The 144179-nt window shown below is 43.3% G+C and overlaps 1 protein-coding gene across 1 annotated transcript; it reads right to left on the reverse strand.

The window, feature by feature from the left end:
- Window positions 1–34442: 34442 nt before the first annotated feature.
- Window positions 34443–115645, reverse strand: LOC126470389 (uncharacterized). The gene is made up of 3 exons (XM_050098229.1): window positions 115583–115645; window positions 39700–39818; window positions 34443–35947 (listed from the first exon to the last, which is right to left on the reverse strand). The coding sequence occupies exons 1-3, from the start codon at window positions 115606–115608 to the stop codon at window positions 35559–35561; spliced, it is 534 nt and encodes a 177-aa protein (XP_049954186.1). The 5' UTR covers window positions 115609–115645; the 3' UTR covers window positions 34443–35558.
- Window positions 115646–144179: the final 28534 nt, after the last annotated feature.

Consider the following 144179-nt stretch of genomic DNA (forward strand, 5'->3'; position numbering starts at 1 on the left):
GTCCCCTACGGCACTGCGTAGGATCCTACGGTCTTGGCGTGCATCCGTGCGTCGCTGCGGTCCGGTCCCAGGTCGACGGGCACGTGCACCTTCCGCCGACCACTGGCGACAACATCGATGTACTGTGGAGACCTCACGCCCCACGTGTTGAGCAATTCGGCGGTACGTCCACCCGGCCTCCCGCATGCCCACTATACGCCCTCGCTCAAAGTCCGTCAACTGCACATACGGTTCACGTCCACGCTGTCGCGGCATGCTACCAGTGTTAAAGACTGCGATGGAGCTCCGTATGCCACGGCAAACTGGCTGACACTGACGGCGGCGGTGCACAAATGCTGCGCAGCTAGCGCCATTCGACGGCCAACACCGCGGTTCCTGGTGTGTCCGCTGTGCCGTGCGTGTGATCATTGCTTGTACAGCCCTCTCGCAGTGTCCGGAGCAAGTATGGTGGGTCTGACACACCGGTGTCAATGTGTTCTTTTTTCCATTTCCAGGAGTGTAGTATGAAATTAAATTAAGCCACTTCTGAAATAAATATCCAATGAGTAAGAGAGGAATAACGTTTAAAATATATATTAATCTTTTATATCATAGACAACATAAATCAGTTGTGCAAAAGAGTAATAACATCAAGTATAGTAAATTAGAGTCTACATCTACATCCATACTGTGCAAGCTACCTGACAATGTGTGGTGGAGGGTACCTTGAGTACCTCTATCAGTTCTCTCTTCTATTCCAGTCTCATATTGTTCGTGGAAAGAAAGCTTGTCGGTAGGCCTGTGTGTGGGCTCTAATCTCTCTGATTTTATCCTCATGATATCTTCGCGAGATATACATAGGAGGGAGCAATATACTGCCTGACTTCTCTGTGAAGGTATTTTCTCGAAACTGCAACAAAAGCCTGTACTGAGCTACTGAGCGTCTCTCTTGCAGAGTCTTCCACTGTAGTTTATCTATCATCTCCGTAATGTTTTTGTGGTTACTAAATGATCCTGTAACGAAGCGCGCTGCTCTCCATTGGATCTTCTGTATCTCTTCTATCAACCCTATCTGGTACGGATCCCACACCTGTGAGCAGTATTCAAGCAGTGGGCGAACAAGTGTACTGTAACCCACTTCCTTTGTTTTTGGACTGCATTTCCTTAGGATTCTTCCAATGAATCTCAGTCTGGCATCTACTTTACTGACAATTAATTTTATATGGTCATTCCATTTTAAATCACTCCTAATGCCTACTCCCAGATAATTTATGGAATTAACTGCTTCCAGTTGCTGACCTGCTATATTGTAGCTAAATGATAATGGATCTTTCTTTCTATATATTCACAGCACATTACACTTGTCTATATTGAGATTCAATTGCCATTCCCTGCACCACGTGTCAATTCGTTGCAGATCCTCCTGCATTTCAGTACAATTTTCCATTGTTACAACCTCTTGATATACTACAGCATCATCCACAAAAAGCCTCAGTGAACATTTGATGTTATCCACAAGGTCATTTATATATATTGTGAATAGGAACGGTCCTACAACACTCCCCTATGGCACACCTGAAATCACTCTTGCTTTAGAAGACTTCTCTCCATTGAGAATGACATGCTGAGTTCTGTTATCTAGGAACTCTTCAATCCAATCACACAATTGGTCTGATAGTCCATATGCTCTTACTTTGTTCATTAAACCTGAAATCACTCTTACTTCAGAAGACTTCTCTCCATTGAGAATACCGAGCGAGGTGGCGCAGTGGTTAGACACTGGACTCGCATTCGGGAGGACGACGGTTCAATCCCACGTCCGGCCATCCTGATTTAGGTTTTCCGTGATTTCCCTAAATCGCTCCAGGCAAATGCCAGGATGGTTCCTTTGAAAGGGCATGGCCGACTTCCTTCCCCATCCTTCCCTAATCCGATGAGACCGATGACCTCGCTGTCTGGTCTCCTTCCCCAAAACAACCCCAACAACCCCTCCATTGAGAATGACACGCTGAGCTCTGTTATCTAGGAACTCTTCAATCCAATCACACAATTGGTCTGATAGTCCATATGCTCTTACTTTGTTCATTAAACGACTGTGTGGAACTGTATCAAATGCCTTGTGGAAGTCAAGAAACATAGCATCTACCTGGGAACCCATGTCTATGGCCCTCTGAGTCTCGTGGACGAATAGTGCGAGCTGGGTTTCACATGATCATCTTTTTTGAAATCCATGCTGATTCCTACAGAGTAGATTTCTAGTTTCCAGAAAAGTCATTATACTCGAACATAATACGTGTTCCAAAATTCTACAACTGATCTGCACATCTGTTCGACGTCCTTTCTTGAAAATGGGGATGACCTGTGCCCTTTTCCAATCTTTTGGAATGCTGTGCTCCTCAAAAGGTGTAATTATCTCTTGAACTAAATCTTTCATGGGAGCTAGTTCATTGTCTTCCAAAAAGTTTTGTGGCTTTAAATGAAAAAGTGTGGTTGCTTTGCCACTGTTCACATGTAAGTCCCTGTATTTTCTTCCTAAAATTGAAAGGTATCTCTATTTAATGGAAAATAGTGGACATGCAACATACCATTCCCCTTTCTTTCACACTCGTGTAGTGATGCTTCAAGCAATTGACCCACACCACACTTAAACTTTTGTGTCAAGTAACTTAGGAGCTTCTTACTTTGTACACTAAGGGCAACTGCATTTGTATAATGTGTCCAAACCATACAGCTTGTCCAACTTATCTTGAGGTAATGCCCTCAATAAGGCTTAGAATTGATCAATAGAATTTGGAAATTTTTGTGACACTTGTAACTGTGCTTGCCAATCTACACTAGTTGGCAGTAATTGTAAGAGGCACTTCACTAGCCATTATGCAGTGAACTGCTCAACCTTGAGCAGTTTCATTAATTTAGCTTCATTTCATATTCATAGCTACAAGTAAGTACTAGATGTGAACATGAATATAGCCCTAAGATGCATTCATGAAACATTGTTACTTCCTTGCATCACTTCCATCACAGCAGTGGCCGCATTGCAATGCGAGCTGGAAATGCCAACATTGTGGTAGATTGCCTCCCATAAAATTCCACTGAACAAGCTATACTGCTATTAGCTTATGGCAAAAAAAGAAAAACAAGTCCACCATGCTGGATTTATGTGAGTTTGCCATATTCCACAGTTTTAGATTTCCTTTACCGTATTTCAATTTGATATGGTCTGCAGGTGCAATTAATTTTTTGAAAGATTTCATGATGCCTTCAGCTGCCATTCTTTTTATTAATTATCACACTGAAAATTATAGAATCATTGTCCAACCAGGCAAAGGATACAATAATATTTCAAATAAAAAGAACCACAGCTGAAGGCATCATGAAATCTTTCAAAAAAATTCCTTCACCATGTTATGAGTGTTTGCTGTTTTCTGGATGAACGCAACTGGAAAATACTCTCAAAATTTTGTCTTCTATTTTAAGCATAATTTGTAGGTGTGGCATATCAGGGAGGGTCAGCAGCCCTTTAGGACTGTTACCAAAATGAAATATGAATCAAAAGCAAAATTGTATATTAGGTTTACCAGACTATAGCATCGCTTCTCTGTGGCTTCCCCCTGCCCCTTGTGGGCATGGTAATTACATCTCTATAACTGAGTAATTAAATGCTTTTCATTTGGTTACAAACATTATTCTATACATTAAAATATACTGCAACTCCCTTTTTGCTATCAGTGTGACAATTTTTTTTAAAAGTTCCACCAACTATACTCATATTTGTCGTTTAACTCTCATGTAAACGAACACAGCCGCAGTGACTGGTCAGTAACCATAGGACACAGTCCACTATGTATTGTTATGCCACTGGAAATAGGCCCAACTCATGTATTAAACAATGGGAACCTTAGGTAGGAATATCAACAACGTAGGAAAAGGTATATTGCCACTTACTGTAAAGAGGACATATTAAGTTGCTGACAGGCACAATTGAAAGACCCTTACACATAAGCTTTCAGCCTCAGCCCTCATCAGGGAAAGAGAGACATACACCATTCATTCACACAAGGAAGAACACCACATGCAAACATGACCACCAACTCTGGCAGCTTGGGCCCGAATTCAACTATGACGTGGGATGGAAGCAGCAATCTTGAGGGGGTGGCGAAGGGGAAGGGATAGAAGTGAACAGATGGGTGGATAAAGGGGCACTGTCTGGAAAAGTGCTCAGGGATTAGAATACCAAGAGGTGCAGCATGAGCAGGCTGTGGAGTAGGGAGGTGAGGAAAACACAACAAAAAAGGGGAGGAGTTATCAATGGGGACAGTTGAAAATGTGTGCCTCAACCGGGCTTTGAACCAGGGATCTCCTGCTTGCATGGCAGATGCTCTATCTGACTGAGCCATCGAGGACACAGAGGATAGTGCAACTGCAGGGACTTATCTCTGGCATGCTTCCCGTGAGACTCATGTTTCCAACTTACTGTCCACATACTACATTTGTAGTGTCCCTGCTCACTATACTCATTACTCCTTACTAACTTTATCCTAACACTCAACTACTTCTCCTTTTAAGGAAAGGTATACAAACAAATCTGCAGCACAGCCACAGGCACCTGCATGGCATCATCCTATGCCAACCTGCTCACGGGCCATCTAGAGGAGACCTTCCTAGCATCCCAAAATGCTAAACCCCTAGTCTGGTTCAGGTTCATCAATGATATCTTCATGATATGGACCCAGGGTCAAGCCACCCTATCTTCATTCCATCCCCATATCACACCTTCTCTCCCATCCACTTGACCCGGTCCTCCTCAACCCCGCATGCCACCTTCCTAAATGTTTGTTGAATCCTGTGCATCGATGTGACAACAAGATGCAGCATAAGTGTCAAAGTCTGTATCAGGACCAATCAGAGGACATGAAAGTGCGTCCACATTACCATGTTGAGCTGTCGGACAACACACAACCTTGTACTGGTATTGAGACAACAATAAAGCCCATCTTTACAATTTTTGGGCAGTTCATACAGGAACTGGCTTGATCGGATGGAACAAGGATTGCAATGGCTTGTGATCCTTTACTAAGTAGAATTTTCTGCCACATAAATAGTGGTGGTATAGCCAATGCCTCTTTCTCTATTTGTGAATAGTTACAGGTTTTGACAACACTTTTGATGTGAAAGCAATAGGCCTGTCTTTACCTCCAATTCTGTATGAAAGCACTACACTGATTCCGTAAGAGGAAGTGTCAACTTGCAACACTTCTGGTTTATCAGGGTTAAAGTGCACCAAACATTGATCACTGAGCAATGCATCTTTAAGTTTCTGAAAAGCTTCTTGTCACTCATCTGTCCAAACAAAGGGAATGCTCTTGTGATGCAAGGGATGCAATGGAGCTGCAATTTGAGCAGCATTGAGAATGAACTGAATATAATAGTTCATTTTCCCTAAAACTGACTGTAATTCTGTGACACTGCAAGGAACTGGCAGATCGCATGTGGCTAACAAATGTGACTGAAGAGGACATACACTTTGACTGTTCATGACGTGGCCAAGATACTGCAACTCAGGTTTAAGAAAATCACACTCTTCCAGTCTACACTTTAGTCCCACATCAGATAACACATGAAACAAAGAATGCAAATTTGCCACGTGTTCTTCAGTTGTATGACCTGCTATGACTATATCATCCAAATAGTTTGAACAGTTTGGTAGGTGAGCAATCAGCTGTTCCAAGTACTGTTGGAAAGTGGTGGGCGCAGGAGCACTGACAAAAGGCAAATGCAAATATTCAAACAAGCCCTAATGAGTGTTCACAATACACACTTTTTGCGATTCATCATCTAGTGGTATTTGAAAATATGTGTCGTACAAATCAATTTCTGGAAAGTAAAGACCAGGGTCTAACCTGTCATAAGATCCTCTGGGTGTGACAATGGATAAGTATCAATTACAGTTTGTGGGTTGGCTGTAGACTCAAATTCAACAAAGAGGTGAATGTGACCTGAAGGTTTGGGGAGCAAAACCAGTGGATTTACCCATTGACTAGGTTGTATGGGTGCAATAGCTCCACCATCTTGCAATTCTTTACGTTCAACAGCAAATTTTTCCCATAATGCAATGGGAATAGTTATGGCCTAGCAAAATTTCGGCTGAGCATTGTCTTTTATAGTAATGTGTGCAACAAAATTGTTAGTCTTGCCTAAACCTCCAGAATTTTAAAGCCAAATGAATCAAGGCCAAATATGTTACAGTACGCATATACGAGTGATACAGGGCAGGCAAAGTACATTTCCTGAGAACGGGCATTGTCCATTATAAGCTGTCAGGTGTGTGCTAGTTTTAGACAGGGGTGAAAAGCCTAACAGTTCGTATGTGTTAAGATTCCGCAGTGTAACAGAGGCATCCCTGTCCAACTGAAATTTCATACGTTTTCCACCAACATGCAAATGAACAAAAAGTTTGTTGGACTGGCGTAGCACTGAAGAAACTATTCGGTTGCTAGTTTTGCTAATGCCCATGAAGCAATTCCGCTGGTGATCATCCATCTTGTGGATATGAATGATAGGAGGCGAGAAACAGTTGAAGGTTCTGACAAAAAGTTCTGCTTTGCCGTTTGACTGTGGATGGAATGGTGTACTAGTTAAATGCTGTATGCCATTTCATTTGCAGAATGTTTCAAATTCATTTGACATGAACTGAGAGCCATTGTCCAATACTATGACCTCAGGCAAACCGTCGAGGCAAGAGATAGACCAGTAAAAATTAAGTAAAAGTTCTTTAATTGCAAGAAAGGGTCAGAATAAACCTATCATGAGTGATCATCCATCTTGTGGATATGAATGATAGGAGGCGAGAAACAGTTGCAGTGTGAAGTTTGGCCGTGTGAAGGTTCTGACAAAAAGTTCTGCTTTGCCGTTTGACTGTGGATGGAATGGTGTACTAGTTAAATGCTGTATGCCATTTCATTTGCAGAATGTTTCAAATTCATTTGACATGAACTGAGAGCCATTGTCCAATACTATGACCTCAGGCAAACCTTCAAGGCAAGAGATAGACCAGTAAAAAGTAGGTAAAAGTTCTTTAATTGCAAGAAAGGGTCAGAATAAATCTATTGTGAGTGGGTAACAGATTTGCAGGGTACAAAGAGGAAATGGCAACACATATTAAGAAGAACCCAGTGCCTGATAGCCACGGATTTTCTTTTCTGTTTTGCTGGCACCTTAATTCTACATTTTATTTTCCATTTAAGGGGTGTTTACTTGCTTTAACAGTTTTTATAATAGTGTTTTTGCTAATCGGTGTTTTCAGATAGGTGTTGCAGAAATTTTCTTTTCTTGTGTGCTTATTTTTATTGCTTGCCTTGTCTGTTTTTTGTGTTTGCGTCTCGCACCCTGTGCTCAGGTGCCACAGCTGCAACCGTTACACGCAATGCAGCTAACATAGATGTTTCAGTTTCAGGTACAGCAAATAGCTATACTGCTAAACACAGTACTGCAGCTACTGGCGAACCAATCTAATAATGCAGCGCAAACTACACCTACTGTAGCTCCTAGTGACATATCGCCTTTTTCCCCAGTTTAATGAACAACAAGAGGAATGACTCGAGTGGTTGCAATAGTTTGAAGCCCAACTAATTGCTCACTATGTACCAGGCACTGTGAACTCCATTATTTTTTGTCAATAGTAGGAAGTGCAGTGTTTCCCCTCATTCAGTAATTATTCCCTCATGCAACTCTGTGTGAACTTCCCTACAACCAGGTTATAGATTTGCTAACTAACTATTATGACCAACAAGTGAATGTGGTAGAGGCTAGGAAGGATACAACAATGTTAACCTCCTCCTCTCTGATGGCTCCATCCACACCTCCGTCCACATTAAACCCACCAGCCACCGACAGTATCTGCATTTTCCGTAAAACTGACTGTAATTCTGTGCCATTGTGAAGAACTGGCAGATCATGCATGGCTAACAAATGTGACTGAAGAGGACCCTTTCACACCAAAAAATCCCTCTCATACCAGCTGGCCACTTGGGTACTGCATATCTGCAGTGACAAAAAAATCCCTGTCCCACTCCACTGAGGGTCTCACCAACGCCTTCACAGACAGGCACTATCCCAGACCTAGTCCATGAACAGATCTCCCATGCTATTTCCCCTCACACCCCTAATCCTTCTGCCACCCCCTAGAACCGGCCATAAAGGAGCACCCCCTTTGTCACCCATTACCACCCCGGACTAGAACAAGTGAATGACATCCTTCATCAGGTATTTGATTAACTAGCATCTTTCCATGAAATGAGAGAGATCCTATCAGAGATCCTTCCAACCCCTCCTAAAGTGGTGTTCCATCACCCACCCAACCTCCACAACATCCTAGTCCATCCCCATACCACTCCTAATCCCAAGCCCTTGCAACAAGGATCATGGAGCACTCAGGTGCAATACCTGGCCAATCCACCCACGCAGCACTTCCTACTCCAGTCCTGTCACAGGTTTATCTTACCCCATCAGGAGCTGGGCCACCTGTGAAAGTAGCCATGTCATTTACTAGTTCTGATGCAATCATTGCACAGCTTTTCATATTGGTATGAATTCCATCAATCTACCCACAGCCACTGCCAAACTGTGGCCAAGGCCAAAGTAGACCACCCTGTGGTACAACGCACAACATGTAGCTAAATATTACATGCTTGATTTCAGTGGCTGCTTCAGCACTTGAGCCATCTAGATTCTCATCTCCACCACCAGATTTTCTGAACTGTGCTAATGAGAGTTATCCTTACAACGCATTCTGTGCTCCTGTAATTATCCCAGACTCAACCAACAGTAACATACTGTCTCTACACCCCCCATCCAACAGTTTCCACCCCCTCTCTTGTGTTACCTCTTCCCCATCCTCATCTCCCACTCTGTTTCTTTGCTGTCCTCTGCCAACTAACCCGACCCTCTTTCCTTGCACCTCTCCTTTTTTGGTCCATTTTCCCCACCTTCCTACTCCACAACCTACTGATGCTGCACATGTTGGTATTCTAGCCCCTGCACACTCCTCCAGACAGTGCCCTTCTATCCACCCACCCATGCACTCCTATCCCTTCCCCTTTCCCACCCCCACTTGATTGCTGCTTCCATCCCATGTCACAGTTGCATTTGGGCCCGAGCTACCAGAGTTGGTTGTCATGTTTGCTTGTGGTATTCTTGCTTGTGTAAATGAATGGCGTATCTCTCTCTCTCTCTCTCTCTCTCTCTCTCTCTCTCTCTCTCTGATGAAGGCTGTGGCCAAAAGCTTACATGTGTCTTTTAATTGTGCCTGTTGGCAACTTAACATGTCCTCTTTACGGTAAGTAGAAACCTATGTTTCCCTAAACTGTTCAACTTATATACACTGAAGTGCCAAAGAAACTGGTATAGAGAGATTCAAATACAGAGGTATGTAAACAGGTCTATATAAGACAACAAGTGCCTGGTGCAGTTGTTAAATCGGTTACTGCTGCTGCAATGGCCGGTTATCAAGATTTAAGTGAGTCTGAATGTGGTGTTACAGCTGGTTCATGAGCAATGGGACACAACATCTCTGAGGTAGCGATGAAGTGGGGCTTTTCCCATAATACCATTTCATGAATGTACTGTGAATATCAGGAATCTGGTAAAACATCAAATCTCTAGCATCATTGCGGTCGGAAAAAGATCCGTCAATAATGGGACCAACAACGACTGAAGAGAACTGTCCAACGTGACAGAAGTGCAACTCTTCCACAAATTGCTGCAGATTTCAATGCTGGGCGATCAACAAGTGTCATCGTGTGAAACATTCAACAAAACATCATCGTATGGGCTTTCAGAGCCAAAGGACTTCTTGTGTACCCTTCATGGCTGCACGACACAAAGCTTTACACCTCAGCTGGGCCCATCACACCAACATTGGACTGTTGAGGACTGGAGACATATTGCCTGGTTGGACAAGTCTCATTTCAAATTGTATCAAGCAGATGGACATGTACAGGTATGGAGACAAACTCATGAATCCGTGGACCCTACATGTCAGCAAGGGACTGCTCAAGCTGTGGGAGGCTCTATAATGCTGTAGGTCAGGGCTTCCAACCTTTTCAGCTGGCGGACCCCTTCTTCAGTCGAAAATCCGTGGCGGACCCTAGTCAGTCAAGAGCACAGTAACTTTAAATTTCAGAGCCAAACCCATGGGAACTGAAAGCTTCTTAATGCAAGTGCCATGTTCCCAATGACCCTCCCTCCTCCCCCCCCCCCCCCCCTCCCGAATTATCAATAGTCTTTGCTTTAGAGATGAATGAAAACAACTTGAAATTAACGATCCAATTTGAATTCCCACTGTATCCAGACACTTACTAGTGGATTTACTCCCTTTTTTCCACACACCTTAGCCTGATTAAAATTACTTGGGAACTGACATGTCTCACGTTGGAGCTGCCTTCCTCCAAGAGCAATCAACGTCACATCCAAACTGTTCGCTATTGACAAGCTAGTGCTTCGCCTGTGAAGAAAAGAGGCAGACCCATGATTCGGGATACAAACACATCATGAAAGAAAAGAGGCCAAGGAATTGTCTTTAAAGGACTATTGTAACATCTGTTGTGCAATGTGTGGGAATACATTCACCCGGTTTACATGCGTTTCCAAAACCAGATTTCGTAAGCCAATGTCCCAGTTCTGCTTTTGGTTGGTGAGGTAAACACTTAAAAATCGATTCTGAAAATCTGAATCGATTCTGGAAATCTGAATCGATTCTGGAAATCTTCTTTTATAAAGCCATTTCCCAGTTCCACAATCGATTTTTGTGCCCATGTAAACAGCTCGGAAAGTCTAATTATTTGTACGCCTTTGCGTATCTACCAAAAGGCAGCTGTCAGTCCATAGCTGGCAGCTAGCAGGCGGCATTGCAACAGCATACTGTCAGTTGGTAGCTGGCAACTGGCAGGGCAACAGTTTAGTCACAGCTGACAACTTCAACTGCTACTTGGACACTATATTGTGGCAGTCAGCCTCGACTGTAAACAAATTAGGAAAACAAACAAACAGACTCTCTTATTTTTATATAAGAAGACAAAGCATTTCACAGAATGTAAGACTTTTTTTCTCAAAGGAAACAATTCTGGCAGCGGAGGCTTACCTTTTACAAGGTGGCACGTGAAAAGGCCTCATTTGTTTACACTCGCAGCCAGTTGCCACAATATAGTGTCAGAGTAATAGCAAGTAATTGTAATTGAAGTATGGGCAGGCCATATTTTTAACTGAGAGGACAGAATATATTTTAAAGAAAAGAAATTAGCTTTGGAGATCATTTTAATTTTCATAACAAAAACATCAATGCCAACAGAATTCAATTAATAATTATTTTGTAAATGATAGAAGACAGAAACAAAATTCCTATAGAGTTATAGTTCAGGTACATTCACTGAGCATCTATGAAGAAAAATGCTTTCCTCTTTACTATACATGAGTCTGTAGGAATAATAATGGAATCCTAATGTGATGGTTGAGGGTGATTCTGCTGACACAATTTTGAAAAGTTGGGTTCAGTTCTTGACAACTGGAGACGGATTTCTAGTTCTGCATCTAGACAGCTTCGGTACTTAGTTTTGTGGGCAGCATAGATTGAGAATCCAGATTCACACATGTATGTTGTGGCAAATGGAAGTAGTACACGTTTTGCCTTTTCATCAAGGGGGTAGTATTTCTTGTTATCCAAACAGATCCAAAAGTGTGAGTAACCGTCAATGTCAAAACTTGATTTCGAGGTAGGGTCTGCGGCAATTTCTATCAACAACTCGTATTGATTTGATGATAGAATGTTCGGCTTTTTGGATACAGTGAATGGGTTGACCACCCATTTGTATTTCTGCAGCTTCTCATCTTCAGCTGTAGGGAAATGATGCTCCAACAATGACATCAAGCTTCGGAGATGTTCCAGGATTTGGTGAAACAAATTCTTCCCAAGCGCCAATGTTTTGTTTTTCAAAAACTCCTTGAGAAGAGAAAAACACTCAACCTCCCCCTCCTCGACACTCTCTGCCCAAAAATTGATTTTCCTCTTGAATGCTTGAACTTTGTCGATAGCAGTGACCTTTGTTTCACTTTGCCCTTGGAGTGAAATATTCATTTCATTCATTTTGGAGAAAATATCTGACAAATAGGCAAGTATACACTGCCAATTTTTGTCATTAATAAGGTCTGCTAATTTGGTATTATGCTCCAAAAGGAAAGCTAAGACTTCCAATCTTAATTCGTACAACTGAGAGAGTGCATTCACACATGAGAGCCCCCTCACTTCTGCGTGGAGAAGCAGGGAACGATGAAGGCTTCCCATATCTTCACACAGTATTGTGAAAAGTCTTGACTTCAACGGCCTTGATTTTATGTAGTTAATGATTTGAATGGATTCGTATAAAACTTTCTTGAATGAAAGAGGCATTTGTTTTGTGGCTAAAGCGTATGTGTGGAGAGCACAATGACTACTGCTGCAATTCTTGGCGTTTTCTTTTATTTTCGTTATTGCTCTGACTGTAGGACCCATCATAGCTTTTGCACCATCTGTGCACACATCTATGCAATTAGACCATGAAACTTTGTTAGTCTTTTAAAAATCATCCAATAGATGGAATATTTCAGCAACTGTTGTGTTGGCAGGTAGTGGTCTGCACAATAAGAAGTCCTCCTCAAAACATCCAGAATATTCATAACGGACAAAAGCCAATAAAATCACTAATCCTGCAACATCACTGGATTCATCTACCTGCAAAGAAAATGAACTGTGTTGGATGCAAGAAACAAGTGTCTTTCACATCATTTTACATGTCAGCAATGCACCTCTTGACAGTATTGTTTGATAATGGCACCGAAGATACAAGCTTTACTGCCTTTTTGTGTAGCATGCAAGAAACAATATCATTATCACATGGCTTTATGAGATTTCCTGCAATGGTATGAGCTTTGCCTATTTTTGTCACTCAATAACTAACCAAGAAAGAAGCTTTTAATGAATTTTCATTAATTGTTTTTGCATGAGTTTTCATGCAATGCTGAGAAGGAGCTAGTTCAGCACTCTTCCTTTTGAAAAAATCAATGTCTTTAGCCTGGAAGTCCAGGTGAGTACCTTCAAAATGACGATGCAATTTAACTGGAACCATTGAACTGTTCGGAAGGACTCAAATAGCTTTCATTGTACTTACGCTTCTTGGTTATTCCATTTCCACAGGATATTGCAACCAATGGAGTACTTGCAGCATTTTCACATAATAAATCTGGCTGTGGAGCTTCTTGTGATTGTTCTTCCTTTGGTCATCCTCCCTCCTCATTCATTTCAACTGGAAACTTCCCTTGTTGTGAAGGTGACGGAGAAACTACACCCTTCTTCAATGATCCTGACTTCAGTGACTGATCCAAGTTAGAAGTAATAAACTGGTCAAAAATCGACTTATGAAATAGGTAGTGCAATGACAAAGCAAGTTTAACATTTAATGATGCCTGGGGCCACATACATGCCAGCAAGCACTGTGATTGGTCCACAAAGCTCGCTCCGTGCATGCGTAAAAGGTTTCAGCGCATCTAGCGCCATGACCTGGCACACAAACAACTCCCATATTGTTGCGAAACACTCGATCAGAGAAGCCGCGTTCTCTGGCACTAAATTGTGTATGCGTTCTGACTTAGGAACTGCAAAGGCTGCTTGGGAATATGACCTGAGGTAAAAGTACACATGTTTTTCACATGAAAAAAAGTGATGAATTTGATTTTCACATTTTTATTCAATAATTTTACTCATTATTTTACACCATTTGATGAAAGGTGGCCACGGACCCCCTAGAAGGAGCCAGCGGACCCCTAAGGGGTCCACAGACCACATGTTGGGAAGCCCTGCTGTAGGTCATGTGCAGTAGGAATGATATGGGACCCCTGATATGTCTAGATATGACTCTGATGGGTGACATGAACGTAAGCATCCTGTCTGACCACCTGCATCCCTTCATGTCCATTGTGCAATCTGATAGACTTGGGCAATCCCAGCAGGACAATGGAACACCCCACATTTTGAGAATTGTTACAGAGTGGCTCCAGGAACACTCTTCTGAGTTAAAACACTTCCACTGGCCACCAGATTCTCCAGACATGAACATTATTGAGCATATTTTGGATGCCTTGAAACATGCTGTTCAGAAGAGATTTCCACCCCTTGTACTATTATGGATTTGTGGACAGCCCTGCAGGATTCATGGTGTCAATCTCCCCCAGCATTTTATCAGACAATAGTCAAGTCCATTTCTTCAGCTCTTCAGAGTATTAGGCATATTCATGGTTGTTCCCAGAATTTTTTTGAGGAGAAGGGATCAAACATTCAGAATTTTTTTATATAAGTGAGTTGGACAGTTTTGAGGCAAGTCAAGGCATACAGGCTAAACTCAATACATGGCACAAAAACATACATCACATAGAACTGACAGTTATCCACTTACTATATGAATAAATATTCTGTACCTCTGCCCCCTATTGTTCCCCTTTGCAGATGCCTATGCAGATACTGTTATTACATCACTACAAAAAAAAAATAATTTTTTTTTCAAGTTGTAGCGATTTCAGACGCCATAGTCTGCTCTATAGAAAGGAAGGATTTTTTCCCCAGGCTGAGGGAGGGACATACGTGGCAGAATGTTATCTGTCTGCCTTACAGTGATGCCACTTCAGGCATGCATGTGCACCGATAATCAGCAGCTATTGTACTAATTACACATGGAAGTAACAAGGTTATGTGAAAGCATGTAGTAGAGTTGTTCTTATTCAGACACACATGTTACACTATTTGTTTTTCAGTTGACACACACAACACGAGTTTGCTGTGCTACTACAATGCTACCACTGTTAAATCAATAGAGCTGGCAACAGCAAAAACTGAAAGACAGTTGCCACAAAGTTTACCAACAAATAGAGAGCCAAACTGCAAGTTGGCATTGCAATTTGATAGACATGGTGGCACTTCTTGCTGCAACCAAACTTTGCAATTTAACACTAATTGCAGTCATTGTAAGTGTACAACAGGCAAAATTTAGTCTCATAAGCTCTAGTTTTTCTTTCAAATTGTGGGCCATTTACTCAACCTCTTCATTGGACTGAGGGTGGGAAGGAGCAATACAGATGTGTTGAATTCCATTTTGGTCTAAAAAATTCATAAACCTGGATGTCCATGAGCATTGCACAGGAAGCCCTAAAATTGTGAAAATTTGTGTTAATACCTTGACTGTTGTTTCTACTTTTGTTGTATACATTCACATTACACAGGGTAACTCAGAAATAGCATTTAGCACTAAAAGCTAGATAAGATTCTAAAAAGGTCCTGTGAATTCAACATTTACACTTTCCAAAAGATCAGATGATTGGGTCCACAGGGAATGGATCTTAGGAGGACCAGCCTGGTGAGGTGCACATTTTGAACATGCATGTATGAAGGCATTCCATTTCTTTATGCACTGTTAGTGGCTGACATCTCCATTCAGGTGATGTTCTGGTGTACTGCATGAAGTAGTGAAATCACTTTGCTACATAGTGTAGGTGGAACTACTATCCAGCGGAATTCATCTGCCATACCAAGGAGTAGCTTGCCATCTCAGACTGCCTCATGGAAAAGAAGTTCCCGATATTGGGGTAGCCCATGCAGGCCAGTCTAATCTCATCCACTCTAGAACCTGCCAAAGGGATGGATCCTCCTTTTTTTCTGCTGTGATGACTGATTGGTAATCAAGAAATCTTCCACAGAGTGGCATGTATCTTGAAAGAAACGAACCTCTTGTTTGTCAGACTGAGCCTGAACCAGCTTGGTGCCTATATAATGCATTTTCATTGGCATGATCACTGGTAGGTTTGCGTAGAGTATGATAATTGTAAGCTGAAAGGAAGAGGGCCCAATGCTTACTGTTTTATCTTGTAGTGACATTTGGTGACTGAAAAAAACCAACACTGGTTTGTGGTTTGTCACTAAATGAAAACTTAACTCATGTATATTTGTATGGAACTTTGAAACATCATAGATACAGCCAGTGCCTACTTTTTTGTCTGACTGTAGTTTTGCTGAGCTGAGTTCAGAGTACTTGACACAAATGCACTGAGATATTTAGACCCATCTCATTCACAGTGCAATAAAACTGTACTGATATCATACTAAGACACATCTGCAGCTAGAGTTAATGGTTTTCCTGGAATCCTGAAGAGTGTGGGACTAAGTAAGGTGTTCTCTAGAGTACCTATTTAAGGGTGCAGAATGCCTTACCACACTCTGAAACCATATAAATTTATCTCCTTTGTTTCACAGATCAGTTAGTAACTGATCTTTCCCAAGAATAACTGCAGTTCTTTGAGACTGTGAAGAGGAGGCATGCTGTCAAGGGCTCATAAGTGCTGATAAGTAGGCGGAATACCTTTCTTACTGACTAAAAAGCAAGATAGTCCACCAACTGTTGAAAGAATTAACCATCTTAAGATTATATGGATGTGTGGTGTCCGTTCTTTCATGCAAGTGGTTTCAATCGGCAATAAATCCACCACCTTCAGCATGGATGCAAAATTACATCCGACCTCCTGCAGGAATCTCAAAGCAGCAAGTGTGGAGGACATGGATAGGGACTGGATGAGTGGTGCTACATCGGAATGGGGGTTGGCCTAGAGTTGTGCCAAGATAGTCCACGCATTGTGATAAACACTGTGTCTGGATGGTGTGGTGGTTAACACAACTGCCTAGTAAGCAGGAATCCCAGGTTCAAATCACAGCCCAGCACACATTTTCACTCATTGCCCCTGATTCCACATAATGTTCCATTGCAGATGACACCAGTAGTCCCTTTCCTTTCCTTTCTTCCCCTTCCACCTTCAATTTACATAACATTAAGATTGTATTTTGGGTCCTCCTGTAATGCTGTAAGTTGCTTGTGAAGATTCTGTAAACATTCATGTGTATTCACTCCCATAACAATTATGTCATCCAGATAACTGCAACAAGCCAGAACTTTGCACATTAGCTATTCTAAACAGCATTGAAAAGAAGTGAAATTCAAAACTGTTCAAATGTGTGTGAAATCTTATGGGACTTAACTGCTAAGGTCATCAGTCCCTAAGCTTGCACACTACTTAACCTAAATTATCCTAAGGACAAACACACACATCCATGCCCGAGGGAGGACTTGAACCTCTACCGGGACCAGTCGCACAGTCCATGACTGCAGCAGCACCTTAGACTGCTCGGCTAATCCCATGCAGCTAAAAGTAGTGAAATCACTGGAAATTACAAAAGGTAGACTCAGGTATTGGTACAAACTGAATGGTGTGTTCTAAACTAGAAGCTGTCTGGACTCTGGTTGCAGGGTGAGTTGCAGATGATCATCAGACAAATTAGTTGTAGTGAAGCATTCATCTTCTAATCACGGAATATGAAATGTATCCACACAACTTGGGCATTTACTGCTTTGAAGTCCCCATACACATTAAGTAGGCCATTTGCCTTTCTATAAAAACAGCTAATGGAGATGCTTGGAACCTGGAAAAAATGGCTGTGATGACATTTAGTTCTTTTAGGTAGTCCAATTCTGTCTTGGCCACATCATACAAAAAGTAAGGTATTGGCCAGGTTTGGGAAAATGGGGAATGATGGTTCCCCAGTGTGCATGTGATGCTTCATGTTCTTTTCATAGGCTAGTACTGTAGAAAAGAGATTGGAAAGTTTAGTATACAGTTTACCAACATATTAAATGGAATCTCAATGCAAACTGCATGAATTTTTCCATTAACTGATAAACTGAGTTGGTTGAAAGTATCTGTATTGTCAGCGTATGGTGAACTGATAACCAATAAAGAAATTCATTTCACTACAAACTTATACACAACTTCAGCCTGGAAAGTTCCTTTCATTTGTAGTTCATGAGCATTATACAGGGTCGTCCATTGATAGTGACTGGGCCAAATATCTCACGAAATAAGCATCAAATGAAAAAACTACAAAGTACGAAACTTGTCTAGCTTGAAGGGGGAACCAGATGGCACTATGGTTGGCCCGCTAGATGGCGCTGCCATAGGCCAAATGGATATCAACTGCATTTTTTTAAATAGGAACCCCCATTTTTTATTACATATTAATGTAGTACGTAAAGAAATATGAATGTTTTAGTTGGACCACTTTTTTTGCTTTGTGATAGATGGCGCTGTAATAGTCACAAACATATAAGTACGTGGTATCACACAACTTTCCACCAGTGCGGATGGTATTTGCTTCGTGATACATTACCCGTGTTAAAATGGACCATTTACCAATTGCAGAAAAGGTCGATATTGTGTTGATGTATGGCTATTGTGATCAAAATGCCCAATGGGTGTGTGCTATGTATGCTGCTCGGTATCCTGGATGACATCATCCAAGTGTCCGGGCCATTCGTCAGATAGTTACGTTATTTAAGGATACAGGAAGTGTTCAGCCACATATGAAATGTCAACCATGACCTGCAACAGATGATGATACCCAAGTAGGTGTTTTAGCTGCTGTTGTGGCTAATCCACACATCAGTAGCAGACAAACTGCGTGAGAATCGGGAATCTCAAAAACGTTGGTGTTGAGAATGCTACACCAACATCGATTGCACCCGTACCATATTTCTATGCACCAGGAATTTGGTGGCAATGACTTTGAACGTTGTGTACAGTTCTGCCACTGGGCACGAGAGAAATTACAGGACGATGACAGATTTTTTGCACACGTTCTATTTAGCGATGAAGCATCATTCACCAACAGCAGTAACGTAAACTGGCATAATATGCACTATTGGGCAACGGAAAATCCACAATGGCTGTGACAAGTGGAACATCAGTGACCTTGGCAGGTTAATGTATGGTGCGGCATTATGGGAGGAAGGATAATTGACCCCAATTTTATCGATGGCAATCTAAATGGGGCAATGTATGCTGATATCCTACATAATTTTCTACTGATGTTACTACAAGATGTTTCACTGCATGACAGAATGGCGATGTACTTCCAACATGATGGATGTCCGGCACATAGCTCGCGTGCGGTTGAAGTGGTACTGAATAGCATATTTCATGACAGGTGGATTGGTTGTTGAAGCACCATACCGTGGTCTGCACGTTCACCGGATCTGATGTCCCTGGATTTCTTTCTGTGGGGAAAGTTTAAGGATATTTGCTATCATGATGCCTGACAACATTCGTCAGCACATTGTCAATGCATGTGTGAACATTACGGAAGGCGAACTACTTGCTGTTGAGAGGAATGTCATTACACATATTGCCAAATGCATTGAGGTTGATGGACATCATTTTGAGCATTTATTGCATTAATGCGGTATTCACAGGTAATCACGCTGTAACAGTATGCGTTCTCAGAAATGATAAGTTCACAGAGGTACATGTATCACATTGGAACAACCGAAATAAAATGTTCAAACGTCCAATGTTCTGCATTTAATTTAAAAACCTACCTGTTACCAACTGTTCATCTAGAATTGTGAGCCATATGTTTGTAACTAATACAGTGCCATCTATCGCAAAGTGAAAAAGTGGTCCAACCAAATCATTCATATTTCTTTACATACTACACATATATGTAATAAAAAATGGGGGTTCCTGTTTTTAAAAATGCAGTTGATATCCATTTGACCTATGGCAGTGCCATCTAGTGGGCCAACCATAGCACCATCTGGTTTCCCCCTTCAAGCTAGACAAGTCTTGTTCTTTGTAGTTTTTTCGTTTGGTGCTTATTTCGCGATCAATGGACCACCCTGTATATTGGCACTATGAAAGATTACCTACCTGCGTAAACTAGTCTTGTGCCTCATTAGAGAAAATTTATTGGATTGTCATAGAACTGGCTTTATGGGAAATATTCTAATAAGGTATACCATGCAGTTTTTAATTAATGTGACTTGTTCCACATTTATTGTCACTATTAGCAATATGATGGCCAGTTTTAGCTCTCACATTAAATGTTTTTCACAGGCAGATACTTTCAGCATCATGTTAATCAGTGTGACAGCTGCAGATTATCTACAATACACTTTCATGTATGAAGTCCCACAGTTGACTATCAGAGTTGCCTTTCAATTACACAGTCATTGAAAATGATAAACTTTCTGATCGCTTATAGAAATAAATACATGTCCATGTTGTTGATACAAAAACAGCGAGACACAGCTGGCATGCAACTTGCTCCCAGACTGACTCAAAGAAATTGATAACAAGTAGTAAAAGTTACTACAAAGATGATGATGATGAGCAAAATATCATGGAGGTATTAATTGTGTACAAGCTTGCCCATGACTTTCACATAGATGCTGCTTGTGTGATTTTGGAACATAGACAAGAGTTTTGGGCTGGTGGGGATATTTATATATTTTTGGATTTAGGAAAGTATATATTTGTCCACAAAATTACTTGATTGAAATTTAATTAAGTAGAGGAGCTATATGTTCAGACAATAATTTGTTTTACAAGGTAGGTTGTTACCTAATAAATTAAAAAGGTTTACAGAACTACTTTGTATTACTATGTTGTGAATTATCTATTTATGAGTACAGCTGCCATATTTGAAATTATGATTAATTATGCATTTTCTTAATTAGTGGTTTAGCTTATTGATGAAGGGTGTTGTATGGTCCAGAAAATTTAGGGCAACAAAAGTATAGTGTTAAACTTGGGAATTAAACAAATATAATGATCCAAAAGTCAACAGCAATTTTAGGTGGATGCAGACGTCAATAATAATTATCCGATAAGTTCATTAGTTTAGAAAATTAAAACATGTTACTCTAAAATTTCAAGTCATAGATCTCAGGTGCAATATATCCATACATTCAACATGACTGACTGTATCAGACAAAATTCCCCATTCTGTACTGTAATAAAATGATCGGTGATTAATATCTTTTCATGATCATCGTTTCTAAAAACTAAATGCACTTTTTAATCAGCATACGCCGAGGCGACGAAAATCATGGGCTATCTCCTAATAACGTGCTGAACCTCCTGTGCCCAATGTAGTGCAGCAACTCAATGTTGGGTGGACCTGACAAATCATTGCAAGTCCCCTGCAGAAATACTGAGCCATGCTGTCTCCATAATTATGAAAGTGTTGCTAGTGCAGGATACTGTGCACAAACTGACCCCTCAAATATGTCTCATAAGTGTTCAATGGGAATCATATTGAGTGATCTGGGTGGCAAATAGATTTGCTCAAATTGTCCAGAATGTTCTTCAAACCTCCTAGTGGCCCGCTGGAAATTCAAACATTGTTTGGGGCTATGAAGTCCACAAATGGCTGCAAGTGGTCTCTAAGTAGCCAAACATAACCATTTCCAGTCAATGATACATGTGAGTACAGCCCCAACATTATGGAGCCACCACCAGCTAACAAAGTGCCTTGCTGGCAACTTGTCTCCATGGCTTCATGGGGCCTGTGCCACATTTGAACCCTATCATCAGCTCTTACCAAGTGAAATTGGGACTCATCTGGCTAGGCCAGAGTTTTCTAGTCATTTAGGATCCAGTCACCTAGGGTCATCTATGGTCAAAAGCCCAGGACAGGCACTGCAGGCAATGTCATGCTGTTACAAAAGGCTCTTGCATCGGCCATCTGCTGCTATAGCCCATTAATGCCAGATTTTACCACACTGTCCTGACGGATATGTTTGTTGTACATGCCACATTGATTTCTGGGGTTATTTCACCCAGAGTTGCTTGTATGTCAGCACTGACAACTCGACCAAACACCATTGTTCTCGGTCGTTAAGGAAGGTTGTCGGCCACTGCCTTGTCCTTGGTGAGAGGGTAATGCCTAAAATTTGGTATATTTGGCACTCTCTTGACACTGTGGATCTCAGAATATTGAATTCCCTAACAATCTGTAAAATGGAATGTCCCATATGTCTAGCTAAAATTACCATTCCATATTCAAAGTCTGGTAATTCCTGTCATGCAGCCATAATCATGTCGCCAACCATTTTACATGAACCACCTGAGCACAAGTGACAGCTCTTTTATGCCTTGTCTACATGATACTACCCCTCATTGCAAATTATCATAGCTTTCTTAGAAAAGAACCAGAGATCCAGGTGCTTGTACAAAGCACTGAAACAAATACTCCTTATAGGTACTGAAATCTGACTAAAGTTGTAGATAAATTCTGCTGAAGTTTTTACCAAGGACCAGTGGCAGTTCGTGCAGTTTTTCGAAGGGTGTTCACTGAAAGATGGTCTACAAAGTTCCTAATAACTAACATAAAAGGCTAATAATATATAAAAATACGCTTAATGTATGATGAATGTTTGTATGAAAAATTCAATTCTCCACTGATTAAGAGCAGAGACTCTGTTACTGAAGCATTCATTAAAGTCTATGGTGGTGTGTATGAAACCGTTCTCAATGGAGAGCACTATTTCTGCTGTTAGCCACTCCTGAGACACAGTATTTAGCAGAACAGCTTTTTTTCTCAAAGATCACTGTGCCTCAGATGATGTCACCAACATGGTAACTATCACTTGGGGGAGTTTGATCATTTCACTGAAAGGCCTCTGCCAATTATTTTCAAACAAGAAGTGGAACAGCACCTGTGAGAGTTCCAAACTCATTCCTCATGTATAGTATCTGAAATTCTGTTCTCAGCTTATTGCAGTCAAGGAAGTAATATGTTTTGCAAGACCTCTGCAGCAACGTTTGTGGAAATTGACTTGAATACAAGACAAACTTTTCAGAATTAAATAAATTTGCAGCAACAAGATACCCTGTAAAGTGAAAGTGTTCAGCAACCTGAGTGATAATTTTCTCTCTCACTTTTTTTGCAACAACAATTTTTGGAATTCATTTCTCAGTCACTTCGCAGGATGCAGCAGCTTTCTGGATGTGGAAATCCTGTCAATGATGCTACCTTGGAATCAGTTTCGAAATGTTTGACCCCTTGTTGTACAGTCAATGGGTCAACTACTCATTTTTTATAATCGACTGTAAAATATAGCAATGTGTGCCACATTATGATTAAATACAGACAAGCAAAACTGAAATTCTGGGTGCCTTAATTTCATGCAGTGCCCTGCAGCTTGAGTAATTCTAGTGGTTTGTCAAGATGTATGCTCAGTTTTCTCCAGGAATTCTACAAGTGACTGACTTTTCATACATAACTTGCACAGTTCTGGGTTTAAAATTCCATGTTGTGTTGGAAATATGAGTTACTTCCTTGCTCACTATGTCAATTCACACAGGATTTTGCACATGTGTTGATCTGAGCTCATGAAGCTGACTGCCAGTTTTTGTCATGACTGTAGATGTAGATGGGAAGCAATAATTATCCTCCAGATAGGCAGGCAAATGGGAGATTTTAAATTTAAAATCTTCATGCACTGTAACGTTCTCTCAGACGTGAATATTTTGATGGGGATGAACCACCACTGCCAATGGTCTAAGAGAGACAGACTAAATTCAATTGGTAGTGGTATTTTTGTTGCAGTTAAAAGTAGTTGATCTTGTGGTGAGACTGATGTAGGTAGCTGCTACGAGTTAGTAGGCATACATGTTACACTCAATAGCATGAATTAAATTAACTAATGGTTCCTTTTACCATCCCCCACACTGACAGCTTGCAGATTCTTGAAAGTGTATGGAAATTTACATCTCATTTTGAACAGGTATGCAACTAATACATTTATAGATGGTTGGTTGGTTTTTTTATTTGATTTGATTTAGGGTGCAAAAAACAACTGGGGTCATATGCACCCAAGTCAAAACTATAGAACACAATCCCAATGGGCAGAATAGGAGACAGCTAAAAAAGGCACGTGAAAAAAGGGCTAAAAAATGCCATACAAAAACGGAGGTCCAAAATTAAAGATTAAATGGCCTTCATCATATTGCTTTAGCGGATAAAACATAAAACATGGTCAACAGCCCACACGTCATTTGCTCAAATGGCTGATAAAATAGATGGCAAACCCAAACTGGAATGTAAATTGGTAAAAAAAGGGGATTCCAGCAGGAAGTGGCGCACAGTTGAAATTTGGGCGCAATGCATACAAGGTGATGGGGCAGCACCACTGAGCAAATAACAATGGCTGAAAAGACAGTGCCCAATACGCAGCCAAGTTAAAATAATCTCCTCCTGATGGGAGGGCTGAGAGGAGGTCATCCAAGGCACTGGGACAGGCTTAATAAGCTGAAGCTTATTACTGTGAAGGGAGGACCATTGGCGATGCCAAAGGGACATCACCTCCTGATAGACGGCAACGCAGAGATCATCGGAGGGAATATAGGTACTCACAGGCTGAGGTTCGACAGCAGCGTCAGCAGCTTCATTTCCTGGCAGACCGACATGACCAGGAACCCACAGAAACATGACACTGGCTCCACCGAGAGTGAGCAAGTGACAGTTTTCTTGGACCTGCTGCACTAAGGGATGTGCAGTGTACAGCGCACATAGACTTTCAAGGGCACTGAGTGAGTCTGAGCAGAGAACACAATTGAAAAGGCTGTGTCGCCGGATGTATTCCATGGCCTAATACAGGGCGAAGAGCTCAGCTGTAAATACTGAGCAGTGTGCCAGAAGCTGATATCGAGAGACACAGCTGCCAATGACGAAGGCACACCCAACCCCATGGTCAGTCCAAGAGCCATCAGCGTATACAAAGGTAGCATCACTAAGTTCCATGCGAAGGTCGTGAAACTGAAGGTGTTAGACTGAGGCCAGAGTAGTGTCCTTAGGAAGTGAATGAAGGCCAAGGTTAACATAGGCCACTTCACAAAGCCAAGGTGGTAAAGGGTTCACGACCACTAGGAAAGTTGCAGGTAGCGTGAAGTTAAGCCGCTGTAGCAAGTGGCAAAAGCGAACTCCAGGAGGTAACAGAGAAGAGGGGCAAGCCCCATACTGACAATCAAAGAAGGAGGCATAGGAGGGGTGGCCATGCATGGCAGACAAATGGCATCCATACTTGCTGAGGAGAAAGTCACGGCAGCAGGACAGTGGTAATTCAGCAGCTTCGGCATACAGACTCTCAACTGGGCTGGTGTGAAAGGTGCTCGTGGCCAAATGGATGCCATGATTATGGATAGTGTTGAGACAGTGTAAAAGGTATGGGTGTGCAGATGCATAAACAAAGCACCCATAGTCGAGTTTTGAATGGACAAGGGACCAGCACAAATGGAGGAAGATGGTTCAATCAGCACCCCAAGAAGTACCATAGAGGACACGTAGGAGATTGAAGGACTGTATACAGCAGGCTGCCAGGTAAGAGACATGGGAGGACCAAGAGACCCTACTATCAAGCATGAGCCACAGGAATTTCATAGTGTCAATGATTGGAAAGGCAACAGGTGCAAGATGTAGAGTTGCACCACCAGAAATTCATACAGACGGTTTTGTCAGTGGAAAAGCGAAAGCCATTGGCAATGCTCCAGGAGTGAAGATGATCAAGACAGTGCTGCAGATGTTGCTCAGTGAGATATGTCTTTGGAGAACTGCAACTGATGGCAAAATCATCGACAAAAAGGGAGCCGGAGAGACCTGGTGGGAGACAGGCCATTGTAGAGTTAATGGCGATAGCAAAGAGGATGACATTCAGGACACAACCCTGAGGCACACCATTTTCCTGAATAAAGGCATCCAACAAGGCAGAACCTTCACGCACCTTGAAAACTTGGTCTTGTAAAAATGCCTGAAGAAAACAGGATAGACGCCCACAGAAGCCCCACATGTAAAGAATACCGAGGTTACCAGTTCTTCAGCCGGTGTCGTAAGCCTTCACCAAATTGAAAACCATGGCAACAGTCTGGGATTTCCACTGAAAACCATTCATGGCATGGGTGGACAAAGTAACGAGATGGTCAACTGCAGAACGCCACACTCTAAATCCACACTGTGCATTCGTGAGTAAATTGCAAGGCTCGAGCAACCACACCAGCCGGGCATGAATCATACATTCCATCACCTTGCAAATGCAGCTGGTAACAGATGGACCAGTAGCTAGAAGGAAGGCTTTCGTCCTTACTGGGCTTGAGTATGGGTATGACGGTGGCTTCACGCCAATGTCCAGGAAATGAGCCCTCAGCCCAGATGCGGTTGTATGTGTTAAGCAGAAAGTGCATCCTCGCAAGAGAGAGGTGCTGCAACAACTGAATGCGGATAGCATCTGGCCCTGGGGCGGAGGACTGGGATGAACTGAGAGCATGATCTAGCTCCCTCATAGTGAAGGTGGCACTGTAGCACTCACGATTCAGAGAAGAGAAGGGTATTGCCTGAGCCTCCTCCACTCATTTCCGATGGATGAAGGCAGGGTGATAGTGGGAAGAGCTTGAAACTTCCTCCAAATGGCGGCTCAAGGTGGGGGAGATAGCAATAGGATCTACAGTGACTTCAGTACCTACTGTCAGACTGGAAATGGGGGAATGGATCTTGGTTTCAGAGAGCCATCAGAGGTTGGCCCACACGACAGAGGAAGGTAAAGAACTGTTAAAAGAACTAGTGAATGAAATCCGACTAGCTCTTTTGCTATCCTGAGGAACTAGATGACACTTTTCACGCATCTGTTTATAATGAATGCAGTTTTCTATCGTAGAGTGGTGGTTAAAAACATGGAGAGCACATCTCCATGTGCGAATTGTGCCGTGGTATGCCTCAGTCAACCAAGGGACTGGGACACAACGTGGTAAAGAGGAAGTGCGAGGAATGGAACATTCTGCAGCAGTAATGATAACGTCACTGAGATAGTCTACCTGGCCATCGCAACTGGGGAAATCTTGTTCTGCAAAGGTCGCCAGGGAGGAGTAAAGCTGCCCGTCAGCCTTAGTAAGCTGCCATTTGGGCTTGTATGTGGATGGGGTAGGAGTCAGCAGATGGAGAGCACACAGGAAATGGTCACTCGAGTAGGTGTCGGAAAGAACAGACCACTCAGGACGATGGACAAGCTGGGCAATGCAGAAAGATAGGTCCAAATGGGAACAGGTGTGTGAGGAGTCAGAAAGGAAAGTGGGTGCTCCAGTGTTAAGACAGAAGAGGTTGAGTTGGTTAAGGAGGTCATCCAAGAGGGCACCTCTCTGGCAGGTCCTGGGAGAATCCCAAAGGGGATGATGTGCATTAAAGTCACAGAGTAGCAAAAATGGAAGAGGTGGCTTCCCAATAAGCTGAAGGAAGTCTGCCCTGGTGACACCAAAGGACGGAGGTACATAAATGGTACAGAGGGAGAAAGTCAGGTGGGGAAGGAAAAGGTGAATGGCAACAGCTTGAAGATGGGTAGTTAGGGAGATGGGTTGACTATGAAGGTCATCCTGTATGAGCAGCATGACAACCCCATGAGATGGAATGCCGACATCAGGGGTGAAGGTGAAAACGAATCGGTAAGTAACATGAAAGCTCAAAGCGGTCTTGAGGGCACAATTTTGTTTCCTGAAGGCAGAGTACAAGGAGATGCTGCGATGCTAGAAGAAACCATAAATCCTCTTTGTGGACCCAAAGACTGCGAACATTCCATTGGAGGACAGTCATGAGGAGGAAGAGATGTAGGGGTGTCAACTTGGAGGTTGCTGAGGGACATACGGTGTAGCGTCGCTACTACAGGGCACAGAAGTGGGAGGATCCTGTTCCATGGGGTCCACAGAAGCATTGGCGTGCTTGTGTGGTCAGCCTGTGGAGTTGAATGCTGAAAAATGGTTGGTGGTACACACCGGTGAGATAGACGCCGGCTGGGCTAAGTAACCACGTGGAGACACCGTCCAGCTAGATCTTCGAGTTGGTGAAGGAGAAGACCATTTGTCTTTAGCGGACTTCTTCGAGCCCTTCTGGTTAGAGGAAGACTTGGGTGTTGTTTGGCTGGAGGGATGGAGGAAGTCTTCTCGGGAGTACTCCTTCTGTCCTTTCCTGCCTGCCAGTTGTGTAGTGGGTTGTTTCGCCCCTTTAGGCGAGAGTTTGACGGATTGTTGCACAGCAGGATGGGGGGACAGTGATGCTACCCTCACACTGGGTGACTTCACAACCTCAGAGCCAAATTTGAGGTCGCATGTCTGCGTGGCCATGTCCTTCATGGAGTGAGGGATAACAAGAACAGAACTGTAGGTACCAGCTGGGAGAACACATGGTTTGCAACTAGCCAGTAACTTGTGAGCTATTGGGTTAGGAAATTTTTCCTTTACCCAAATCTTGGGCCTCAACACGAACAGGGTAACCGTGGATAAGCAAGGCAGCAAACAGTTGTGCTTGAGAATCAGAAGTGGTCTCCAAAACCAAAGTGCCATTCCATAAATGAGAGCAGGATATCACAGGGCCAGCAATGGCATCAACACCCTTCTGAGTAATAAACTGACTGACTGTGGTGAAGGACTGAACGTCTTCAGTACGTGATACCACAAGGAACCTCGGTGCAGCGGGAAGGGTCTTTGAATCAGTAGCCTCATTACATTTAGGTTTCATCAACGTCAATGGAGAGAATGATTGACTCATCGCAAGGAAATCCCCTATGATTGCCAGCATCTCTGATGGCGCGCTCCTTCCAACTGGGGGCCCCCTTCACAAGGGGGTGCACCCACCTTAGGCAATTGTTCACACCTCAGGTCAGGTCACACCTCCCGAACACCCAACGGAGGGACCAATTCACAATTTCGGAAGGTTACAGAACAGGCAATCACCCCTCGCTGGGCCTGGCCCATACCAGGGGGTACGTGTGGACTGCATGTTGATCCGGGGCTGGGAATTATATTTTACCCAGTCACTTTTTATGTGTCAGACATGTGGGCTGGCCTTCAGGAGTGCACAGGGAGGAAGAAGAAAAAAGAAGACCCTCAAACACCGAAGCAGAGGAACGAGAGGAGAAGGGAAACAAAGAAAGGGAAAAGGGAGCCAAAAAGAAAGTTGAGACTGTTCGCAGGTCGGTGACAGAATGGAGAACATTCCCAATAATACTCCAGACATGTTCCCCAAGGGAAGGGAAAAAGAACAGGAAGAAGATAGACCTACAGCATGGAAGGGTAAAAGTGTTGCAAAGGCTGGGGCCCCGTGGTAGCCAAGCACGTACCTGCCAAAGAGTGGCGAGCCCACTGGGGGGGGGGGGGGGGGGGGGGGTTTGCAGTTGGTGCTGTCCTCAATTGGCCCTTCTTCATATGCTGGCAGAAACATGTATTTAAACATTATGGTGAGCATACACTATTGTCCAGAACAGTAAGTACTTCCTCTGATGATTATTTTGAGTAATTATTACAGGAGCATGTACAAAGTGTAAATGTTTGGGTAACGTACTAAACCTGTTAGTGACAAACAATCCTGAGCAAATCATGGATGTAGAAATTAGTCGCTACAAGATTTTTGTAGCGAGATGACTGGGGAGGAAGAGGAACCATGCTTTGGCAAGGTTCAGCAACAGGACGGGACCTTCAATTCACCAAAATTCATTGCAAGAAACATCTGTTTAATTAAAAAAGCCAACAAAAATGTGCATGATTCCTTATTAAAATGCAGTCTCCATTTCAGATTCTCAAAACTTCTCAAAGTGTGAACTTCAGTGCTAGATACTTTTAATAGTTCTCACAACAAAATTCTGTCTCAGAGCCTGGAAATCATTACGAAGAGATTCTGGTCATATTCTGGTACACTGAGAGATAGCAATGGCAATCTTTCAAATGACAGCACCATTAAAAAAAAAACTAATCATTGTTTTCTAAAATACCATCAAAGATGATGCAGTAAATATGCAAGAATTCAAATTGAGAACAGCTGCCAGCAGCAACAATTCCAAAGTTGATAGCCTCATTTAATGAAGCAACTCAAATCAATCAATAAAGCAAGTATTCCTGTCCAGAGTGTATACTATTTGGGTTCCCATTGGAATATGCTAGTGAAATAGCTCCATTTTTTTTTAATAATCATGTACGACGACTCCCTTATCTATAAACTGCAAAAATGCACAGGTAACACCAATATATAAAAGTACACGAAAGTAATCTGATGAATTATAGACCCATGACTGATGTCAGTTTCTAATCAGATTTTGGAACACGTACTGTCTTCCAACATTATTGAATACCTTGAAGAAAACAATCTATTGACACACAACCAGAACAGATTCAGAAAATATTCTTGTGAAATTCAACTGGCTCTTTATTCACAAAAAGTGCTCTTGACAAGGGATCTCAAGCTGATTCAATATTTCCATCTTTCTCCTTCCTCACAGGAGGATTCTAATAAAATTGTGTGCCTGTTGAGCATTGTCTCAGTAAAACTGGATTTATGATTTCCTGTCAGAAATGTCACAGTTTGTAATAAATGACAGAGTTGTCTAGTAAAATGGAAGATATATCATGTGTTCCTCAATGAAGTGTTATAGGCCTTTCGTTGTTCTTAATCTCTATAAACATTTTAGGAGACAATCTGAGCAGCCCTCTTAAGACTGTTTGCAGATATTGCCATTTACTGCCCAGTAAAGTCATCATAGGATTGAAAATGATTGACAAGGTATCTGCATGGTGCGAAAGGTGGCAACTGATCCCAAACAATATAAAGTGTGAGAGTCCACAACATGATTAATAAAAAATTCCATTAAATTTTGATTACAATATATATAATATGAATTTAAAGGTTTTTACATTCAACTAGATACCTAGAGATTACAGTGACAAACAACTTAAATTGAAATAATCACATAGAAAACGTCGTTGAGAAGCTGAACCAAAGGCCATTTTATTGGCAGAATACTTAGAAGATGACTGCACTGTACTTATCTGCCCGCTTCTTCAGCATCACTGTGTGGAGTTGCAGCTTCACTTAAGGGGTGTTTTTCTTCCACTTGCAAGGATGGCATGCCTTTGTCAACTGTCAGTATATCTGCTTCTAGCTATCTCAGGAAAAAGGCTGTATTACTCAACAAATTACTAATAAGAATTTTGGTAAACAGTCTGATGGTCCAGAAGTCTGAATTATTAAGCATTAACTTAAACAGCTATTGAAAAATGAGAAACACTTCTGAATTCCTCCAGATTCTTCCTCAAATTTGATTACCACACCAAGCATTTTGGATGCAACTGATAATTTCATTGGTGGACTATCAATTTGGTATCACTTGGTGTATTTGAGTTGATTCACTTGCTACACATTATCTGAACTACCATGTTCTGTCAGTGTAGAACCAATGGAATATTCCAAAAAATGTGCACAATGCATTAGCAAAATTAAATATGTTTTTTTATACGGCTCATACAGGAAATTTACTGGTAGAAGCTGCCATCCAAAATACAGGACAAGATGACACAAAGAGAAAATTAAAGATGATTCATTAAAGTCAGTAAATGCCAGCTGTCATTTGAGATGAGCAGAACGTGAGAGGAATTCTACATGGAGAAACCTTCAAATTTGTTCTGGACCTGTCTGTGGTTGTATCGGAAATCCACTCTCTGGATCACAAGCCACACTGGATGTTGTGAAAGCAGAAAATTCTACAGAAGTGAAGCATTTTTTGGCAATATTCATAGTGTTTGAAAAGAGAAATGTCAGGCAAAGCCTTTGCAAAAGTTTACATAGCAGGATGGTGCGCAAAGTTGTTTCCTCCTGTCAAATGCACACTTTTCAAAATTGAACTTCACCATCAGCTTGAAAGCTATACCTTTTAACCATTCTGAAGTAAGATTTTAAGACAAACAGCAACACTGACTTGCTCCGAGTCCTTGGACCAAAGGTTAAACAACCCAAACATTTGGATTCAAATTTGCAAAAGCTCTTGCCTAAATTTAAAAATCTCACTGCAGTGCAGTCAGAAAAGGTATCATCATCAGAGTCAGAGACTGAAATTAACAACAGATTCATCAAACAAAATGGATACATCATAATGCTCTCATGGTGCCAAGCAAATTGAAGTGCATTTGTTCTGTGCTGAAAATCTTGATTGAGCAGAAATATTCCATCTGTGTGTCAATACCTGCAGCCATCAATTACCAAACATCTTTCACTGATGTCAGAAAATCTCAAGCATATGTATATGGCACTATGCTTTGACAAGATAACATTACTGACACACAGACTTTCGTCACAGCTGAGATGGCATTTTCAAAGGCTGGCGACAGGATCGTTTGTACTTTATAGAAAGTTTCTACAAAATGGGCTGCCACACAAACATTGAAATTAATGTTGTTTCAATTTTAGTGTAGACCACTACATATGTATAAAAATTATATAGCCCTCAGTTTTATGAAAATTCACCTTCTGTCAAGGGTTTGCAGACTTCAGCTTTGTAAGCAAATGTTACACAGCCTTTAGCACATCTTCAGCATTAGGGGGGGAATTTCCACATGAATTTATATTTTTTTGTTTGTATACAAACAAACTCCATCTGCCTCCACAGGTGAGTGGCCAGCACAGCTGACTGCCATTCAGGGAATCCAGGTTCCATTCCTAGTACTGCCAAGGATTTTCCCTTGGTGGGAGGACTGTGACAGGGTGCATTCAGTGTCCTGATAGCAAATGAGGACCAGCAGCTCGACGTCACAAAAACTGACAACAGCCCCACAAGAGTGGTGTGCTGAACTTATGCCCCTCCGTACCATATCCAGTGACATCATTTGGAGAATGGCATGGCGGTTGGTCAATACTGATGAGGCCCACAGTCTGCAAATGGAGTTTATATATTGAGTGTTTTTTTAATATGTTTTGCATAATTAATAAACTTTGTAATTTTTTAAATTTTAAATAAATGAAAATATAATTTTGTTTAATTTAAAACAAGCCACTTGACAAAGCTTCTGTGTCAGTCAACATTGACAGACCTCCTGTAGAACAAATTTTAGTAATAACTTCCTGTTTCTAATACAGAAGACAGTTGTTGGGTTTGAAAGACTTTTCGCCATGTATGAGTGTTCGGAAAATCACATAAACCAAATATATCCATATTTTACCTCCAACATATCACATCAACAGTATTAGTATATGCTTCAAAAATTTTTGCCGTATGTGGGCATGCACACCAATTCTCTTCCCATGTTTCAAATATTGTTAATATCTGTGTGTGAATTAGTACCATCTTTTAAGGGAAACATATTATGTAATCACATCATGCATGAAATTCTGAGGCTTCTGCTAATATCTTACACGATGTTAGTATGTAACATGAAGTATAGCATGAATGTGATGTTTCCCTGATGCTACCAAGACCATGTCACCACTTTCGAGAACCAACAAAAGGTGCGGTTATATTGAAGCACTCTGTAATAGGCTCTGGAAAAATATTTGCTTGCAAGGCTCAAGGTGACAACGTTTGTACCAACTCATGTACAGTTGCACTTCTCTATACAGGCTCTGTAAGCTGGTACTCCAGTCAATCATATCATTTCTCCCTTAGCCACTAAATTGTTAGTATCAGCTGACTTCTCAATAAAAGAGGGGCTAGAAATTCCCCATTACATTTTATCTCAATGGCAGAATGACAATAGTTTAAGTACCAGTAGCACTTTGGAGCTAATTGTCCATATTATTCCAAAATGGTGATATGATTCAAAGTATTTCTGGTATTAACTTTAGTCTCAATGATGCACTGCTTCTTGACTTGGACTCAACACTCACACATGCACTGGAGAGAATACTGCTGCAGTGTGGAGTTTAATGAAGGGAGAACAGTGTGTCATGCCATCAGATACAGGGAGAGGGAGCAGCCCTTTACCTTTCTCCATTTGCAATTCACTATGGTTGGATAGAATGATATAAAGTACATATGAATTTTATTAGTGGGTACCACACACACTGGTGAAGGAGTAGTTAACACACTTTACTTCATATATATATATATATATATATTTCATTGACAGCCACAGACTCAGAGAAACAAGGAAATAGCTTGTGTTCTTATGTGCAAAATGGAAGTACTGCTGTGTATATTTGCTAGGCTTTCTTCAACTCATTATCTACAGCCAGTAAATGGTAACTGTTTAATTGAATTTCAGTTGTAGTTGAATTACACAAACTAAATGTGACAACATGATCACACATTATCTCAGCATCAAATAACCACCACACACTTAATGGAACAGTTTTACTAATTCATCACGTGTTATACCTGATGTTGCCATATTTGGCAAAGACTTATTTTTGACTAATTGATGTACATTATTGTCTCCTGCCAAGATGGTAGCCAGTACAAAAACTGATAGAGAATAAAATAATTACAGCTGTTGAAGATTTTTTGCAAAACACATATATATTTGTTTCTTTTATATTGCTAAAGGCTAATACGGTAATAGTTGAAGAATAAGGACTGGATAGTGAGATATCTGTACTGACAGATAATCAGAAGAATAATTTAAGAATTTTATCTATAGAACACGTACTATGGAGGAGTACACACCAGACAGGTGGACTGATACACTAAAAGTTATCATGGAAACGGATTGTGTGGAAACGGAGAGAGTAGGAAGAAGGGAATGCCACTCATTAAACTTATTTGACACTATTCCAAGTGTTCCAACAATTTCGTCATTTAATGAAAAACCATCACATAAAATTTTATGTACAAATTTTCCATGCAAGTACAAAGTAAAAGTTCTCAGGAAATTAAATAAGTGAAGGCATTTACCATGCAGTAAAGTGGTACATAATTTAGTAATTTCTTCAGACTTCACTTTGGCACAGTTATACAGGTCGTCAAATAAAATATTTAATAAATCACAGTGGTAACTAAATTATATTGCTGACATCATAATTCCTCAACAATAGCCTGTATTGCACATGTTATTTGACACTTTCAAATGAAAAAGTTTACAAACCTTTTTTCACCTCTGAAATACTTTTATTTGTAATCTATATTTAACAGTTTTTTCAGTGCATACAGTAAATAAATTTCTCAGACCAATTACCAAGTACAGAGTTTGTTGTATCATCTACAGTAGAATTTAGTAGAATGCGAGACAAGTACTGACAGTGATCAATATACAAATGATATTTTAATGGCAAGATTTTGAAATATTTTACCAGTAATGCTGGATACATAGATAATATTCTGTACATGTCAGATGGTTAAGTACTATTGCAGAGGTACGAGAAAATAGCAACTATGATAATTCAGTCTTAATAGGGGAATTTCGGCACTCATACCAAGTGCATCATCATTTGCTTCACAATCCACAATAAACAAACCTGCTACACACAAACCAGCATATTTTATGAAAAAAAAGGAGACACACACACACACACACACACACACACACACACACATTTATATATGCACGGCAACACTTATTTTATATTAAGGCACTTTGGGCACCTCATTTGTGGTATTCTAACCTAATCACTTTTTAAGTGCCAGTATTTAAAATTATGAAGTCACCATTTTTGCAACAGTCTAGTTTCTTCAGGGAAATTCCTGGAGCTATCATGTCAACACAGTCCAATATATTCAAAACATTATGATTTACGTATTACTCATTTCTAGAATGAGAATACACTCAATATACGAACAGCTTTACATTTTTTCACTAATTACTCTCACTGATACATAATTTATGATGTATTTATTTGTTCTATACACATGATAATTCATACAGAATTGAAGCATTTGCTTATTTGCACATCAATGTGTTTTCAATTTCCTGTGCCTTATTCTCACAACTTTTGTCTGCAAACAGATCTGGTAACCTATTACAGCTATGAAAATAATGCAACACAGTAAGAAAATTAAGCCAGGTGGCTTGTTGCCCAGAACAAGACCCATACAACACCCAATAACTTGACCCAGTAAGACAATCAGGGCACCACATAACGATACTGAAATTCCATACTTCTTGTAAAGCACAGAAAGCTGTTGTGTATAGCCCTGAATAAATGTAAGTGCAGTGCTAAGGAACAAAAGCACATTGGGGAAAGCATCACAGCTTCTTGTGCACAAGTATGCAGGAAACTGCTTCAGACGGACGAAAGAACTACTGCGGGTGAAAGTATCTCGTTTTCCACTCTGAAGTCCTGGAGAAAAAAAATTGGAAGTCCATCAGTCAAATGGTAAATATGGGGTAACCAAATCTCTATCAGATAAAAGTAATAAATATACACTGATTTGATCCATTATAAATGGTTCTGAAAGCCTGCAACACTGAAATCAATATGTTTGTTTATAAATAACTGATCTGCTACCAGTCACGATTTTCTTTATTTTATTTTTTGCATGACACACATGAAAATGGGAATCATTTCCTGAAACATGTCGTACGAAAAATAAAATAAAGAAAATCTTGACTGGTAGCAGGTGAGTTATTTATGAACAAACCTATTAATAAATATATTAAATATACATACATACATAAAGAATTTAAGTAATGAAAAATTTCAGGCAACACAATGATACGTACTGAGGTTTGTTCAAGTACGAGTTTTCGGAATCCAGTAACTATATTTTCATAAGATGATGGGATATAAAAATTTTGAAATTTTAGAAGGTGTATACAGAATCACCAATAAAGCTTCCAGGCACCACCTCCTGTTGGTATCAGGGACTCCAGCCACAAAACTAACAATGTTTATCTCCTCTTGCTACTATTACAGTATTTCATCTTCAGGGAAGAATTTCCCTTTTAAGTTTGACACAAAGGATGTGGAATTTGCTTCCCTTCTTCCCAAAGCTTTTAGAGTACTTGTTGCCAGATTGTTGGGAAAATGTATCTAACACACAACAGTTGCTCTATTTGATGTAAGAGATGCCTGACAGCTGTAATCAAGGCATCAATGAGGTCAGTCTAGAAATTTCATGGTGCAGTGGGACATATTTTGTGGACAGCAGCATTGATTTGCTGATACAAGGAAACCTTTTCTTCAAGCTGTTGCCCCTTCGCAAGAAGTGTGCTACTGTCAAATGTGTTTTTGCATCATTTCTATTCATTCTGCCATAGGTTAAACGTAATGGCCCAACCCTCCACAAGAAATGAGCACCATACCATAACACCAAACCTTATCCTGTGATTTGTTTATAAATATACTTTCTTCCACTGCACCACAAACCAATGCTGCTGTTCTTTGTATCACTAAGTGACATTGTATTTATTCTTGCTTTCAATAGCTTTTTGGTGGCATTATAATGCTCTACGAACAGTCATGACCATTCTGCCACTAACGACTGCACTTTCAAAGCAATGAAAAGAGTGTATGACGACTGATTTGAACACTATACTTTACAGAGTGGTTGTCCCTATCAGTTAATTTCCTAGGGCTAACAGACCGACTTGATTAACTTGACTTCACTATACATCATTTCCTCAGTTGAATTAATATCCATAGATCACAAGAATTACCTACAGACATTATTGTACAATCTTAACACACAATATCTACCACCTCTCAGGGCTTAAAAAAGGCAGTCAAAGCACACCTTTTTAATGCTACTACAAAAATTAGAGAACTCAGAGCAGGGGTTAATTTAAAAAAAGTGACAACAAACGCCTCTCTCTCATTATAACACACAGTAACAATAACAGTACACAGATATTTGTGCAGCAGTTCTGACAATGACACCAACTTGTGCTAGGGAAACATCAGGGAAATTGTAACACAAAAATTGGCCAAAGAACCGGAGACAGAAGCCAACAGGCAGTAAGTCAACAAGTGGCCTCCAAAGCCACAATAATTTTGTATAACACATTACCATGCCTAATACGATGTACAAAAACCATTTCCATTCAAAACAGTTTCCAGCCATCTCAGTGTGGATAAACAGAGGTCCAGTATGGTTGTCAGGGTCATCATCTTCCTGCAAAAATAGTGGCATGTTCACATAACTATGATCGATGGATAGCTATCATGTGGCCTTCCCTCCAAAGCAGACCACAAAGGTTCAACAGTATTGAAATCTTGGGACTGGGGGTGCAGAGGAAATGTGTATCCATCTTCACACTCACAAAACTAGTCTGCTGTGTGATAGGTGCTCAGTCACCTTGGAACACAGCTTCACCATTGAGGACCAAACATTGTACCATGGGATGGACCTGATCAGCCAAAATTGTCAGATAAAGCTTGCAAAATAACAATTAGAACCTTGGAATACAATGATATGGGTGCCAAAATCATAGCCAAACACTCTCCATGTTTGAGTCTTGGGATATAGCCTCTGCCAGAAGCTAGAAATTGTATGAAACAAGACTCATCTGGCCAAATGACTTTCCTTCATAACTTCATAGTCCAAGTTTTATGTCTCTGTCACCACTTTTTCCTGTTACGAGCTTTTGCATCATTTGTAAGTGGTTTTGAAATTCCACATTTCCCTGATTATGGAGTTCACTTTATGCTGTTTTGGTAGTCTGAGGGTTTTGCAGGGTGGAATTTGATTTTGCAGCCATTTTGCAGCTGTGATCTCCTTTGACGTCCTGAGGACATTGCATAGTTGCTGTTCATAGTCTAATACAACAGAGAAACCTGCAGGCTTCACTGGCATCTGCATTTGTGTTCAAGCATGCATTTCTGTTTGTGTTTCCACAATTTTGCCTAACCCCTATATCATGCAACTGATTTGACTGCAATACAGGGTCTTTAATAGTGATAGGAACAAAATTTATGAGCATTATGAATCTGCAGCTACATGATTACTCTGTAATTCACAAATAAATGTGTGCCACTCTCATACAGCACATGGGAAAAACAAGCACTTACATCTTTCTGTGCCACCTCTGATATCTCTCAGTTCATTATGATGATCATTTCTCCCCATGTAGGTGTGTGCCAAAAAAATATTCTCTGAATTGGAGGAGAAAGTTTGTGACTGAAATTTCACAAGATCATTCTGCAATGAAAAATGCCTTTGTTTTAATTATTGCCATTCCAATTCATGTATTATGTCAGTGGCACACTCTCCCCTATTTCACGGTAATGCAAAATGAGCTACCCTTCTTTGAACTTTCTCAATCTTATTAGAACAGCAATGCCATTCCGTGGTATTTATTTCTACATCAATAATAAAAACTGGCATACAAACTAAAAGAGTGAGTTGAGCGAGTTCTGACATTCGGAATAACTTGTCTTCTAATCTCTTGAAGAAATTCAGAAGCTTCATCACTTTATAGCCATTCCACTTGGGTGGGCTTACCAATGAAGCTGCTAGTAATGAGTTACTAAGTGGGGATGAGTTAACATAGTTACTAAAGGATGTGATTTACTTTGATTTCTATCAAAAACATTGTTGCGTAGTAGGTGTGTTGCTTGGACACCCAGATGTCAAGCTAAGAGAATGGTGAGGAAATTACTCTGCAATGTTCCTAAAGAAAATGGCTATATATTCCAATTCAAATAAAATAGTTGCTTCATCTTTTACTAGGCAGACAGTAGTGAAAACACCATTTTTATGGAATATTCAAGTGCCATTACATCAACAGGTGTTGCCAAAAAACCAAAGAAGGGATGTTACATTTCACTTGTGTCACACTTCAAGCCTATCTAGTTTCTACCAGAATGTTTTTTTGTGGATGGTAACATGCTGCCACACTACCTATTGTTGACTGGATCAAGTATTCCTATATTCTGCATACGTGACACTTTAACAGAGGATTGTTCAATACATTTTAGGAAAAGAAGTGGTAGGTATGGGACTTTAACTGTTGTTACCAATAAATTACTCAACTGTTAAATCTGTATGGAAATGCAGTGTTTTTGTCTTCTAAAATATAATTTCTGCACTTTAACTTAGAAATTTTTGGAATTTCACAATTTTAAATTAACAACTGGTCTTCATTTTTTACCAGGTCGTTTAGAAGGTGGTGATGAAGTTGCCATTGTCTTCAGCAATTGATCTGACTGCTTGCTTAGCACCTGCACCTGGTCTACCAGCACTTGCTGAATAGAAAATGATCCCACCATCCTGAAAGTGAAGAAAATGTTTTTAATATAGGAGTTATACATTTTTTTAATACATGAACTGTAACTTGAGAGTTCACACAGGACATGCTGGGAATGAAGGAATAGAGGAACCCTTACTTTTTCTCCCAACAGTCCCTGCATGAAGAACTAAGTTACAGAGTACATATAATAAATGCAGAACTATAAAACATTTATTTACATATTTCGATTTGTTGTACTTAATCCGTTCAGTCAGATGTCATAAGTAAGAGGATTTGTTAGTTTGTAAGGTAAAGAGGAAACTGCATGCGCAAGGAATCAAGAAGTCACCTCAAAGGAATGGCACAATGCCTTTCTTAGAAATTTAAGTATATAGAATAATGGAGCACACATTATGACACAGAGTAGATCAGAAGTCTACACAGACAGGTATCCGCACGCAAAATCCAACCACCACAGAGCAGAACAACTCATTTCTCCAAACTTTGGCTATCCCCACACAGTGCTGAAGTGATGCTCATGAGCTCAAAAGGCTGTGTACAACATTCTTCACCAATGGTTACAACCATAAACTGATCCACATAGCCATGCAAGGAACAAACAACAGCACAATAGACAAGAAATTGACAAACTATAGACGGAAGCACGTTACCCGGTGTGAAGCTTGTCTCTGACTGGATTGGTAAACACCTTTGCTGGGTTCAGCCTGTCTTCTCCAACAGCCACAAGATCCAGAAAGTGCTAGGCTCCACCAAGACAATGTAGACTCTTTAAACTGTAGGTGTGTAAAAGTTAGAATGCCAGTGAGAAGAAGTACACATTGGTGAAATTCGCAGGCCAATAGTAACGCACATATGGGAACATGAGTGCTACATTCATCTTGGGCAACACTGCAAATCTGCACTCGCTAACTACCAACAAAACCGTGGCAAGGAAATACAATTTAACAAAGCCAGTGTACTTGTCAAGCAAACGGTTTTGGTAAAATGCAAGATGAGGGAAGCCATCTAAATACTGAAACACCCTAACACGAATGGAGGATGGACTCAGGGTTGCACTAGTTTCGCTGCCAGCCCTCAGAATCCTTCAGGCCACACCAGCAACATGAGATGGGAGCACTACCAGCAAGTAACTGCCACCTCACTGCCTGTGTCCTGGAGGAGGAAAACAGGAGTCCACATCACCAATCATGGCAGACAATCTAAGAAGAAATAAGTAACAGCAGTTCCCCACTTCCTTCACCATAGTAACTTATTACAATGAAGTTCCCACTCCTACCTTAGTAGATCAATTGTAACAACAGTATTTTAAAATTGTGATGTACAAATAATGTCATGTACACTGAGCAGTAATAACAAACTGTAAGTGACTCTGCACAGCTAAAACATGCCAGTAGAGGCAGAAGGAGGCTAATATAACCACAGCCAAAACAATGGTTTGCTTACAATATAGTATGATACTATACTGGAAAAACTTATGACAACCACCTCAATTTATCAACTTAAAGCAGTGCAGGTGAACAGTCAAAGGTGTAAACAGTGAAATGCAGAATTATACTTTTGATACTGGAATGTGCTAAATTAACTGAAGCTAGGCAAACTATATTGATGTTATTCTGGACAGTGAACACAATTATTAGTGGAAAGAACCTTCATTTGGTAAAGGTGGTGCATGGAAGGGGTGAATTTACATGCACTCTGGGCTGTTGCTAAGCTAACACTTTCATTTGCTGTTTCTTCATGCTGACATCAATTTCAATTAAATTCCAGTAATAAAGTACCCAGTAAATGCTAGCACTTTCTGTATTGCAGAATAAATACATTAAATCAGTGTAAAGCAAACTATGTTGGAATGTTTAAATACAATCAGCATAACTGTATTTCACTTACACTTATGACGAAAAATGAAACAGTGATGATAGCACATAACGATCAAGACAATGCTAAAATTGTGTCAGACTTCTTCAAATTATTCAACTGAAGACCCAACAGAACATGTAAGTTTGATCCTAGTCTAAAAAACTAAAAACTACTAGAAAAGATTACACCACAAAGTTACAATAAATTTACCATGCAATTAGGTAACCGAAAAACTATGAGTACAAAGTAGCAGTACAAGTATGGAAGCATGCCAATGTTCAAAACCTACATAAACACATTTTTGACATTTGGTTTATTAAAGAAAGATGATGATAAAATAAAAGTGAGCAAAGAATGGAATAGTGATCATCCACCCACTTCACCAAATGGCTGCTAAGTCATATCGGAACAATTATGGAGGACGTGGCTGACTACTTGACATTATACGTCATTTTACCCAAAATTGTTCACAGTAGAAATTACGAACAAGAACTGCAAGAATATCAACAAGGATTTGAATACTGACTGTGGGATAAATGAATGCTTCAGTGACTCCATGCCTGCTGTATTTGTCATGTCTTTGTGGTCCTACACGCACATACCAAGCTATGTTTCATTCTTAGATTCCTCCTTAATACTGGTTCTTTTAACTTCCGAATTAGAATTTTTGTGGGGGTTGTTGACATCTATCTTTAAGTATCTGCCAATTCAGGTTTTCTATGATACTCTCTTCTTTGTTAACTCCCTTGTTAGATATGGGATCCACACACTTCAGCAGTATTTTAGCAAGGGACAGGAGTGTTTTTAAGGAATCTCCTTTGTAGAGTGACTGCATTTTGCCATTATCCTACCTATGGAACTGTCACCTGCTGTAACTACAGCTGAAACCACGTCGTCATATCTGCACAAATTTCTACACCCCGATATTTCTGTGAATTGAAAGATTCCTACCATAACTTCCTATCATAGCCAGAGTACTGTGTTTTTGAATTTCATGTAAGGAGCAGTTTTGCATTTTATATACACATAAAGCAAGTTGCCTTTCTTTGAACCACTTTTGAAATTTTATGAAGATTTGACTGAATATTGGTGCGTTTTTTCAAAAAGTATTTCATTATAGGTAACAGAATTATCTGTAAAAAAATCTGAGTTTCCTATTAACAGTGGCTGCTATGTCATTAATGTACAACATGGATTTTAAAGATCCAAACTTACCTCCATGAGGGCACACCTTAAGTTAAATCTACAGCTGTTAATTACAGCATACTGCAGCCCCCCCCCCCCCCTCAGAAATCTTCAATTCAGTCACAAATTTTGTTTGATGCCCAACATGATCGTGTTTTTAATAAGAATATTGGTATGGTAGAGTATTAAAAAGTTTTCGTAAGTCAACAAGAGCTGTACCCACTCTGTTATGTTGATCTTTGATTTTGGGTACCGTCACTTGGGGTGATTTGGAACTACTGGGGTGAAATGGAACACGGCATCCATTTCAACAAATCATCTTTGCTGTGGAGTGATACTTTGGTGTAACTAATGGAAACCACCCTCTAGAGTTACCACAGATATTAGTTGTTCCAGTGATATAAAAATTGTATGTGTCAAAGAGGTATGAGATTTTAAAAAAAATAATGTATTTAAGTGTAAACTTTGCCTTTTTTCTAAAACTCTGTAAACAAACTGTTGCACAGCTACTCTGGTAATAATAATACAGTTCTCTGAGATTGGAATGTGGAGGACAACTATCAATGATGATGTTTGAAAAGTTAAGTTAGGTTTCGTTATGTTATTCATTAGCTGCAGGCATAAATGTAGAAAATCATTTTTTCAGTGTGAATTGGAACATGCCACGGGTATACATAAAGAAGATTGGGCCAGCTGGCTATCAAAAATACAGCGAGACAAGCCTGCAGAAACCTGTCTGTGATGTCAAGGCATGTAAATTATCACTCAGGAATGCATCCAAATAATATGGTATACTACCTAGTACACTTTCAAGGAAATTAAATAACAAAAATCCTTTGAAAATAGGTGGACAAACTGTTTTGAGCTTAGAAGAAGAGAAGACATTAGTCAGTGGATTATTTAAATGTGCAGAATGGGGTCAGCCATTAACAACAAGTGAGATAAGGGATATTGTAAAGAGCTACTTGGACCGAAGGGGAAGAGTGGAAAAGAGGTTTGAAGACAACAGGCCTGGATATGAGTGGGTGAAAAATCTGCTTTCACGTCACCACAATCTTACTGTCCGTTTGAGTGAAAATGTAAAGAGAGCTAGAGCTCAAGTGAACAGAGAAGTCATAGCAAGCTATTTCGAAAATTTGGAGGAGACTGTGAGAGGTGTTCCACCTAGCCACATAGTCAACTACGATGAGTCTAACTTCTCCGATGATCCTGGTGCTATCAGAGTATTGGTCAAGAGGGGATGAAAACATCCTCATAGAATCATAGACTCATCCAAAACAAGCACATCTGTAATGATAGCTGCTGCAGGAGATGGACATCTTTTGCCACCTTATGTAGTTTACAAGGCCACTCATCTGTATCCAACCTGGACAGAAGGTGGAGTGAATGGTACAGCCTACAACAGAAACCAAAGTGGATGGTTTGACCTCAGTATATTTGAAGATTGGTTTCAGACAATAGCTTTGCCGTATCTTAGAAGGCTTGAGGGGGTCAAAGTTCTGATAGGAGACAATCTCTCAAGCCACATTTCCTTGTTTGTAGTCTCCCAATGTGAGAAGTAGAATATTAAGTTTGTGTTGCTCCCGCCAAATACAACACACATCTGCCAGCCTCTAGACGTGGCATTCTTTCGCCCAATGAAGATAGCTTGGCGAAAAGCTTTGACTGATTGGAAGAAAGGCAATAGGGGTGTGCTTCCAAAAAGCGACTTCCCTAAGACATTGAAGGCGACATTTCACTACATGGGTGAGAAAATTCGAGACAATGTTATTGCAGGATTTCGTGCTTCTGGTATCATACCTTTCAATCCAGGAAAAGTTCTCTCTCTCTTACCTGTTAGTAGTTTGGAAAATGAAACAGGTGACCCAATGCAGGTATGGTCTGAAGCCTTTGTGGAACACTTGAAAGATGTTCGTTATGGATCTGTTAATTCCCAACCCAAAAAAGCTCGTGGTAGAAAACTGGAAGTTCTCCCTGGGAAAAGTGTCATGTCACAGACAGAAATTTCAGACAACATTGGAGAGAACAGCAAGGAGAAGGAAGCTGATGATCCCAAAGTTTTGGAGCAGGAAACTATAATTTCTGAGGCAACGACTGAAGAGGAATATGGACCTGGACCTTCTGAGGCACCTCCAATGACTCTGGCCAAAAACGATTTTGTCTTGGTTAAGTTTCCTGTTACAGAGACTAACCATTCAAAATTATATGTAGGAAGGATTGAGGCTATGGAGCTGCATGACGACATTCAAGTTAATGTCATGAGGAAAAAAAATTAGTGAGAAGCAAGAATCCTTTTTTTCCCCTGATGTTGCAGACATGTGTGTGGTGTCAAAAGCACAATTTGTGGTGAAGGTGCGAGGAACTGATTTTCGACGAGGTAGAATGATATTTAAAACTCTTGAAGGCCTTGACATCATGTGATGTAAAGTGTTGTATTAAGTAATGAATGATAGGGTTTGTTTTTTGTAGAATAATTGTCTTAGATAAGCATTTGTAAGCTCAGAGATTTAATGGTTAATAAAGCTGGTCGCTAATATAAAAAATATTAATTGGCAATAATTAATACAAAGTTGAGGTAGAATAAATGCATTTTTCTTGGTAAAATGCTTGTTGTGTTTCACATGTTCCAATCCACCTCCCCACATGTTTCAAATACAACTACACCCCAAGTCTTGGGGTGATTTCGAACACAATTCAGATCAAAATTTGAAGCAGGGTTGTGGTACAGATTTTCATTCATGTAACACATTGCTGTAGGAAGGACTAGAGATGTTATATTTAAAATTTCAAAATTATAGTACAATATTTTGATATTAATTTTCAGTAAAAATTTCATTTTCTGTACCAATTCACCCCAAGTTACGGTATGTGAAATGAGAAAGTGTGTGTCAGGTGTAACATTTCACACGACATTTATGTAACACATGCTGGTTGGCATGGAGGAAATCATTCTGAGTGAGATACCTCATTATGTTTGAGTTTAGAACACATTCCAACATATGGACATCATTATGTTGGAAATTTGATTTTGCCTACCACTTTTGATACTCTTCTTTTAGATGGGTGTGACCTGCGAGTTATTCCAACCACACTGTTTCTCAATGCTACCAACATTTTACGCTGGAAGGAAATCCTCAACACTGAACTGCACAAAACCACGTGAAAGGAATAATTCTGAAGGGCAGATTTCAATTTAAATACTTCGTTTTTTCAGGTTTTGCTTTCACAAATAACATATTACAGCTCTATATGCAACAAGCATATATTACAGTCCCTAATCTGAGAAACAGTGGATATAATAGGAATTCAATGGCACACTTTTCAATAAAGTCTGCGTTGGCACAAAAGCAATGCGATGCTTCCACTTTGCCATTATGCTTTGTTGAGACCCATGATGATAGCAGGACCAGTCCGAAAACATTTCTGTACGCAAGCGACTTGTCATTTGGGCGCCGCTTTTCTAGCGTTGCCCCTCGTACAGTTTACATCTGTGTCAGTTTTCGCTACTGTGATTGGCTTACGTACTGTATACAAAACTTGCAGTCATGGCGGCTCAAGCAAACCCTACATTATGATATGTCCCGTATGGAAATTTTACAGTTGTGGCTCCCAAGCGTCGGTTCTGTTACTTGGCACTAAATCGGCACCTAAGTGATTTATCCAATTCATTATACTTTCTGTATGTGGACATGCAACTTCAGTACATGCATCAGTTCACACTGGTGCCTTGCCTGAAATGTCTATAGCTTGACATGTGACGCAGCAGCAAGCCATTATTAGAGCAGAAAGTGTTGCTCTGTGTATCATGTAATGTTCATTGAAGTACGTTTTGGGGTTTTGTGCTATGTATATTCTGGGATGCAAGTAGGTAAACATATTTGGGTTAACCCAAATTCACGACAAAAGTATTCTTAAATGAGTGATTTATGGACAAATGAAATAAAGGGAAATTTATTTCGTTTAAGGCAGCTTTGAATGTTTATCGATAATGAATGGCAAGTTTCGCCGTACTAGCTATCATTAGATGGATTGAACTATCATTTTATTTTGGATTCTCCATTACTGCACATAGCCGTTTTCGAGTACAGGGACAGATGTTATGCATATTGCATAGGCTGTAACTGGTGTGCTATGTCACAGATGTTCAAACAATCTGTCTTATGTCATATTTTTGAAGTCCAGCCAACCCTCTAAACTCTAATGAAGTGACTAATTAACTGTAATCCAAGTACGTTCCTTTGATGGGTTATACCTACCATACATTCATTCGACAATGGTTAAAAGCCCTAAACTGAACAGGAGAGAATACAAATTAAAAAGATTCTGTATTTAGATTTCATTAACGGCGGCCAGTGTGGCCAATTAATGTTGCTCAAAGAAACTGTTTTGGCTGTGGACACCAATGCAATCAAAATATTAAATGTTTTATTGCTTAATTTCAAATAATGATGTTTTAGATCTTATTTTTTGTAACAAAGTTTAGAAAAAGGATTTCATGTTACTACGAAATGTATTACCCCAGGCTTAAGCTCTTACGTTTGTATGTAAGCTAAAAATATTATCCTTGCTTTGAAGAATTAAAGCTAACTATGTGCGCAATTCAAATAGACATTCTACTTCGAAAAATTTATGGGCCATATAATACATAGTATACAGAGAAGTTGCAGCATTAGAAAATTGCAGCGAAATGCAGGAAGATCTGTAGCGGATAGGCACTTAGTGCAGGAAGTGGCAACTGACCCTTAACAGAGACAAATGTAATGTATTGGGAATACATAGAAAGAAGGATCCTTTATTGTATGATTATATGATAGCGGAACAAACACTGGTAGCAGTTACTTCTGTAAAATAACTGGGAGTACGCGTGCGGAATGATTTGAAGTGGAATGATCATATAAAATTAATTGTTGGTAAGGCGGGTGCCAGGTTGAGATTCATTGGGAGAGTCCTTAGAAAATGTAGTCCATCAACAAAGGAGGTGGCTTACAAAACACTCGTTCGACCTATACTTGAGTATTGCTCATCAGTGTGGGATCCGTACCAGGTCGGGTTGACAGAGGAGATAGAGAAGATCCAAAGAAGAGCGGCGCGTTTCGTCACAGGGTTATTTGGTAACCGTGACAGCGTTACGGAGTGTTTAGCAAACTCAAGTAGCAGACTCTGCAAGAGAGGCGCTCTGCATCGCGGTGTAGCTTGCTGTCCAGGTTTCGAGGGGGTGCGTTTCTAGATGAGGTATCGAATATATTGCTTCCCCTACTTATACCTCCCGAGATCATCACGAATGTAAAATTAGAGATATTAGAGAGAGCACGGAGGCTTTCCGGCAGTCGTTCTTCCCGCGAACCATATGCGACTGGAACAGGAAAGGGAGGTAATGACAGTGGCACGTAAAGTGCCCTCCGCCACACACCATTGAGTGACTTGCGGAGTATAAATGTAGATGTAGATACGTTACCGATCCCCTGAAGACAGTGCGTAATATGTGAAAACATAACTGTGCAACACCGGCTATCTGCAGTCGTTGGGGGCTGCCCATACGTTGTGGCCTATGGTAACCGCTTTTATACTGCAGGTTGTCGCCTGGGTTCACGTGCCACCAAACACTGGACCGGGCCACAACATCCGTGGACACACAATATTGATTATATCCGTGATTATCATACGTGCCGCTGTATGTGTTGACTGCACACAAAGTGACTCAAGTCGGGTTCAAATGGCTCTGAGCACTATGGGACTCAACTGCTGAGGTCATTAGTCCCCTAGAACTTAGAACTAGTTAAACCTAACTAACCTAAGGACATCACAAACATCCATGCCCGAGGCAGGATTCGAACCTGCGACCGTAGCGGTCTTGCGGTTCCAGACTGCAGCGCCTTTAACTGCACGGCCACTTCGGCCGGCGACTCAAGTCAGGATAAATGTTTTATAGACACGAAAAGTACTCTGATATGAATACGAGAAATACTCTCAAAAAAGAAGAACCTTTTGAGGTTACTGACCGACAGCAGAAACATCGAAAGATTCCCACAATTTATCTATAAACCAACCAGCCTCTTACTGCTCTCCAGCAATGGCTGGCTGAAATATTACATCGATAGCAATGAGATTTCAGTAAATTTAAATACAATTTTTATTTTGATAGGCTTGTGAATGTGATTCATTTGTTGCACTGGCTAAGAACCTTCATCGCACCGAGGTATGAATTTTTTCTGTACACTTGGGTGAGTGGATGCCTAAGGAAGCCTAAAACCGTTACCCGGTTCCTCTGTACACACAAATGAAAACTTGAGCTCACCATTGCGCACACATTGCACCTATGCCAGAGTAGTTTGAGATTTTTGACCGCTTACACCTACATGTACTTAGCAAAAGAATGCCTGAACTACATATGTGTAAATGGCGGCCGAAAACTCATTTTTGGAAAAAAATCTCTCTTCCTGGAGACTGTCTAAAATGTTTTGTTTCGAAGCAGATATGGCCGTTCGTCCAACGTGATGGCTGTGCGTAAAGTGACAAAGGATGGCTGTCTTCCTCCATACGCTGGAAGAACATTATCGCTCAGCCGTGACATTAAGAAATTTTCCAGCGGAAACGAGACTACAAAGGAAGTTCAAACCTCTTCCGTTTCTTAGTCATTACATGACAAGTGCTGAAACAGTGAGTACGAACATGTGCGAAGTCGATTTCAGAAAGTAAAGAATTGGCTAAGGTTAAAATCAGCCCTTAACCTGACTTGTGCCAAACTGTACGAACAGTTGGGGCACCTAAATAATATATATTTAGAAATTCAAATATCCTCCAGATTTAAAGTTTAACGTTACGTCAACGTCGAGGTCATTTGAGACATGGCACAAGCACTGAATAGGGGAGAAAGAGGAAGGAAATCGGCCTTGTTTTTGTCGAAAGAACCGTCCTGACATTTGCCTCAAGAGATTTATGGAAATCACGGAGAACCTAAATCGGGGGCATTCGAAGCGTTATCCTTTAGAATGCAAGTCCAGCGTCTTACCACTGCGCCATCCCGCCCGGACATTTAACGAAAGTATATTATTGCACACTGATGTCTTTACGTGTACGCCAAATGACGTTTTAATCAACAATTTTCAGTATCGTAACCCAAACATACTGGCGCAGATGTAGTAATGAATGAGATCCAACAGTATGTAAGCCACATCTTAGCTACTGACACTGTCAAAGTAATGTTTTTCCCATAATATCAGCACTTTTTTTAGGGGTGGGGTGGGGAGAGCACTCCCAACAGGAGGTTAACAGTGGGACAAGGACAGTAAAGGAGTGATCTTCATGTTCTTCCAAGATAGTACTGCGGGACTCTTGAAGCAGTTGAATTTATAGCCAGCAGGATGCATAGTGATGCAAAAAATATAACAGAATATAATCAGCAGTGAAATTAGGTGTTTGTAGTGGATGAGAAAGAAGGCATGGATGAATGAGGAAAGGACGACAAATATTTCAAATCCTAAGAAAAATCTTGAAGTCTCTAGAGATTTCTTTGGCGGAATGCGTAGACGACTTAACGAAATAGAGGTGAATGTAGAGCTATCTAAAGACCAGCTACGGTATATTTGGATTTGAAAGGAAGAAGACTTCAGAAAGGGAACTTGTGGGGGAAAAGAAATTTGCTGAATCTCTGGTTCGATGGACACGCGACGCCCGTCTGTCCTTCTGAAGAAGATGGGTTTAGATCCGTCGAAATCGTGGTCAAGGTGACTTGAAAACCACCATTTTTTGCAACTGGTTGGTCGTCCTTTTTTCCTGCTGTCTAACCATTGCTGTAGTGCAGCCATGTTCAGAATATCGAATATAATCAACAAATTAAAGTATCTGGATTGTTGATGCCAGCAAAAGGTTCTTTATCAGGTAGTCAACCAGGATACAATATGAAGGAAGGTTCCATAGTGTAGTTAAATATTTTATTTGGAGCTGCGGTTGTTTAATAGCTGCAACTTTCTCTTAAATGTGCCAGTACCACTCTGATTCAGTCCTTTAACAAGTCACTGACAAAGAGGATGTTTACGGGGCATGTAATCAACCTCTTTCACCCCATAGAACACGATTAGGCTGTAGGACTTCCTTATTTATTTATCAAGGCGAAAGACCGAACTAAAATAGCTACTTCCACAATGATGGGAGTCCAAATAATGTGAAATTGTGCAGATGGAATACCTCGCATATTTCCTTTTTGCAACCCAGCTTTGAAACTTTCGCTTGCGTGAAGGTACGTGTCGTCGTCGTCGTCGTCGTCGTCAATGCGAAGGGCTTCAGTCCAGTTGCAAATGATGCGTTTCATTCGCAGAGGGAGCTGTGAGGCTTTTTTGAAGCAACAACACATGAAACTCTTGCAGCAGCTGCCATCTTCATGTTACTGAAGAGCATTTGACGACTTTCCAGGCGCTGAATGCTGTGCACCGAACAAGGCAGGTAGTGGATCCAGAGCCTCAATTAGGGAACAAAAAGAATGGGCCAGATGGTCGGTGTTAGCTCTCGCCCTTGCACGCAGAGCCATCGCGGTCCAAACTAAGAAAACACGTCTGCCAAATAGAAGAAACCTCTTTATTTGAAATCCAAGCTCTCTTTGCTTGCAAACATAGATAACTTTGTTAATTGTCTAGACCTGGAAGAATGCATATGCATTATAACGACTTTTCGTGTTGAGCTTTCCTTTGGGAAGTACTTCGTTTACGAGCATGAAGAGTTACACAGTAAACACACACTAGATAACGCACGTTTCGCTGGTTGATGAGACTGTTTTGGTTTAATGAAATGAGAATAAGCCTCTGAAAACGTTGAAGAATAGTACGTGTTGCAGTCTTACTGACGACGCTCATCACCTTTAAGAAAGAAATGTGACGAAGACTTCCCTGAAGTAAGTATTAGATTATGTTACACACTTCCACGATGAAGAACAGAACATATACAACATTCGATTCTTCTAAAGATTTCTTTGAAGACTAATCTTTTGAGCAATATATGAATGAGAAGAATTTGTACTTTATTTGGGACATCTTGCTGCTAGGGTTTTATGTGCAAACGTTAGCTACCTGTTTTTACAGAGATAGAGGAATCGATCACAGCTAATCTTAAGGAGCACACAGCTGATAAGGATGATTCGAGCAAAGCGCGGAAAATGCGAGTCAGGGTGGCCTCCTTCGGCAACAGAACCTGCATGCTCCCAGACACGAGATCAGAACTGCATCCAAACAGAACACTATAGGCAGAAGAATGATGCAAAGTAGCAACCTATAGTGTGTTAATCAGCTCGACAATGACATTTAAGCTTGTCGAGTTTTGAAACACAATGACCATCAGGCTACTACATCACGCAGATTGTGTCCCTTCTAACACAGAGAAGGAAGCTTCACATCACTAAACGTAAACGGGAGGAGAAATGACACTGCACAATTAATTTTCCGCACGTCAAGAGTAAAGCGAGGAGGAAAATGAAGAATAGGAATTGTCTTCGTAGCAAATCAGATGTACAGTAACGTGTAGTAGCAACGAGGAATGAAATCAATGTGACTATCCGAGCATTGAAAATACCTTGCAGATTTTCATTATGTGCCAACAGATTCGGCAGCGTTTGTCGTTGGTCTTGTTAAGTTCTGCTTGATGAAATGATGACAAGAAGCTTCAAATTTTGAAAGATATCTGCGTGGCTTTTGCGGAATATTACCAAAATCCTGCAAATGTGAATAAAATAAAAAGAACACTCTAAGGGACGATACGAATTGTGGAATACAGGATTTGTTCGAAAAGCTCAGGGTCGAAATCTCTACATAGCCACGCTAAATTTTGCATCTCCGACTTCCCCAAATATCTGAAACAGACCGAAAATGTGTTGCGCTTACCGATATTGTCAAAATTCGCCGGAATCTGAGCAACTACACCATGGCTATTTAAGAAACATTATGGAACGAGTACGTATATCGTACCCCCATAATTTTCTCACTACAAACTAAATGAAGAAAAAAAATCATAATTCCAATGCTAAATTACTCTTTTTGCTTCATTAACTGTGCAAAGACAGACACAAAAGAAATGCGGATGCAAGCACGTAGAATTTTTACGAAATAAGGTATCAACCAACCTTACCGAACGGTTGAAAGACTGACGTGAAGAAGGGGTCACTGAACAAACTCACTGAGGAGCACGAAAAGCAATTTTTTAATCTGAAGCCGTATTTTCGGAAGAGCAACATCACTCCAGCTGCAGATATTAATTACACACCAAAAAATCTGGAAGATTTGTTAGGATTTCGGGTGCAGTCTATAACTACCTGTTGTTGCAAAGATAAGGTTTTAAAGTCTAAGGCAGAAATGATTTAAAGAAAGACCACAGGTTGGATTCGAAGTGAATTGCACATGAAACACGTAATTGACTTCAGATAGGATCATGTCGATATGCAAGCATCGAACGTGTGGTTGATACTCGCAGATTTGCACGCAGAAACTGATGGATACAATCAAGTCAGATGATTGTTATGAGAAAATACTAGTTGTATTTATTGAAAGAGCAAGAAATAGATAACAGGTGCAGAAAGTATGGGGATTAGGAGACCATATCTCAACCATAGGTGAAAGTAAAACGATTCGCCAGAAACGCGGACAGCTGTTTGAATAACGCCAGGTGCAGTGCAATATATGGTGGCTTGCGGAGTATGTACAGTGTATGAAGATGTAAACTGAACATTCCCTCCATACTTCACTCTATAAGAAAGAGTATTGTCGCTGCAACGTAACAACTTAATAACTGGTAAACTACCAAATGCAAACAAACCTGACGTAACAGTGATCAATGAAACAGACTCGTCTTCCTCATAGACATTTCTGTACCTAATACGCATAATTTGCAAATCAACTGTATGAAAAGGCACCTAACTGCAAGGATCTGGAAGTTGAGATAAAAGCAATGCGGAAACAAAAATCCACACACATCGTTCCTGTGGTAATACCGAAAGCCGGCGTTATTCCAAACTGGACTGTGGAAAGCCTACACCTGCAGAAAATTTAACTAAGTTCTTCGACAACCCGATATCCTTCGTAATATTTGCTGAGTACACAAACAGAAAATTCCACAGGAAAGGAAATAGTCTAAAATTACTGACCACATATCTGTCGCTGCCAGTATGGGGGACACCAGCGGAGCTGACTCAACTGAAGATGTGGAGGTATGAAGTAACAAAATGATTCTGGTAGTAATACAACTAAAATTAAATATTACCCCATATATTGTTTTCTTAAGCTAATCACATAGCTGATGATTTCGCACGATTGTAAAGGCGATCATCAGAACACGGGCAATAATCTCGAAAGTTATGAACCATTCTGCAACATGAAGAAATAACACTACTTACATGCAGTCGCAACGGACGCGAAAAGAACGAACGATACCTACAGGCGCTCGGACGCCGCCTGCGAAGCTACTGGAGTCAGTACAGATGGGTACGTCGCCGCGTAGACAGACACACACACGCTCGCACACAGTCTGCGCCACTCGGACGTCAGGCTCTCCGGGGACAAGGTCTAACGCCCGTTCGTTTACGCTTTTGCGTCAGAAGGGAGATTCTGGTGGGTTTCTACGTCCATCCCTGATATATCTCCACCTCTTCGTGACGTCCAACCACAAAACAAACTGCCAGCAAACTACTTCCCTGAATCCAGTCTCGTTGACAGTTTCTGGTAAGTCTGGGGAACAAGAGACGCACCACCGTTAAGTTTATACGGCGCCACTCATTACGGCACGATCACTTAATGCTGCCTTTTAGCCCGTATCTTGTTGTGTGGTGTGATGTGATGTAATGTGATGGTTACACACTGTGTCTCCTGCAACTATTCCACCCTTATTATGTTAACCATCGAGTAAACACTGCTCCATGTATTTGCCTAATTATGGCAGCTCGAAATCTTACCATCGTGACATGTAGTACATCGTCACTGAGGCATGTGTTGATTTCATTAAATGGAACAAGCTGATTTCTTTGTTAAAATTTTCTCTTGCGATAAAAAGTAGGCTCGTGTTAACGAATGAACCAATTTATGTTGTTTAAGATGGCAATACTAGCTACTGAGTTTTATGTAGACGCCCGAGAAACCCGTAAACATTTTAATTATTTCTCCGTGTGTGCATTGTTAAAATATCTAACATAAAAAAAAATCAACCCACAGTAGTGATGAAAAACTGTATCTGAAGCACGTTACTTTCAATATCGTCAAAAAAGCCATCATGCTTATCAGATCACCATCTACTGCGCTCGATGGCATCACAGTTCAAATGATGAAGCTTATTATTGACGCACCAGCACCCACTGTAATATGTCTTCAACCACACCTTAACCACAAGTGTTTTCCGTGATACCTGAGAAAAGGGACTAGTTAAGCCACTACTTAAAAAGGAGTTTGCCACAGTACCCTCAGATTACCGACCTATTTGCATTCTTCCTACACTATCCGAGACCTTAGAATATACAGTCCACGACTAGCTAACTAATTACCTAACTATGAACAATCTAATAACGAATACCAATCAGGTTTCCGTTAAAGGCAACAGATGATACGAAACTTGCCGTGAATGCGCAAAATTCGACTATCATGCGTTTCTTTCACTTCAGCGAAGTCTTTGACACTGTCGACTTCGACCTTTTGCTTGTCAAACTTCGCAGCCTAAATTTTCCGCCAAGTGCAGCGCGATGTTTACGCTCATACCTAACGTTTCACCAGCAACGCTTCATGTGCGGAACCATAAGTTACAGTGGAGGCAGGTAGTATCAGGTGTCCCCCAGGGTTCGGTGTAAGCTCCTATATTCTTCTCAGTGTGTATCAATGATGTGTCATCAGTTTTGTCCTACTGTAGGTATCACATGTACGCTGACGACCTCCAGTTGTATCTAAGTTTAACACCAATAAACCTGAAACAGCTATTGAGAATCTCAATACTGACCCGTGTGCACTATCAAAATGGGCTCAGGATATAGATTTAAAGCTGAAGCGGTATTGATTGGTCGTTCTAGGCTCGTTAGCCCGAAATATCGGGAAACCCAACCACCTGTAACCCTAAATGGGCCAAATATCAACATCTCCCATTCAGCAATGAGTCTAGAAGTAATAGATGAAAATCTAAATCGTATTGAGCACGTACCTGCAATGTGCAAGAAGGCATCAGTATTTCTCAATGCCATACAAAAATGTAAGGAGCTCTTCCCTCTTGACTCGAGAAACCTGTAAAAACACGTACTTCCAATAATTGATTACAGCTATGCTATCCTGCAAGGCCTTTCTCAAGAAAACACACGGCGCCTGGAATTGGTTACGAATGCCAGTTTCGTTATATCTGAGAAGCTGGAATCTTCGATCATATTTCATCACTAAATGTACAGCTAGCCTGGCAGCCTGCAGACAGAACAGAAAGGATTTCTATGCCCTCTGCCGTATGTATTCTGATATCAACGTACACTATCCCTCGTATCTCTCCTCGACCTTAACGCTCAATCTGAATAACATCGTAGAAACACCCGTTCCCATAACAACAAAATCTTGTGTCCCACTCCACCGTTCAGCCACTTTCTCAAGGTCCTTCAATATGTAGGCGAATATAAATTGTAATGGATAGATGTTTACGGGGCTTCATTAAATAATTGACATTTATTGTCGAACTAAACTTGTTCTCAATTTAGCACGTGATATAGGAAATCACAAATGATCATGTACATAAAAGTAAACAATTGCTTAGAAAACAAGGTATAGAAGTTCATAAAGAAAAACAAAAATAACTAGGGTCTCGGCGGGGTCAGGGATTTTCTCTGCCTCGTGGTGATGGCTGGGTGTTGTGTGATGTCCTTAGGTTAGTTAGGTTTAAGTAGTTTTAGGGCACTGATGACCATAGATGTTAAGTCCCATAGTGCTCAGAGCCATTTGAGCCATTTTTTAACTAGGGTCTCAGTCATTTTTTAACAAATTCATTCAAATGCATCTTTACCAGAGTGCACAAGTTTTACCTGCTGTAATGTTGTAGACTGTGTAAAAAAAGAAAGAAAGAACCGCTCTTTGTTTGTTAATTGACCCACAGAACATTTATCACCACTCGCGCGCACACCCCTCCCCCTCTCCACCCCCCCCACTCTCTCTCTCTCTCTCTCTCTCTCTCTCTCTCTCTCTCTCTCTCTCTCTCTCTCTCTCGAGAGAGAGAGAGAGAGAGAGAGAGAGAGAGAGAGAGATCGGGATCACGGATTATGGCGATACCCCTGCCTGCTCTTTAAATCTCACGCGTCCCCATTCGTCTGTTTGAGAAACTGAGCCTATATCTTCCCATAATGAAAATGTTTGGCTCAGACAGATAAAAGGTGTGAAGATTTTTCCATCACCTATCTTGGAATTACTATTTTACAATTACATGCCTTATACTCTAAACAATTTACAGAATGACATGTTCAGTTTTTATCGAACTGAATGATTTTATCCAATTCCAGTTTTGTGTTAAAGCATACAGCTTACACAATGAAGTATTACTTAAGATGTAGCCTCTGCCGTTTTGAACATATTTTGTTACCTGTTCCATTTCCTGAGGCTATTTGTTATTAAGTTTGATTCTCTAGTAGAAAGTACTGTTTTGAGTTTTTGTTTAACTTTTTTCTGTACATGTAAGTTAGATCTTGCTCTTGCTTCATGATTAATAAAGTTATCAGTGTAATAACCGCTTATAGTTTTCTTAATGTATTTAATGGATTGGTAGCTATACTCAGATACTGTAGTCACACTCCTCCAAATATTCAGATTTTTACTATTAGCGCCCGCATCTCGTGGTCGTGCGGTAGCGTTCTCGCTTCCCGCGCCCGGGTTCGATTCCCGGCGGGGTCAGGGATTTTCTCTGCCTCGTGATGGCTGGGTGTTGTGTGTTGTCCTTAGGTTAGTTAGGTTTAAGTAGTTCTAAGTTCTAGGGGACTGATGACCATAGATGTTAAGTCCCATAGTGCTCAGAGCCATTTGAACCTTTTTTTTTTTTTTTTTTTTTTTTTTTTTTTTTACTATTAGCCCACTTACTGGTTTTAGTTGGTATTCTTATGGACTTTCACTGCAACTTAAATATTGTGACCATATTTTATGTTCTTGATTTACAAAAAGTGATACCATAGGTAAGAACTGAATGTATATACAAATAACATGTAACTTAAAGGCATTTTCTATTATATGCTGATGACAGGCCTGACTGTGTTACATGATGACATTGTCTTCAGTAACAGCTTTGGGTGCTCATTTCAATTTGACTGACAGTCTATATTCATTTCCAAAAATTAAGTGTTGTTAAAACAATTACAGAATTAGCATCTACATTTAATCTGAATTATTTTCACTCCCTTCACACTAGAATTCATGCCAGTTGCTTCCTTTATTTTCAGCATTTGTTTATTGTCTAATTGTAATCATTCCTAAGTGTTTCATGTGCTTTATTTACCTGGCGTGTTTGGTGTTTTATCTGTAATTGCAATGTTGCTATGATTCAGAAGAAGGGTTTCTTCTCCTGACTAACATTGTCTCTGAAGTCATTTGTGTATATCAAGGACAATATTAATTCTAAGATATTACTTTAACTGTTTCATAAATTTATAATGGGTGGACAAAAACATGTAAACACAAAAAAAACAATTACCGTGCCTAAAACGGTAAAAGAAACCAGCTGTCGTTCAAAACAGCTTCTAGTCGTCTCGGAACGGACAAGTACACAGGTTCTGTATGGTTTTCAAGGGAATCTTGTACCACCTTGCCTGCAAAATAGTGGCAAGTTCAGGTAATAATGATGGAGGTGGGAAGCTATCACGCACTTTTCTCTCCAAAGAAAATCACAAAGCTGAATAATATCGAAACCTGGTGGCTCGTGGCCATTGGCGATGCGAGACTTAATCCTCGCGTTCGCGAAACCAATCTTACACGATGCGGACTGTGTGAACAGGGACCCTGTCGCCTTGCAACTTCACATCACCATTGGGGGAGCAAACATTTTACCATTGGACGGACCTCATCAGCCAAACTGGTCACATAATCCTAGGCAGTAAAGCGACCTTGCAGAGAGGGCCCAAGGAATACCACGATATGGCTCCCCACATCGCCCCGAACCCCAGCCATGTTCCAGTCTTGGGACATAAACACTGTCAGAAATCGGAAACAGTGTGAAACAAGACTCATCCGATCTAACGACTTTCTTTCAAAGCTAAATAGTGCAGGTTTTATGAATTCTGCACCACGTTTTCCTTTTTTTTGTTTTGGTTTTAGGGCGCAAAACTGCTATGGTCATTAGCGCCCGGTCTGTGACTTAGGAAACAGTAAAAAACCGAAAATGGAAACCAGCAGCAATGGGAACGAAACTCAAAAAATTGGAGAAACTAATAGCAGAAGGAAGGCTTAAAAATCCACTAAAGAAAGGGGTTGACCACCACGTTTTCCTTTTATGATGTGTGGTTTTGGAATTCCAGCCTGCCCCGTAATTCCTTTCTTATGGAGTTCCATTAGTGTTGTTTTGTTGAGAGTTCGCGAGTGCGACATACTGTTCAAAATGGTTCAAATGGCTCTGAGCACTATGGGACTTAACATCTGTGGTCATCAGTCCCCTAGAACTTAGAACTACTTAAACCTAACTAACCTAAGGACATCACAAACATCCATGCCCGAGGCAGGATTCGAACCTGCGACCGTAGCGGTCACGCGGTTCCAGACTGATGCGTCTAGAACCGCACGGCCACAAAGGCCGGCGACATCCTGTTCTGCAGTGACATCTGCAGCTGTCGTCCTATTTTCTTCGTCACAATCCTCTTCAGTGACGCTCCATCACAATCATTTAAAACATTTTCGTCTGCGTTGTTACTAAGAGGATGATGTTTTTTCCGCTTTGCTTATGTGCGGTATAAATCTTCGATACGGTTCGTGTTGAAACAACAAACTTCGGCTCCCTCGGTTACGGAAGCACTAACCATACGAGCACAAAATTTTCCCACGTTCAGATTCACTTAGCTCCCACATAATGCACTCACACAACCATACAGAACACTGTTCTGACCACCACTGACACTTGCAACGTATTGAAGACATTGCAGAGGCGCCTTTCGTGGTCAAACACAGCAGCGCAACCTGCAAACTTGGCCAGCACCTACCTTTTGTTCAAGCATGCATTTCTCAGTGTCTTTCCACATTTTTGTTCAATCCCTTTATTTTGGATAAGGTGTATATATTATTAAAAGTTTCGCTTTTGTGAGGTGCAAACTCACTCACCTCTATACCATGCTTTCCAGATACGGTAAGACTCATTTGCTATTCGTCTTTTTCCAAATGATTAGATCTTTTTAGATCGTGAACAACGTCGAAGGTCTTGGATGTAAGAAGTTTAGTAATCATCATTCTGTGGTTCATGACGTACTCATTTTGTAAGCACTATGTCTGTCGTTTATTTCTATGTCTTCTGCACTACATTTCTTTAGCAGAAGTGTGATTTTGTATGTTTTTGATACTCCGCAAAGTTACCAGAGATGCAAATGCCGGAATCAGTTAGGAACCATATTTATAAAACCGCGTTTCATCTCGTCTTACTGAATCCACTGCGAGTTGGATTGCTAGAAAATGCTACGCCCAGCAAGTTCGGCAAATCAAAGCAGCATCTAATGAAGGTCCCACGTCATGTCCACTTTGCTATAATATGGAGGAAGAGAGAAGAAGATATCCACCTACTGTGTGTTTCGTAATAGGGGACACTGTACTGTAGTTTTTTTATTCTTGTTTGAAGACAGGTGCACGCACGCACACACACACACACACACACACACACACACACACCACTGACGAGCGAACGCGAGGAATCCTATAATGATTCTTTGGGGAACATATTTTTGCTGCCTGGGATAAGTCTGCAAATGAAATGAAGAAAGTTCAGTAAGCGAGGTTTGAGTTTCGTGGTTGACGCCCATGAACCACGCGGTGTTTTCCAAAGGAACCATGCCGAAACTGAATGATATAAGGGAAGGACAGGACAGGACAGGAGGACAGATGGGCTGGAGGCGGATTTCAATTCCGCTTCTCTTTAAGGTGAGTACAGCATCTTTACCACTGCACCACGTCCGTCAGTAATAAAGTTCGTTACGTCTTTATGTAGACTGATCTGATGAGCCAAAACATTATGCCCACCTGCTTAATAGCTTATTTGTCAGTCTTCGGGACCAAATACATAACTGATTCTGCGTATCAGGGACGCGACAGTTTGTTGGTGGGTTTGTGGAGGTACGTGGCATTAGGTATCTATGTATAGCTCATTATTTTGCGTAAATAACGAGCCACTGATTGAGAGTACGAGATGTGGCTCCCGGTAGCGATTCAGATTGATTCCATCTAATTTGGTTGCCAAGACAGCAACGTGAGTTTATTGTAATGCTACACAAACCACTGTAGCACGAATCTGGCTCCGAGACACGGACAGTTATACTGCTGAAAGATGACACTGCCGTCGGTGAAGACATAGAGCATGAAGGTGGCCGAACGGTTTGAGGCACCGTTTCACGGATTGCGTGACCTCTCCCGTCGGAGGTTCGAATCCCCCCCCCCCCCCGCCCCCTCCCCCCCATATATATATATATATATATATATATATATATATGCCCATGAACATTTCGAACATGGAGGGACCCATGTGGTTCGCAGTTGTCAGGGTGTCTTCGATTGCTTCCGCAGGTCCCACGCAGGCAGGCTAAGTAGGAGAATGTATCCCACAGCATAGTACTGCACCTATTAGCCTGCGTCCGTGACGCGCTGTACGTTTAGAGCCGCTGTCCCCCTTGATGACTGCGTTTGTGGGAAGATCATGTACCTTGTTTAGCAAAAATGTGACTCACCCGAAGAGCCGGCACATTTCCACTGATCGATGGTCGAATCCCGATGGTCCCGTGCCCAATGAAATCGTAATTTATTATGATGTTGATCGGTCAACACGTGAACACAGCGGTGTTCTGCTGCGGAGCTCCATGCTCAACAATGTACAATGAACGGTGTGCTCCGGAACACTTGGGTGCACACCATCATTGTGTTCTTTCGGCAGAGATGCCACAGAACACAATCTATTGCACTTTACAGAGCAGACAAGCCTCCGAATCCCACGTTCTGTGCCGAGTCGTGGACGTCCAACTACTAAGTGCCTAGGGACAGTTTCACTGTGCTGCCTCTTTTCGCAGATACTCAAGACAGTAGTGCGTGACCATTCGACAAGCTTCGCCGGTTTAGAGATACTCGATCACAGTCTCTGCATAGTAATAATCTGCCCTCTGTCAAAGTCGCTTTTTTCCAATGGATTTCCGAATTTGGAGCCCATATCTTCTCTAGGGTGATCCCCCGTCCGTGTCTGCTCGGCTTACATAGGCTACTTTTGTTACCGCGTTACGTGCCTACAACGCCACCAGGCGACATCCAACGTCGCGGTGGGCAGTGGTCATAATGTTTCGGTTGAGCAGTGTATTTCAAGACTATCCTTTTAAGCATGCGTTTATCTTCTTGTGTTCAACAGATGGGCACAGCAGCGGAGGCAGCTAGAAACATTTGCGCCGTGCATGGGCAGAGCACAGCAAAAAATGGTTTTCTTGTTTTAAGGAGGGCCGTTTTGACGTTAGTCTCTCGAAGTTGAGGAAGACCTTCGGGGTTTCATATAGATCATTTAAACGCATTACTCCACAATGGTTCACGTCATTGTACTCTGGTACTAGCAGCTGTGATTAACTGTGATCATTTCAACTTCGTAAGACATTTGCGCGCAACGGGGAAGGATAAAAAAAATCGGGCGAGCGGTCGAAGGCGCTGCAGTCATGGACCGTGCGGCTGGTCCCGGCGGAGGTTCGAGTCCTCCCTCGAGCATGGGTGTGTGTGTTTGTCCTTAGGATAATTTAGGTTAAGTAGTGCTCCCTGCCGTCGTTGGATAAGCAGCTGCAGCAGCAAATCGTATACTCCTAGCTCACTCATTTGTTACATAGTTTAATTCTTAATTTCTTTGCGTGTTTTTGGTACTTGCATTGTTTAATTCATAAATTTCGGGCGTATTATAGTATTTGAGAGTTGTAGCATCGCGTTTTAGTACCTGAATAGTGTAAAATCGCGTAGTCTCCTTCCGCCGCCGAGCAGTGTGTCAGCAGTGCGCAAGTAGCAGCATTACTGCATTTACTAGGCAATCTTGTATTTTAATAACCGTTTAAATTTTGTGTAGATTTGTTTGCGCTCTCTGTAGATTAGTTCAGACGTTCTTTGCACAACAGTTTTTAGCATGGATAGAGACTGCAACTGCTGTGTTTGGATGCAGGCTGAGTTGGCATCCCTTCGCTCCCAGCTTCAGGCAGTGTTGGCTTCGGTCACACAGCTTGAGGCTGTTGCCAATGAGCATCACTGTGGGGTTCCGGATGGGGGTTTGTCGGGGACGGCCAGCTCGTCCCACGCATCCCCCGATCGGACTACGACTGTGGTTGCCCGGGATGCTGCCCGCATTGAGGCTGATCCCTCACCTGTGGTAGAGTGGGAGGTCGTCTCAAGGTGTGGCAGGGGGCGAAAGACATTCCAGAGGGCTGAACGGAAGGCCTCTCTAGTTTGTCTGACGAACCGGTTTCAGGCTCTGTCTCAGGCTGATACTGATCTTCGGCCTGACATGGCTGCTTGTCCTGTTCCAGAGGTTGCCCCTCAGTCTGCAAGATCCGGGCGGTCGCAGAGGGTGGGCTTACTGGTAGTTGGGAGCTCCAACGTCAGGCGCGTAATGGGGCCCCTTAGGGATATGGCAGCAAGAGAGGGGAAGAAAACCAATGTGCACTCCATGTGCATACCGGGGGGTGTCATTCCAGATGTGGAAAGGGTCCTTCCAGATGCCATGAAGGGTACAGGGTGCACCCATCTGCAGGTGGTCGCTCATGTCGGCACCAATGATGTGTGTCGCTATGGATCCGAGGAAATTCTCTCTGGCTTCCGGCGGCTATCTGATTTGGTGAAGACTGCCAGTCTCGCTAGCGGGATGAAAGCAGAGGTCACCATCTGCAGCATCGTCGACAGGACTGACTGCGGACCTTTGGTACAGAGCCGAGTGGAGGGTCTGAATCAGAGGCTGAGACGGTTCTGCGACCGTGTGGGCTGCAGATTCCTCGACTTGCGCCATAGGGTGGTGGGGTTTCGGGTTCCGCTGGATAGGTCAGGAGTCCACTACACGCAACAAGCGGCTACACGGGTAGCAGGGGTTGTGTGGCGTGGGCTGGGCGGTTTTTTAGGTTAGATGGCCTTGAGCAAGTACAGAAAGGGCAACAGCCTCAACGGGTGCAGGGCAAAGTCAGGACATGCGGGGACCAAGCAGCAATCGGTATTGTAATTGTAAACTGTCGAAGCTGCGTTGGTAAAGTACCGGAACTTCAAGCGCTGATAGAAATCACCGAAGCCGAAATCCTTATAGGTACAGAAAACTGGTTGAAGCTAGAGATAAATTCTGCCGAAATTTTTACAAAGGTACAGACGGTGTTTAGAAAGGATAGATTGCATGCAACCGGTGGTGGAGTGTTCGTCGCTGTTAGTAGTAGTTTATCTTGTAGTGAAATAGAAGTGGATAGTTCCTGTGAATTATTATGGGTGGAGGTTACACTCAACAACCGAGCTAGGTTAATAATTGGCTCCTTTTACCGACCTCCAGACTCAGCAGCATTAGTGGCAGAACAACTGAGAGAAAATTTGGAATACATTTCACATAAATTTTCTCAGCATGTTATAGTCTTAGGTGGAGATTTCAATTTACCAGATATAGACTGGGACACTCAGATGTTTAGGACGGGTGGTAGGGACAGAGCATCGAGTGACATTATACTGAGTGCACTATCCGAAAATTACCTCGAGCAATTAAACAGAGAACCGACTCGTGGAGATAACATCTTGGAACTACTGATAACAAACAGACCCGAACTTTTCGACTCTGTGTGTACAGAACAGGGAATCAGTGATCGTAAGGCCGTTGCAGCATCCCTGAATATGGAAGTTAGTAGGAATATAAAAAAAGGGAGGAAGGTTTATCTGTTTAGCAAGAGTAATAGAAGGCAGATTTCAGACTACCTAACAGATCAAAACGAAAATTTCTGTTCCGACACTGACAATGTCGAGTGTTTATGGAAAAAGTTCAAGGCAATCGTAAAATGCGTTTTAGACAGGTACGTGCCGAGTAAAACTGTGAGGGACGGGAAAAACCCACCGTGGTACAACAACAAAGTTAGGAAACTACTGCGAAAACAAAGAGAGCTTCACTCCAAGTTTAAACGCAGCCAAAACCTCTCAGACAAACAGAAGCTAAACGATGTCAAAGTTAGCGTAAGGAGGGCTATGCGTGAAGTTTTCAGTGAATTCGAAAGTAAAATTCTATGTACCGACTTGACAGAAAATCCTAGGAAGTTCTGGTCTTACGTTAAATCAGTAAGTGGCTCGAAACAGCATATCCAGACACTCCGGGATGATGATGGCATTGAAACAGAGGATGACACGCGTAAAGCTGAAATACTAAACGCCTTTTTCCAAAGCTGTTTCACAGAGGAAGACCGCACTGCAGTTCCTTCTCTAAATCCTCGCACAAACGAAAAAATGGCTGACATCGAAATAAGTGTCCAAGGAATAGAAAAGCAACTGGAATCACTCAACAGAGGAAAGTCCACTGGTCCTGACGGGATACCAATTCGATTCTACACAGAGTACGCGAAAGAACTTGCCCCCCTTCTAACAGCCGTGTACCGCAAGTCTCTAGAGGAACGGAAGGTTCCAAATGGTTGGAAAAGAGCACAGGTAGTCCCAGTCTTCAAGAAGGGTCGTCGAGCAGATGCGCAAAACTATAGACCTATATCTCTGACGTCGATCTGTTGTAGAATTTTAGAACGTGTTTTTTGCTCGAGTATCACGTCGTTTTTGGAAACCCCGAATGTACTATGTAGGAATCAACATGGATTCCGGAAACAGCGATCGTGTGAGACCCAACTCGCTTTATTTGTTCATGAGACCCAGAAAATATTAGATACAGGCTCCCAGGTAGATGCTATTTTTCTTGACTTCCGGAAGGCGTTCGATACAGTTCCGCACTGTCGCCTGATAAAGTAAGAGCCTACGGAATATCAGACCAGCTGTGTGGCTGGATTGAAGAGTTTTTAGCAAACAGAACACAGCATGTTGTTATCAATGGAGAGACGTCTACAGACGTTAAAGTAACCTCTGGCGTGCCACAGGGGAGTGTTATGGGACCATTGCTTTTCACAATATATATAAATGACCTAGTAGATAGTGTCGGAAGTCCCATGCGGCTTTTCGCGGATGATGCTGTAGTATACAGAGAAGTTGCAGCATTAGAAAATTGTAGCGAAATGCAGGAAGATCTGCAGCGGATAGGCACTTGGTGCAGGGAGTGGCAACTGACCCTTAACATAGACAAATGTAATGTATTGCGAATACATAGAAAGAAGGATCCTTTATTGAATGATTATATGATAGTGGAACAAACGCTGGTAGCAGTTACTTCTGTAAAATATCTGGGAGTATGCGTGCGGAACGATTTGAAGTGGAACGATCATATAAAATTAATTATTGGTAAGGCGGGTACCAGGTTGAGATTCATTGGGAGAGTCCTTAGAAAATGTAGTCCATCAACAAAGGAGGTGGCTTACAAAACACTCGTTCGACCTATACTTGAGTATTGCTCATCAGTGTGGAATCCGTACCAGATCGGGTTGACGGAGGAGATAGAGAAGATCCAAAGAAGAGCGGCGCGTTTCGTCACAGGGTTGTTTGGTAACCGTGATAGCGTTACGGAGATGTTTAACAAACTCAAGTGGCAGACTCTGCAAGAGAGGCGCTCTGCATCGCGGTGTAGCTTGCTGTCCAGGTTTCGAGAGGGTGCGTTTCTGGATGAGGTATCGAATATATTGCTTCCCCCTACTTATACCTCCCGAGGAGATCACGAATGTAAAATTAGAGGGATTAGAGCGCGCACGGAGGCTTTCAGACAGTCGTTCTTCCCGCGAACCATACGCGACTGGAACAGGAAAGGGAGGTAATGACAGTGGCACGTAAAGTGCCCTCCGCCACACACCGTTGGGTGGCTTGCAGAGTATAAACGTAGATGTAGTGTGCAAGCTTAGGGACTGATGACCTTAGCAGTTAAGTCCCATAAGATTTCACACACATCTGAACTTTTATTTAAAAAAAAAATATGTGTATGGGTACCGCCTGCTCTAAACGAAAACCACAAAAAAAAAAAAAAAAATCACAAAAATCAGCGGATGGCCATATGTGCATCTCTGGTTGCTCGTTGTCAACTGGCTAGTGACGAACACCAACCATTCCTGTCCTGTGTAGTTACTGACGACGAGAAATGGTGTCTTTATCCTAACACAAGCAAAAGAAAGGAATGGTTGAGCCCAAACGAAGCAGTAACTCTCCGTACAAAGACCTCTGCGCAAACACATAAGATAATAATGTGCATTGGTGGAACAGCGACTGTGTGGTGTACTACGAATTGCTTCCCCGAGGTGTAACCATCACTGCTGACATTTGTCAACAACTGAGACGTTCTGCAGATGCAGTCCAGGAACAATGACCAGAGAGACTGCGTGTCGTGATGCTACTCTACGATCACCCGCCCGCTTTCAGCAAGACTGACAAATAGACACTATACAGGAGATGCGTTGGGAAGTCATTACGCACCCACCTTATTCACTTGGTCTTGCACCCTCACCTTTTCGCCTTTCCTCTCTCTACCTAAATATCTTCACGGAACTTCCTTTCGGGACGAAAACGTACTCCGAACGTGGCTCGTCGAGCTCTTCGTCTCAAAACCGAGTCATTTCTACACTTACGGAAACGGAGAGTTACCCTGGACATGACAGACTATTGTAAATGTGTGTGTGAGGGACCAAACTGCTGAGGTCATCAATCCCTAGACTTACACACTACTTACACTAACTTATGCTAAGAACACACACACACACACACACACACACACACACACACACACACACACACACGACCGAGGGATGACTCGAACCTCCGGCGGGAGAGGCCGCGCGGTCCGGGACATGGCGCCTCAGACTGTAAATAGGGGAAGAGAATGTTACTGATAACTAAAATTTCTGCTATATGTATCTGTCATGGTTATTAAACCAAACTTAGTGCACCATGTTCTAGTCCTCCCAGCAAGAGAAAATCTTTGGCAGCGTCGAGAATAAAACCGGAGACTTCCACGTAGTAGTCAGGCAAGCCGACAACTCTGTTATGAGGGCGGACTTATACTTGCACAAGATAAAACTTTTAATGAAGGAAGTATGTAGTCATTTTCATTTGTCACAGTGTCGGGTAACTGGAAGCCTGTAGTCTACTTCGTCAGAAACGTCGTAAGTGGGTGTGGGACGGGGTTTACGGAAGATTATTCAGAAGGCATTCTCCTGCCTCGCAACGGATGTGCGGCCAGCGGCGTGGAGCCTGCCAGGCTCCATCCAAATCACGCCGGAGCCGCCTGTCCCCGGCGTGCCGCGCGACCTTTGTCCGCGATGGATCACGGACGCCCCCTGCCGCTTTCAGACCTCTGCGTCCTCGTTTCCACGCCACTCGAAACACACACACACACACACACACACACACACACACACACACACACACACAAGAGAGAGAGAGAGAGAGAGAGAGAGAGAGAGAGAGAGATTACCAAGCGCATGCTCGCAAAAACAGCTTGCTAAACATTGACGCAGTTCCATAAATGAACTGATTATACGCCATTCATAAACAGTAAGCCTCTTATCGACGTGATACTACCAACAGCCAAAAGCAACTGTTAACACAAGATCTCCCGATAGGACGTTAAGACGTTCGGTGTAACGCAAACTAGTCCACAAAATTTTTAGCACCTTCGTATAGGAAACTAGCTGCGAAGAAAATACCAGAGGATCGTTACAGACCCATACTTTACTCCTGCTCAAGTTGCTGGTCAGACTAACATGAAACATCGAGCGTATATCAAGGAGCAGAGTGCAAATAATCACAGGCTTCTTCGCTGGCGAGTTGTGTTGATAAATCCTAACTGACACACACTTTAAGAAAGACGCCACGCATCCCGCGAGAAACTGCTTACAAAACTGTCTTTCAGGGCAGGAACTAAATGAATTCATCCGCCTACGTATAAAGCCCCTAGAGATTATGCACATTCTCTCGGGCAAGTGCTCTATCTATGAGCGGAACGAAAGAAACCTACCTATGAGGTGTAAAAATAAGCAAAGCCTGACTACCGTTACAGGAAATAAGAGAGTTGTGAAAAACCATTCTGAGTCACAGTGTCCTACCTGTATCCCTTAACTTTCCGTACACGAGACGTGATGACTTGAGAAGTGCTATTTAAAAACTTAACATTTACATGAACACGGGAATTAACCCAAACTTATTACCTGCAGTGCTATTATAATTTAACACTTGTATAAAAGTAATTTAAATTCCATACGAGATGACATCAAAAACCAAGTTACATACTGCAATGTGAAGCCAAGCAACTTATTGAATGCTGCGCTGACCTACAAAGTGATACAGATACATGGCACTTGTTACCAACAGTCACCAAGTATCAATAAACACGGTTGGAACGTTCTACAATCGTTCAATTCCTCGACAATAGAAATTCGCTCCTTAGGATGGATTCATTCGATAACCACTGTGTGAAAGTCCTCATCACAGGAAAATCTATCGCTGCCAATCAGTTCCTACATTGTCTGGACGCTGTCGCTTGTGGTCGACGTCGATGACCTCCTTTCCCAATCGGAAAAACCCACGTCTGTCTGGGTAAAATTGTTGGCACCATTCCATTACGCCTGGAAGCGACACTGCATTTGGTTCGTACACAGCCAGAATTTCAAGGCGAATCTGTGTGCAAATTTAGACATTTTGCCCACAAAAACTGTACTGTCACACGTGCTTCAACTTTGTACCTTTCCAGTTGCCATGCCTTTCCACGTCCACACTGATGCACTTGTTATCCGTGTATGCGTGACACCCAGAACATTTACTTCCTCTGACAATGGGCCACTCTTGTTGCACTACGGTCTTAGCGTGGGGGGCGACATGGGTAATTTTCTTTTTGAAATCCACTTGTATATCTATTTCTGCATATGTTCCACGACTCAGAGTTGATTCTGGAGGGGACTTTTCGTGATGCAATATATGCACACCATACACGAAATAGGTTAGGCGGTCTCGGGAAAGTCTCAAAGGATACAGGTCGAACATAGGAAGAACGTAGATCTAGGAATCAGTTGTAAATTGTCTTAGCTGTGTTGGGAAAGTACCAGAGCTCCAAACGCTAATAAAAAGCACTGACGCTCAAATAGTTTTAGATATTGAAAGCTGGCCAAAGCCGCAGATAAGTACAGTCGAAATTTTTGCGAAGGATCCAACGATATTCAGAAAGGATAGTCCAAATACAGTTGGCGGTGGTGCGCTTGTTGTTGTTGTTGTTCAAAAAATGGCTCTAAGCATTTTGGGACTTAACATCTGAGGTCATCAATCCCCTAGACTTAGAACTAACCTACCTAAGGAAATCACACACATCCTTGCCCGAGGCAGGATTCGAACCTGCGACCGTAGCAGCAGCACGGTTCCGGACTGAAGCGCCTAGAACCGCTCGGCCACAGCGGCCAGCTGTTGTTGTTAGCAGTAGTTTATATTTCAGTGAAATTGAAGCAGATAGTCCCTGTGAGTTACTGTGGGTAGATATCATACTTGGCAACCGGAATAAATTAATAACTGGATCCTTTTACCGACCTCTCAGCTCAGATGGTACAATTGATGAAAGGTTCGAAGAAAACTTTAATTTCATACAAATACTGGACTCATACAATTACAGTTGGTGGCGACTTCACTTTACGCTCGGTATGTTGGCGAAAATACATGTCTGAATCGGGAAATACGCATTAAACATAGTGGCTGATGCATGGGGGGGGGGGGGGGGGGGCGCCGCCGCCCCCTCTTCCCTTGCAGGGCAGACCGCATTGCCACCCGCACCTCCCCCCGCCAGTCAGCCCGCACGCTATTCGTTCGTTTCTTTATTCAGTCGACTCGACTGAATTGAGTTATCGAGTAGTTGTACTTTCCCTTATAGCACGCGCGTTCGCGTCATCGTATTTTATACGTTTCTGTCTGGCACATAGATATCTAAACACATACCTACGAGAAAAGTTGCAGCCACTCTAGTGATCTCAATTAGTTATTCTGTCTGGCATTTGTTCGAAAAAAGTTACGACTATTCTACTGTTTTCTTGTACAGAAAGCCTTCGATTAGTAGCGTTATAAATATGGACTATTCGCTGAACACTTTGCACACGCTGTACAAAATATTTGCTTGTTTACCTGCATCTTTTGCTACAGTAGAAGGAAGTTTTTCAACATTGCAGCGTACAAAGACATGGCTGAGGTCTACAATGGAGGAGGTTCGATGTAATGGCTTACCTCTGTTGAACACTCCTCCTGACGCCTGACATTGATCGTCCTACTGACGATGTAATTAACCAAATAGCCAGGAAGAATACGCGCATAGAATTCATCATTTAAGGCAGAAAACCACAATTTTAACTTTTTCATATCATAAGATGGGATTGTCTAGTATATGTGTTTAATCAGTTTAAATAAAACTCTTAAACTTTGCACGTGACATTTTTTATTACGGTAAAAGTAAAGGAAGCGCAAGGTATCTTTAGCACCCCCTCCTTGAGGTTTTTCTGCATCCGCCACTGATTAAACATGATCCGAAACTGTGCTAAACGCATTCTCTGAAAATAATTTCAAGCAATTAGTTCATGAACCCACTCCAATAGTAAACGGTTTTGAAAACACACTTGACTTCTTGGCAACAAACAATCCTTAGCTAATAACTAGCAACAAAACGGATACACGGATTAGTGCACACAGTGCTGTGGTAGCGAGACTGAATACCGTAACTCTCAAATCCTCCAAAAATAAACGGAAAATAGACCTACTCAAGAGAGTAGTTAAAATTCTCTTGACGAGTTCCTGAGAGGCAATCTCCACTCCTTCCAAATTAACAATGCAAGTGTAGACCAGATGTGGCCTGAATGCAAAGAAACAGCATCGTCAGCAGCTGAGAGATTTATACAAAATAAATCAACAAACGATTGAGCTGATCCCCCTTGGGACACAAAACAGGTTGAAACACGATTGCAAGACCTACGAAAAAATTGTGCCAAATTTAAACGAATGCGAAATCCCAGAACTTTGCACTCTTTTCCAGAAGCTCGAAATTTAGAGTAGGCTTCAATGCGAGATGGTTATGATAGCTTCCACAACGAAACTTTGTCTCGAAACCTGTCAGAAAATCGTATTTAAAGCGTGCTAGCGGCAAGACACAATCAGTGTCTTCTCCGCGCGATAGCAATGGAAATACTATCGATTACAGTGCTGCTAGAGCAGAGTTACTAAACACAGCCTTCCGAAATTCCTTCACCAAAGATGATGAATTAAATATTCCAGAAGTCGAATCAAGATCAGCTGCCAACATGAGAAACTTGGAAGTAGGTATCCACGGAGTAGTGAATCAACGTAAATCACTTAAAGAAGACGAGTGTTCCTGTCCAGACTGTGTACCAGGTTCCTTTCAAAGTATGCTGATGCAATAGCTCTGTACTTCACAATCATATGCAACTGCTGGCTCGATCAAAGGTCTGTACTCAAAGACTGGGAAGTTGCACAGGTCACACCAGTATTCAAAAAAGACAGTACGAGTAATTCACTAAATTAAAGGTCCATATCATTAACGTCGATATGCAGCAGGATTTTGGACCATACATTGTGATCGAACATTATGATCTACCTCTAAGAGAACAGTCTATTGATACACAGCCAACACGGATTTAAAAATCATCATTCTTGTGAAAAACAACTATGTCTTTTCTCACATGAAGTGTTGATTGTTATTGACAAGGGATTTCGAATTTATTCCGTATTTTTAGATTTCCAGAAGTCGTTTGAGACTGTGCCTCAAAAGCGGCTTGTAATTAGATTTCTTGCTTGCAGAATATCGTCTCAATTGTGCGACTGGATTCGTGCTTTCCTGTCGGTGGTCACAGTTCGTAGTGAGAGATGGAAAGACATCGAGCAAAACAAAAATTATTTCTAGCGTTACCAAGGTAGTATTATTGGCCCTCTGCTGTTCTTTAGCTATATGAATGATTTAGGAGTCAATCTGAGCGGCCGTCTTAGGTTGTTTTGCAGATGATACTGTCGTTTCTCGTCTAGTAAAGTCATCAGAAGATCGAAACAAAATGCAAAACGATTTAGAAAAGCTATCTGTATGGTGCGAAAATTGACAATTGACCATAAATAATGGAAAGTGAGAGGTCAACCACACGAGTGCTTAACGAATTCCGTTAAACTTCTGTTACACGATAAATCTACATCTACATTTATACTCCGCAAGCCACCCAACGGTGTGTGATCTCAATCAAATCTAAATGCCGTAAATTTATCTAAATACTTAGGAATTACAATTACGAACAACTGAAATTTGGAAGAACACACAGAAAATGTTGCGGGGAAGGCGAACTAAAGACTGTGTTTTATTGGCAGAACGCTTAGAAGATTTAACAGATCTACTAAAGAGACTGCCTACACTAAGGATGTCCGTCCTCTTTTTGGAGTACTGCTGCGCGGTGAGAGATCCTTACCAGGTAGGTCTAACGGAGTACATCGAGGAAGAGCAGCATGTTTTATACTATCGAGGAAGAGGGGAAGTGTGTGTCATTGACATGATAAAGGATTTGGGGTGGATCTCATTAAAACAAAGGCGTTTTTCGTTGCAGTGGAATCTTCTCACGAAACGTCAGTCACAAACTTCCCCTCCCAATGTGAAAATATTTTGTTGGTGCTGATCTACATAAGGAGAAACGATCATCATCATCATAAACTAAGGGAAATCAGAGCCCGCACGAAAAGATATAGGCGTTCTTTTTTTCGCGCGCTGTTCGAGATTGGAATAAGAGAGAATTATTGTGAGGGTGGTCCGATGACCCCTGTTAAGCACGTAAGTGTGATTTGCAGAGTATGCATGTAGATGATCCTCGATAGTACTTTGTATTTGCAGTGTATTGGGCGGCTTGGGTTCATAATACAGGTGACAATGTTCCGGTTCGACAACCTATAAATGTTCACCACATTACATGATAACGTTCGTGACGTTTGACGTAATTTCGCAAGCAGTCCCATAGATTTTGCATGCTAACTGATACTCCGTGGATGAACAAGTAGCTACATTTGGATAATTACACTGGAAATATGTTAAGGATTCTATATCAAAGTCAGGAACTGACAGCCTCAGATCAACTTACGTACTATTGTTTCGCAAAATTGTCCTAGGTGACGGCTGGAGGATTAAATTATTATTTATCGCCGTTGATCGCTGATTAATGATTAGCTTAAGTACTTTGACAGTACGAAAATTATATCATAACCTAAAACACAAAAAATACTGGTAATGTGCACGAGCCTTTCAATGTATTTATACCTAACGAAGAGGAATACAGCAGTAAATATATCCTTAATAATAATCCTTTAAAGTTATTAGTACTCATGGAGCGGATCAGTGAAAGGATGAATCATGCGCCTTACGTGCGAGATGAAAATCTTCACTACCTCTTAGCGTGTTGTGATTCGTGTTCGTTTCCTTATTAAATCTATCATGTAGACCACTGTGCATGGAAAGTATGATATCCGCATTAAGGTGTGGGAAAGACCTACAGCAAACACACTGGAAGTAAAATATCCCATCCGCTAGAAAAGATTATTAACAGGTATCGGCTAAAGGTTGTCAGTATTTTTGAAAACGGAGCTGGTTTAACAGTATCTTGAGGAGTGTACTCATGCAAATGGGACGAACTATTTTATGGCGTAATCCAACGCGAACCAAGCGACTTGACACTTAATAGTCTTGTGAACAAATATCGTTGCTTCCGTATTCAACTCTATATCTGGTTTCTAGAGGCTGTGCGAAACTCGTTACAGAATGGTTAATCTCAGAAACATGGTGAGGGGCAAACCAAACCTGGTTTCTCCACGACCCACAGATGAAGTTTGAAGTGGAAACTCGCGTAATGCCGTAATGCCGTAGGCGACCGATTTACTACTGTGGATTCCCGCGCCCGGGTTCCCGGGTTCGATTCCCGGCGGGGTCAGGGACTTTCTCTGCCTCGTGATGACTGGGTGTTGTGTGCTGTCCTTAGGTTAGTTAGGTTTAAGTAGTTCTAAGTTATAGGGGACTGATGACCATAAATGTTAAGTCCCATAGTGCTCAGAGCCATTTTGAACTATTGTGGAAAAAGGGCGATTTTTTTTTGTGGGGTTTAAGGGCGCTCAACTACTGAGGTCATTAGCGCCCAGTCACTGTTGTTAGAGCACATGGAATCTAGTAAAACTCAAGGGGAGAGGGGGGGGGGACACCAGAAAGACCTAACAAAGATGTAGATAAAGTTAGATGTCTTTGGACAAGCCAGTCAAAGTTATAAAACGCAGAACACGAGCAGCTGCTCGAGCGTCATCAGCTAAAATATCTGGTGAAGTAGATGGCAGGGACAGGACAACACGAGATTGACTAAAGCGGGGACACGACAATAAAACATGGGGCACTGTTAATGCCTGACCACAAGAGCACTGCGGGGCTGGGTCACCGGAGAGCAGGTAGCGGTGGCTAAACCGGCAATGCTCAATCCGCAACCTGGTCAGAAGGACCTCCTCTCGCCGAGATGGTCGGGAGGAGGTTGTCCAAGCAGTTGGGAGCGGTTTTACTGTCCGGAGCTTGTTTCCTTGGAGGGATGACCAAGCATCCCACCACAACGACACAAGCCTCTTACAAACATCCCCACGAACGTCAGATGACGGGACACAATGGGAGGCTGGCCGTGGCAGGAGGACTGCAGCCGTGGCTGCAGCATCCGCAGCCTCATTCACAGGCACTCCTACATGTCTGCGAAAGAATGGAGGGACTGCTGGATCCGTTGTACCAACGGATGGACCAGGTAGGGAGCTCCAAGACTCTGAACAGCACTGAGTGAATCAGAGCAGAGTACATACGATGAATGGCGGTGGCGGCGAGCATACTGAACGGCCTGATGGAGAGCAAAAAGCTCGGCCGTAAAGCTCGAACATTGGTCGAGGAGCCGGTATTTAAAGGTGGCGGCCCCGACGACAAAGGCACAGCCGACACCATCGTCAGTTTTGGAGCCATCGGTGTAAATAAAGGTGTGACCGGCAAGTCGAGCACGAAGTTCGACAAACCGTGAGCAATACACTGCAGCCGGAGTACCCTGCTTCGGGAGTGAGCTGAGGTCGAGATAAATATGAACCGGAGCCTGGAGCCAAGGTGGTGTCGGGCTCTCACCCTCTCTGAAGGTGGTAGGGAGGGCAAAATCCAATTGTCGAAGCAGGCGACGGAAGCGGACTCCGGGGGGCAGCAGGGCAGACACATACAACCCGTACTGACGGTCGAGAGAATCGGCGAAGAAGGACTGATAAGAGGGGTGGTCGGGCATAGACAACAGCCGGCAGGCATACCGACACAGCAGTACGTCGCGCCGGTAGGTCAATGGTAATTCGGCAGCTTCAGCATTAAGACTCGCGACAGGACTAGTGTAGAAGGCTCCGGTCGCAAGACGTAACCCCCGATGGTGGATGGAGTTGAGACGGCGTACGAGGGATGTCCGAGCAGACGAGTAGACGAAGCTCCCATAATCCAGCTTCGATCGGACTATGGACCGATACAAGCGAAGCAGGACAGTGCGATCCGCTCCCCAAGATGAACCACTAAGATCTCTGAGGACATTAAGGGAACGTGTACAACGGGCCGCCAAATAAGAGACATGCGGATACCAAAACAGTTTCCTGTCCAACGTGAGCCCTAGAAACTTAGTTGTTTCCACGAATGGGAGAACAACGGGACCGAGATGTAAGGATGGCGGAAGGAACGCTTTATATCGCCAAAAGTTGATACAAACAGTCTTCTCTTCAGAGAACTGGAAGCCATTTGCCACGCTCCACGAGTATAGGCTGTCTAGACAACGCTGAAGGCAGCGCTCCAGGAGGCATGTTCTCTGGGCACTGCAGTAGATCACGAAGTCATCGACAAAGAGAGAGCCTGAGACATTAGGTGGAATGCAATCCATAATTGGATTGATCGCGACGGCAAAAAGGGCTACGCTCAAGATGGAGCCCTGAGGCACTCCGTTCTCCTGGAGGAAGACGTCGGACAATACGGAACCCACACGTACCCTAAACTTTCGATCCGTTAAAAAGGAATCAATAAAAAGGGGCAGGCGACCGCGTAGGCCCCACCTGTGCATAGTGCGGACGATACCTCCTCTCCAACAGGTATCATAAGCCTTCTCCAAAATGGAAGAACACGGCTACCGTTTGGCGCCTTCACAAAAAGTTGTTCATGATGAATGTCGACAAGGTCACAAGGTGGTCAACAGCGGAGCGGTGCTCCATCACCTTACAGACACAGCTTGTAAGAGAAATGGGGTCGTAACTAGAAGGAAGGTGTCTATCCTTCCCGGGTTTGGGTATAGGAACAACAACGGCGTCACGCCAACGCATGGGGACCTGACCTTCGGTCCAGACGTGATTGTAGGTACGAAGAAGGAAGCTTTTTGCCCGCCGGAGAAAGGTGTCCAGCATCTGAACGTGGATGGCATCTGGCCCCGGAGCAGAGGACTGGGACAGTGCAAGCGCACATTCGAGTTCCCGCATAGTAAAGGGGGCATTATAAGTTTCCAGATTCAGCGAGTGGAAGGAAGGTCGCCGAGCCTCTTCTGCCTCTTTCTTGGGAAGGAAGGCAGGGTGGTAATGGGCGGAGCTTGAAACCTCCGCGAAAAACCGGCCGAAGGCGTTGGAGACAGCCACAGGATCAATGAGGACCTCATTACCTGAGGTCAGGCCAGGTACCGAGGAGTGGGCCTTAATGCCCGACAGCCGGCGCAGTCCACCCCATACGATTGAAGAGGGAGCAAAACTGTTAAAGGAGCTGGTGAAAGAGGCCCAACAAGCTTTTTTGCTGTCTTTGATGACTCTACGGCATTGCGCTCGGAGCCGTTTGTATCCAATACAATTCGCCAACGTAGGATGGCAGCGAAAGGTGCATAAAGCCCGTCGTCGAGCACGGATAGCGTCCCTACAAGCCTCGTTCCACCAGGGGACGGAAACGCGACGTGAAGAAGAAGTAGTACGAGGAATGGAACGTTCGGCAGCATTGATAACAGCCGTGAGGTATTCGACCTGACTGTCGCAACTGGGAAAATCGTGGTCCGGAAAGGTCGCCAGGGAGGAGTAAAGTCCTCAGTCAGCTTTCGGTATGTTCCAGCTCTAAGGACGTGGGGATGGGGTGTGGTGCAGGAGACGAACGACACAGGGGAAGTGGTCGCTCGAATAGGTGTCAGAAAGGACATACCACTCGAACCGACGGGCAAGAGTGGTAGAACAGAGCGAGAGGTCCAAGTGGGAGTAGGTATGAGTAGAGTGTGAGAGGAAGTCGGGGCGCCAGTATTGAGGCAGACAAGATTGAGATGGTTGAAGACATCTGCCAAGAGGGAGCCTCGTTGACAGGATGCAGGAGAGCCCCATAGAGGATGATGGACACTGAAGTCGCCAAACAAGAAAAACGGCGGGGGAAGCTGAACAATCAGGTGCATCATGTCAGCCCGACTAACAGCGAATGACGATGGAGTGTAGATGGTAGAAACTGAAAAACTAAAAGCAGAAAGAGTAATACGGACAGCTATTGCTTGGAGTGGGGTGGTCAATGGGATGGGATGGTAATAGACATCGTCCCGAACGAGCAACATGACCCCACCATGAGATGTGATACCATCCACAGTGGTGAGGTCATACCGGTCCGAGGTATAGTGGGTAAAGGCAATACGGTCAGTCGGGCGCAACTTGGTTTCCTGGAGACCAAGGATGAGCGGACAGTGCAGGCGGAGGAGCAGTTGTAATTCCTCCCGATTAGATCGAATACCTCTTATGTTCCAATGAAACAACGCCATCGCTAGTCAAAAAGTTGGGGGAACGAGACGGGGGAAGAGCTGGTCACCTCGACGGCTGTGGAGGGCCAGGTTGCGAGGGAACAACTCTACAACCGGCGGGAGACGGATCCTGTTCCATCGAGTTGTCGCCAGCTGCGGCCGCTGTCCCTGGTGGTGTAGGAGGGGCATCATCATTTGCCGACGAGAGGCCAGCTGAGCGCCTGGCAGCAGAGCGTCCCAGCGAAACTGAGGACGGCCGGGAGCAGCGACTCACGGATGGAGCGTCAGACGAAACGCGCCGGAGTGGAGAGGGGGATAGAGACTTCTTCTTGGGGGCCTTCTTGGAAGTCCGAGGAGGCACAGGGGTGGTGGGCTGGACCCGAAGAAGGTCCTCACGCGCGGGGTCCGTTTTGGAACGCCGGACATCGGAAGCTGGGGTCCGGAACGTTGCCCCGATGGACTCCTGAGAAGAGGATCGCTTCTCAGGCGGTGGGGGGGGGGAGGAGGAGGAGGAAGGGTGGCCCCTGGGGCAGAGGGGGCGGGGGCCATGGGGGAGGAGGATTTGGAAGGGAGGGATTTGGGAGGTGGAGGCAGAGACCCCGGATGGGGGGAAGAGGTGGAGGGGGGACAGGATAGGTGTGAGGATACCGCGGAAGGAGGGGACACAACTGAGGCAAACGAAGTGGTCAACGGCATGGGATGGAGGCAGTCATACTTCTTCCTGGCCTCAGAATAAGAGAGACGATACAAAGTTTTGAGTTCTTGTATCTTCTTCTCCTTCTGATGTGCGGGGCAGTCTGAGGATCTGGGCGAGTGGATGCCAGGACAATTAACGCACCGAGGTGGTGGGGTGCATGTATGTTCCTCACGAAGAGGACGTCCACAGTCGCCACAAAGGGGCTCAGCCTCACACTGTGACGACATGTGTCCAAAGCGGTAACACCGAAAACAGCGCATAGGAGGCGGGACGTAAGGTCGCACGTCGCACCAGTAGCACATCACCTTTACCTTCTCCGGGAGAACGTCCCCCTCGAAGGCGAGGATAAAGGCCCCGGTGTCGATGCGACAGTCTTTGGGGCTGCGCTGGACTCGCCGGACGAAATGCACGCCTCGGCGCTCCAGGTTGGCCCTGAGCTCATCATCAGATTGCAGCAGGAGGTCCCAATGAAAAATAACCCCCTGCGTCCTATTTAGTGCCAGATGCAGGACAATGGACACTGGGATATCCCCTCGGCGGTCGCACGCCTGGAGCGCCGCCGACTGTGTGGCGGAGGTGGTCTTTATAAGAACGGCCCCGAACGCATCTTACTGAGAGCCTCGATTTTCCTGAAGATTTCCTCAATGTGCTGAACAAAGAACATGGGCTTGGAGGTGGCGAACGTCCCCCTATCGGTTCGAGAACAGACCAAATAGCGGGCGAAGTACTTCGCCCCAAGCCGGTGGGCCTGTCCCTCCTCCCAGGGAGTGGCCAAGGGGGAAAGGGCAGGAGAACCAGAACTAGAGACAGTACCTTTCCGTTTGAAAGACTCGGCCACAGAGCGACCTGATACGTGTTGACGTTTCATCTGCGAAACGTCCGCCCCGATACCACCCACTCCGACCAGGGGCTCTCCCCACGGGCGTCACCCAGCCTCAGCAAGGGCCACCTGGCAGGATGACCGTTGCCAGGAGTCCTGATGCCCCAAGGAGATGGACATCTACTCCTTGGCCGACGTGGGGAGGTTGCAGCTCAGGTACCGGCAGTACGATCCCTGTGTTTTCAGGGGGCTACAACCTAGAGGGTACATGACGACCCCACCACAACGGGCTGGCTACCGTGCTGGATTTCTGGTGTCATGGAAAGTCCATCATGATCGTAGGTGCAGATGGGGACGCACTATGGGCGTAACTTGTACAACCCATCAGGCGTTTAGGCCCAATTTGAGGAATAGTGGGTATGGTTACAACGCCGGTACAATGCTGAGTGCCAAGGACTTAGTGCACTGAGGACCAGTGGTACACCACGTAAGGCGTCCTTCCCCAAAAGGCTCGTACTTCTGTAGAATTTTGAAAAATGGAGGTCAAACCCCAAGGGGGACCATCACATGAAAGGCCGAAACGGTTGAAACTCCTTTTAGTCGCCTCTTACGACAGGCAGGAATACCTCGGGCCTATTCTTACCCCAGACCCGCAGGGGGAAAAAAAAGGGCGATGTTTTGACGGGTACAGCAAAGGTAGAATTTAATGTCTGCCGACTGCCAACGAATGAGCCCCTTCCATGCTATGTGCCATTTCATGCTTCAGTGAACGATTAAAACTTTGTTAGTAAAAATGATCGTATTTCATATGTGAAATGATATATGACTCATGCCGGACACCATGTGTCTAAATTCCTACAGCCAAAAGAATTGGGTTTAATAGAAACATACGTCGTCCATTTACACCGAAGCGCCAAAGAAACTGGTATAGGCACGCGCATTCAAATACAGAGGTATGTATACAGGCAGAATACGGTGCTGCTGTCGGCAACGCCTATGTAAGACAAGTGCATAGTGTTTAGTTAGATCGGCTAGTGCTGCCACAATAGCAGGTTATCACGATTTAAGTGAGTAAGCGTGGTGTTACAGTCGGCGCACGAGTGGTGGGACACAGCATCTCCGAGGTAGCGATGAAGTGAAGATTTTCCCGTACGACCATTTCAGGGGTGTATCGTGAATATGAGGAATCCGGTAAAACATAAAATCTCCAACATCACTGCGGCCGGAAAAATATCCTGCAAGAACGGGACCAACGACGACTGAAGAGAATCGTTCAGCGTGACAGAAGTGCAACTGTTCCGCAAATTGATGCAGATTTCAATGCTGGGCTATCAACAAGGATCAGCGTGCGAACCATTCAACGACACATCGTCGATATGGTCTTTCGGAGCCAAGGCCCACTCGTCCACCCTTGATGACTGCAAAGCTCAAAACTTTACGCCACGCGACATTGGACTGTTGAGGACTGGAAACTTGTTGCCTGGTCGGACGAGCCTCGTTTCAAATTGTATCGAGCGGATGGACGTGTACGGGTATTGTGACAATCTCGTGAATGTGTGGACCCTCCGTGTCAGCAGGGGACTGTTCAAGCTGGTGGAGGCTCTGTACAGGTGTGGCGCGTGTGCAGTTGGTGTGAATGGGGACCCCTGATATATCTAGATATGACTGACAGGTGAGACGTTCGTAAGCATCTTGTCTGATTCATGTCCAGTGCGCATTCAGACTGACTTATGCAATTCCAGCAGGACAATGCGATACTACACACGTCCAAAATTTTTGCAGAGCAGCTCCAGAAACACTCTTCTGAGTTTAAACACTTCCGCTGGCCACCAAACTCCCCGGACATAAACATTACTAAGCATATCTGAGGTGCAATTGCAACGTGCTGTTCAGGACAGAACTACACCCTCTCGTACCCTTCCGGATTTATGGACATCCGTGCAGGATTCATGGTGTCAATGCCCTCCAGCACTGCTTCAGCCACTGGTCGAATCCATACCACGTCGTGCTACGGCACTTTTGCGTGCTCGCACCCTACACGATATTAGGCAGGTGTACCAGTTTCTTTGGCTCTTCAGTGAACAAACCTATTTAATAATATCCAGTTCTGTTTGTGGAAAGTAGCTACTAAACAACAGAAAAAAGTACAATTTGTTATCGTTGCTGTGAATCTACAACTTAAATGCTGTGCTCACCATTGTTGGAGAGACGAACTAATGACTGCTGTGGCTTGGTCTTGAGAGGGCCTTTCTTTTTTTCTTTGTATCATTTACGCATGTCTAAGGTACTCCTTAACAATTTACCACTAATTCGGCCCTTGCTTATCTCCTCTGAAATTAATTCCTTGTGGCTGGTGATCCACGACCTTCTCCAACGAAATAGTTGGGGATCAATGCACTAGAAACATTGCCAGTACCTGCAGAAATACCTACATTGTGACAATTTAGGCAACTCACATCTACATTTTTTTCACTTCTGTTGCTTTACTTTTTTTGCACGCAAGTAACGAAGAAGTTCGACTGGAAGTAAAATACAATCACACTTGCCTAGATAATGTTAAGCATTAAGGAAATGTAAATCTTTTAGTCAAAAGCAGTGGTACTTCCCCACGGAGCTTATAACTAATTTTTATTTCTCGTATTTTCAGGCACGTTGCTGTTCATGATTAACGTAGCACGCTATTACGACAACAAAGGTTCAAAGGTGTGTGAATTCCTAAGGGACCAAGCTGCTGAGGTCATCGGTCCCTAGACTTACACACTACTTAAACTAACTTATGCTAAGAACAATACACACGCCCACGCCCGAGGGAGGACTCTAACCTCCGATGGGAGGGGCTGCACAATCAGTGACATGGCGCCTCTAACGGCGCGGCTATTACGCCCACACGCTCGTATCTAATCGATCATCTGTTGCCAGTCGGTGGGAATTCCACAGAGAGGCGAAATACTGCAATTTTATTTGGTTTGAGAGATTTCGATGCGACTGACGAAAACTTGTCTGTCATTAATATACTCCTCAAAAATGATAGATGCGTCATCGTGTGACCGGTCTCGGGTAAGTCATGCAACGCTAATTGGACGAGAGGAGTCCGGAATAATTAGATCTCTCCTGGGCTTCTTGGCTAACACAAGGGAGATTTTCATGTGTGAATTTCGTGGGGATTGTTCACAGTGTTTTCATTGAGTGATTGCGTATGATAAAGCCTGATCGATTCCAATCCTAATTTTTCTATGAGGATGTAGTTAATTGAATCGTGACATTCAGGACCTCAGAATCGAAAAAACGCACGAATTTCCAGGTTACGTAACAAATTTGATTGCGACATTCGTTTCACATCGCTGGGAGATTCGTAGGCTTCCTCGGGCATAGACGTATCATTGCTGATTAACAATACATGATACCTTATAAACAATAAAGTCATAATTGCACCCACGGGCATCGTGTGGCACGAAGATAATGCGAGAACCATTTGTCAACAACTGAGGGGATCTGTAGTGCTACAACCTCCATACAGTTACGATGCAGCCCCATTTCATTTTTATGTTTCTGGGCCAACCAAGGCACATCTTCGTGCAAAACATTTTAGAACGTACGCCATTTCCAAAAAGTGGTGTAACGATCAACATCATGTGTTCGTGAACGTGCATTCGTGATGGTAAATAACGGAGCCTACTATATAATGAGTCAACTATCAAACGTTTACTGACTTCCAACAGGACCAAAGCTTTTGCCTACGGCGTCTCATTTCATTAACGCTTGCAATTATAAACCTACAATGTACTGTAAATTATTTTTTGCCCGTCATAGAAAGACGTCCGAATTCGATCACTTCGATGTCCAGGCTGCGCTAGAGATAGTAATCTCTCATGCGTAAGAATTGGGAAACAACGAACTCAACAGTCGCAGGTGATCTAAGAAAAACGTAAATTAAGGTAGACTCACAGATTTCATTCTAGTTCCTGCCGAACATAAATTATCTGAACGACTGCGTCACTTAGCTCGTTGTGGAAAAGTACAGTTATCTCAGCTGTCGTAATGTTTGCTAACACAGCTACGTCGTATTCCCAAGGTAATTAAGAACATTCTTCTTACTCGCGCGTGCGTGAAGCATAGCTGGGGGAGCCCGCCGGAGCAGCAGCGGCCTGCGGTGTCCGCCCTGACATTGGAATTCACGTGACGATGCAGAACGCGCCACCCATACCGACAAGCCTACGGTGGCGCATCGGCCAATGCTCTTCCTCTGCGCTTGTTTCCGCTCCCCGCTCCCCTCGTCAGAACTTCCGTGGGTCACCGATTGTATGCTACAACTGGACAGATAATACGCCTCAGTCGCGGTTGATGCTTCTATGTAGCAGCTGTAAGAGGTCGGTAACGATAACCAGTGCAGTGGTGTTTGATTTCACTGCATGTTAAAATAACCTAAGAAAATTCCATTATGGAATAATGACAATGTTATGAAAAGGATGGATTTCTACTCTCTATATAGCGGAGATGTTGAGTCTCAGACTGGCATAACAAAAATGACTACTAAACACTTCAGTTTTCGGCCAGGAGGCCTCCGTCTGAAATGAACACCCCCACCCCCCCAAAAAATACACACACACCACACACACACACACACACACACACACACACACACACACACACACACACCCCAGTCTCTGGCTGCCGAGGCTAGACTTATTACCCGTATTTCACATACCAGCTCTGGCAAAATATGGAGTACAGTCCACTTTTTATTTTTTATTTTTTTTTTGTTTCTAAGTGTAGCTCTTTGATACATGATAGTATAAACGAATTCTTTCGCTGACAGGCTTCACTAACCTAGGTACGAACAGTTCCTTTATTTACAGGAAATTCATTTACAGTCTTCAAAGATCAGCATTTGGTGTCGCTATGGTAGCAAATTTATAATGATGCACATGAAGAAATTGAAGTCTCTACAACAATTGAAACGTAGTGTCTGTGGCAGATGACTGGCCACTGTCGTCGTCTGAATAAGTTTACGGCGCAGTTCAGGCATAAATAAAGAGACACTGATATGTGAAATTTACAGCAGAAGGGAGCAAACACCAGACGGCGACTAGTGGGAGGGTGCAAGAAGAGACATCACCATTTTTGAAGGAAGGAAAATTAAATTATTAGAGACGGAGCACTAACTCTGGTGCCGTGTCCTTTTCAAGAGCATTTGCGTAATGCGATTCAGGGGAACCAAGGAATTTTCATCAGGGTGGTTTGACAGGGATATGAGCATCGCTCTGATCGGAAGCGAATCCAGTATGCTAACCACTGCACCACCTAGCACGGAGCTATTTTTGAAAGGAAGTTTCTTCAAAAAACGTTCACGTCACCCTAAGATACTTTTCATTCACATGTGACCCATATCATATTTAAGAGATTTAAGTTCAATAATAGCAACGAGTTTCTAGTGAATATACTTGGTTGGTAACGGTGTTACATGCCTGTACAGTGCACTTCAATGGGATACTCCACAATATTAACATTTTGGGAACTCTTGTCTCCACAACACTTTCCAATAAGGGAATGGTCCAATCTGTCACGACGAAGTATGCCTTGGAGATTTTTATACAGGACGAATACACCGAAAAGAAAATTTTAGCTGCTAAGACACGCTGCAAGTATTTCTGTAATACACACACACCTACCGGATCTGTAGCGTTCTGTGCATGCGTAACTCGTCAAGCGCGTATCCTTGGTTGATGGCGCATGGGTACACAGGTAACACGACTTGGCGCGATCGTTGTTTGCAAAACTTATTTCATCCTTTGCTACTACTTTCTCTTAAACAAATGTCCGTAGTTACTGTAAACTGAAATTTGCTACTCATTTAACATTCAATCATTATTACCAGTTGATTTTGCCGGAGCGTAAGTGTTAACAGTGGCGACAAAACTGAATTGATATTCAGTGTTTTTAACGCCTGATATTGAGCAGTGTTGAAACCCGACTTTGCTTCCTAAAATCTGACCGCGAAGGTGTGGAGGAGATGCACCTAATTCGTAGCTGACGTGATGACGAAACTTGCTCTTATCCCCAAATCTGCTGTGGCTCACGCCTATCATTCAGGTTTCGAGAAAGAAGTGCGAGCAAACCGCACTTTATCGCTTCGAGGCGAAAAAATGTGTTGTGCTATCGACTAATGCTATGGCACATTCTCATACAGTAATGGCAGTGATAAGTATGAGTACATTACTGTTTTCGCAGCTTTATATCTGGATTCAGGGACCTCAAGGCATATTAGGGCCAAATATAAAGACTAGTGATAAAAATATTATAATTGACCTATAAAAACGTGAAAGTAGGAAAGAATAATTTTTAATATTTCATTCGAAACAGTTTGTAGCCCGTTGCAGAAATTAATTTATTGATTTTGTTGAAATCTTCGCCTGGACGTAGCGACAGCTCTGTCTCTGATGAGGACAATTAAATGACCTGATATAATTCAGATTCCACTCCGAACAACCAATGTAACTCTTGATAAAGAATTTTTTTCGATTGTGAAAAGACTTTCTTAAGGAAATTGTCTGACACTATAATTTCCGATAGCTCCGTGTCATTTGAGGTTGATCAGGAGAATAGCATTCTCAAATTTCAGTCACGGCACGTTTTACCAATTGCTTTACATATATCTGGTGTGCAGCGTAACAAGAACAGCAGCCAGTACCATTTCTTACCCCTCCGAAATTCTGTCTAAATAGAATTAGCAATTACTGTGAAGTGCCTGAACGCATTAATTTTTCTTTCGTTAGGTATGTCTAGTGTAAGGAAATTGTTTGTTTTCGTCAGTCAAATGACACTTTGCTTTATTGTGTCGATTATGGGGAATAAACAACGAACTGTTTCATTGTACGTAAAATACATGTAATTTTTGAATTATCAGAAGAACTGTGCTACAGAAATTAGATATTCGCACTAGGTGGCGCTACGCTTTCGTCACGGCCGATCGCGCGCTAGGCTGGAAGGTCTGTACAAACGTCTGTCATAAGTGGTTCTTCGTGTGACGAAAACGAGTAACTTCAACAATTTTTAAGAATACTTGCAGTGCGTCTTAGCAGCTAGAATTCTGAAAGTCCATTACTTTCGTTGTATTCCCCTTGCAGAAAAAAGTTCGGGTTGGGCTTCGGTGTGTCGGATTGGACCATTCCCTTTTAAGATTGTCTTATTTACAAAAGATCCGTCCAATGACTTTAGACCTTTTACATGCCTTGCAGCGAAATTGCTGTGTTCAGCATTGAACTACTTTACTTAAACATTATAGTAGTCTCTTAATGCAATCGCATGTAGAATTAACTGATAAACCTAAATATTCGATTGTAACTTTTGTATCGAATAGAGGTGCTAGCGACAAAATGAATGTGTTTAGTGCATTCAAGGAAGCTTACAGGCAATGTTTCGTCCAGAGCACCATTCGTGGACGAAATGGGGTAAGGGACATACTGTAACTATGTATTACGTTCCATAAACATATATGGAGTGTTGATCTGCAATATTTTTCCAAGGCGCCCAGGTTTTGTAGCCTAGTTTCTGTATGGTAGTCGCCTCAGTGAGTTTCCGTTGGCCAGGGAAAAAGGGGGGGGGGGAATTCGGCCTGGAGAGGATGGGCTGTATTTCCCCTGATCCTTCTACATGGCTGGTTATATACATAGACAGAAATTTCCCCATGAAGGCTGTTGCAGAAATGGTTCTGTAAGTCGTGTCAGTTGTCAGCACACTTCACGTGTGCTGTAAAAAGCAGGTAAATGGCCAGTGACAATGCCTACGTTTTTTTCCTGTTTTGTGATAAGGTGAACGGCCTATATTTTGAACAACTTTGTGGAGCAGTGGGGAGCTCAAGAAATCTAGAAGTTGGCCGCCAGCCCTTGTAGAGGGTGAGGTGGCAAGTCATGGGCTCTCTGGGACGTAGCTTCTGTTTTAACGTAGTTGTCATTTAGGAGTTCTGGAATGAAGGATCTTTCGCGATCAACTGAGTTACGTTCTCAGTACGGAAAGCCGACAGGTTATTTGAAAGTGTGTTCCTGTGCGCGGGCGCCAATTACCGCTCAGGCATTTTTCTGTTCTCTGTGAGTGCTACGGAGAAATGAGTGTGGACTTTTTCGGTGAGTTAAGAGCTCAGAGGAAGCATGGAGCTAGCAGTTAGCTGGGTGGTACGGTTTAGTGAACTAGACGAACTTGGCTGGGGCTAATTCTAGTCAATGAATGTCACTGTTTTCTGTGCAAATATGAGAAAAGGTTTTCAGTGCCCTTTTCCCTCTAGACATTTGACAGTGTTCCCGTCTGCTTGTTTGGGTAATTACCAAAAGTAGTTGATAATTGTCAACTGAAGGTGATTTGTTAAACTATTAGCTTTGAAACTTTCCAGTGGTAGGATCTAAGGATCTTGCCTGAAAGTAGTCGGGGCTTTTGCCTATGGAGCTGAGAAAACTGTAATCCTATATCGCGGGTCAAAGAGACGCTGGCAACCCTTATTTAAGCTGACTGGATGGTGTGACACAGCGGACAGTTAATCCAAAAATGTTTCCGACCAAATCCGCCGAGTGGTATGTCGCGTCCACTGGTTTCGCGTGCCGCATATCGCTAAGAGGACACTGGCATCTGGCCGTGACGGTGAGTGTGACTTCGCGTCAGGCCACAATAACTTTGAAGACGGGCGGAAGCAATGTTTGGATACGGCAGACGCAATAATCATACGGAAGGGAATGCGACTCCATGTCTTGTTTCTTTCGAAAATGATTTGACGGTATTTATGTGGAAACTGGGAACATATTTTGCTGTCTCCGAGAGTATCGAATAGTGAGGCCACGTAACACGAAGCTGTTATCTGTTTTCACATGAAGGGATGGGATGCGTGTGGTGGGGTGGGGAGGGGAGATGGGAAGATGGGAAGAGCGCAATAGCCGAAAAAGGGGGCATTGCACCAGCGTGTCGCCTGCTAAGACCCCGCGGGAAGAGCGTAAGCACTCGCCTTGAAGTTGACAGCCAGAGCGCAACTATTGACTCAGCTTATCAGCAGGCGTCCTCTCGCTAGCCGGATACAACCAGATAGACGCTGGGTGGAGAACGAGCCGACCCATCTGTGCGGCGGACAATTAGCTGAATCACAGCTACTCTGGGCAGGTGTTACGTGAGGGCAGCGACGACGTCCGGCCGAGTGTGATGACTTATTTTGTTTAGGCGTTGTAGTCTTACTGAGAGAATTATTGTTTTACGTCTCCATCCGCTCATTCCGACCAGGGACTTCTCGGATTTTTCTGAATCACCTTAAGTAATTGTCATGATGTTCCTTTAGATAAGGCTACGAACTGTAAATGTTTAACTTTACTGTTATCGTCCATTTATCAGTACCCAGACTGTCCTCTTTTACCTGTGACTGCTGCTGTTTGCCATTCGTTACGGTCAGGTGAAGAACAAAGAACAATCTCTGTTCCAAATGGAATGGCTGACAAAACGCTAACAGGCATGGTACGCTCTGTATCAAGTTGCGTGCATTTGAAGAATTTTTCTGTTATACAATTTACCATACTGTACGTTCGTCTCCTGAGAAGAATTGTAATGAATTAAAGAAAGGCGGGGGGGGGGGGAGAGGGAGGGGGAGATAAAGACTCCCCTTTGTGTCAAATAGGTGAAGATGTCGCAGGAATTTTAACACAACTGAAGTCCGTTTTTAGTCAAATTATACAAATTGACCCTTGTCTCAGTGAGAGACATTGCCTCTAGTGTAACACACACACACACACACACACACACACACACACACACACACACACACACACAGAGAGAGAGAGAGAGAGAGAGAGAGAGAGAGAGAGAGAGAGAGACGAGTAGCGTCAAAACACTAAGATTTCTCAGTTACGGCCAGTGGTCAGTCTAACGTTATGACTCTTGTCAGAACACAATACACAATGGAGCAACGCACTGACAAAGTTGTCTTACAAGCTGCGAGTAACTGCGACACCGAGGCAAGTGTTATTGAGGCAAGTATACTGAACATATGCCATAAAAATAAAATGCGTTTAAAAAACAAACCTCTTACGGGACGGACAGAATTCAGTTTATTTGCTATGTTCGGGTTGACTACCAAGAAACGAAATAACAAACAACTTCGAGCTAGTACGACAGATGTCGGCATAGAACTGGCGTCTGTTTCCAAGATTCATACAAGGGGTGTCAGGGATTAGCAAGGACAATGTCAACGCCATCGTACATAAACGTTTTCGTAAGAGGAAGATCCACATCAGTGAAACCAGTTTTCTGAGGAGCTGATGATTTCCTTAATGCGTGTGTTCATAATTTTTTCGGCGACAAGCTCTCGTCTTATACGTACACAACCAGAACTGTACAGGGATGGAAACCGATGTCTCAACACGCTGTGATCCCCGAGCTTTCCTCCAGCATTCATCCCATTCCTCCGTTCTCAGATAGTTCCTCGCAGCTTGATAAGCGCTGTCAGTTGTGTTACTAGCCTATGGGGATTACTTTGAAGGAGAGTGAAAGTACATTTATTGTGTGGTATGTTTCCAATATTTAATGGCACTTTTCGTCTAAGGTTTTAAACTCCCCTTGTCCCAGCCGCTGAAAAATAATTCTGCATTACGTTAAACATTATTTTCACAGCTATTCCTTTAATGTGCATGAATACTGAAATACAGAAACTATTAGTAAATATATCACTACTGTTGGTAAAAAGTTCGTGACAGTATAGCTTAGAAAATATGTCGCCTTGCCTCTAATCTGGTTTCCATGTTAACACTTCTTATTTGATCGTAGATCTTAGTTTGTGAACGTGTAACTGGACCATTTTTCTACTGTGAGTAAGTTCTAGATCTTACGAACAGAGAGTTATGATACTATTATTTAACTGAAAACACGATGTCGTAAGTGCATGTGTTGTTCACGTTCAAAGTTCGTGCGGCAACATCCGGTTGCGGCGGCCTTCGTCCGGGACATTTATCTACATTTTATAAACCGTAAACTGTTAGGCACCCATAACACGAGAACATTCACTGTGTACGGGGTATTTTGCAAATGTTGCTTTCCAAATGCCTGTATCCACCAACATTGTGTCACTAGAGAAAGGCTGCAGCGACCCTCACTTGTTGAGTAACAGTCTGATACATTCAGGAGCTTAAGGGTGCTCGTCTGTTTTTGATAGATTCAGAACATTTATTTTTGAGCGTCAAGAGTTTTATTAGTACATTATAAGGAGAAACTGCGCGATTAGACTGCATAACATGATATTATTACAGGTTATCGTAAAGCAAAACTGTTTTATATAAAAGACCAGCACATCTGACTACGTTAAGGAAATATCTAATAAAAGTAATGAGGAAATAAATGAAAAATAAATAATGGACAGTGTTAAAATTTAAGTTAACGTTGACATTGCTGACAGACCTCTTAGCTATAACACGTTACTGCTGTGCTTCCTTGCTATACGGAAGAGGTGGACTTTTGGCCCTTCATCTTACAGAGGGCAAACCGCTAGTCACGAAATCTGCCGCACATACACTGAAGCGCCAAAGAAACTGATATAGTCATGCGTATTCAAATACAGAGATATGTAAACAGGTAGAATATGGCGCTGTGGTCGGCAACACCTACATAAGACAGGTGTCTGGCACAGTTAGATCGGTTACTGTTCCTACAATCGCCGGTTATCAAGATTTAAGTGAGTTTGAAAGCGGTGTTATAGTCGGCGCACGAGCGGTGGTTTACAGCATTTTCGAGATAGCGATGAAGTGGGGATTTTCCCGTAAAACAATTCCACGAGTGCCCCGTGAGTATCAGGAATCCGCCGAAACATCAAATCTCCGACATCGCTGCGGCCGGAAAGAGATCCTGCAAGAACGGGACCAATGACGACTGAAGAGAATCGTTCAACGTGACAAATACAACCCTTGCGCAGATTGCTGCAGATATCAATGCTGGGCCATCAAAAAGTGTCAGCGTGCGACCCATTGAACGAAACATCATCGATAAGGGCTTTCGGAACAAAAGGCCCACTCTCGTACCGTTGACTGCACCACACGAATCTTTACGCCTCGCATGGGCCCGTCAACAAAGACATTGGACTGTTAATGACTGGAAACATGTTGCCTGGTCGGAGGAGTCTCGTTTCAAATTGTATCGAGCGGATGGACGTGTACGGGTATGGAGACAACCTCATGAATCTATGGACCCCGCATGTCAACAGGGGACAGGCTCCGTAATGGTGTGGGGCGCATGCACTTTGAGTGATATGCGACCCCTGATGCCTCTAGATACGACTCTGACAGGTGACACGTACATAAGCATCCTGTCTGACCACCTGCATGTATTCAAGTCCATTGTGTACTCCGACTGACTTGGGCAATTCCAGCAGGACAATGCGACACCCCACACGTCCAAAATTACTACAGAACGGCTCCAGGAAAACTCTTCTGAGTTTAAACACTTCCGCTGGCCACCAAACTCCTCAGACATCAACATCACTGAGCACATCTGGGATGCCTTGCACCGTGCTGTTCAGAAGAGATCTCCACCCCTCGTACTCTTACGGATTTATGGACATCCCTGCAGGATTCCTGGTGTTAATTCAGCCATTAGTCGAGCCCATGCCACGTCGTGTTGTAGCTCTTCTGCGTGCTCGCGGGGGCCCTACACGATGTTAGGTAGGTGTACCAGTTTCTTTGGTATAGATCTTGTAGCGTGCCTTTCTAAAATCTTCCTGTAACTCACCTGCCGGCCGGAGTGGTCGTGCGGTTCTAGGCGCTACAGTCTGGAACCGCGTGACCGCTACGGTCGCAGGTTCGAATCCTGCCTCAGGCATGGAAGTGAGTGATGACCTTAGGTTAGTTAGGTTTAAGTAGTTCTAAGTTCTAGGGAACTTATGACCACAGCAGTTGAGTCCCATAGTGCTCAGAGCCATTTGAACCATTTTTGTAACTCACCTAAAGGATGTGGTGTCAAGCTGTAATGAACAGCATAAAAATGAAGATTCGTTAGTTCTAAAGGACTGTAGACGTAAGTTAAGTTTATATGTTGACCAAAAATCGGCAACGGTTTACCAGCGACGGGTTGCAAGCGCACAGAGCTTGAAGTCATTTTGGATTCTACACGGGTAAACGTATTAGAAAGACATTACACTTGAGCGGATGTATGTCTCAAACAGTGCGCCAACACACCCTTCCTTGCACGTCCGAATGAGAAATGTGCTATTAGTTTATTTTGTTAATTTGTGGCGTTATGATACAACTGTTCAGTGTTCATTTCGACAAAAATTATGAACACATTTCTTTACCAGTATTGTATGTATCTGTCATTACACTGAGGTGACGAAAGTCATGGGACAGCGATATGCACTTATATAGATGGCAGTAATAGTATGGCGCACAGAAGTTAGTGTATTGGTGGAGCTATCATTTGTAATCAGGTGATTCATGTCAAAAGGTTTCCAACCTCATTATGGCCGCAAGAGATGAATTAACAGACTATAAACGCGCAATGGTAGCTGGAGCTAGACGAATGGGACATTCCATTTCGGAAAGCATTAGGGAATTCAATATTCCAATATAGGTTGACTCTCATACAGAAGATAATAGCAACCAGCCACTTTTTACAATGCTATTTATTTGTTTAAATATCGCGCTTGCCGGTTTCGAACTGACAGGTTCATCTTCAGACGGCTCGTTCACATTTTGCATTAGCTTTCGCCTTTTGTTTTCCCAGCTACTATAACTTCCTTGGGTTGGTGGTACCGATGAAAAATCCGCGCTATTATGTTCCAGTGCAGACTGCTTATGATCTTGCACCAGCGAAAACTGTATGATGCTTTTTTTTATTTTATGTATATGTATGCACATAATGTAAAGCACCTCTCACACACTAAGAAGCTTCATCACATGGAGGTATGCAATGCTAACAGATGAGCAACATTGCGAGAAATAACCTTAGAAATCCATGTAGGACGTACGACGATCGTATCTGTTAGGACAGTGCGGCGAAATTTAGTGTTAATGGGCTATGGCAGCAGACGACCGATGCGAGTGCGTACGTTTGCTAACAGTACGACATCACCTGCAGCGCCTGTTCTGGGTTCGTCAAAATATCGGTTGGACTCTAGAGGATTGGAAAACCGTGACCTGGTCGGATGACTTCCGATTTCAGTTGGCAAGACCTGAAGGTAGGGTTCGAGAGTGGCGCAGCCCCACGAAGTCATGGACCCAAGTTGTCAACAAGGCATTGTGCAAGCTGGTGGAGGCTGGTCTAAGGCGCTGCAGTCATGGACTGTGCGGCTGTTCCCGGCGGGGGTTCGAATCCTCCCTTGGGCATGGGTGTGTGTGTTTGTCCTTAGGATGATTTAGGTTAAGTGGTGTGTAAGCTTAGGGACTGATGACTTTAGCAGTTAAGTCCCATAAGATTTCATACGCTTTTTAACTGGCTGGGTAAGTCAGTCCAAAGATATGAGGATGGCAAACGCATACCATCTCCAGTGGGGTCATGTCTACTGAAGCCCTGCTGTGTCCAACCAATACTTCACGTTGATAGAAGCTTTACAGTAACATGTAACATAAAATACTGCGTAGGGAATTCCGAAGCTGGTTACGTAATCAAAGAGTGTTGATAAACAATTTTAAAATAGCTTAATGGCATATTGACAGTGAGAATAAAACAATGACTTTCAGGTCGCTTTTAGCATTTACACCAAGAAGTGTTTGTGTCAATGCTTCGCTGAAATCCGTGTCATTATTATATAAATGGACCTCTCTCCACAGAAATATCGATCTAATTCGCGCTCGTATTTCACAGCTACCTGGAAGCAATAGCACGAGAACAGCATGTCGACAGCATCCAGCTTTGTGTAGCCAACTCTCAGCACGTAGCTGGAGTCTAGAGACACAAACAGCTTTTCCTGTGTCCCTAGCGAGAGGGCACTTTAGCTACCATTACTCAATTACGCACCCACCCAGTCTCCCCTCGAGTTGTGTGCAACCTACCCGTCAGCTGTAATTGGCCTTTAGTTGCGGCTTCCGCAGCACCCGTGTTTAGGGCCAGACTCCTCTGGAGCGCGACCCAGCTGAATGCGTACGTCCCGACCTGTGCAAGCGCCATTTGGCACACACGGTATGAGCCAAGGTCTCCCAAACCCTGCGAAAATCTGAAAAAGCCATTTATCAGGAAGGAAGATAAGGGTTTAACGTGCCGCCGATGACGAAGTCTTAAGTGACTGAGCACAACGTCCAAATAGGGTAAGATGTGTAGGGAATTCAGCCGTGTTCTTTTTGCAGGAACCATTCTGGCATTCGCCGCAATTTGCTTCGAGAAATCACAAAAAACTTTAGTCTTTATGCCGGATGGGGATATGAACGGCTGTCTGTCTAATACGAGTACAGTGTTTCACCACTGCGCTACATCATTCTATCATTACGCCTGTTTTAATTCTGACTTGTATTTGAGTACCACTCGACAAATCTAAGAAGGGGACCACACGGCAATCGAATTTTTGTAATTCCTTATATTTATAGCACGTGAAGTTCAGAACTATAATATTATTTACCTGAAATAGTCCGATATAGCTCTCAAAAAATTCTCACGAAAATAGACCTATTAAAGTTTTCCGGCAATCTTCAATATGCTAAAGCAACGTCGATTTTTCTAGACAGGCTGTGTGGTAGAATGCTCGTCTGCAACGTAGTGGTTTCAGGTTAGATTACCGGCTGATGCTAATTTTTAAACAGAGGTGCATAGCAATTTCGTGAAGTTTCAAATGCCTAAATATTGAAAAAAATCAGTTGCGCTCGAGACTGGTAATCGATGGTTCTAGACTCCTTTCGGTCATTACATTTTTTTTCGTTCAGTTCGAATACCTACCTTGAATGTGAAATTCATCAAATATATGCTACGTAACTTATCTAACAGTAATTTGATCAAAAACTGCTGGTCTTCATGTTCTAGTTACGTATCTCACACAAAAATCCAGTGTTTATTGCTGATATACATTCTTAATTATTGATCTTTTATAAAAAAGATTCTTAAATGAAAAAAAAAACATTATGCTTCATGGGAATGTTCGTGGAACACGCACCTTTGTTTAAAATTATGGCCAGGGCTGGGAATCGAGCCTGTGCCACACACGTGGTCGGCGAACATACCGAATAGCCACACGGCCGGTCGAGAAACGTTAACCATACTTTAGCATATTTAAGACTGTCGGAAAACTTCAAAGCCGATTGTCTCGAGAAATTTTGGGAATTGTATCTAACTGCTTTTGCTGATTTATGATTGAGTTCTGAACTTCACCTACAATAAAGATAAGAAAAACACAAAAAAAGGTTGCCATGTGGTCCCCTTGTAAGTGATCTCCCTGCAGTTCGAAGAACCTAGTTAGGTCATTAGACGAGGAACAGCCTCGCTGGCTACTGTACTTCAGCGTATTGATATATTTTCCCGTATGTGCGCGATGTCTATTGTTCATGTTCACTGATTACCAAAAGAACAACGGATTTCTGATGAGCTTCAAATTTTTATTGTGGATCTGCATAAAGGTGCTATGTGAGAGCTGTTTTTCCTGTACCGAGAATACTAATTCTCTATAGAATAAAATGCGGCTCTCACAGAACTCTGCTTTCAGGACATCAACATTTCAGTGCCATTATTCCGTTTGGGAGATATGTTTTTTTTTTTTTTTTTTGGTAGGGTTTAAGGGCGCTCAACTGCTGAGGTCATTAGCGCCCAGTCACTGGTGTCAGAGCACAAGGAACCTGCTAAAACTCAAGGGGATGGGGGGACATCAAAAGGACCGGACAAAGATGCAGATGAAATAAGTAAAAGGTTAAATGTCTTTGGTCAAGCCAGTTAAAGTTATAAAACGCAGAAGACGAGCAGCTGCTCGAGCGTCATCAGCTAAAACATCCGGTAAGGTAGATGGCAGGGACAGGACAACACGAAATTGACTAAAACGGGGACACGACAATAAAACATGGCGCACCGTTAATGCCTGACCACAAGGGCACTGTGGGGCTGGGTCACCAGAGAGCAGGTAGCGGTGGCTAAACCGGCAATGCCCAATCCGCAACCTGGTCAGAAGGACCTCCTCGCGCCGAGATGGTCGGGAGGAAGTTGTCCAAGCAGTTGGGAGCGGTTTTACTGCCCGGAGCTTGTTTCCTTGGAGGGATGACCAAGCATCCCACCACAAGGACACAAGCCTCTTACAGACATCCCCACAAACGTCAGATGACGGGACACAATGGGAGGCTGGGCGAGGCTGGAGGACTGCAGCCTTGGCTGCAGCATCCGCAGCCTCATTCCCAGGCACTCCCACATGTCTGGGGACCCACAGAAGGCTGACAGAACCGCCATTATCAGCGAAACTATGGAGGGACTGCTGTATTCGGTGAATCAAGGGATGGACCGGATAGGGAGCCCCAAGGCTCTGAAGAGCACTGAGTGAGTCAGTGCAGAGGACATACGATGAATGGCGGTGGCGGCGGGCATACTGAATGGCCTGATGGAGAGCAAAAAGCTCGGCCGTAAAGCTCGAACATTGGTCAAGGAGCCGGTATTTAAAGGTGGCGGTCCTGACGACAAAGGCACAGCCGACACCATCGTCAGTTTTGGAGCCATCGGTGTAAATAAAGGTGTGACCAGCAAGTCGAGCACGAAGTTCGACAAACCGTGAGCAATACACAGCAGCCGGAGTACCCTCCTTCGGGAGTGAGCTGAGGTCGAGATAAATACGAACCGGAGCCTGGAGCCAAGGTGGTGTCGGGCTCTCACCCTCTCTGAAGGTGGTAGGGAGGGCAAAATCCAATTGTCGAAGCAGGCGACGGAAGCGGACTCCGGGGGGCAGCAGGGCAGACACATATAACCCGTACTGACGGTCGAGAGAATCAGCGAAGAAGGACTTGTAAGAGGGGTGGTCGGGCATAGACAACAGCCGGCAGGCATACCGACACAGCAGTATGTCGCGCCGGTAGGTCAACGGTAACTCGGCAGCTTCAGCGTAAAGACTCTCGACAGGACTAGTGTAGAAGGCTCCGGTCGCAAGACGTATCCCCCGATGGTGGATGGAGTTGAGCCGGCGTAAGAGGGATGGCCGAGCGGACGAGTAGACGAAGCTCCCATAATCCAGCTTCGATCGGACTATGGACCGATACAAGCGAAGCAGGACAGTGCGATCCGCTCCCCAAGATGAACCGCTAAGAACTCTGAGGACATTAAGGGAACGTGTACAACGGGCCGCCAAATAAGAGACATGTGGAGACCAACACAGTTTCCGGTCCAACGTGAGCCCTAGAAACTTAGTTGTGTCCACGAATGGGAGAACAACGGGACCAAGATGTAAGGATGGCGGAAGGAACGCTTTATATCGCCAAAAGTTGATACAAACCGTCTTCTCTTCAGAGAACCGGAAGCCATTTGCCACGCTCCATGAGTAGAGGCTGTCTAGACAACGCTGGAGGCAGCGCTCCAGGAGGCATGTTCTCTGGGCACTGCAGTAGATCGCGAAGTCATCGACAAAGAGAGAGCCTGAGACATTAGGTGGAATGCAATCCATAATTGGATTGATCGCGATGGCAAAAAGGGCTACGCTCAAGACGGAGCCCTGAGGCACTCCGTTCTCCTGGAGGAAGACGTCGGACAATACGGAACCCACACGTACCCTAAACTTTCGATCCGTTAAAAAGGAATCAATAAAAAGGGGCAGACGACCGCGTAGGCCCCACTTGTGCATAGTGCGGAGGATACCTCCTCTCCAACAGGTATCATAAGCCTTCTCCAAGTCGAAGAACACGGCGACCGTTTGGCGCCTTCACAAAAAGTTGTTCATGATGAATGTCGACAAGGTCACAAGGTGGTCAACAGCGGAGCGGCGGCGACGAAAGCCGCATTGGACATTAGTAAGTAGTCGTCGAGATTCAAGAATCCAAACTAACCGAGCATTAACCATGCGCTCCATCACCTTACAGACACAGCTTGTAAGAGAAATGGGGCGGTAACTAGAAGGAAGGTGTCTATCCTTCCCGGGTTTGGGTATAGGAACAACAACGGCGTCACGCCAACGCATGGGGACCTGACCTTCGGTCCAGACGCGATTGTAGGTACGAAGAAGGAAGCTTTTTCCCGCCGGAGAAAGGTGGGCCAGCATCTGAACGTGAATGGCATCTGGCCCCGGAGCAGAGGACCGGGACAGTGCAAGCGCACGTTCGAGTTCCCGCATGGTAAAGGGGGCATTGTAAGTCTCCAGATTCAGCGAGTGGAAGGAAGGTCGCCGAGCCTCGTCTGCCTCTTTCCTGGGAAGGAAGGCAGGATGGTAATGGGCGGAGCTTGAAACCTCCGCGAAAAAGCGGCCAAAGGCGTTGGAGACAGCCACAGGATCAACAAGGACCTCATTATCTGAGGTCAGGCCAGGTACCGAGGAGTGGGCCTTAATGCCCGACAGCCGGCGCAGGCTACCCCAAACTACGGAAGAGGGAGTAAAACTGGTAAAGGAGCTCGTGAAAGAGGCCCAGCAAGCTTTTTTGCTGTCTTTGATGACTCTACGGCATTGCGCTCGGAGTCGTTTGTATTCAATACAATTCGCCAACGTAGGATGGCGGCGAAAGGTGCGTAAAGCACGTCGTCGAGCACGGATAGCGTCCCTACAAGCCTCGTTCCACCAGGGGACGGAAACGCGACGGGAAGAAGAAGTAGTACGAGGTATGGAACGTTCGGCAGCATTGATGATAACAGCCGTGAGGTATTCGACCTGACTGTCACAACTGGAAAAATCGCGGTCCGGAAAGGTCGCCAGGGAGGAGTAAAGTCCCCAGTCAGCTTTCAGTATGTTCCAGCGCGAAGGACGTGGGGATGGGGTGTGGTGCAGGAGACGAACGACACAGGGGAAGTGGTCGCTCGAATAGGTGTCAGAAAGGACATACCACTCGAACCGACGGGCAAGAGTGGTAGAACAGATCGAGAGGTCCAAGTGGGAGTAGGTATGAGTAGAGTCCGAGAGGAAAGTCGGGGCGCCGGTATTGAGGCAGACAAGATTGAGATGGTTGAAGACATCCGCCAAGAGTGAGCCTCTTTGACAGGATGCAGGAGAGCCCCAAAGGGGATGATGGGCATTGAAGTCGCCAAACAATAAGAACGGCGGGGGAAGCTGATCGATCAGGTGCATCAGGTCAGCCCGACTAACAGCAGATGACGGTGGAGTGTAGACGGTACAAACGGAAAAAGTAAAAGCAGAAAGAGTAATGCGGATAGCTATTGCTTGGAGTGGGGTGGTCAATGGGATGGGATGGTAATATACATCGTCCCGAACGAGCAACATGACCCCACCATGAGCTGGGATACCGTCCACAGGGGCGAGGTCATACCGCTCCGAGGTATAGTGGGAAAAGGCAATACGGTCAGTCGGGCGCAACTTGGTTTCCTGGAGACCAAGGACGAGCGGACAGTGCAGGCGGAGGAGCAGTTGTAATTCCTCCCGATTAGATCGAATACCCCTTATGTTCCAATGAATCAACGCCATTGCTAGTCAAAAAGTTGGGGGAACGAGACGGGGAAGAGCTGGTCACCTCGATGGCCGCGGAGGGCCAGGTTGCGAGGCAACAACACTACAACTGACGGCAGGCGGATCCGGTTCCATCGACTCGTCGCCAGCTGCGGCCGCTGTCCCTGATTGTGTAGGAGGGGCGGCATCATTTGCCGACAAAAGGCCGGCGGAACGCCTGGCAGCAGAGCGTCCCGGCGAAACTGAGGACGGCCGGGAGCAGCGACTCACGGATGAAGCGTCAGATGAAACGCGCCGGGGTGGAGAGGGGGATAGAGATTTCTTCTTGGAGGCCTTCTTGGAAGGCCGAGGAGGTACAGGGATGGTGGGCTGGACCCGAAGAAGGTCCTCACGCGCGGGTTCCGTTTTGGAACGCCGGACCTCGGAAGCCGGGGTCCGGAACGTTTCCCCGATGGACGCCTGAGAAGAGGATCGCTTCTCAGGTGGCGTGGGGGGAGGAGGAGGAGGAGGAAGGGTGGCCCCTGGGCCAGGGGGGGTGGGGGCCGCGGGGGAGGAGGATTTGGAAGGGAGTGATTTGGGAGGCGGAGGCAGAGCCCCCTGACGGGCAGAGGAGGCGGAGGGGGGACAGGATAGAGGTGAGGATACAGCGGAAGGAGTGGACACAACGGAGGCAAACGAAGTGGCCAGTGACACGGGATGAAGGCGGTCATACTTCTTCCTGGCCTCAGAATAAGAGAGCCGATCCAAAGTTTTGAGTTCCTGTATCTTTTTCTCCTTCTGATAGGCGGGGCAGTCCGGGGACCTAGGCGAGTGGACGCCAGGACAATTAGGGCACCGAGGTGGTGGGGTGCAAGTATGTTCCTCACGAAGAGGACGTCCACAGTCGCCACAAAGGGGCTCAGCCTCACACCGGGACGACATGTGCCCAAAGCGCAAACACCTAAAACAGCGCATAGGAGGCGGGACGTAAGGTCGCACGTCGCACCGGTAGCACATCACCTTTACCTTCTCCGGGAGAACGTCCCCCTCGAAGGCGAGGATAAAGGCCCCGGTGTCGATGCGACGGTCCTTGGGGCCGCGCTGGACTCGCCGGACGAAATGCACGCCGCGGCGCTCCAGGTTGGCCCTGAGCTCCTCATCAGATTGTAGCAGGAGGTCACGATGAAAAATGACCCCCTGCGTCCTATTGAGTGCCAGATGTGGGACAATGGAGACTGGGATGTCCCCTAGGCGGTCGCACGCCTGGAGTGCCGCCGATTGTGTGGCAGAGGTGGTCTTGATAAGAACGGACCCCGATCTCATCTTGCTGAGAGCCTCGATTTCCCCGAAGACGTCCTCAATGTGTTGAACAAAGAACATGGGCTTGGAGGTGGCGAACGTCCCCCCATCTGTTCGAGAACAGACCAAATAGCGGGGGAAGTACTTCGCCCCAAGCCGGCGGGCCTGTCCCTCCTCCCATGGAGTGGCCAAGGGGGAAAGGGCAGGAGAACCAGAACTAGAAACCGTACCTTTTCTTTTGGAAGACTCGGCCGCAGAGCGACCTGATACATGCTGACGTTTCATGTGCGAAACGTCCGCCCCGATACCACCCACTCCGACCAGGGGCTCTCCCCACGGGCGCCACCCAGCCGCAGCAAGGGCCACCTGGCAGGATGACCATTGCCGGGAGTCCTGATGCCCCAAGGAGACGGGCATCTACTCCTTGGCCAACGTGGGGAGGGTGCAGCTCAGGTATCGGCAGTACGATCCCTGTGTTGTCAGGGGGCTACAACCTAGAGGGTACATGACGACCCCACCACAACGGGCTGGCTACCGTGCTGGATTTCTGGTGCCATGGAAAGTCCATCATGATCGCTGGTGCAGATGGAGAGGCACTATGGGCGTAACGTGGACAACCCATCAGGCGTTTAGGCCCAATTTGAGGAATAATGGGTATGGTGACAACGCCGGTGCAATGCTGAGTGCCAAGGTCTTAGTGCACTTAGGACCAGTGGTACACCATGTAAGGTGTCCTTCCCCAAAAGGCTCGTACTTCTGTAAAATTTTGAAAAATGGAGGTCAAACCCCAAGGGGGACCATCACATTGAGGCCAAAACATTTGAGACTCCTTTTAGTCGCCTCTTACGACAGGCAGGAATACCGCGGGCCTATTCTAATCCCCGGACCCGCAGGGGGGTGGGAGATATGGTTTGTACAAAGGTGCAAAGAGGTCACAGCAGTGAAACGGTGTAGATTTTTTGATAAAAAATCTAATCTGCACAATCTAACAGCTTTCAATAGATTTAAAGATGACTGCATACAATCCACGCTGAACGAGTGATGGAAAAATTGTTTAACAAGTGTAAGTAACTTTGTCCCTTCTCCATATAATCTAACTTCGATTGTTTTTATAAACAGTTTAATTCACGTTGATAAAATCTGTTTTTCGCTACAAACAATGAAAAACAGAATCGCTGCGTTTTAATGACGTCGTATGACTGGGTAAAGACACCGCACTAAGTTAAGAGCTGAGGCCTCAGCGCAGCTAGACAAAGATGCAGTGCAATGTCTGTCACTTACTGAAGGAACCATCTCAAACGTCACTGAAACGATCTAGTGAAGCAGCGTATGAATCTAAATATGGAAGACCGGGTCCTCGACTTCAGCTGTTTCTAAATGCGGGTGAGCTGTATACCACTAAGATATCTCGCTTGGTTCCTTCTTGAGTGATTGTGAAGAAGGAAGAAATGTATTGCTCATGTAATTTCACTATGGCATTTTTTTTTCAAGCGATATCTATATTAAATGTGAATATTACTTCTTTCGTACAGAATGTGGTCGCCGTAACAGCTATAGGCGGAAAACTGGGAACTCATTTCATAGGTGTGGAATGTTCACGTGGAGTTTTCATTACGGTAAACTCTAGTTTGATAGAAATTTTACACCAACTGTTTTAGCTTTACAATTTGCTCTTACTAACAACAGTTTTGGTGCTGCAGTTGGCAGGTCTGTTATCTTACTTCGCACTAGTATGAAATACATTTGATGTGCGCCTCTCGAGATACACCAGATTTGATTCAGCATGCTTTAGTTTAAGTTTAAAGCTCATGGGGCTCGTGTAGCGAACCAAATTACTGATGCACACAAATTACTTTCCGGTTATTCGGTTAGAAACATTCCATGTAATAATAGAATAATTACTCCTGGTAGACATATCAGGTCAATGTTCATAGGTTGATAGAGGAATTTGACGTCCGTTTCATATGCAGGTTCGTGAAAGCACAAAGGAAACTGGTATCGAGTGCTGGAATATTTTCTGGTATATAGCCACTATTCTTCGTTAAAACAGTATCAGGATGTGATGAAAATTTCTGCATTACATACTTACTACAATATCGACAGGACAGAAGTCAGGACATCTCAATACAGTTTTGAAGTCCGGACCATCGTTTTCAACTCTATGCATTAGTCGTATGATCAAAATCACTGCCTTGATTTATCCTTAGAAGTTTTTCAACAGTTTCAGTGAACATCTAGAGTCCCTCCTTTCAATAGACGTAAATTTAGCCCCGTAGTGGCAACTGATGCCTTATGTACTTTTTTCTCTGCCTGGAGATTGTTTTGCAGCCTCAACACGCTCTTTTTTACGAGAAAAATGGTACTAGACTTCAATATACGTAAAAACCTTTTTTAAACAACAGGTATTACTGGAAAAATGTTTACACCCCTTAGATGGTCTGTCGCATGTTTTTTTACGTACTTGAACTCGTCTGAGACGCCAGGTGCTTGCTGAGTTATTAGTATATCTATGAGGCGGATCCACTTCGACAGTATTCATTATAAACCTACAGTTTATTTTCAGCTCCATTAAGCACCTATATGAGTACAAATGAATGCTGTTTACCTAGTAGGAGTCCAACACAAAATTACTCACATGAATTGTTGCATCGCCCCAGTTCCCCCAAACTCTGGAAGATAGACGTTGATTGTGGATATTTTATCACAAACATAGTCCCTTTGACTGTTCAGAGATGTCACTAAACCCGTCCAAAGATGTAAACAACCATGCGTGAGCAGCGACTATTAGACGGAGGGGGTCTGACAGCCGATCAGTTCCAGTCATTCCACCAGGAAGGAGGTACACGGCTCGTGTTGTCTGTAGTTGAACCATGCCTTGGCTGTCAACACTGCGGTTCGATCGCGTCCGCATTGTTACCTTGTGCCAGGAAGGGCTCTCAAAAAGGAAAGTGTCCAGGCGTCTCGGAGTGAACCAAAGCGACGTTGTTCTGGCATGGAGGAGATAGAGACAGGAACTGTCGATGACATACCTCGCTCCGGACGCCCAAGGGCTACTACTGCAGTGGATGACCGCTACTACGGATTATGGCTCAGAGGAAAGCTGACAGCAACGCCACCATGTCGAATAATACTTTTCGTGCATGATGTCGAGTTACGACTCAAACTGTGCGCAGTGGGCTGCATGATGCGCAACTTCATTCCCGACGTCCATAGCGAGGTTCATCTTTGACACCATGCAGCTCGGTACAGATGGGCCCAATAACATTCCGAATTGACCGCTCAGGATTGGCATCACGTTCTCTTCAACGATGAGTGTCGCATCGCATATGCCTTCAACCAGACAATCGTTGGAGACGGGTTAGGAGCCAACCAGGTCAGGCTGAACGCCTTAGTCACATTGTCCAGCGAGCGCAGCAAGGTGGAGGTTCCCTGCTGTTTTGGGGTGGTATTATGTGAGGCCGACGTACGCCGCTGGTGGTCATGGAAGGCGGCTTAACGGCTGTGCAATACGTGAATGCCATCCTCTGACAGATAGTGCAACCATATCGGCAGCATATTGGCGAGGCGTTCGTCATGGACGACAATTCGCACCCCCCATCGTGCACATCTTGTGAATGACTTCCTTCAGGATAACGACATGACTCGACTAGAGTGGCCAGCATGTTGTCCAGACACGAACCCTTTCGAACATGTCTGGGATAAATTGAAAAGGTCTGTTTATGGACGACGTTGACCCACCAACCACTACGGGGGGGTCAACGCCGAATCGCCCTTGAGGAGTGCGACAATCTGGACCAATAGTGCCTTGATGAATTTGTGGATAGAATGCCACGACGATTACAGGCATGCATCAGTGCTGTAAGAGGACGTGCTACTGCGTATTTGAGGTATCGGTGTGTACAGAAATCTGGACCACGACCACTGTATGGTGGAACAACATGCAATGTGTGGTTTTCATGAGCAATAAAAAGGGTGGAAATGATGTTTATCTTGATCTCAACTCGAATTTTCTGTACAGGTTCCGCAACTCACGGAACTGAGGGGATGCAGAACTTTTTTTGATGTGAGTATTTTTCAGCTGAACAGAAGTAGCTGGCCAAGGCGGGCATACTGAAGATGGACAGAGGAGAGGAACTAACACGGTCCCTGCTCCCCCCCCCCCCCCCCCCCCCACACACACACACCCGCGCGCGCCAAGCTAACTCGCATCCTACTCCGCCCGTCAGATAGATGTATAAATTCAGCATCAGTTTGAAAAAAAGACAATGAAAGTAGAGCAGCAGCAAGTGTTTTTTTTTGTGGTTTTAGGGCGCACAACTTCAATGGTCATTAGCGCCCAGACTACGTTAGGAATGCACCGCGAGGCACAAGTTTAAAACAGCAACTAAAAGGGAAAACACAATAAAAGACAGATTGACAGGCATAGGATTAAAAAAACAGCATAATCAAATGTCCTTAGACAGTTTTCTCAAGTTGATAAAACGAAGAACGCGAGCAGCTGCTCCTGGGTCATCCGCTAAAATGGCATCTAGAGTACATGGCAGGCCAAGATCAAGACGCAGTGTATTAAAATCCGGACAGGACGTTAAAATGTGGCGGACCGTCAGCAATTGCCCACATGGGCAGAACGGCGCCGGCGCAGCCGTCAGCAGATGGCGATGGCTGAACCGGCAGTGTCCAATTCGTAACCGGGCCAAACTACCTCCGACGTCGAAGTCGCGGGAAGAGGTTTCAAGGCCCGAAGCTTGTTGTCCGTAAGTGCAGCTCAATCGGCATGCCACAGCGATAAAATGCGCCGACAAATGACCCTGCTACAATCTGATGAAGGGACACAACAAGAAGCTGTCCGAGGCTGGAGGACCGCAGCCTTGGCCGCGGCATCTGCAGCTTCGTTCCCAGGGATACCGACATGGCCAGGAACCCACATAAAGCTAACCTGAGAACCGTCGTCCACCAGCTGCTGAAGAGAGCGTTGGATCCGGTGCACGAAAGGGTGAACCGGATACGGATCACTGAGGCTCTGGATGGCGCTCAGGGAATCGGAGCAGATGACATAAGCAGAACGTCGGTGGCGGCAGATGTAAAGAACAGCCTGGTAGAGGGCAAAGAGCTCAGCTGTGAAGACCGAACAATGGCCATGGAGCCGGTATTTGAAACTTTGTGCCCCGACAATAAAAGAACACCCGACCGCGTCATTGGTCTTAGAGCCATCTGTATAAATGAAGGTCATATTAATGAACTTTGAACGAAGTTCGACAAAACGGGAGTGGTATACCGAACCGGGGGTAAACTCCTTTGGGAGCGAGCTGAGGTCAAGGTGAACATGAACCTGAGCCTGGAGCCAAGGTGGCGTGTGGCTCTCGCCCACTCTAAAGGTTGCAGGGACTGAAAAATCAATGTGTTGAAGGAGGCTGCTGAAGAAAGCGAACTCCAGGGGGTAGCAGGGCAGAAACATACAACCCGTATTGAAGGTCGAGAGAGTCGTCAAAAAAGGAACGATAAGACGGGTGGTCGGGCATTGACAGTAGCCGACAGGCATACCGACAAAGCAGTATATCGCGCCGGCAGGTGAGTGGCAATTCAATGGCTTCAGCATGAAGACTCTCGACGGGACTAGTATAAACGCTCCGAACGCAAGACGTAAACCCCGATGTTGTATGGAGTTGAGGCGGCGTAAGATGGACGGCCGTGCAGAGGAGTATACGAAGCTCCCATAATCCAGCTTGGAGCGGACGATCGACCGATATAGGCGAAGTAGGACGATTCGAACCGCTCCCCACGACATACCACTGAGAACACGGAGGACATTTAGAGAACGGGTACAACGGGCAGCCAAATAAGACACATGTGGAGAACAGCTAAGTTTCCTGTCAAATGTAAGACCTAAAATTTTTGTTGTCTCCACGAATGGGAGAGCAGCGTGACCGAGTCGTAAGGTCGGTGGGAGAAACTCTTTGTAGCGCCAGAAGTTAATACAGAACATCTTCTCGGCAGAAAAACGGAAGCCATTGGCAACACTCCAGCAGTAAAGACGGTCAAGAGAACGCTGAAGACAGCGCTCCAGGAAACATGTAAGCTGCGCGCTGCATTAGATGGTAATATCGTCCACGAAAAGGGAGCCTGATACATCAGCTGGGAGGTAATCCATTATTGGATTGATCGCTATGGCGAAGAGAGCGACGCTCAAAACTGAGTCCTGTGGCACCCCATTCTCCTGGCGAAAGGTGTCCGACAGGAAAGAACCCACACGTACCCTTAACTGTCGATTCATTAAAAAGGAACGAATAAGAAGAGGGAGGCGACCGCGAAGGGCCCATGTATGCATGGGGCGGAGAATGCCCGCCCTCCAACAGGTGTCGTAAGCCTTCTCCAAATCAAAGATCACAGCCGCGGTCGGGCGCTTCCGCAAGAAGTTATTCATAATGAAGGTCGACAAGGTAACCAGATGGTCAACAGCAGAGCGGCGCCTACGAAATCCACATTGTACATTGGTAAGTAGGCGTCGAGATTCGAGGAGACAAACCAAACGAGAGTTAACCATTCACTCCATCACCTTACATACACAGCTGGTAAGCGAGATGGGTCGATAACTGGAAGGCAAGTGCTTGTCCTTCCCCGGCTTAGGAATCGGTACAACAATAGACTCGCGCCAGCATGCGGGAACATGTCCCTCAATCCAGATGCAATTATAAGTACGAAGAAGGAAACCTTTACCCGCAGGAGAAAGGTTCCTCAGCATCTGAATATGAATAGAATCAGGCCCTGGAGCGGAGGACCGTGATCGGCCAAGTGCGTATTCGAGTTCCCGCATGGTGAATGGGGCATTATAACTTTCACGATTCGAGGAGCGGAAGTTAGGTGGCCTAGCCTCCTCTGCCTGTTTTCGGGGGAGGAAGGCAGGGTGGTAATGAGCGGAGCTCGAAACCTCTGCGAAAAAGCGGCCGAAGGCATTGGAGACATCCTCATGGGCCACAAGGACGTCATTCGCGACCGTCAAGCCAGAAACTGGTGAGTGGACCTTAGTGCCAGATAGCCCGCGCAGGCTACCCCAGACAACAGAAGGAGTAAAACTGTTGAAGGTGCTTGTGAAAGCAGCCCAGCTGGCTTTCTTGCTTTCTTTAATAATACGACGGCACTGCGCACGTAATCGTTTATAATTGATACAATTCGCCACTGCAGGGTGGCGTTTAAAGGTGCGTAAAGCACGTCGACGAGCACGTAAAGCGTCTCTACATGATGCGGTCCACCAGGGGACCGGTACGCGACGTGGAGAAGAAGTAGTGTGAGGGATGGAATATTCAGCAGCAGTGAGAATGACTTCCGTGAGGTGTGCGATCTGACTATCGCAGCTTGTGAAGGTTTGATCCTGAAAGGTCGCCCTGGAAGAGAAGAGCCCCCAGTCCGCTTTGGAGGTGTTCCAACTAGTTGAGCATGGATAGGGGGTATGATGCAGGGGATGGATAACACACGGGAAGTGGTCGCTCGAATATGTATCAGAAAGTGCATACCACTCAAACCGGCGTGCAAGTTGGGGCAGTACATATAGAGAGGTCTAAATGGGAATAGGTGTGAGATGTGTCTGAAAGAAAAGTAGGGGCGCCAGTATTGAGGCAGACAAGATTGAACTGGTTGAAAAGGTCTGCTAACAGGGAGCCCCTCGGGCAGGATGCTGGAGAGCCCCAAAGGGGATGGTGGGCATTGAAGTCTCCAGTTAACAAAAATGGTGCAGGTAGCTGAGCAATAATTTGCATCATGTCTGCCCTGGTAACGGCAGACCACGATGGAGTGTAAACGGTACAAATGGGAGAGCAATTCGGACGGCAACTGCCTGCAGGGCGGTGTGCAATGTGATGGGATCGTAGTAAATATCATCCCGGATCAGCAACATAACCCCTCCATGAGCCGGAATACCTACCACAGGGGGTAGGTCAAAACGCACAGAGGTGTAGTGTGCCAAGGCAATTTGATCGCATGGGCGTAGCTTCGTTTCCTGGAGGGCTACGACGAGCGGACGGTGCAAGCGGAGCAGCAACTTCAAGTCCTCTCGGTTGGAGCGAATGCTGCGAATATTCCAGTGAATAAGTGCCATCGTGAGAAGAAAAGTAAGATGAAAGAAGGGGTCACCTCGAAGGCCGCTGAGGGCCTGGCTCCGATCGAGTACTGCCGCCGCTATCAGTAGGCGGACAGTCATCGTCCATTGGTTCTATAGGTTCATCGGCCATCTTTTTAAGATGGCCGGGAGGGGGAGCTTCCTCTGCAGGTGAACGGCCAGATGTTCGGCTACCAGCGGTGCGGCCAGGCGAAACGGATGACGGCCTGGGGCGACAACCGCTGGGTGGCGCAGGAGAAGAAATGCGCCGTGGCGGAGAAGGAGAACTGTGCTTCCTATGAGCCTTCTTGGAAGGTCGTTTAGTGGAAGTACTGGTCGACGGCTGGGAGTTCGAGGTACGTAGGAAGTCTGCACGGGACGGTTCCTTCTTGAAGGCCCGTGCATCTGACTTCTGGGTCTTCGTCTTGGCAGAAGTTGATGAAGGTGCTTGTGTCTGAGGGGTGACGGGAGGAAGAGGAGACGTCGACCGCGCGATCTTAGCACTGGCCGAACGGACGACCGTGGTGCTGAAGGTCAGATCGCATGTCTGCGTCGCCACCTCCCTGGTAGTCCGAGGAGAGGCGAGGACAGTACTGTATTTTCCCGCTGGGAGCAGCGTGGGCTTCCTACTAGCCAACAGCTTGCGAGCAGCCGAGGTGGACACTTTCTCTTTGACCCGAATTTCTTGGATACAGCGTTCTTCCTTGTAGATGGGACAGTCGCGGGAGGACGCTGCGTGGTCACCCTGACAATTCACACAATGAGGAGACGGAGGTGGACAGTCACCCTCATGGGCATCCCTGCCACAAGTGACATTTAGCCGCATTGGAACAAGACTGGCGAGTGTGATGAAAACGCTGACACTGGTAGCAGCGCGTAGGTGTCGGGACATAGGGGCGAACAGAAATAACCTGGTAGCCCGCTTTGATACGCGACGGCAGCTGAACACTATCGAAGGTCACGAAGTGTCCGGGTCGGTAAAAGGTCATTATTGACCTTTTCCATGACCCTATGGACAGCCGTCACGCCCTTCTCAGCGAGGAAAGACTGAATCTCCTCGTCAGTCAATCCGTCGAGTGATCGAGTATATACCAGACCACGAGACGAATTCAAAGTGCGGTGAGCCTCCACCCGGACAGGGAACGTGTACAGGAGTGTGGCCCAAAGCAGGTTTTGTGCCTGAAAGGCGCTCTCATTTTCTAGTAACAAGGTACCATTACGCAACCTGGTACACGACTTGGCAGATCCGGCTATGGCATCTACGCCCTTCCGGATAACGAAAGAGTTGACAGAGGAAAAATCCTTGCCGTCCTCAGATCGAGAAACTACGAGGAACTGTGGGGCAGGCGGTAGTACTTTTGTCACTGGTGGCTGGTCAAGTTTCCGTTTATGGGCAGAAGTCGAGAGAGAAGAAGAGAAATCCATTGCGGAGGAATCCCCCATGATTGCCAGCGTCTCCGGTGGCGCGCTCCTTCCTTGTGGGGACCCTCTCAGAGGGCACTGCCGCCTTAGGTGAATGTTTACACCTCAGGTCACACCTCCCGAGAAACAGACGGAGGGACCAATCGGCATGGTCAGAAGGTATCAGCTCAGGCAATCATCCCTCCCTGGGCCTGGCCTTTACCAGGGGGTACGTGCGTGCCTTACTAGTCTACCCAGGGCGGGGAATTAAGCGTTACCCCGTCACCGGCTACGTGTGCGAACGCGTGGGTCGGCCTTCAGGCGCGCACAGGGAGGAAGGGAAAGAAGGCAAGGGAAAGAAGGCAATGGAAAGAAGGCAAGGGAAAGGGTAAGGAAGACAGTGAGATGGAGAAGAACAAAGAAAGGAACCAACCAAAGGAAGGAAGAAACGAGAAGAAGTGAAAACCAAAATGACCGCAAATATAGGTCGTGGAAACGTCCGTCTCCGGACGCAGGTGCTAACTACCCCCTTGAGGGGGAGGGACTCCTTTTAGTCGCCTCTTAATTCCCGGACTCACAGGGGGGAGCAGCAAGTGTGCCCGGAGTAGTTATGTACCACGAAACTAACTTGCGTTCGGATCCTGCTCACAGTATCTTAAACAGCTTACTGTTACCAGTATTAATACAGCATTGAAGGAACGCTTTTTCACAACTTGACTCTTGCGCCCCCTTGATGTATTGGTCAATTTTCCTGGGGACATGGTATCACACTCGTGACCAAACATTTCTCATAACGTAAATCGAATTACACTGACTGAGCACAGCTAAAGTTTCCAAATTAAGGACTGCAGGAGCTAAGAAACTTGTATACGCTAGTTACGAGTTCAGAGCTATGTCACATACTGAGTCGTGCCGGAATGGAGTTACAGTCTTGCACATAGAATGCTAGTGAAACCATTTACCGACTAGTCAGCGTTGTTATTATGACTTTTATAAAAGACGGCATAGAATGCTAGTGAAACCATTTACCGACTAGTCAGCGTTGTTATTATGACTTTTATAAAAGACGGCAGATTAGGAGGAAGAGTTGTATCTTAGAGAATTGGTTTAGACGCATGCGAAATTCTAAACGCTTATCTCGGAATAACAGCATATATTGGGGACGAATAAAAATATCTTAGTTTTATAATCTGAAAACCAGTCACCAATGAGTTCTCACAATAAAATAAATATGGGAACGAGTTAAAAACATTCAATATTTCTCGTACTCAGCATTAGTGAATGGATAGCGAACCCGCGGGACTCGTGGAAAAAAACCTGTACGGAAGAGCGAGAAATACAGTTACAATTTCTTGCTTAAATATGGAGAGCGAACATGTCTTAACTGATGTAAGGTAATGTGAAGACATGCCAAACTTTGTCTGCCTTTCACGATAGAAAGGTGTTATGAGCAATTATTATAACGTATAGACTAAACAATGTTAAAGGTTCGGGGATAGGCATATAAGCCGTCAGAAATGCATAAAAATGGGACCTGAAAATGTAAGAATTCTGTCTACTACTGAAATGTTCTTATGAGGCTTTGTTTGATACTACGAAAGCGAAATACTCAAACCACGCCTGGACTCTGTATAATTTCCGGCTGTGGATATGAGAAATTCTAAGTTGTACGTGCAGTAAAACAATATATTAATCAAACTACGGAAGGTTGGAACTATGTTTATGACGCTTCCGTCTGCAATGATTTAACAAATTCGTTTTCAGGTAACTTATCATGCGCGTTTCGCTTTGCTGTTTCGTCCTATCGTGGATCGTATTATTTCGTGATTCTGTGCTATTGGACCTGAAACGGTCAGTGATCACATATACCAACAGAACGCGAATAGCATCCATTAACTTTCAGAATAGGTATGTGAGCCCACGAACTGCTGAAATGAAATGTCGTGTGACGAGGGCCTCCCGCCGGGTAGACCGTTCGCCTGGTGCAAGTCTCGATTTGACGCCACTTCGGCGACTTGCGCGTCGATGGGGATGAAATGATGATGATTAAGACAACGCGCAGTCCCTGAGCGGAGAAAATCTCCGACCCAGCCGGGAATAGTCAATAATATACCACCGCGAGTTCAGGATTGACAGGAAAACAAGGTGAATTATTCAACAGGAATTAACAGATACAACCCCCAAAGTTAAATTCATGGGAGAAAGATCAGAAGCGTTTCATATTCATACTGGTGTTCGCCAAGGAGATGGAATGTGCCCCCTTCTGTTTAACATGATTCTGGAAAAAAATTGTGAGGACATGGGAAAAGGAAATAAAAGGAATTCAGCTTGAGATTAAAAAAGAGCAGAGCATTAGGGTGAAGTGTCTGGCTTTCACGGACGATCTTGCTATTCTAACGAACAAGAGAGGAAGCCAAACTTGCACGGGAAAAACTACACGGAATCTCTCAATGGCTCTGAGCACTATGGGACTTAACATCTGAGGTCATCAGTCCCCTAGAACTTAGAATTACTTAAACCTAACTAACCTAAGGACATCACACACATCCATGCCCGAGGCAGGATTCGAACCTGCGACCGTAGCAGTCGCGTGGTTCCGGACTGAGCGCCTAGAACCGCTAGACCACCGCGGCCGGCGCCGGAATCTCTCAAAACTGGGCTACAAATCTCCTACGAGAAAACACAGTATATGGAAAACAAACCTGTAGATAAGTTCCCAATTACTACTCAATATGGGGAAGTGGCACAAGTTGCCCACTTAAGATATCTGGAAGAGATAATCCAACAATCAGGCCTGAACTCAATAGCCAATAAAGATAGAATCTCCGGATTACAAAAAGCATATAAGCTCACTTGGAATCACTATAATAAGAAATCTATTTCAGTAAATGTGAAACTGAGGCATTACAACACAGTAGTCCTACCAGAAGCACTTAATGCTACAGAAACTACACTGATTCATGGTCATACGAAGATCAGAGATTGAAAAGAAGGAAAGAAAAATTCTGAGGAAAATATATGGACCAGGGTTTCTTGAATGAATTTTGATGAGGAGGCAACTAGAGAGATTTACAAAGACATTGAAACAGTAACAGACACCATTAGAAAGAGAAGGGTGAAATTTTATGGACCTATCAGGAGGATGAATTAAAGCAGGCTCACAAGACAAATCTTTGAGACAGTAAAAAAGACCAAAAACAAGGAAAAGTGGTTCACTGAAGCAGAAGAAGACATTAAAGAACTGGGGATCACACAAGACAACAAACAATAGAGAACAGTTTAGAAACATAATACAGAAACACACCCTTAAACAAGAACATACGGAGAACAGAACGGGAAAAAGATGGTCGGAAGAACGCAAGAGAGAACAGTGAACGTATGAAGAGAATTTGGGAAGAACGAAGAAAGAAGAAGAAATCATGACTACTCAACTTCAATCGCTCTCTCAATAGGGAAAAATCGAAAATAATAATAATAATAATAATAATAATAATAACACCGCGACAATATAATGCATATCTTAAACTATCTACATACCCGATGATGCTTTGGTGCAACAAAGCCTAACTCGTCTGATGATAAATGAGAAGAAAAGACCCAACACTAAAAATTAACTAAGATGATTATTACATATACTTCGAGTTTGGTATGTTTCTATGCTGTTCTCTTTCTGTAATGTACTAAAATAAATTATTTGTTACCCGTATAAAACTGTTACCTGACCAGTATCTTCTCACTGTTCCCAAAAAAAACTTTCCGAACAACAGCGCGTGCTCGAAATGCGAAGTATCGTAAAGCCGCGGCAAAACAATATTAATGGCCTATGCCCAACTGTCGAGCTTGTGGCGTGCATTCGTCAGGGAGCTGGAACGCCGGTACGGTACCTGATGAGCAACGGCGCTTGCGACATGGTTAGCGTGTGGTCCCCGTGCTGCTGTCCACCCAGCTGCCATGCACTCACTGAGCCACTGTCGCTAACGAATTTACCTGCCTTGTGCGGCTTCCATCCCCTCCCGCAGACCCGAGCGTCGCTATTATTGAACGATTGTGTGGTCGCCGTAACGGGAAGTGTGTGTACTTAAGTCATCTGAAAATCCCCACGACTCTCTTTCGCTTATCTGTCAGGACTAGTCTTAACGACTCAGTCGGCCGAAGATGGGGGTCTTGCCTCGTTGAAGCCATTACAATAATCAAATGACTTTAAAGATGCCCTTCCGCGTTCCACTAGGACGAAAGTAACAAATAATAACCATTATATCGTGACAATCAGATTCACACAAATTCAGAAATCATCCGGCCGCCCACGGTTATCTTCATTTGTGTAATCGCGATTATTATGTCAGCCTCAAAAACAAATTTTGCAGGAGCATCTTTTTTGGTTTCTGTTGTGAAATTATATTCGTTGGATTCCAAGACAAGAGCAAACTAAAGTACGACATTTAAATGAAGAGTTATTTCCTGTTACCTGCTAAAACTATCATTTTTCCCTACTATAAGCTTATTTCAGCGTCGTTGCTGTTTTCTAGTAAGTTAAGCTGTTAATAACGTATGTACACACTCCATCTGTGTCTGGTTGCTATTTTCTCGCTGTCAGATCATGAGTGAGTATATATTTCCCATAAGCTTAGGTACGAAAAAATAATAAAATTTAAGCTGCTAACAGGAAATAACTATTCATTAAAATGTTGTACTTCTATCTATATTACGCTGCAGGTCCTACAATGGGCAAAGTAAGACTAGAGTTTAATGACTCATCAGTAACGAGGACATTAGGGATAGCATAAGCTCTGATTGGGAAAGGGAATTAGCCTTTTCTTTTTGAAAGAGAAACGACAAATCTAAATGGTCACCCGTGGATTTTAGACCCTCTTTAATGAGTACAATGTGCTAACTACTGCGGTAACTTTCTCTATGTATGTGCCACATATCTATAACAAATACAGGGTGTTTCTAAAATCATCTTATAAATGCTACTTTATCCATGTTGGATTCACTAGCTTCTTATAAATAGTTAGGAAATAGAGGGCGCTTGGTGGATAACAGGTCGAATAGGAAACCGACACGTTCAGTTTTCCAGCATCAGGCAGAAATAAAGCAACGCGTTCAACTTTTCTGTGTGTTTTGTATGAAGGCAATAATAATCTACTGGTATTTATTACATTTGTAATCAACTAATTCGATATAAAAATGACCAATGCTGTGGCTATTTTAGTAGTGTAACAAGATGCTGAGATTGGAACAATCGGTTAAAGAAAAAGACATCGAATTTGTAACGCGGCAGTGAAGATTGCACGTTTTGTATGTACCCAATTACTGTAGGTAAGGAACAAATTTAGCAGTTCCTAGACTCTCAGTAAATTGCTATCGTCCAGCAGTCTCGGGATAGTAGAGAACATGTTTTACATGTTTGCTCCTGGAAGATGGATATGGTTCGTCTCTGAACACTGGCTTCAGATCAGATCATTGTCTATCTGGTGTCGTTTAGACGTAAAAAACTTTCAAGGGAGTGTAGAAGTAACATCACAAGGCAATTAAAATGTAATTTGTCGGTCTTATGACTTTCCGTCTGGAGCTTAATTTTTCGCATACCAAATGACTCTTATGTTCACAAACTTCTTGAAGGCGGTAGTGAACTACCGAAACACATGGTTCAATTTACTTCATGCCATATAAAATCACTCACTTTTTTTAAAATCACGAACGATCAAGTTCGTCGCCAAGTATTTTTTCTGAAGTTTGGGAAACATAAATTAAAACTGTCATTTCAAGACGTATTTAAGGTTATCTGGGAGTCAAGATCATTCAGCGTTTATTATGTTACTGCCTTAGTCTTCACATCCCGGTGTTACTTGGAGTCTGGAGACAAGATGAAGTCATTCCGTGCGAAATATCGACGGTATAAGAAAGGGAGATTAGAATATGACGTACCGTAGACGACGTACTAAACAGAGGCGGAGCGCAAGCTCACCAATTGGAGAAGATGGTTAAGGAACTCGGTCATGTCCTATCCGAAGAAACCATCCTGGTTGGTTGATTCGGGAGAGGGGACCAAACAGCGTGGTCATCAGTCCGATCGGATTAGGGAAGGATGGGAAAGGAAGTGTGCCGTGCACTTTGCCAGAAGTGATTTAGGGAAATCACGGAAAACATAGATCATGATGGCCGGAGGCGGGTTTGAACCGTCTTCCTCCCGAATGAGAGTCCAGCGTGCTAACCACTGCGCCACCTCGCTCGGTGAACCATCCTGGATTCTTTCCGTGAGCTATTTAGTAAAAATACGAAAAACCTAAATCCGGATGGCCGAGCGGTGATTTGAAGCGCCGTTCGCCCAGAAGGAAGTCCAGTGGCTTACCACTGCGCCGACTCACAGAGTTGAGAAGACGGAAATGGATTACTCTACCATGTCTTTCATCGTCGTATCCGTCACGACAAATGAGTCCCCTTGCAATAAGATTTGCTAGGACAGAATATTAGTTTAACCTCCACCGATCGTGACGGTATCAGAAACCGACCACAAGCTAGGATCGGACAAAGGTGGGGAAGGAAATAGCTCATGTCCTTGCCTAAGTTACCATCACAGCATTCGCCTTCATTTAAGAAAACCGCCGGAAAACCTCAATCAGGAAGACCAGCTGGGGGATCTGAACCGTTGTCTATCCCAAAGCGAGTTCAGAATGTTAACCACTGCGCTGCATCGCTCGATGGAAATTTAGGGAGATTATGTGTACAATGAGCTGGACTGGGAACTAAATCAAGATTTTTGCCTTTAGCTGACACCGGTCTATACCTTCAGAGACGGAAAGAGGTTATTGCTGAAACAACCAGTTTTCGGTATTTTTTTTCAACGCCAGCTTAACCAGACTTAAAGCTGCGTAAAATAACTGTTTCTGAAATAGCCTATTTTCGGTTTATTCCTATTATTTCCTGTAAAAAATTTAGAAATCGAAAAGAGATTGAGAAATTTTGACTCTTTCAGTTTCGAGATAAATAGGATCAAAAAATTAAACATGCAAATAGTAGAAAACTTGGTCCGTCCACCGTTCGCTGCTCTTCTTGAAAAGTGGTAAGTGGTTGACAAAAAAAATGATACCAATTTTTTGAAACTCTGCGCAAAAATCTTGTTTTAATTCGGGATCATACCACTATTTGGACATTACAGGTAGTGAGTGCTAAAGCGTGAAAGCTGAGGTTGAACTATTTTCTGTGTTGTCCGTTTTTCATGGGCTACAAGCAAAAAGGCACGTTATGTAGACACATGCAACAGACTAGCTACTTTCTATTTTTATTGTAAGTATAATGAACTCTAACGTTTTCTCCCTATATTAAGTCACAAGTTTATTTTGGTTTCTCCAGTTTTTAACCTTGTGAAGCAAATGGAGAATTGTATTTAATTGATACACTACGTAAAATACACTTGTCCAAAGTTAAAGCAACAAACAGCTATTTGGCTCTCCTGTATATAATTCATGATATAATCATACAAACTGTCAACAGATGTCCGTACGGTCGTGTTCTGCACGGAAGACGGTATTCCTGTAAAGCGAAAACCACGCCGAAGATGATGCCATGACACCTATAAAATTGGATAATGTTTGCCCGATAGTCCCACATCCACGATCGCTGTATGCACATTCACAAATGCTGCAATATGGCACAGAGAATATGGAGGGCCATCAGAAGAATGGAAGCAGAACAGTCGCAAACTTATGTGGCCTGATGGCTTAATGTGAATCGTTCTGTTTGTCGAATGTGGTGACGATATATAGAGACCGAAACTGTATCCTGAACACCAGGGTAGGGCCGACCACGTCCGACATCAAAAGAGTGAACCGTCTTTTGGCTGTAAGGGCACGACGGTACCGCCTTAGTACTGCATGGCAGCTGGCGTATCACCTAGCAGCATCCAATGGATGTGTTACAGCGAGGCAAACTGTGTGCAGAAGGCTTCGGCAGAGTGGCCTTTACTGTCTAAGACCTGCTGCTGTATGTGTACCTCTGACGCGTCTTCACAGAAGGGAACGTCTAGATTGGAGTCTTCAACATGCCACCTGGACGGTCTAGCAGGGCGCCGAATTGCTTTTCGCAGATGAGTCCCAATTTGATCTGGAGAGTCATTCTCGACGGATTCGCATCTGGAGGGAACGCAGAACAAGATTTGGGGACCCAGACATTGTGGAAAGAGACCGAGATCGAGGAGGACCCCTAATGGTGTGCGCAAGGATTGCGTTGACCATTCAAACATTTCTTCAGGAAACCTTGCGGGCGAATCGGCAGGGTTTAACTGCTGTCAGGTATCGTGAAGAGATCTTTAGCCCTCATGAGCGGTTGCTGTTGGCCCAGAATTCGTAACGATAGACAATATTTGACCTCATAGAGCACGGGTGGTTGACGTTTCATGGGAAACTGAAGATAACGTACACATGGCGTTGCCTGCTTCGTCTCGCAATTGGAACCGCACACAGTATGCCTGGGATGCACTAAGGAGACTGGTTGCATCACGTTAGCGTCCACCAACCACTCTCTAGGACTAGTGAGCAGCTCTGCAGGAAGAATGGGCATTATTGCCTCAATATGAGATTGATGACATCATTCACAGCATGCCCCGTCGTTGAAAGGTCTGTATCGCTGCCAGATGTGGTCACACCCCATACTGAGCACATTAACCAGTTGTTTGAATGTGTGTGTAAATCCGTAAGTTGGGACAAACGAAGAACCTTTTTGTCTACTATTATGCGTTTTGCAGTTGTTTAAGTTCTGTATTCTTTACATTGTGTTTACCTTATTGTCACCTGTTTATACTGTTTTGTGGCAAAATACACCCAATCTTGCAATATTTCCGCTTGTCACTTTAATTTTAGACACTAGTGTGCTTCCAGACTAGGGATGGTGCCGTTCTATAATACAGCTGATGTTTGACACCAACAGTGACAATCGACCATATAACCCGGAAGGAGCAAGTCTTGCACATTGCATGTACACGCGTACCATCTAACACGCCACGCCACATCGTAACAGGTACATTATTGTCCCAGACATGTGTTTGTTGCTCCTTTCGGTCGGAATTGTTATTTAAGTAGCACTGATAGGTTTTCCCATTCTCTATAATAACGCAATATTTTAAAGAAATTGAAACGTTACAAATAAAACTTACTCGTTCTTTAAAAATGTTTATTTAAAAACGAACAATTTTAGCACTGCTGCTACGGCTAACCAGTATTTTGACTTTTTACCCTATTACTAATAAAAAATAAGAACACCTGTTATAACAGTGACCAAACAAATATCGAAAAATACCGTTTATTTAGATCTAAAATACCGGCATCGGTTTTAACCGGTCGGTTTTTCCGAACTCTATCTTCAAACCACGAGGAGGATACAGCACTGCGCGGAACTGAGGTTCGTTCTGGGTGCGAATGCTTATGTCGGTGGGCACTGCACACGGCACTTAAGACAAAAACGTATTGAAGTTGTTCTTACTGTGGTCTACACGTGACAAAGTAAGTTGTGACATTAATGTGGCTAAATCTACATGAACTTTGCTTCTAAAGTCCTAGTGTTTCATTCACATGAATGTAAAGGGCTCGTTACGGATCGAAGAAAAAGGTCAGCGTTTAACCTCCCATCGACAGCAAGATCATTAGTGACAGCACTGAATCAGATGTACGTTGACACTGGAAGAAAAGTGGTCTCTGTCTATAAGAAGGAAGCTTTTGATAGTGTATCCCACTCATAGTTACTACAAATATTGGAAATATACAAAGTAGATCCTAAATTGATACAGTTCCTAAACATAGTAATGAAAAATTGGAAAACCACACTTAATATTCAAACAAATTCAAATAGTATCACATCACAGCCAAATACAGATTAAGCGTGGAATATACCAAGGAGACTCATTAAGTCCTTTCTGGTTCTGCCTTGCTCTGAACCCACTATCCAACATGCCAAATAATACAAATTATGGATACAATATTACTGGAACATACCCACACAAAATCACATTTGCTATACATGAATGATCTAAAACTACTGGCAGCAACAAATCAACAACTCAACCAATTACTAAAGATAACAGAGGTATTCAGCAATGATATAAATATGGCTTTTGGAGCAGACAAATGTAAGAAAAATAGCATTGTCAAGGGAAAACACACTAAACAAGAAGATTACATATTGGATAACCACAGCGACTGCATAGAAGCGATGGAAAAAACAGATGCCTATAAATATCTAGGATACAGACAAAAAATAGGAATAGATAATACAAATATTAAAGAAGAACTAAAAGAAAAATATAGACAAAGACTAACAAAAATACTGAAAACAGAATTGACAGCAAGAAACAAGACAAAAGCTATAAATACTTATGCTATACCAATATTGACCTACTCATTTGGAGTAGTGAAATGGAGTAACACAGACCTAGAAGCACTCAATACACTTACACGCTCACAATGCCACAAATATAGAATACATCACATACATTCAGCAACAGAAAGATTCACATTAAGCAGAAAGGGAGGAGGAAGGGGATTCATCGACATAAAAAACCTACATTATGGACAGGTAGACAATTTAAGAAAATTCTTTCTAGAACGAGCAGGAACTAGCGAAATACACAAAGCAATCACTCATATAAATACATCGGCTACACCACTGCAATTTCATAACCACTTCTACAACCCTTTAGATCACATATCAACAGATACGAAGAAAGTAAATTGGAAAAAGAAAACACTACATGGCAAGCACCTGTATCATCTAACACAGCCACACATCTATCAGGACGCATCCAACACATGGCTAAGAAAAGGCAATATATACAGTGAGACGGAAGGATTCATGATTGCAATACAGGATCAAACAATAAACACCAGATATTACAACAAGCATATTATTAAAGATCCCAAAACCACAACAGATAAATGCAGACTTTGCAAACGACAAATAGAAACAGTACATCACATCACAAGCGGATGTACAATACTAGCAAATACAGAATACCCCAGAAGACATGACAATGTAGCAAAAATAATACAACAACAACTCGCCATAAAACATAAAATAATAAAACAACACGTTCCCACATACAAGTATGCACCACAAAATGTACTGGAGAATGATGAATACAAATTATACTGGAACAGAACCATTATAACAGATAAAACAACACCACATAACCTGACATCATACTAACCAATAAAAAGAAGAAATTAACACAACTAATCGAAATATCCATACCCAATACAACAAATATACAAAAGAAAACAGGAGAAAAAATTGAAAAGTACATCCAACTGGCTGAGGAAGTCAAGGACATGTGGCATCAGGATAAAGTTGACATTATACCGATTATACTATCAACTACAGGAGTCATACCACACAATATCCACCAGTACATCAACGCAATACAGCTACATCCAAACGTATATATACAACTACATAAATCCGTAATTATTGATACATGTTCAATTACCCGAAAGTTCCTAAATGCAATATAACATATACCGTATAGTTAGAAGGAAGTCATGCTTGATCAAGGTCCGCGTCACTTTCCATTTTTGACCAGACATAACGTCTGAGAAAAGAAAGAAATAATAATAATAATAATAATAATAATAATAATAATAATAATAACAAAGACCTGATGTGTGAAATTTGCTTTTCAGTCGTGGGTGTTTTAGATATATGCGGACAAATAGTGTTAATAAATCTCATGTTACTTTTACACGCTACTCGCTTCCTGCCAGTGCAGTACTAGGAAATCTGTTAATTCAAAGACTATAAAAGTTTTTTGTTTTTAATATTATTTAAATTTAATTAATCCTAACTGCTTATTCTTGTCGCTGGGAGGCCAATGTCGTAGTGTTGGCTGTCACACACTTATGTAAGCGTGACAGAGTTGTCTCGTTTTGCATTATTTGTCATGGTCAATGCGAGTGCAGGACATTCTTTGGTAAGATTTTGTGCTACTGCACGCGCCTTGTAGATGTATTTATAATTCAGTCGTGTAGTTAATCTAAGATCGTGGCAAGTGTGTCAATGACTGGTCTATTGAGGATGATGTGATTTTCGTATCTTGCTATTAGTTTTTTAAGTCTGTACGGAGGGGACACTGTTCTGATGTCATGTAAGTCACATCTTTTCTTGGCGTTAGAGGTGGTTGGTTGCCACTGGTTTAGTCGTACTTTCCAGAGGGCAGCAACGTATTCATAAATCAGTCTTATGAAGTTATGTATTGACGTTCTGTCAAAGTAGCCGCATAATCGTCCCTGTATCTGCCGATGGAGTTCTGACATTTCCTGGCTTGTTGAGTGGGTACTGTAGGTGCGTCTTTATGTTTAAGTGCTTGTTTCAGGTCAGTCAGTTCAGGGTAATGCTGACAAGTCGAGTAACTATTTAACCTAAAACTAACGTTAGGCTGGTAAGTTCCTCTGCAGGTTGTGTTCACTTTACAGAATAAATAAAACAGTATCCTAACTGACTTCGAATAATTTAGATTCAGCATGAGGGGCCTTAGTAAGTTCCTCTTTTTCGTACGTTCGTCAGTACATTACATTTTCACTTTACATTAGTCACACCAAATACGTCCAGTTCTGAGGGTTTTTTTAGATGTGGAAGTCAAAGATTTGCATTTTATTTAAGTGAAATGCAACGAAAGAACATTACCAAAGATTATTGTACTACAGTACTATTGGCAATTATAAAATACCCAAGGCAATTTTACAAGTTTCTGTAAAAATACTGTTCAAAGGATTAGAATTAGATACCCAACAGAAAGTTTCTTAATTCACTTAAACTCTGCCATATTACCTACAATATATTTAATATGTTCTGGTAGGTTGTTGAAAACATGTTACCCATTTATTTGACTCCATTCTGTCCTGCTGCTGTAATGAAGCACTGACAAGGCGAAATGACAGATTTTCGAGATCAGGTTACCTTTAACGAAGCTGTGTTTTGTAAGACTGGGAAGGTGTAAGACTAAAATTAATTGATGCGAAGTACACAATTGCATGTATGTTCTATTATAGGAGATGCGATATATGTAACAAATTTCACGCTGCAGTTCATGCTTCAGACGAAAAACATACAAATTTCGTCCAATGTAAACAAAATGGTTTTATTCTTGTTCACTCCTACTCCACAATGAGAAAACACACGAGCTGCGTCAAACGAAAACTGGATACAGAGAAACGTCACTGTTTTATCACTGTAACGAGAAAAGCGCGCTATTTCTGTATTCACTTGGTCATAACAACTTGCGGTAATAGGCTAATAGTTAGTTGTATAGCTTATCATTCATTTCTGTAACGTATTTTAATAATTAATCATCATTTACAGAGTGCACTTTATCCTCATAATATACGAAAGCAACGTTGTCAAAATTTCGAAGCAATCAGTGAAGACCTTTCAGAAATTTAGGATTCTGAACAAGCGAAAATTTACATTTTTATTCATATAGATAGCAGTGCTGCTAGTTCCAGGAACTCTTGTTGCAAAGAGTCGACGGGAGTTATGTGAAGCGACAAGGAACTCAAACATAGCTCTAGAATACATATGATCTGGAAAATCAAAATTAAATACTGGTTCCTTATTTTTAATACAGATTAAGAAGTTTAATAAAGCATCACGTTTTTCGCAAACACCATCTGATCGAAAGTATCCAGGACCCGTATGTAACTCTTAATTGGCCACTAGATGTCACGAGAGGCCGATCCGCCAGCATAAAATGAGGCGGGATGTATTATGTTATCAGTAGACTCTCAGTAACAGCAGAATGGGTCGGTCACGAGAGTTCAGTGACTTCGAACGTGTATCACTTATTGGATGTCACCTGAGTGACAAATCCATTAGTGACATTACCAACCTTTTACAGCTGCTTATCACGACTGCTGGTAATGGGATTGTGAATTAGAAACGCGAAGAAGCAACCACAGCTAAACAAAGACAAGGCAGACCCATGTACCAGTACTGATGGACAGGGACCGTCTAAAATTTTGGTTCAAATGGCTCTGAGCACTATGGGACTTAACATCTGAGGTCATCAGTCCCCTAGACTTACAACTACTTAAACCTAACTAACCTAAGGACATCACACACATCCATGCCAGAGGCAGGATTCGAATCTGCGACCGTAGCAGCAACGCGGTTCCGGACTGAAGCGCCTAAAATTTTGGAGGGTGGTTGTAAAAAATCTAATGAAACCAGCGGAAGGAATCTAGGGATCTAGAAAAGACTGGTGTGCAGTGGTTGAGCAGCTCTTTGTATAACATATTTTGCTGTACACTCAATGCTAAGCGGCGCCTGATGTGGTGTAAAGAGCGACGCCACTGTCCAGTGGAGTGGTGAAGTATGCTGTATCCTGCGGCAATCCAGTGGAACTATTTGGGGGTTGGCGAATACCTGAAGAACGTTTCCTGCCAGAAGGTGTAGTCCCCACAGTGAAGCAAGGAAGAGGTAATGTTACGGTATGGTAGCGTTTCTCATGGGCAGGGTGTGCGCCTCTTATTGCGCTTAAGAAAATGCTATATACGGAAGGATATGAACACATTTTACAGACTTGCGTACTGCGTAGAGTAGAGGAACAGTTCGGAGAAGATGACTGTATAGCACGACACTGCACGCTGTCGTAAATCTGTGAGGTAACGAGTCGCGACCCGAACCCAACGGAACACCTTTGGTATGAGTGAGAACGTGAACTTCGCTCCAGACCCCAGTGTGAAACATCACTACGTTCTCTGGTTTCGGCTTTTGATGACCAATGGGCTGCAGTTCCTTCACATACACTCAGACACTTAAAAAAGTGCTGTCATGAAGGTGAAGTGTGGATACACCTCTATATTAATGACCACTAATAGGTGTCCAGATATATTTGATCAGACAGTAACTCAGAAATATCACATCGAGCCTTATATGTTATGGCTATCTGTGTTAACTTTCCATGAGATTCTATATCTGCAGGACAAAGTTTAAAATACCCCTCAGGAAAAACAGTTAATTCTGTTTCCAATGCGCGCAGGCGACAATGATTATTTCGCTAACTTTTTTTCCACTCGTGATGACACTCAAGGTATTTAATAGTACAACGGTGTCAAATTTCGGATACGGTTTTATTATAAACTGAAGTTTTCCATGTTACCGTATGATACGTTACTTTGACGTATTTTGACTGCCCTTAGCCCGGATACTAATAATACATCGAGAGATGTAGTGCAGTGATTAAGTCATGACTCTTGTTCAGAAGGAAGGCGGTTAAAATCGTAGTCAGATCATCTAGATTTAGGTTTTCCGTGATCCCCTCTTGTTCACGTAAGCCGAATAGCTGGGTGGCTCGTTTGAATAGGACACGGTCGATTTCATTCCCACACTCCTCTGCGACACAAACTTGCATTTTGTCTGTCTGATGTCGTCGCTAGAAAGGTAAAACCAAACAGTCTGTTTTAATTATGCGAGAACTTCCCGGAAACCTTAATTTTGGAGATGACTACGTAGGACTTAAGTTTAGAATTTTACATGTCGTCGACATTTAGGTCATTACTTAGTATCAGTAATCACGGACTGGATAAGAATGGGGGGGGGGGGGGGGGGGAGAAAATGACTGCAGCCTTTGAAAGGGACAATCCCGGTGTTCGGACTATCAGTTGAAAGATTCTACACAAGACATGGTTCTTCCAGTATATTATTGCAACTGTCTTTTTTATATCCGTCAATTTCACGTTTCTAATACATACTCTTACGCTGTACATAGTTACAGAAGCGAGTCTCCGAGGATATAAAAAGCTATTGATATGAATGGATATAAAAAGTCCGTGATGATCTTCATTTGACTTTCACCCCGATAACTGCGTAGAGTTGCGACACGCTGACACTGATACACCAAGCGAGACGATAATATTCACGGCCTCGCGTAATCCTGCTCTCGCAACTAACTTACACGTCTGCTGTTTGCTACACTTGTTCTAGCGCGCCCGTAACTCGCTTCGCGATAGCACCAATATAGAAAACATACTGTCGCGAACATTCCAGCGCATGGCCTTCTAGGAACAGAGAAAGTATTATCTTCGATAAGAAGTTAGCTATTTGACTCCAGTGGCTTAGAGTACATGGATGGTTAACATAGTTTCCTATTATATGACTTGTGGCAAAAAATTCGCAGGAATGAGTATTATCTCTACAAATATTTAGATGAATCCTAGTACAACACAAACCTTTTTGATGAAAAATTATTTATTAATAAAGAACAAAGAAATTATAATTGCTCCTTTCTGCTTTATTGTCTTAAATTCTGAGACAGCAACTAATGAAGAGGACAGGCGAGGATGAAAAGCCAAGTAAAAAATACACAGGGTACAACATAAGTAAGATAGAAATGGGACACCAGCCGAGAATCTTGTTTCTGGCGAGGAACTCTCCTAAAACTTGAGCTGTCCAGAAACGTCTCATGTCCCAGTTCATTACTTCAGTATTTTAATCTCCCTTCTATTTCATCTCCGAAACCTGGTAGAGGAACTCTGAAGTAGGCCTCAAGTCGAGCCTGTATAGCTGAAATCGCAGAACTAAAGCCAAAGTGAAGATTAAGTGGGCTAGTTAATGCAGTGTTGTTAAAACATGCTGCAAGAAGGATACTTCTTTTGGGTAGGTTTTTTTTAACTGATGATTGCGAACCATTACGAGGCAGACTGATCATTACCGACACTTTCAAACTCAGTCACCTTCGACCGATACCTGAATAGGACATTTGTCAGTATTGATAATTTTACGAAAGGATAAAGGAAATTTAATTGTGATGAGGGACTGGAATTCTATAGTATGAAAAGGACGAGAAGTAAAAAATAGTAGGAAAATATGGACCTGGGGACAGGAATGAAAAGCGAAACAGACTGGTAGAATTTTGATCAGAGCAGAATTTAAACATTGCTAAGATGTTGTATACGTGGAAGACACATGGAGACACTGGAAGGTTTCAGACTGATTACATAAAGGTAAGATAGAGTTCAGAACCAGATTTTAAAGTGTGAGGAATTTTCAGCAGCAGATGTGGACTACCACACTTTATTGGTAGATTTATGAACTGTAGATTAAAATTGAAGAAACAAAGAAGAAGGTACGTAGTTAAGGCGAAAGGCTTTGGATACATTGAAGAAACCAGAGGTTTCTGAGGGTCTCTAAGGAAACATTTAGTAACGATTGACAACCGTAGGAAAGGAATACAGTACAAGAAGAATGGGTAGCTTTCAGAGATTAAATAAGGAGGACAGCAGGTGATAAAATAGCTAAAAAAAAAGACAAGGCTAGTATAAATCTTTGAAAAACTCTGATATTGAATTTAACTGACGAAAGGAGAAATTATAAAAAACGCAGCAAGTGAAGCAGGAGAAAGGGAATAGAGAACTCTGAAACATGAGAGACAGTAAGTGCAAAATTGCTACAGGACAAAATAGATCCATGTATAACTAGGGGAAAATGTCGATACCATCAATAGGAAAATTAAGGTGGTCTTTGGAGGCAAGAGGAGCAGTTGCATGAATATTTAGAATCCAGATGGTAACCCAGTGGCAAGCAAAGACAGGAAAGGTGGAAGGAATATCTAGTGGAGTTATACAAGAAAATTGAACATGAAGGCAATGTTACGGTAAGGGAAGTAGATGCATATGAAGTGGGAGATATGATACTGCGAGAAAACTTTGACAGCACTGGAAGACAAAAGCCGAAACAAAGCTCCAGGTGTAGACCACATACCCTCAGAACTATTCTTATACTTCGAAGAGCTAGCCATAACAAAACTTTTCCACCTGGTGTGCTAGATTTAGGAGACCGGGGAAATACCCTCAGATTTTAAGATGAATGTAGGAATTCCAATTCTAGAGGAGTTACCGAGGGGTGTGACGATTATCCAACTGTGAATCGTAAAATACTGACACGAGTTACTTACAGAAGAATGGAAAACTGGTAGAAACCGACCTCCGGAAAATTAGTTTCGGTTCGGAGAAATGTAGGAACACGCAAGGCAATTTTGGCCCTACGACTTCTCCTAGAAGACTGTTTGAGGAAAGGCAGATTATATTTATCATTTGTAGAGAAACCTTTTGACAATGTTGACTGGAACACTGTCTTTGAAATTCTAAAAGTAGCAGTGGTAAAATACAGGGACTAAAAGGCTGTTTATAACTTTTACACAAAGCAGGCGGCAGTTAAAAGAGACGGAGGACATGAGAAGGGAGTGAGCCACGTTTGCAGCCTATCACCAATTTTATTAAATTGGTACATTGAGCAAGCAGTAAAGGAAACCAAAGGAAAATTTGGAGAACGAATTAAAGTTCAGGGAGAATAAATAAGAACTTTGATGTTTGTCCATGACATTGTAATTCTGCCAGGGGCAGCAAAGGACTTTGAGGAACAGCTGGAGCGGAATGGACAGTGTCTTGAAAGGAGGCTGTAACACGAACATTAACTAAAGCAAAACAAGGTTAATAGAATGTAGCAGAATTAAATCAGACGATGCTGAGAGAATTAGATTAGGAAATGAGACACTAGGGCAAGTATGTAAGTTTTGCTATTTGAGCGGTGAATAACTAATGACGCCGAAGTTGAGAGAATATAAAATGTAGACTGACAATGACAAAAGACGGCTTTCTAAAAATGAGAAATAAGTGTTACGATGTCTTTTCTAAAAGTGTATGTAGTATACCCTTATACGGTAGTGAAAGATGGTCGGTAAGCAGTTGAGACGATAAGAAAATAGAGGGCTTTGAAATTCGATGCTACAGAAGAATGCTGAAAATTAGATGGATATATCTCCGAACTAATGAGGGGGTACCGAATAGAAGGGAAAAAAATTTGCGGCACAAATTGACTGTAAGAAAGGACAGATTAATAGAACACATTCTGAGACATCAAAAGATTACACATTTAGTATTGGAGGGAAATGGGGGGAGGGGAAAGATAAAATTGTAGAGGTAGCTCAAGAGACGAATACAATGAACGTGTTACAATTGATGTAGGTTGCAGTAATATTCGGCTATGAAGAGAAATGCACAGGATGGAGTAGCTTGGAGAGCTGCATCAAACTCGTCTTCAGAATGAAGACGACGAACAAGACGAGACGACGACAAATTAGATTATCCGTCTTATTTGTTTACGTCTTACTTATCTCAGTCTACTTAGAGGTGTAAGAAACACTCATTTCTCTGTTGCAAATAACCGTAATTTTACCGAACTTCGGAAGCTGGTTGATTTTGTTTTACTTCTTTAGCCGTTTTCGCCATCCCTCTTATTCACTTTGGGAGCGTGATACCAGATGGAGCCACTCGTGCCCCTGCCGCTTCCTTCTCCAAGGCGTTATCCCATTGTAACATGGTCGACAACTAAAATTTCTCTACTATTCACGAATAACGTCACGTATGTCAGTTACCTGAAGGTGTAAAATCTATATTTAAACATTTAAGTGTTGATTTTCTGAGGTGAAGACGGGAATCACGCTGACATTCGACCGTATGGTCAAGAAAAACTGCCAGTACCCGTACCTGTGTAGAACAGTACAGTGTGAGTAAGTATGTATGTAGGTAGGTTTGATTCTACTCGTTGCCTGCACCATAATTTGCGCTCGGAAGTTACTCGTACAGCGTAAGTCTCCTCAAATTAATTCCATTATTCTCTGAGAAATATTCACTGAAGTTTTCTGCTCGAGGTCATTACATTGTTCGTATTTCTGTAGATACTTTCTGTCGACATTCAATTCATACTAGCATCCTCGTTCTTCGCTATATTATTTTAGTACCTTGCAATATTTCTCTCAATTATTATAGCCTTTTCCTGCAAGTACGGGACACACTGCGGACACGTTAACTACTACTTTCGATAAAAAATGCATTTTTTCAGCCATAATATCAGTTTACGATTACGAAAACTGTCAGTTTCGTCATTGCTTTGCAAAGGACTAGCGCTTTTGTGCCATTTATAGCTCCACCAGATGATCAGCGACTGAAACAACTCAACGGATGAAGTTTCCAAGTAGGCCTTACAACGTACACTCTAAGTTAAGAAAGAAGACGCACCACGAAGAAATTACCATAATAGGACAGAAATCTATAGATGTGATGTACATATTCAAACAAATGATTACAATTTCAGAAAAATTGGATGATTTATTCAAGAGAAACAGTTTCACAAATTGATCCAGTCTATAGCGTTGGTCCACTTCTGGCCCTCCTGCAAGCGGTTTTTCGGCTTGGCATTCACTGACGGAGTTGTTAGGTGCCATCCTGAGGGATGTCGTGCCAAAGTCTGTCCAACACGCGGGTAAGATCGTCAAAAACCGAGCTGGTTGGAGAGTCCTGCCCATAATGCTCCAAACGTTTTCTGTTGGGAAGAGATTCAGCGACCTTGTTGGCCAAGGCAGCGTTTGGCAAGCACGGATAAAGGTGGTAGAAACTCCCGCCGTGTGCGGACGGGCATTATCTTGCGGAAATGTAAGCCGAGGATGGCTTGCCATGAAGAGCAACAAAACGGGGCGTAGAACATCATCGACGTACTTCTGTACTGTAAGGGCGCCGGAGTGTATTAACATTATATATAGTCAACACAATGAAAACAGCGCAGATCGACAATGAAGTCTCACAGACATGTGGTAAGTCGTTACAAGGTGCAACATTGTCGCGAACGAATAGTTATCCAGGACGTTTATCATTTTTTAAAAATTATAGTCAATGACCACAAAGTGCCGTTAGACTGTTTCGATTCATATCACCATATTCAGACAAAAAAAAAAGTTTGTAAATGCATTCCCGGGTAATGCTTAGTTAGCGGTTATCTCCTTTCGCATATGTAAAGTTATTGTCTTGTTGGTTCGTATAGCTGTAAAGTCCCTATACATGCTACATTTTCACTGCTGACGTGATACAAGTGGTATTATGACAACTTCACATACGTATTGGAGTGCCAAGGAGATTTCAAGCAGTACTGCAGGCGTAAATTCTTGGTTGTTTGGTCTGCAAGTCAGCAGGGACAGACCAGAGAACGTGTTTAAGTTCTCCACAGCTTCATGACCCAACACAAGGACTTTCGAGATTCAGGGAGGGAGAGAGATAAACCAACTAAGCGGTACTCTGCAATGCTTTTAGAAGTAATATTTTTCGTCTGAAGGTGGTAATTATGGAGCGAAATCTATAGTCTGACGACACTGCGATCAGTGACTGGAATTACTGAAATTTCCTCAAGTTGTTTTATTTAGTGTGTTATGGACGATTAGATGGGCAGAAAAAATAAACAGAGTAATCATGACCTAGAGTTATTTTGGTGAACTAAAATGAGTTTTCAAAATGAAGGTTCCGATGTGTATGAATTAGAAAGTTTACAATGAGTGTGCATTACCAATTTTCACTTGCTACAGTGAGACATGGATTGTGAATGTGAAAAGCATTTATTCGCAAACTTATCGACTGTAGATGGACCAAGGAAGTTCTCTGCTGCATATCGATAGAGAAAGATCAAGACCGCGTAATGGGTGATGGACAGGTGACAGAACACTGAAGAGCAACGTGAATGCATTCAGCTCAAGACTAATTCGAGAAAAATTCTAGGAAAGGTATTGTTATCCATCAGAGGATGTCATGATGAGCCAATAGTGAAATTCGTCTTATTTCCGAATATATGAGCTAAAGCCGGATGAGTGCCATTGTGATTTACGTCCCTGATCCTTAATGTGGGTGAAATGCAAGATGTTCAGTGCCACTGTCAATTCCTCTGCCACTGGAGACAAAATCTGCGGACGGATTCATTGTGAGCGTTGCGCCCACTTGCTGACCTCGTGTGTAATAACGAATATTCTTCGAGTTTATACATAAACTGAAGTCCAGAACACACACTTATATTGTTGTGACCTGTTCAGCCGAAATAGGTTATCATCAGAAGCCATCATTTTGGACCTTAAGTGATCTAATTCAGCTGAAACCATTCGCTACAATGAATACAAGTTCCGGGCTGATTTTTTTTAATGAAGTTATATAAATAAGTTTTCTCTTGGTAACACGATACCTTTGTGTTAAGATAATTCGGGTTCAATTTAACATTAAAATTCCAAACTAGCAAATTATGTCAGAATTCTACCATCCTGCTTAGAAATCAATCCAATGGTAGCTAATGGAAGTAATTTTCTTCGCTAGAACGTATCTTGCGAACGGATAAGATGTAGTGCGTGAAGCTATTTTTCATTTTTTGAATGTTATCTGAGAACTGCCATACAGTCACTTATCAGTTTTATGCATTAACGTTACATGTTCTTGTTTCAATGCATTTATCTTGTTTTCTCTTTTTGGCAAATGGACACACATGCTTACTCGCTTTTTGCGAAAAAATGTGCTAAAACGGCGCATTCGAAATACGAAGATCTACACCCAAGATGAGAGTCGAACACACGATCTCTAGATACTAACAGTATCCTGTACACGGGGAAGCCACGACCTTGTCTGGCTTTCGACGCAATCCTTGCGACCCGCGCAGTATCACAGATGACAACCTTGTCCGCTTGTTACATTGTCATTTGAAAATAATTACGTTCTTTATTCCTCTTTACTTTGTTCTACACAAAGCTACTTTCAGAACCCTTTCTCCATTTCAACATATTTTACATGGTTGCAAAACTTTTGCATCCGCTTACTTGAAGTTTATAAACTACTTGAGTCTGTATCTGCAGACGTATAACCGAAGGAGCATCTCTCATTTGAACTACAACAGCGTCAATTTACGAGGTAGTGATTGCTGTATGACGAATGGTTATATACCTGAAGTAATTTCTCGCACGTTCTAAAAACTGAATGAGATACAGTCCCACGTGTGTCGGTAAAATGTTAAGCATTCGCTTACGCGTAAGGTTTCAATTCAATGGATTGTAATATGGGTTAAAGAGCTCTTTTACTGGTCGAATGATCCATCAAGTGGCAACGATTTATACTGTTACGTATTTATGGAAGACACTGAGAACATTAGATGATAACCCGGTAACTTATCGAGAAGAATAAGAAGAGCCTTACTTTGGTGGTTTGTGTAGCTTTCTTACACTATGCTGCGATGGTTTCTAACAAATTCGTACAAACTGAATGGATAATCCCCACATATGCCTCACACAGTCTACGCTAGTAAGTACTCTGTTTCTAGTGAGGTGCTAAACACAAAGAAAGCGTATCGTCGTTACGAGATAGGACATTTTTCTCGCTATCGTGATACATTAAAACGCTGCTTTAAACTCGCTACGGTTTCTTGCTCTCGTGTCAGCACAGGCAAATTAGTGCAGAGATCTGAAAACAAATGCGGAAACTGATCGGAATGTTTCGTAAAATCATTGTATCGAGTGAATTGACACAGTGCTACATTCTACATTTAGAATATTAGTAGGGAAAAAAAAGACAGCACCCATGACAACTAAGGTCTTGAATTGTTAGGCACATTCTTTTAAAAGAACTATTTCATTTATTACTTCTACAAAGTCAATTATTTCGGCAGGATAATTAACACACATTTCACCCAACATGATGACAAACCAGAATTTTGACTGCCATTCGAAGCTCACAATATTGCAGTATCGTTAGGAGTACTACTGACATCCGCGGAACTTTCAATTCGTACTTCAGCGTTAGTTTCTGCAAGCAAAGTAATATTCCTATTAGCTTAAGATTTTCTCACATCATCCTCTGAGCATTATTCGGAACAGCCAGTATTTTCCAGCAAGAAAGATAACTTAGAGGATCTCAGAGGAAGTTGCACAATGACTTTAATGACGACAGTGTTTGCTGTTTCGTGTGTGTTGACATGTCTGAGAGATTTACATTTGTCTGCCAGTCTATTCCTCCCAAGTTTCGAACTTACTGATCAAATATGTAATGCTTTCCCTCAGAAGCCCAGTGCAGCTCCTACTTCAGAAATAGACTGATAAGTATTTGTCGTATTCAGAACCATTTCCGCAGGTTTTTTTCAGATAGAAGTGTTCAAGTTCCTCTTTATAAAAGAGCAAGTTAACTTTTTTGTTGAACACTTTTCTCTGAAACTAAATATTTCACTTTTTGTTCTTAATCAGGACCGTTCCATAACATTATCTCGTATCATTGGAACTAAGATTTCGTACAGTTTTAATTATGATGTAGAGTATTTGCATGATTCTCACCGAATTCATGACATGGGATAGTGCAGTAATCTTGTTTTTCTCTTAGGTTAGTTACTTTAATGTTCCAGTATTTTCAGTTGAAACTGAGGATGGGTTGTGAGTTGGGTTGCCAGGTGTTCGGTTTTTTTACCAAATTGATCGGTATTTCAGTCCCGTGTTCGGTAGTGAAGTATGAGTGGTTCGGTATTCTACGAATTCCATTTATTTCTCTATTTATTGATTTGCAAAATCAACATACATGCGTAACATATAAAAAAATTATCAAACGATACTGGCTGTTTCATGCAGAAGCACCTACGTGGAAAGAATGTCAAATGTATCATTTATGGTCTGGCGCTCGAACTATACTGAGTATCTAAATGGTAAACGCAGAATGATTTGTTCGCTGTAATTTTAAGTTTACAACATGAGCGGCTCTTATCAAAAAATTAAAGGCAACACAAATTTGTTGAAATCTATAGCTACCAATAATAAATATAACTTTTAATGTTTATTAATTGTGTTATTGTGCTCACCCTAAGCTCGGTAAATCCTTTCGCCAGGCAATGTTCGGTAATTCTGTCAACTTGATCTGGCAACCCCAGTCATGAGTAGTGCCTTGAGCGCTGTCAGTAAGAGCTTTCGACAACTTGTTTGTTGTTCTACACGACACAAAATATACGAGATGTTTCGGCACAAGATTAAGGCAGATCATTTTCGTGGACATATTAAATAACTGAACTAAGATACGACATTGCTCGCGCAACGTTCTGTACCGGCTCATTTAATTTGCGACGTCCACTAATTGTTAGCTTCCCGACTACGCTAGGAACATGGAACAGTTAACAACGAAGACCTGTTTATAACAATCAGAATAAATTGATTATATTGTTAAATACAGTTTTATATCACCTTTTCTTTTCCTATTCATTGAAGTTTGTCGAGCGGTCTGAATGAATTCCTTGGCAACACATACTACGTGACACGGGAACAGAACCATCGTAGCGTATTGGTATCGGTGTTTCTGTAGCCATCAACAACGGTTCATAAAAATTACTAAAATAAATTTTTTCCAGTATTTTGGATTATGTGGAGTTCAATCTCTCAGAATAAAATTATGATACGGTGGGATTGATATACAGAAACTATTTCGAGCGTTGCGAGTCGCACCGTATCAGTTAGCCATGCTGCTCTAAATTTCAGTACGAACAACAGTTTAACAGTTTACTGGCAACAGCTATGTACTTCAAGCTAACAATTTAAACAATAAGCCAGTGTTAGCAGCGCATAAGACATTACTCGTCACCATTACGGCAGCAGGCAAATTTGAGCCTTGTTGGAGAGGATGCAACCCTCCTCGCTGACAGTGATTCTTCTTCCACTGAAACAGAACCGAATATCTTACCGCTTTTAAACAAAAGAAATCGCACCCTATTGCCAGTTTCCAATTGACAGCGATTCCGACGCATGTGAAGTAATAACAATCCTGATATCTGTGGTCTCTCCTGACGTTATAACAGCCAGTTTTAGAAATAATTGCTGATTAGGTGAACTGTGTCGATGCTTCTGTTTAACAATCTATTTTTATTAATTTTTACCGGCGGCACGACTACCATCATGTTTCAGTCACATTGTATTAAATATTGGCAATATGCTGTTACGGACTAGGGTATGACTAAACACTTATGGATAAGAAATTGCAAGACCGAAAAAATAATGGATATTCGCAAACTGGCCACGACGCTTGCTTATTGATAATGCGACTGATAATTTGTTTATTCAGCATTTCTAAGAAGTGGTTGCAAAAACATTTTAGCGCGATATAATATTAACATCGCAATCGATTACACCGTCAAAATAACTGTGCGAAGCAAGTCACGAAGCAAACACTAAAATCTTCAAATTTGCCTCTTTCCACCACGTTTCGTACAATGCTAACTGTGCTATCAACAGGATGTAATTCGAATGTTTGACATAAAATCTAGCGACGACAGACGACGTTTATCTGTAGCTTTTATACCGGAGCCATTGCCGGTGGCGATGTTGCAAGAACACGCACGGGGCACGCCGACTTGTGCGTCGCCTAACCCGTAAACATCGCTGGGTTGCGTGACTTGCAGCTGTTTCAGAGCTTGGGCAGCGACACGCTTGCTCCGATACACAAACTTCAGCAGTCTGGTAACTGAAGACACTAACGGGAAGCACGTACCTGAAGAAACTATGGAAACAGATGCGGCGAGCAGCGCTGTTGCAGGCGCAGGGCCATGAGGCAGGGCAGAACAGAGCACTGTGTGCGCGGCGCGGCGGTCTTAGCACTGCGGCGTGCGCAGCCCCACCGCCCCTTAACACAGCAGCCGTGTCACGTGGTCAGCCGGTTGCCGCCACGCACGTGCTTCCCCTGCGCCGCCGACCTGCCAGCTGAAGCACTTGCCGCTGCAGCCAGATACATCAGTTTCGCCTCTCTTTCAAGGGTGTGCTCGGGTTCTGAGCTTTGGAGGGAGGGGGGCACTCAAATTAGTTTCGTGTTAAATAACAAAACATTTTCCAGATTTCACGAGAAACGGTTCTGGGTACATTTGCTGCTTGTCTGTATCCATTACGTTATACATAATCTGATCAGAAGTATTTCGATACCAATTAGAGCAAATTACTGTGGAGTGGTTCTACGCTTCGCCTTTAAGGCGTGTTCGACTCTGATGGGGACATTTTCAGTGAGGTGTCTGAATGTCGATTGAGTAACTGCAGCCCGTTCTCCCTCAAGAGCCGAAACCAAAGAACGTAGTGATGTTGTAAGATGGGCTCTGGAGCGAAGTCGACGTTCTAACTCGCGCCAACGGCGTTCCATAGGGCTCAGGTCGGGACTAAGATGGCCTAGTACATTCAGGTATGTTATGGTCTACACACTATTGCCTCACAGATGCTGCTTTGAGAGGCTGCGTTGTCATGGTGATACAAACGTTCATCGTCTGCGAACTATTTCTCTACAGAATGAGATTTTCTCTCTGCAGCGGAGTGTGCGCTGATATGAAACTTTGTGCGCTGATATGAAACTTCTGGCAGAAGTAAAGCTGTGAGGACGGGTCGTGAGTCGTTCTTGGGTAGCTCATTTGGTAGAGCACTTGCCCACGAAAGGCAAAGGTCCCGAGTTCGATTCTCGGCCCGGCACACAGTTTTAATCTGCCAGGAAGTTTTATTTCTCTACAGTACGCAGTAGACCATCGAGTGCCGGCCGGGGTTGCCGAGCGGTTCTAGGCGCTACAGTCTGGAACCGCGCGAGCGCTACGGTCGCAGGTTCGAATCCTGCCTCGGGCATGGATGTGTGTGATGTCCTTAAGTTAGTTAGATTTAAGTAGTTCTAAGCTCTAGGGGACTGATGACCTCAGAGGTTAAGTCCCATAGTGCTCAGAGGCATTTGAACCAGACCATCGAGTAAAATGCGTTCATGTCTTTCTGAATTTAGCGTTTTCTTAAGCGCAATAAGGGAACAACATCCTAAACCACGAAACGCAGTCTCATACTGTAACACAAACTCCTCTGTTGGCACTGCGCATGTTGCCAGGGAACATTCTCCAGACATCCGCCAAAGTTGCCACAGGGTACAGCGTGATTTATCACTCGTTTCTAGTCATCCATCGACCAGTGGCATTGCTCTTTACAACCTCTCGAGCGTCGCTTAGCACCGACTACAGAAAAGTGGCGGCTTATGAGTAGCTGCTCGACCATTGTACGCCATTCCCTTTAGCTCCCTACGCACCCTAACTGTGCTAGTTCGATTGCTGGTCGCACTTTGGAACTCGCGAATGATCCCTTCTGCTAATTTCGTGCGATTTTTTGAAACCACCTTCCACAATGCTCCAGTCCCTGTGCTTCAGTACATGAGGTGGCGTCCGCCTCGGTAGCTGCGGGGTCGGCGTGGCTGGATGCCAACCGAGGGGACCCGCTTCTCAGTCCCGTCCCGGTCGACGAGTTTTCGGGGACTGGGTGTCGAGTTGTCCTCATCATTACTTCATAATTAAAGGCGTGCAAGTCGCCTAAATGGTATGAACTAAAAAGACTTGCTCCCGGCGGCGAGTCGCCACACGACAGAAAGAGAAAGAGAGAGAGGGAGGGAGGGAGACGCAGAGTGTACATGCAGGACATGCGGTCTGCCAAGTCTTGTTTTGGCTGTGTTTGTTTCTTCGCGTTTGCGAATATCTTGACATCAGCTGTGTCAGGTGCAGATATATTACCCGTTAGTGGCATTGGACCGGGACTCGAACTTGAATTTTCCAGTTATCGCGAGCGGTCGCCTTAACAACATTGGCTATTAGTGTACACTTCTCGGGCCGTCCCAAACTTCCATAAGTCACACTGTCTAGATCCTTGTACCACAGTCCCCAACATTTATTACTTGATGCCGGCAGCTTTACTCTGCATTTTCGCACGAGTGAGAACAAGATTGCGTGGAATCGAGATCCATGATACTTCCCGATTCCTCCACAATGCGAAGTAAATTGGACTGGCAGTGAATGATGAAAAAATCAAATATCTCGTTATATCACGCCGTCGGGCTCTCCTTCCTTCTATTGTTGTTGACGGGCATAGCTCTGAACGAGTTCATGAATTCAGATACCTGGGTTCCATACAGATCAATAAAAGTGAAGTGACGAAAGAAGTGCATCAACGAATAATAAACGCTAATAGCATGTTCTTTACTTTGAACAATTTATGCAAGTCACGACTGATACCGCAGAAGAGTAAGATCCCGCTGCACGTGGCACTAGTACGGCCAGTACTTTCACGTGGTTTTGAAACCTGGGCGATATTAGCAACAGCTGGAGAAGCAATCTGCGTCTTCGAGAGAAAGATACTTCGAAAGATCTAGGAACCCATCTACAGTACCATGGAAAGTAATGGGAAGACGATCTGTACTGGCGGTAAGGAAAGCCACACATTGGCCGAGTATTGGGGTATAAGAGGCTACAGTGGTTTGGCGAATCCTTCGAGCTGGTAGATCCCTCCCATACTGAGTCCTCCTTCTCAACGTGCTAGAAAACGCCCAAGGGAACGTTTAAGGACATGATGGAAGGATCGAGTATTAACAATTCTTGAAGAAGTGGAGCCGACACCGTTAGAAGGCAACGATGGACTACCATCTGCAGTAGATATCTACTCTGTTGTGACTGACTGAAATCCTTTTCTATTGTGCTCTTTGTAATGTGTTCATTTATAATTTTCTTTGTTTTTATGCTGTACTCCTTAAATATCTGTTAATGCAAAAAATTATGATTAATTTCGGACGGCTATCAATAGTCATTGACATCTGTTCATCCAGAAATGCAAGTAAATATCACATAGCGAGGCGGGCACGAGACGACAGCATAAAGGGTCTCCATTCTTGACAATGTCGTTCCCATTAGTGTGGGAAAACAGATTAATTCTGCAGGCGTTAAGTGCTAAAGAATAGCCGTAGTGGTTAAGGCGACCTCTCCCTATAAGCGGTAAATCCGAGTTCGAGTTCCGGTACGGCATAAATTTTCGTATATCAGTAACAGGTAGAGATAACAGAGGGTAGTTATAATTAAACTTTCGCTACTTCAGAGGGCCCCCATGAAAAACGAGTAATCTCAAGGCAATGAGACTTTGTGGAAACATTCGAAAGGACATGTGGAAGAGAAATAACGAATAAACCAATGAAAGATACACGTTTTAATTTCCACATGAGGCAGTAACAGATGTTTTCCACATGAGGCTGTAACAGATGTTAACTGAATATCATGTTTACTTTCCAGGTTACATCCGTCGCTCAATGTGATGACCTTGTTAACTGAATATCATGTTTACTTTCCAGGTTACATCCGTCGCTCAATGTGATGACCATGTGCTTCCACGATTGCCTTGAATTGCACTATAAGTTGCTCTACTGCTGCCCGAAGCATCTCAGGTGGGATGTTGTCCATCTCTGCCGTGACACAGCTCGTGTACTGCTTGAAGATCGCACATTGCGCCCAGTATTCACAGCCAAGTGAACAGTAATCTCTTCAACCATTTGTGGTGCAACAGACCGTCGGACTCTCCCAGGAGCACTTCCAAAATTTCCAGTTAAATCAAACTTCTGATCATGTTCTTCAACCCTGCTGCGACAAGAGGATCTTTCCGTATCTCTTTAATGCGTTTACACCAGCGAAGAGCAGTAGAAATATTTCCATTGTTTTGATGAAACAGCTTTACGACTAAAGTCCGGCTTACCTTGTCCAGACCCATGTTGACTGAACGCAACTGTAATGCGTAATGAAGCTTGTATTTCAACCCTAAATCACCGTATCAGTACTGTCACCTAACGGAAGTCATGATACTAAAACTACTAACAATACATATCCTGCAGTGCATAGTCTGAACATCATACCTAGGAAGTTGGGTACCTATACGGTTAAGTTTTCCATCTACGGTGGAACAAGTAGTAAATGTTTAATTATAACCATCCTGTACATCTGTACCGAACACAGATGATGCCAAAGAATTCACAGTCAACGAAGTTATATCGAATTGATATTTATTTATTTACGATAGTGATGTGGCAGAAGCTACGTAAATCAAAATATTTTCATCAGCGCCACAGTCAGAGAGACTAGCTGCACACAGCACAAAATATGAGGTCCCTAAAAGTCATCACCATTTAATGATAACTTGAGATAGCTCCGAAGATAACTAACAGCCGAGTGGAGGGTCTGAATCAGAGGCTGAGACGGTTCTGCGACCGTGTGGGCTGCAGATTCCTCGACTTGCGCCATAGGGTGGTGGGGTTTCGGGTTCCGCTGGATAGGTCAGGAGTCCACTACACGCAACAAGCGGCTACACGGGTAGCAGGGGTTGTGTGGCGTGGGCTGGGCGGTTTTTTAGGTTAGATGGCCTTGGGCAAGTACAGAAAGGGCAACAGCCTCAACGGGTGCGGGGCAAAGTCAGGACATGCGGGGACCAAGCAGCAATCGGTATTGTAATTGTCAACTGTCGAAGCTGCGTTGGTAAAGTACCGGAACTTCAAGCGCTGATAGAAAGCACCGAAGCTGAAATCGTTATAGGTACAGAAAGCTGGCTTAAGCCAGAGATAAATTCTACCGAAATTTTTACAAAGGTACAGACGGTGTTTAGAAAGGATAGATTGCATGCAACCGGTGGTGGAGTGTTCATCGCTGTTAGTAGTAGTTTATCCTGTAGTGAAGTAGAAGTGGATAGTTCCTGTGAATTATTATGGGTGGAGGTTACACTAAAAAAAAAAAAAAAAAAAATGCGTACGGAACGATTTGAAGTGGAATGATCATATAAAATTAATTGTTGGTAAGGCGGGTACCAGGTTGAGATTCATTGGGAGAGTGCTTAGAAAATGTAGTCCATCAACAAAGGAGGTGGCCTACAAAACACTCGTTCGACCTATACTTGAGTATTGCTCATCAGTGTGGGATCCGTACCAGGTCGGGTTGACGGAGGAGATAGAGAAGATCCAAAGAAGAGCGGCGCGTTTCGTCACAGGGTTATTTGGTAACCGTGATAGCGTTACGGAGATGTTTAATAAACTCAAGTGGCAGACTCTGCAAGAGAGGCGCTCTGCATCGCGGTGTAGCTTGCTCGCCAGGTTTCGAGAGGGTGCGTTTCTGGATGAGGTATCGAATATATTGCTTCCCCCTACTTATACTTCCCGAGGAGATCACGAATGTAAAATTAGAGAGATTAGAGCGCGCACGGAGGCTTTCAGACAGTCGTTCTTCCCGCGAACCATACGCGACTGGAACAGGAAAGGGAGGTAATGACAGTGGCACGTAAAGTGCCCTCCGCCACACACCGTTGGGTGGCTTGCGGAGTATCAATGTAGATGTAGATGTAGAACAGATAAATAAAAAAAATTAGAGACGTTGTCCACTGACTGATCGCAGTTTCCGCACGAATCATAAAATTGTATTTTAACTGGAGTAGAAGTGTCCAGTTTCCAGAATAGATACGACATATTTATTTATTAAACACTTCTTCCTTTTTCCAAACTGAGAGTGTTCTGTTTAACAGTAACTCCTTTTGTGCGATATAATTTGCGAGAACCATGTACTGCCGTAATATTCGTGTAATGCACTTGTTGAAGGAATGCGCTTATCTTTAGCTCCCTCACGAAATATTTGTGTAGAATTTTTTGAACTGATTCAGTCATTCAAGCAATAGGTAGAAGTTAAGATAAGTTTTGTAATATGGGGACATACACTCCTGGAAATGGAAAAAAGAACACATTGACACCGGTGTGTCAGACCCACCATACTTGCTCCGGACACTGCGAGAGGACTGTACAAGCAATGATCACACGCACGGCACAGCGGACACAACAG

This window comes from Schistocerca serialis, chromosome 3 (assembly GCF_023864345.2).
Source record: "Schistocerca serialis cubense isolate TAMUIC-IGC-003099 chromosome 3, iqSchSeri2.2, whole genome shotgun sequence".
NCBI lineage: Eukaryota > Metazoa > Arthropoda > Insecta > Orthoptera > Acrididae > Schistocerca > Schistocerca serialis.

Bases quoted from the DNA above. Each gene is read 5' to 3' on its own strand.
- LOC126470389 (XM_050098229.1), bottom strand. From the start codon at position 115,608: ATGTCGCAAGCGCCGTTGCTCATCAG. The intron at 39,819-115,582 runs GTACCGTACCGG...CTTCACTTTCAG, and splicing joins CAAGCGCCGTTGCTCATCAG to GATGGTGGGATCATTTTCTA. The intron at 35,948-39,699 runs GTAAAAAATGAA...TTTTTTCTCCAG, and splicing joins ACCACCTTCTAAACGACCTG to GACTTCAGAGTGGAAAACGA.